Source organism: Chenopodium album, chromosome 5 (genome assembly GCF_948465745.1).
Source record: "Chenopodium album chromosome 5, dcCheAlbu1.1, whole genome shotgun sequence".
Taxonomy (NCBI): Eukaryota; Viridiplantae; Streptophyta; class Magnoliopsida; order Caryophyllales; family Amaranthaceae; genus Chenopodium; species Chenopodium album.
In genome coordinates, this window is record NC_137838.1 from 3,947,847 (window position 1) to 4,069,841 (window position 121,995).

The window sequence follows — 121,995 nt, forward strand, 5'->3', positions numbered from 1 at the left end:
TTATCATTTTTATCAAGCTAATTATTTCCTTTAATTTGACTATAATATATATGACAATATACTAGGAAACTATCCCGTCAAAAAAATATATATATATACTAGGAAACTATAGTCTATAATTTAGGAAAATAATTATCTCCTTTGACCATACAAAAAATATTTACTATATTTAACTCTTAAATTTAAAGGTGATGCTCCTTTCTTTTGCTGGCCTATACCGACTTGGTCTACGTAGACAAAATGCTTTGATCAACAATAATAAGGTGGTCTAAATTGCATTTAAGGTGATTTGAAATCAAGAACAATTTGGGTTGAATTTAGGTCGGGTCAATAACAAGTCGTGTAAATTTCGAGTCGGGTTAGTAACCGATCGGGTTGAATTTTTGGGTCGGGTAAGTAACAGGTCTGGTAAAATTCGGGTCGGGGTCAATAACAAGTCCGGTTGAATTTGGGTCAGGTCAATAACAAGTCGGGTTGATTTCGGGTCAGGTTTTTAACAGGTTGGGTTAAATTTGGGTCGGGTTAGGAACGGGTCGGGCTGAATTCAAGTCAGGATAGTAACAAGTTTGGTTAAATTCGTGTTTTGACGGGTTAAAACGGGTTAGGGTCAATTTCGTTTCAAGTCGGGTTCGGTGCAACTTAATTAAATTGGCCGTTGTAAACCGGTAAATAGGTGCAAGTTGTAAACCGATAAATTGGCTGTTTAACATCAAATTGGATGGTTCCACAAACCCAATTGGACTCCAGTAGGGTATTAAGGACCATGGTAAACACTTCGGCAATTTTTATTTTCGGGCAAAAAAAAGTCAAAAAATTCCAAAATTGAAGGCTAATATCCACGCTTTTTGAGAAGTTTTTGAGGTTTCGAGGCCAGGTGTCGAAAAGTTTTGAAATTCTATGGGATACATCTCGGGATCATATAATTCCGTTTGGAATTATATATGATCGTTATTTATTGTCATAAATGTTCGTGGTATGCTTGAATTAATGAAATCGCTGCAAGTTGTAAACCGGTAAATTGGTCGTTTAACAGCAAATTGGACGGTTCCACACACCCAATTGGACTCCGATAGGATATTAAGGACCATAGTAAACATTTCGGCAATTTTTATCTTCGGGCAAAAAAAAGTCAAAAAATCCCAAAATTGAAGGCTAATATTCACGCTTTTTAAGAAATTTTGGAGTTTTTTGGGCCCGGTGTCGAAAAGTCTTGAAATTCTATAGGGTACATCTTGGGGTCATATAATGCCGTTTGGAACCATATATGATCATTATTTATTGTCATAAATGTTCGTGGTAGGCTTGAATTAATGAAATCGGTGCAAGTTGTAAACCGATAAATTGGTCGTTTAACAGCAAATTGGATGGTTCCACACACCCAATTGGACTCCCAGAATGTATTAGGGACCATAGTAAGCATTTCGGCAATTTTTATTTTCGGGCGAAAAAAAGTCAAAAAATTCCAAAATTGAAGACCATATATGACCATATAAATCCACGTTTTTTGAAAATTTTTGGAGGTTTGGGGGCCGATGTAGAAAAGTCTTGATATTTTAGGGGATACATCTGGGGGTCATATAATGCCGTTTGGAACCATATATGACCATTATATGTTGTCAAAAATGTTCAAAGTATGCTTGAGTTGATGAATTCCGTGCAAGTTGTAAACCGGTTAAATCGTCGTTTAAAGGCAATTGGATGGTTCCACCAACCCAATTGGACTCCCGGGGGATATTAGAAACCATGGTAAACATTTCGGCTATTTTTATTTCCGGGCGAAAAAAGTCAAAAAATTCCAACATTGAAGACTTATATCCACGCTTTTTGAGAAACTTTAAAGGTTTCGGGGCCCGGTGTCAAAAAGTCTTGAAATTGAATAGGATACATCTCGGGGTCATATAATGCTGTTTGAAACCGTATATGGTCATTATTTGTTGCCGTAAATGTTCGTGGTATGCTTGAGTTAATGAAATCCGTTCAAGTTGTAAACCGGTAAATTGGTCGTTTAAAGGCAAATTGGTTGGTTTCACCTACCCAATTGGACTCCCAGGGGGTATTAGGGACCATTTTAAACATTTCAGCAATTTTTGTTTCCGATCAAAAAAGAGTAAAAAAATTCAAAAATTGAAGGCTAATATCCACGCTTTTTGAGAAATTTTGGAGTTTTCGGGGTCCGGTGTCTAAAAGTCTTGAAATTCTAGGGAATACATCTCGTGGTAATATAATTCCGTTTGGTTCAAAAATGTATCCCCTAAAATCTCAAGCCTTCTCAGCACCGGGCCCCGAAACTTCAAAAATTTGTCAAAAAGCGTGGTTATTAGCCTTCAATTTAGGATTTTTTTGACCTTTATTCCAACGGAAATAAAAATTGATGAAATGTTTAACATGGTCCCTAATACCCTCCGGGAGTCCAATTGGGTTGGTGGAATCATCCAATTTGCCTTTAAACGGCCAATTTACCGGTTTACAACTTGCACCGATTTCATTCACTCAAGCCTACCACAAACATTTATGACAACATATAATGATCATTTATGGTTCATGATCATTTATGGTTCCAAACGGGATTATATGACACCGAGATGTATCTCTAAAATCTTATTTCTTTTCGACACCAGGACCCGAAGCCTTCTAAATTTCTAAAAAAGCATGAATATTATCCTTCAGTTTTGGAATTTTTTAACTTTTTTCGAACGTAAATAAAAATTTTCGAAATGTTAACCAAGATCCCTAATACCCCCCGGAAGTCCAATTGGGTGGGTGAAACCATCCAATTTTCCTTGACCAATTTACCGGTTTACAAATTGCACCGATTTCATTAACTCAAGCCTACCACGAACATTTATGACAACAAATAATGATCATATATGGGTCCAAATGACATTATATGACCACGAGATGTATTCCCCAAAATCTCAAGACTTTTCGTCACCGGGTCCCGAAACCTCCAAAATTTCACAAAAGCGTGGATATTAGCATTCAATTTTGGAAATTTTTGCCTTTTTTTCGCCCGAAAATAAAAATTGCTGAAATTTTTACCATGATCCTTAATACCCTCTGGTAGTCCAATTGGGTAGGTGGAACCATCCAATTTGCCTTTAAACGGCCAAGTTACCGGTTTATAACTTGCACCGATTTCATTAACTCAAGCCTACCCCGAACATTTATGACAACAAAAAATGATCATATATATATGGTTCCAAACGACATTATGTGACCCTGAGATGTATTCTCTAGAATCTTAAGGCTTTTCAATACCGGGCCCCGAAATCTCCTAAATTTCTTAAAAAGAGTGGATATTAGTCTTTATTTTTGGAATTTTTAGACTTTTTTTCGCCTTGAAATAATAATTGCCAAAATGTTTACCATGATCCATAATACCTTTCGGGAGTCCAATTGGGTGGGTGGAACCATCCAATTTGCCTTTAAACGGCTTATTTACCGATTTATAACTTAAACTGAATTCATTAAATCAAACCTACCACGAACATTTATGACAACATATAATGACATTATATGGTTCCAAATGTCATTGTATGACCCCTATTTGAATTCCCTAAAATCTCAAGGTTTTTCGACACCGTGCTCCAAAACCTCCAAAACTTCTCAAAAAGCGTGGATATAAGCCTTCAATTTTGGAATTTTTTTTACTATTTTTCGCCTAGAAATAAAAATTGCCGAAATTTTTACCATGGCCCCTAATACCCTCCGGGAATCAAATTGGGTGGGTTGAAATATCCAATTTGCCTTTAAACGGCCAATTTACCGGTTTAAAACTTGCACGGATTTCATTAGCTCAAGCCTACGACGAACATTTATGACAACAAATAATGATCATATATGGTTCCAAAAGACATTAAATGACCCAGAGATGTATTCCCTAGAATGTCAAGACTTTTCGATACCGTGCCCCGAAACCTCCAAAATTTCTCAAAAAGCGTGGATATTAGCCTTTATTTTTGGAATTTTAAGATTTTTTTTGCCCGAAAATAAAAATTGCCGAAATGTTTACCATGGTCCCTAATACCCTTCGGAACTCCAATTTGGTGGGCGGAACCATCCAATTGGCCTTTAAACGGCCAATTTACCGGTTTATAACTTGCACCGATTTCATTAAACCAAGCGTACCACGAATATTTATGAGAATATATAATGATCATATATGGTTCCAAATGTCATTATATGACCCCTATATGTATTCCCTAAAATCTCAAGACTTTTTGACGCCGTGCCTCGAAACCTCCAAAATTTCTCAAAAAGCGTGCAAATAAGCCTTCAATTTAGGAATTTTTTGACTTTTTTCGCCTATAAATTAAAATTGCCGAAATTTTTACCATGATCCCATATACCCTTCGGGAGTCCAATTGGGTGGGTTGAACTATCCAATTTGCATTTAAACGGCCAAATTACCGCTTTACAACTTGCACGGATTTCATTAACTCAAGCATAATATGAACATTTATGACAACATATAAAGATCATATGTGGTTCCAAACGGCATTATATGACCCCGAGATGTATCCCCTAAAATATCAAGACTCTTCTACACTGGGACCCGAAACCTCCAAAAATTTTCAAAAAACGTGGGGGTATTTATTTTGGAATATTTTGACTTTTTTTCGCCCGGAAATAAAAATTTCTGAAATGTTTCCCATGGTCCCTAATACCCTTCGAGAGTCCAATTAGGTGAGTGGAACCATCCAATTTGCCTTTAAACGACCAATTTACCGGTTTACAATTAACCGGCTTAATTCAAGCCTACCACGAACATTTACGACAACAAATAATGATCATATATGGTTCCAAACGGCATTATATGACCCCGAGATGTATCCTATACAATTTCAAGACTTTTCAACACCAGGCCCCGAAAGGCCGAAACCTCCAAAGTTTCTCAAAAAGCATGTAAATTAGTCTTCAATTTTGGAATTTTTTGACTTTTTTTGCCCGGCAATAAAAATTGCTGAAATGTTTACCATGGTTTCTAATATCTTCCGGGAGTCCAATTGGGTTGGTAGAATCATCCAATTTGCCTTTAAACGGCCAATTAACCGTTTTACAACTTGTACAGATTTTATTAACTCAAGCATACTTTGAACATTTATGACAACATATAATGGTCATATATAGTTCCAAACGGCATTATATGACCCGAGATGTATCCCGTAAAATATCAAGACTTTTCTACACTGGCCCCCAAACCTCCAAAATTTTTCAAAAAAACGTGGATATTAGTCTTCAATTTCAGAATTTTTTGACTTTTTTTCGCTCGGAAATAAAATTGTCGAAATGTTTACCATGGTCCCTAATACATTCCGGGAGTCCAATAGGTGTGTGGAACCATCCAATTTAATTTGCTGTTAAACGGCCAATTTATCGGTTTACAACTTGCACATATTTCATTAATTCAAGCCTACCACGAACATTTATGACAACAAATAATGATCATATATGGTTCCAAATGGCATTATATGACCCCGAGATGTATCCCATAGAATTTCAAGACTTTTCGACATCGGGCCCCAAAACCTTCAAAATTTCTCAAAAAGCATGGATATTAACCTTCAATTTTGGAATTTTTTGACTTTTTTTTTGCCCGGAAATAAAAATTGACGAAATGTTTACCATGGTCCTTAATACCCTACGAGAGTCCAATTGGGTGTGTGGAACCATCCAATTTGCTGTTAAACGACCAATTTACCGGTTTCCAACTTGCACCGATTTACTGGTTTACAACGGCCAATTTAATTAACTTTCACTGAACTCGACTTGAACCGAAATTGACCCTAACCTGCTTTAACCCGTCAAAACCCAAATTTAACCTGACTTGTTACTAACCTGACCTGAATTCAGCCCGACCCGTTCCTAACCCGACTCGAAATCAACCCGACTTGTTATTGACCTGACCCAAATTCAACCTGACTTGTTATTGACCCAACCCGAATTTCACCAGACCTATTACTTACCCGACCACAAAATTCAACCCGATCTATTACTAATCTGACTCGAAATTAACACGACTTGTTATTGACCCTACCTAAATTCAACCCAAATTGTTCCTGACCTGATTTCAAATCACCTTAAATGCAATTTAGACCACCATATTATTGTTGATCAAAGCATTTTGTCTAGGGAGATCAAGTTGGTCCAGGCCAGCAAAAGAAAGGAGCATCATCCTCAAATTTAAGAGTTAAATATAGTATATATTTGTTGTATGGTCAAAGGAGATAATTATCTTCCTAAATTAAAGGAAGATAATTAAAGGAAGTTAAATATAGTTGATGAGTCTATTTTATATATATTTTTATTCCCCGTCCCACGGTCATATTTGTGCTAATTTGAGTTCTGCGGAGCTATTTTTATTACTAATATACGTTTTCTAGTGTTTTTGTAGAGTGGATATTATTTTGTAGGAATTTGAAGAATTGTGACAATTCCCGAGCTTATTGAGCCACTGCAAAGACATTGGAGTCGGATCGTATTTTATGACCGAATATTTAAAGCTCAAGATCGTACTAAATAAATTTAGTTCGGTGATTAAGAGCTTGATTAGAGAAGAGAAGGGTCCCAAGTTCTCACAAGCAACACCGACCAAACTAATAAATATCTTGAACTCAAGTCAAGAAGGCCCAAGTACAAAGCCCAACTCGCTGCTAGCTGATCGAGCCCATTCAGGCGCTCCACTGATGTTTTCTCATTAGTGGGCTTCTTTAATAGTTAAGTCGGTGGGTCTTTTGTATATAAATAGGAGTAGTAGTACGCGATCAGGGAGTGAGTCAGCTTTATTTTTTTGTTTTTAGTCTTAGTTAGATTTCGGTAATTGCACGTCAGTTAGGAACTTCTTAGACTTTGTTCGCTTTTCGTCAAATTCGTTTTTTATGCAAAAGTATTAGTTCACTTCTTTTAGTGGATTATATGGTTGTTTTCTGTAAGTTCTCTTATGATTATTTTCTTAATCTGATATTATTGTTTCTTATATGCTTACTTTAATCGTTTTATTTAATTGTTTTATTAATTGCCTATTAATTTTAATTATGTTTACTTTAATTAGTTTAGTTTTAATTATGCGTGAGTAGTTTTCTTTCTAGGGTTTGTGGGGATCCATAAATAATATGAAGGGGTAATTTATTATTATTGATTGTCAATGCTAGATTAATTTCCTATTGATTGATTTAATACTATGCAATTAGATTAGCGCTGGTTTAATTGTATGAGTTACGCAATATTGATTCGAGATTCGAGAGATGAGAATTAATATTAAGGCCTAGTTTCAATAGGCAGTTTAAGTTATAAATGGTTAAATCGAGATTCGAGAGATGAGATTTAATACCGGTAAATTAACTCTGTGATTGTAATACGTAGCGAAAGCCCTTTATGATCTGATTAATTGATACATTGATGATTGATTTATATGTTTTACCTTGAAGTATTATTTATTGGTGAACCTATGCCCTAGGTCCTTTATTCATTGATTTTCCCCTACTTTTATTTCTCCCTACTCATATTCTTCGTAGTATAATTCCTTTAAACAACAACAATTGGTTACTTTAATAATTTAGATTATAATTAATTAATTAGGAATAGAAAGACCAGTTTCCCTGTGGATTCGACCCTACTTCCCTATCTACTTTAGTTAGAGGATTTAGGTAATTACTTTTGATTAGGTGACTACGACTTTAGCCTGTCAATAGTTCCCTAGTATATTGTCATATATATTATAGTCAAATTAAAGGAAACAATTAGCTTGATAAAAATTATAATTATCTATTTATAGTTAGTTGAACCCAAATATAACCTGACTTGGAAATGACCTGACGTGATTGTAACCTGCAAATTATTGACTTGAACATAACCCAACTTGAATCCGAGAATGACCCAACCTGATTATAACCCGCAAATTATTGACTTGAACCGAACCCCACTTGAACCCGAGAATGACCCAACTTGAAAATGACCCGACCTAATTATAATCCGCCAATTATTGACTTGAACCGAACTTGACTCAAACCCGAGAATGACCCGACCTGATTCTAACCCGCAAATTATTGACTTGAACCGAATCCGAGAATTACCCTAACCCGTAAAAACCCGAATTAAACCCAACCTATTGTTCACCTGACTCGAATGTAATATTAACCCGACCTAAACCCGACCCAAACCCGATAAGAAGTATGACCCGACTCAAGCATGACCCAACCCAAACCCGACCCGCATAGATTATGGAATTAATCTGAATTGACTCGACCCGATTTAACCCGACCCGTTAACCTGAATTGACAGCTCTAGTTTCAATTACGAGAAAAAAATGTTTACTCTCTTCATTCTTTATGCTTTGAATTACACGGTCTCCAATTCACATCTTTAGCCACGTTTGTATTTCATATGATAAATTAAAAATACTAAAATATATTTAGAAAATACATTTCAAGTTGAATCTAGCAAAAACTCACATTATATGATTTTGATGTCTATAATAGTAATGTAAAAGTTTTAAAAAGTTCACCATAAAAGTCTACATGTAAAGAATAAAAACACTTAGGAGTTAATTTCACTCCAAAATTGAATTCTTATACAAATTACAACACTTTTTAAAAAGTGACGTTGTTCAAAGTTTGTATCTGAATGAAGTTTGTTTAAATGTGCAAAACAAATCCAGAAACAGAAAAGATTAAAAAAAATATTGAGCAATAGATTTATATAAACAATGTTATGAAATTGGCTCGGGTCAAAGACTACAGACTATATAACAGCTATTACTACATCAGTTTGCATCAATCAAATGTTAATTTACATTGATTACAAGTTTTAAATAGAATCCTACTCATCATCATCATCAAAATCCATCACTACCCTGAGCCGCCTTCTCTTTACAGAACTCTCAGGTGATGCACTAGGTGCCAGTTCATCCCCTGAATCTTCCAATTCACTATAATTAAGCACATTTTGGATAGTTTTAACATCTTCATCCAGCATAAGACCTCTCTTATCATTACTGGTGTCAGGAGTAGCTTCATTTTCTGGATTGCTGCCAGAGAACCCATGATTTGAGGTACCAATCCCAGATTCAGATAGGTCGTCGTACTTTTGCTGATTACCTCCCTCACCCCAATCACTGGACCTAACAGCTTGATGTGCTGAACTGCTATGAGGGATGTTAAGCCTTTTAACACCAACATTTACATCCACAGCTTCCCCAATTTCATCCCTGTAAGACAGAACTGTATCGTTACACAACTAAAAAAAACAATAATATGGATGAGTTACTGCGAATTTGGAAGCATTCAGATTATCTCCTGGTAAACACCAAGTATCCAGCGCCCTAGAAACTCTTAGGACAAGTTTAATAGAAAAAACTGATGCCCAAGCATAGCACAAAAATCACTTGGACAATCTGACAACTAAACATTGATAATAAATGAATATTTTGTCAGACACCAGCCAGCAGAACCCAAACTGGGGGATATGAGTCATATGACCCTAAATTTCCACTCTCTAAAGCAATGACTCAAAACATTATTAGTAAATCCGTACCTTTCTTCCAAACTTTGAGGAACTTGATTGCTGGAATCCTCTCCAGCGATATCCTCCTGGTTAATTGAAGCACTGGCAAACTTGTCTTCTGGCTCTGCCTGAACCCTTTTCATTTTCCGTTTCCTAAATATGAAGAGTTGACAAAGGTTAACAAGAAAATTGAAACAGAATTTATAAAAGGGGTATGAGAGCGAGTAACAACACCTACTTTAAAATAGAGCCAAGTACTTGTTCATCATCTGAAGTGGACCCTGGTGATTGAACATTATATTTCAAACTGCCCAACTCCTTTTCAGATGAAGCATACACCTTGTTCTTACTCCTGAAAAAATGATTGATAAGTCATGATTTGTGAGTAACTTCTTAATTTTCAAGCTACCTGAAATAAAAGGGTCTACATGCTGGAAAAGGTTTTAGACAATAGAGAATTCATGAAAGATTCAGCCCAATATTTCTGCTGATTTGAATATACTATGAAAAAGAGGAATCGATTAAGCTCAATCACCATGATCCTCGATACAGAAATTTTGAGGTAGGTATCTCGGAAACCTTACAAGCACAGAACTTTGTTAGCCAAGAACCAATCAGCTATATGGAGAGAATGGTTAAAACTTTCCTACGCTCCTGCCTCTTAAAAAAGGTCCAAAAAAAACTCTCAAAACCCCCAACTTACATAAAATTTCAAAAGAAGTACTCAATCTAAACAGCTAGGAATAAATACATAATTTTTTTTGTAAATAATAGCAACCCTGTGATGAATTTAGTGTCACTCAAGAATCAATATAATCCTGATTCAAGAATGGTTTTTATGCAGGTTTGGCAGTTCTGACAAATTAGAGTTGACTGAGAGTAGAACAAGCACAGAAGGCCCGAGATAGAAAAACTTCATTTGAGATTTAATCATTTAGACTCCAAAAGCTCACAAGATATCTTTTTGTAAACCTAGCCTAGAGACAGGAGCTAGTCATTTAGACTCCAAAAGTACAAAAATTTGTTACATGAAAGTATTGGCACATAACAAGGATGACCCTTCAGCATGCAAACAAAAAATTATAATGATGCATAAAATAGGAGAACATAAAAAATTTCCTACAAACGAGACAAACTAATAGGTTAGCAGATGAAAACACCATTACACCTGTTCCAATCTTGTTCAGAACAAAGGATTAAAAGGATGAAAATTCAGAATTACCTAAGTATACTCATGGGTAGCAAGTCTACTAAAATAAAATTAAATTACATAGAAAAGACTTCTCTAGACCCGACGAACAAAAGAATCAAAGCCAGTTTATATAACTTTAAACAGGTATAAAACAGGGTATGAGAAAGCCATTATGAAGCTAGCCACACCCCTGACAGTCTGCTATTTCTGAAAGGAAAAAAAACAACCTCGAAGAAAACATGTGAATCACAGTTCATGACAGAAAGAGTTAAGAATAATAATGTAGTACTATAAGTAAAATAAAGATAACCAGATATTATATAGATTAGCAGTAGCATAGAGTAAACATAAAAAATGTTCAGCACCTCTATAAGCATCAGCTTAAGCATGAGATAGATTTAGAATGAATAACAGCACAATGCAGCAATGATCACCTTTTCCTAACAGCAGACAGAGTTAGATCGTCTATATCATCTTCTCCGTCTGTAGAAGCTTCATCCATCTTTTGTCTGTTTACTTCACCTTTCATTCGAGAAGTGCGTAAACCAAGTTTCTTGAGTTTACGAGAAACTTGAGCAGCAGTCACTGCTCCATCAGGGTCAAGTTCTTTTGCGATCATGTGGCTGCACCTCTTATGATCTTTGAAACTGCCCAAAACACATCAAAACTAAGAACTAGACAAATATCTAAGTTTTATATTTTCTTTTGGATAAAACCAAGATTTCTATGTAGAAGTACTAAGAACTGAATAATACACTTGGTTTAGAAACTTTAGATCTATTTAATTTAAAGCACGAAAGAAACACTCACTGTTCAAATAGACTTCTAATTTTCAGCTCCTGCTTTTCATCCATGGCACGAACTCTCTTCCTAGCTTGCCTGAGAAGAGCCTCAATCAGTAACTTTGGTCAAAAACTGCATTTTGCAGGTCAACTTTGTTTTGAGGATAATTATAGAACTATCAGAAAAAGTGAGAATATTACATTGGTTTCCCCAGATAAGAGGGCCCATCTGCATGATTTAAGTCCTGAAGAGTGCTGTCTATTTCTGGTCTGCCTTCCTTGTCTTGATCATTATCATTAGAAAGATGAGCCATGCTGCTCTTTTTCGAAGGAAGTAGTAATCCTAGTTTTTTACATTTGCGGGAAACTTGAGCTGGAGAGACATTACCATTAGGATCAAGAGCTTCTGCGATAAGTTGAGTACAGTTTAAATTGTCCTTATACCTGTAATGCAAATCCAGACATGTGAGTACCAAGTTGTTCATCAGTAAATGGGTAGGCCCCATCTCATAAGAAACCATATGGTAACAATAGAGCATGCTGGGCATTGTGCTTATGATTTTAAACATAAATTTTTTTTTTATAGATTACATGTTTCACTCTATTTTTAGACTTTTGGTTTTCAGTTTCAACATTGTGTTCATCATCATTTGACAATCAGATCCAAATTCTGGTCCTCACCCTGCAGTTTAGTTCTCATTACTACAAGAGTATCTCAATAAACTGACATGCCATGATGCCAATGATGAAGCTATTTTAACGCAATGCACTGTTAGAAATTAACACGCTGTGCATCAAATTAAGCTATCCAATAAAATATCAGCTTTTACTTGGATTGATAAACCGTTGTTAATGGACAAGTTAACATATGAAACTTATCTATAAATTTAGATAGTCTCATCGAAAGATCTTATTATGAGAAAAGATAAATTTCAGCTTGGTCACATGAGACAGAAGAACTTGCATCAAAGTAAACATACTTCTCATATAGACCCCTTATCTCTCCCTCCAGCTTATCACTGAGAACCAGTCTTTTCTTCCTATTTACGTCCCCTTGAAAATCACTCTCCAATGAATTGTCTATTCTGCAATAAAAGGAAAATTTTATCAAGGAAAATGCAAAGCAAAAAATGTAGGAAGACTATCATAGATAGGCATGATTATAGTTCTAAGGAATACATTGTTTTATCTTTAAGACCATAGCTGTGAATGACCTCTCCTGCAGCCTCATCAGAATCTTCATCCCTGTGGATAGAGAGAGTAAGTCAAAAAAGAAGAATTTCCACAAACAACTTGATGTAATGTGACTTGTTTGTCATTTTAATGCATTAACAACGGAGTGGTGATAGAATATTCAGCTGATACCGAACATAGATATCTTACTTCTCAAAATGAGGTTGATTGGGGATGCTAACATCATATTCGTCATCTCCAAGTGCATCTGCTAAGCTTTTACGAGAATATTCCTTGTGTTGTGATGGACCAGTATCATCATCATGACCCCAATTCTTAACTTCCTTCTTCATTTCACCAATTTCACGTTGGATAGATTCAACATTGATATAATGGCAATCTTTCCGTGTCTTCCAAAATAATACATCCACAAAGAGAAGGGGTTGATCCTTCATTTTTCTCAACATTCTCCTTATAAGACTACTCAGAAACTGCGCAATGTTCTCATACTCTTTACGTGGGTTTTCCTTATGTTCATTTAGGATATCATAGAATATGACGAGGCAGGACAGCTGTCAATTAAAAAGAGAGGGGGGATTAGATACCTTCCTACTAATAATACCAACAATTGATGTACAAAGATATAAATTTCTATTGATATTTCCTTGTGATGATCACCTGATACAGCATAGGAGCAAGATCCAAATCATCTGAAATCCTCCTGAGCAAGCATACAATGTAGTGGTTTGTTGCAGTAGAATTACTCTTGTAATTCTTCAACAAACAACAGAGGTTACTAATGATGGAACTGTTTGCCAATGAGAATAGCAAGGAAGTCATCTTAAAATCGACTTCATTTGTCGCAGTAATTTGCTCATCTGCAGAGGAATCACAATCATCTGCTCCCGTGGCAACAAAGTTGTCATTAATTTCATTAGATTCTTTCTGATCACCCAGTGGATCATTTATTGGATTTGATTCTCCATCACCTACTGGGTCTTGAATTTGATCAGATTCTGTGTGATCACCCACTGGGTCATGAATTTGATCAGATTCTGTGTGATCACCCACTGGGTCATGAATTTGATCAGATTCTGTGTGATCACCTACTGGGAGACTGCCATCAGAGTTTTGTCCCTCATCCCTAGATAACTTAGTCTCATCAACTTGACTGCAACCATTAATATTATCATTTTCTTTTCCGTCACAGTTTGTCTCATTCAACCTTTCATTATTACCATTTCCAGTGTCAGGAAAAAGTTCTTCGTTATTAGAGGGCTGGATTCCATTCAGAATTGTGGCATCATCTCCAACAACTTTGCTTTCTGAATTTTTCTGATCCTTTTTCCTTCTTACCTTCCTAGATTTTTTGGCGACCTTCAAAACACAGTACAATAGATAAGGTCATCATAATAAATGTATAAAGAAAAACAACGAATAAGGCCAAAACAGAACAAAAATCAAGAGTAAATATCAAAATAGATAGAGGTGTAAGATACAAATTTGCTTCTAAAAGGAATAAAGCTTTTTTCCCTTAAAATGTTCAAGAGCTAAACAAAGATGAATAAAAAGATCAAGAAGAAAGGAGTGGGAAAGAGACAAATTGTAAGATCAAGTGACAACATGCAAATCAGAGCCGTAAGAAACTAAGAATAGCATGCCTGCAATTCTTTACAAGAGGAGCTATAAGTGACACTTTCATGCTCAAGTAAACCATCTTCATGGTCCTATTAGTACAAGAACAAATCATTGAAAATATTGGTGCTACAGGTGTCAACCTCTGACTTTATAGCTGAGAGAAAAGGCAACATGCCTAGTAATCCTTTCACTCTAGGGCTGAGTAATGGAAATAAGAATTTCCCTCAAACAAACCAATATACACTGGTAACAAAACATCTAAGGTTCTGTAATTGAAATAATTGCTCATAAACAGGTATACCAAGCTCTGTCAAGCACAAGGTAGTACATGCTGGAACTCATCCAGGTTAAGCACATTAATCAAACATGCACATGAAAAAGAAGCAACTTGCAGGCTTAAAAACATTTGAAGATTAAAAAAGCTAGCAGGGCTTGTAATTAATTACCCTTAATGTGCCATGTGCTTGCAGCTTCTCCATTAGCCTTACAACTACATGAATTATCTCCACCAAATCAGCAAGATCACTAACAAAAGATAGAATAGCAGCAATTAATAACTATGTAACCAAAACTATCTATAAAAAAATAATAATAATTACAAAAAATGTGGAAGTAGAAGATGTAATGCAGTCAGTAGATGCTAATTTGAATGCATATTGGGAAAAAACTAGAAATGATTACTTTTGAACTCCAAACTAAAGTTTATAGACCCAAGAAGTGTGGATGGCAACACACCTTTCAGCTCAAGTACGGAAATGGGGGACAAAAAAAATTGTATGGATGTAATTACTTTTTCATCCCAGCAATAGATCCACACAAACGACTCATAAGGTCAATATGTATGCACTGTTACTTTAAAACAGGGAAACCTTGTTTTCCAAAAGATTCTCAACAAAAAAACATTTTACAAAGAGACTTGGAGTGGTAAAAAAAAGGGTAGCAATAGACACGTACTTGTAGTAAAAATAGAAACCACTTCACATGATCAGCCTAAAAACTTCACTATTGGTTGTAAAATGTAAATTTATAATAAAAGCTTTAAAGTTAAAACAACACAACAATGTACCTATAACAAAAGATGAAAATCACCTTTTAGGCTGTTTATGAGCATTAAATGATCGGAACATATTCAAAAGGAATTTGGTCAACCCTTGATCAGTTTGATCATAGAACAACTTGTAAAGTATGATACGAGCAGTTTGTGGTTCTCTGGATTTTTCAGGCATCATCTTGAGCACCAAATCCAACATCCGGATCTGTTTAAACAATAACACAGAAATACAACAGATTATTCAGGAGACAATTAATTGCAAAATGCAATTTCTTCATTCTACAACTTCCATAATAACATTAAAAATAAAAACTCCAACATGCTAATACTGACACAAGTCAGATGACATGGCAGCATCGCACCTCTAAACACCAAATTTAAGTCTTACATATCAAAATTCAAGACAGAAACATCACAGTAAATGAAAGCATTCAAAAGTGCAAAGTTGTGAGAATGGTTAGTAAATCACTGAAAGGCATGAAAGGGATTGAAGACGGTAGCTGAAATATAAAGTGACTACATGCCTTTTTTAACAAGAAATTCCTTCAATTATACAAAAAAATTTATAGAAGAAGCTTTTGAAGTACCAAGACTCAGCTTAACTGATAGGGAAAATAGATCACCAAAACTATAATCCTCTTTCACTGATAGTGTATACATAAAACATACATCTCCCTAATCGAATACAATAGCTCTTTAGTAGTGCGGCTACAAGTTTGGTACTAAAGCAAGATGAAGTGGCACTTGAGTGACTTGACACATTTCTAAATTCTACACATGTTATAGCACATCAATACACAAGAGAAGGAAAAAAAAAAGGCAATTCAGGTCAGCTTACTTTGACTTGAAGAGAAGAAATACAAAGGTAACATAAACGTAATATATAAGCAATTCACTATTTGTTTATCCACGTGGTTAAGTGTTTTTTCAAACAAGCATTTCAGTGGATCTCTTTCACGTAATTACAAAGAAACAAAACATTACCAATATAAACATACAAAAAAATATGCATTGTTCTTTGTGGTTTGAAGCAAAAAGAGAAGGTGGTTGCAGAATTTTGAATAAAAAAATTATACCATAGTTTTCATGAGAGATCCCGATATTGACAAAAATGCATTGTTCTTTGTTTCCTTCAAGCCTTCAAAAGCTAATTGCCACTTTGCTATTACCAATATAAACATTGAATCGTTCATGGTTGCTGCAATAGGCCCACATATGTCACCTTTAAACCATGTGCTATCATCATCATCATCATTGAGAGAAGAATCATTGCTGACATCTGTATTTAGCTATTAGAAAAGGTATAGGTTAGCTAAAGGAACCCGGAGATAATGGAAATTTGATTACACAATCATGAAGCAATTGCACAACATTTCTGTTTTTCTGCTTCTAACTACAGCTTCAAAAAAAAGAAGGTATATCTTAACAAAACATTATATTTGAACGCATGTAATGATAGGGTGTATTCTGTATATCCTTCATGGGAAATGGTCTTGTCAAAATAATAGTTGACATCTGTTAAAGAACTGAACTGAGTATATCCTTCGATTCTTCAAAACACTTTTTTCTTTCTTATGCATGTATATCCAGTAAGCAACTTCTAGGCATCAAAAGGCACATTTGCCATCCATTCTTTTGAAATGGGAGTTCATGTGCATATTCCAAAAAAGTATCTCACCTTTGTCAGCTGGGATTTATGATACTGAAAAAATGTAACAAACTGAGCAAGGTGAAAGAACATTTGCACATCACTGGTTTGTATCGCATGGTGCTCCTTCTCAATATCATGGGCAATGGATTGCATCAGCACTGATGAGAATGCAAATCAATTACCTGTTCAGATACACAAAAGGCGTAATCGTGAAAATATAAATGTATTTAAAATCAATACCATTGTATCCCCCAGTTAGAAACTGGTTTAGAAAGTCATGAAGCCTCTCCAAAATGCTTCGTTTCGTGGTGGGAAGTCGAGTGTAATCTTTCACAATTTTTTTTTGTGGACCACGGTGGACTTTCTCTGATTTCAGCAGTTTAGTATCACAAGATGCAGAACTAGGCATGCCCATACACATTGTTTTAGAACCATCCTATTTGTTGGAAGAGGTTTATATTAGTAACCAACTTGAAACCATAACACTACGGGCATCAATTAACTGATGGTTCTTACCAAGGTAAGTCGTGTAAAGGCTCCACTAAACTTTGAGTGCCGACTAGCATGCAGTCTGGAATGTTTTCTCTTTTCGGTTTCCTCTTGCATAATACATTTAAGACTTTCAAGACAAGGTTTGGCTTCTCCATCAACCTAAGAATTTCAAAAAAAGAAAAAAAAAAAAGAGGATTTATAAGAGTGATGGTGCAGAACTTGATCAAGTCAGCCATAAAAATCATGTACTACCTCCGTTAACTTTTATTTACAACTTTGGAATATTTTATATCTCACAAATAATACCCCAAAGTTGCAAATAAAAGTTAACAAAGGTAGTATTTATCATTTACTCCATATGGGAGTATGGGACAATCTTGAGAAGATACATTGCATAAGAAACTCTTACAAATTAATATTTTAATGCTTAAGAAGTTTGAGTCCATAACTAAACGAGAATAAAGTCTCAAACTTGGAGCTTAAATGTCGTAAGAAGAGGCAAGAAAGCCAACCTTTGATTCCTCCAGGCAGATTTTAGCAATCAACTCTGCATCTTGACCTGTAAATATGTGATGATATATTTCTAACAAGAGCAAGTTGTCATGCCGAAGATACCGACAAGAGCCACCAACATGCTGAGTTATAATGATAATCAAATCCATAACATTTTCTCTGAACAATAGGTCTAAGAAATCATCTCGCAAGGATAAATATAAACTTGCGGAACCTGACGCCTTTTGATGTGCTGAGATGTCTTGCACAGCTAAAATATTCCGAAATAGTGTCAAAACCAGTTGGACCAACTTCCAATCATCCTCTGAGAATGCCTTACTGCTCAGCACAGAAGCAATAATGAGATCACGGCAATAACACGAAAACTGAAGGTAAGAAGCATGTGAGTAATAAACTAAAAATTACATAACTTTGAGCCTTTATGTTGACATATCAATAAAAATTCCCCTATAGATCCCACCAAAGTCAAGTCTAGAGTTTTGTATGTGTCCAACCAGCCCTATATAATCTAAACTTGATAGAAGGACATTTCAAAACGGCCTAAAGTCAACATGCATTGCTACAAACTGATAGAAGCAAACAAAAAATAGAAAAAAGGTAAACAAACAAGCCAGTAATATCAAGATGATAAGTTTTTACGTTTAGCAAATCAGGACAAGCCCATATGATCTACATAATGATATTAGGTTCTGACATTCACACAAATATGTGCTACTTATAGTGTACAGAATAAGCATAAATCAAACACAGTTCAAAGCCCTTCCAAGATTGAACAATCCCCCTATGGTTTGATGCAGCAATGTAATTAAACCTAGGCTATGGGGAGAGGAGAGTTAATTCACATGAGCTCGTGTAAAATTTCATCTCAAAACCAATTGAAAGTGAGATCCTTACTCTTGTTCACACATATACATATATAAGGGGTTCAAAACAAAGCAGTTTCAAGAACAAATAACTCAATTTCTGCATACCATTCTAAATTTTCAAGTGGCTTCTCCAACAACGAGACGATCACGGCAACCACATCACTTATAGATATAGCAAACTTAATGCCCCAAAGGTATTCAAGCTGCTCATTAAAATCCTTTGAAGTAACCTCCAAAGGCATAGTAAGAAACACCAAAACTTTCACTGCAAACCCAGAATTCACCATCATTAGGCTCGATTCACAACATAATCATCTCAAATACAACATTTCATTCATCTAAAATTAACCATATACCTGCATTTAAGACCAAATTGCGATCATCTTGACAATGCTCAATAATGGGTATCAAATTCTTTGAAACAATATCCCATTTACACACTTGTTTAAACACATCCCGAGTTGTCGGATCATCACGCCGCAAAAACCTCAACAAATCCTTCAGATTATCTGTCAAAAAAAAATCAAAATCACAACAATGCAATAAATAAAAATCTGACAAAATCGGAAAAACAAAAATTAGGGTTTTGTTCAATCAACAATTCATTACCTAAACAGTAATCATCTCTGGAGTAATAAACACTCCCCTCATTCTCCTCAATTGACCCAAGCCCACCACAAATTACGGACAACCCTTCTGTATTCATTGTTGAATAATTTCGGAGAACTACAAATTAGGGTTTAACCAAAAACAAAAAATGGGTAGAAATCACTATTAAATGCTTGATTGGGAAAATTGGGGGTCGAACAAGTGGGATTACGAGTAAGCGGATGATCAAAATAAATCAGTGATTGCGAAGAAGAAGATAGATTGATGGAATGAAAGTAGGAGAGCTGGGAAATGGGGATTGCAGAAGGGTTTGAAGTTGTTTAGGGATTTTGTTGGCGGGAAGTGTTCTCAAATTCTCCCGCGCTTTGGCTCATTTTGCATTTCACTATTTTTTTCACAGGGTATATCTTTCGTCTCTTTATTACATGCCTGTGTTTCTTTATTGGTGACCCAAAATGTTGAGTCTGTTTCTAAAAATATAATGGATCTTGCTAACAAACATTACGGGACGTTAGATACTTTTTATTAATAGGCATTAATAAAAAATATAAATAATAAAAAAAAAAAACAATTACTATTTGATATTAATTTTTTTCATATTTTTATGTCTACATTAGATAGTATCACTAATTAACATTTGAATGTTAGTAATATTTTTGAATTATATTTCGTAAGCTATACATATTTTTATTTTACATTAGATGTTCCATTGTTAAACTCTTATATATGCGCTTCGGTCATACAAAATAGTTCTAAAGGTGTTAGTTTATTTTTTGATGATATTATTAACTTGTGTTATAATTTTGTTACTATTCGTTGGTTTTTTGTTAAACGAGGGAGAAACAATGTAGTGCATCAATTAGCTTACTTTCAACCATGGGAAGTTAGGAAGTTGGGCAAAGAGTGTGGAATGATGGAATCTCGCCTAGGGTTTTAGCTTGTGCTTTCGATGATCGTTTAATTAATTACTCGTAATTTAATAGCCCTCTATGTGAAAAAAAATGGAAAATTTGCAAATTGCAGCCATTTGATTTATTTTTTTGTCAAATTGTAGTCCAAAAGTTCGTATAAATTGTAAATTGCAGCTCGATTCAATTTTTTCATTGGTTTACATGTTGAAAAATCTTCGATTAAGGTTTTAGGGGTCATTTGAGGCCTTAGGGACCCGAATTGAGCTCGGAATTAGCAAAAAAATAACGTAACTGTCTCACATTTACAGTTTCCCACAAATCGATGCATTTTTGTTACGCAAAACGAGATACTTGCGTTATTTTTTTGCTAATTTCGAGCTCAATTCGTTCCCCTAATAACTAAAATGCCCCCCTAAAACCTTAATCGAAGATTTTTCAACTTGTAAACCGATGAAAAAGTTGAATCGGACTGCAATTTACAATTTATATGAACTTTTGGGCTGCAATTTGCAATTTTTTTTAAAAAAATTTAAAAATAAGATGAAAGAGACACTGAAGTCATGTAAAAGAGTCAAAACTCTTTTTCGTGATTTTTTTTAAAAATTTTATATTTTGTTACAAGCAGAGCATAGCATGTATCAACAGACTAAGCAAACTTCAGCAAAACAGTTCAAAAGAACGGGATCTAAGTTATAATTTATAGTAAATCTTAGAAAATCTAAAATTAGAAAAGAAAACAAAAAAGGAGATCACCCAATTGCCCATTCTGGTCTTACCCACTACAAAAACCCACCCAAATTCCTTGTCATAAACCACACATCATACTGTTTTCTTCGATACAATCGAAGCGCAATCAATTCTCTACTTCTCTTGCTTGCTTTCATATCCAACACTGTCGCCAACTCTCCAACAACATTCTCACAATCTCACTTTCAACGCAAATCTTGCTAATTCTCTCTCCTACTCTTCAATGGCGGCCTCTTCTCAAGCTATCTTCCATGGCTCTGTTCACACCATGCTTTCTTGCTCTTCTTCTCCCAAATCTGACACTCTTAGTTCAGTCAAAATCCTCCCTTTTAACCTCCGCCGTCACCGGAGTGCCCTTTACCCCCGTGTCTGCCGCCGCACGGCCGTTCCTGTCTCTGCCAAGAGGTCTGCTTACCCTGAGCTTATTCCTGTCTCCCCTGAAGACGATACCCAGGTCACCATTTTTGCTATTTTATCTATTGTTATTGTTATTTTCTGGAATTATTCGATTCCCTTTATTTAATTTTTTGTGGATTTTAAAATGCAGGAAAAAGTTTGTGTCTTTATCTTTACATCTTTCTGTTTTGTAGGTTTGAGTAGTTTTTAAAATTGTTGTCTTTTAATAGTTAAATTCGCTTAATTGAGCTTTTTTTACAATTGGATTGCATTTCTGGACTAGTTTACTGCTTGGTTATTAGATGTTTATATATAATTTGTCAGGAATTTGTTTAATTTTTATGATATGGTGTAACTTTTGAGGTATATTCCTGAATCTTGTCTAGTAAGCTAGCTTACATGTTGGTAAATGGTATGGTTAAATAATTGGATTTAGTGATCTTCTGTGTTAACAATATGCTTCATTTCACCTCAAGTACCCATGTCATATACTTGAAACTCCGTTGTGGGTATGATACACTGACACTTAGTTTTAAATTTGAACCAAATTTAGGTAGGAGAGCAATTTGAATACCTAAGTGGAGCCCATCTTATTGGGGAAGCAGCTGCTGGAAGGTGGTCTAAGCCTAAGCCAATCGTTGGGCGCAAAACCAAGATTGTTTGCACCATTGGTCCATCCACTGATACACGTGAAATGATATGGAAGCTTGCTGAAGCTGGGATGAATGTAGCTCGACTAAATATGTCCCATGGAGACCATACATCTCATCAGAAAGTCATTGATTTGGTCAAGGAATATAATGCTCAATCCAAGGACAATGTCATTGCGATCATGCTCGATACCAAGGTGAGCATAGCTTCTCATATACCGACTATTTTGTTGATATTGCTTGAATTTTTTCCTTCTTTTTATATGTAATATACTAATACATATGATCTTGTAGTGCACACTGCCTGATTGTTGAGTTAGCAAAAGATGCACATTGTGCTGAGTTTAAATTTTTATGGTAGGCATCCGTTTTTTGGGGGTAGTTGCTGTTTTGTTGCATTAATTCAGCTATCGCCAACCCTTGATCTTTTGTTATGTTGACATGTTCAAGTGTCTAATTAGATTTGCTAACTATTTTCCACCTTTTTGCTAAACTTGATATTTTGTATAGTTACTGTTAAACAGATTTGAGTACCTGTCCTATTCGTGCTTGATAATTTACCCGAAACCCAAGTAGATAAATTATTGAATTGGCTGTTTTGACCTATTTGAATAATTAAATGTACCAATCCAAACACTAGCCTGCTGATTTTCTGTCCAGAATGTGTTTTGCTGCCATTTAGGATCAGCTTTTGCAAGGTGTATAATTGTATATCCAGTGATGTGGTATACTGTTTATTAATATTCCGGTTTGAAATTCACATGTAAGAGCTTATAGCTGCTGCAGTTTAAATCCCTCTCCCCTCTAGGGCCTGTTTTGGCCACTGTGTTTTTCCATATATGGACATTGAGGTAATCTATAGTCATAGGTTTGTTTGCTTGAATTGTATGCACTAACTTTGAAAAGAGAAGAGAGATAAAAAAAAGCTCATGCGAGAAGAGACCAAAGGAATTATTAATTTTATCAAAGAAATTATATAAACAATTATGGGTTTTGTGCCCATGGAGAGGATAATATCACTTTGTAAAATATTGAATTGCAGGAGTATCAGTCAATATACTGTTCATATTAATCTAGAATACGGTCACAAGCAGGTTTCATAAGTAGCTATAAGGTGATGTTCTATGATACTTGTATATATAGTTGACTATATCAGCATATATGAGGCTGGATTTATACGTTTTTTTATTGATGGGAATAATTATGATGATGTTTGTCTTTTTTTTTTTTTTTTTTTTTTTTTCAGGGACCTGAGGTCAGGAGTGGTGATTTGCCACAACCAATTAACTTAGAAAGTGGTCAAGAATTCACTTTCACAATCAAAAGAGGAGTAGGCACAGCAGACTGTGTCAGTGTTAACTATGACGATTTTGTGAATGATGTAGAAAAAGGCGATATGCTCCTTGTTGATGGTATGAATTTACTTTAAGTCCTGTCCTAGTTGTTATCTGCACTCACTAGAATTAAGGACGGTTGACAATTATGATTTAAGTCCTATTTATTCATCATGCACTCCTGTTTTGCTGATTGCAATCTACTCACTGGCTAAAGAGGCAACATATATCTTCTTCTTTAAGATCCGTTGTATTTGTTGTATTGTCTCTAGTGTCTTTAGGCTAGTGATTTATATATTTGCTTACAGGATACTAGAAGTCATTTTTCTCATGAGAGAGAAACAAATGTGTATCTCATGACACACTCCTTGTATTGTGGCTTCTTGTGCATGTACATCTGTCTGTCTTATGAGTTCAGTCAGTGCTGCCTGTCTGTTATCAATTTGACCAGCTTCAATTTTGGGAGTGATGGATGTAAACATTCATGTACTGTAGATGTTCAAGGTCTCTCAGCGTTTTTCTTTACAGAAAAAAGATCATCTGTTCTTGTATTCTTTGAAGACCAAGTCTTTAATTTCTGTTTCTTGTGGCTGATATACAGCCTTTCTGATAGTTTTCTGGTGGTGTATGTTTGACATCATAAATGTTTATTTTCTTTTTATTACTGTAATATTGTATATTACATTTAATACCTGCTATTCTCACGTTCCTGGCTAATGACTTAAATTAAATCATTCTTAATGATTCTATAATGCTGGTTAGGTGGTATGATGTCCTTACTGGTGAAGTCAAAGACTGAAGATTCTGTGAAGTGTGAAGTTGTTGACGGTGGAGAGCTTAAGTCAAGGAGACACTTAAATGTCAGGGGAAAAAGTGCTACATTGCCATCTATTACTGGTTGGTGACATGATTTTCTGTTGATCTATTTTATCCTTCTATGTAGATCACATTTCCTTATATATATATAGTATGTGGCTAAATGCTAGAGCCTTCTAATTTTGTAGCTCTGTCATTTTATCTTTTTATCTTTTAATTATTTATTTATTTATTATTTATTTTAAAGTAACTCTCTTTGTGGATGCTGCAGAAAAGGACTGGGATGACATCAAATTCGGGGTAGACAATGGAGTTGATTTCTATGCTGTCTCATTTGTCAAAGATGAAGTTGTTGTTCATGAATTGAAAAACTATCTGAAAAGTAAATACACAGGCTGAGTATAACTGCTAAAATGATGTTCTAAGTAAGCATATATTTTACTTTAGTTCCTAAACTAATTTTCTTACTGCTTTGGTTCTTAGGTTGTGGTGCTGATATCCATGTCATTGTAAAAATTGAGAGTGCAGACTCCATACCAAACTTGCATTCAATTATTACTGCTGCTGATGGGGTGAGCAACTGAGCAATCCATTATTATTAATCAGTAACTGTTCTTGAAAAATGATTAATCTTCTTCAGAACATATAAGATTGTGGTTTTCTGACAAGTGTCATGATGTAAGTTATGATGTCTCAATATAGAACACCTTCAAACTGTCTTTAAATCGGCTAATTAGATGTCCTTCATTGTTACTCCCAATGTGAGGCAGCAAACTGCAGTTGCAATAGTGGACTAAGGGTCAGTTGGCATAATAGGGGTAAGGTTGTGTACATCTGACGAATGTTGCTGCAAATAATGGCCACTCAATTGCCAAAGCATCAGTATTGTGGACAGCGGCTTCATTATCATGTTAATTCTCCATTTAAATTACCACAGTTAACGACCACCCAACTGCCAAAGCATCAGTTGTGAACACCAACTTCATTAGCCTGTTAATTCTTCACTTAGATCACCAAGATAAATAATGTTTAGTTTTGGCTTGGATGTTATCTGTAATGCATTAAAGTTTATAAGATAGTTAAGGATAATAATTATCACGAGGACCATTGAGTGGGATTGTGAAAATGAGTAAGAACACTCAACAGTGCATAGAATATTTGAGTGGTGGAGGATGGCCACTAGTTACTAAACAATTTGTTTTAAATACTTTTTTGTAATCTGTCTGCTTCAAAATGCTGGATAACCTTACAATTTTTTGCTTTTATGCTATAGGCTATGGTGGCTAGAGGAGATCTAGGTGCTGAGCTTCCCATTGAGGAGGTTCCTCTTCTACAGGTAGTTTTTGTACATTTAATCTGTAAAGGCGTCTTTAAACCTGTGGAAATTGAGCTACTGGGCTGAAATAAACTTCTAATTGCTAAATGCAGGAAGAGATAATCCGATTGTGCCGCAGCATGGGCAAAGCTGTGATTGTAGCTACAAACATGCTAGAAAGCATGATTGTTCACCCAACACCAACACGAGCTGAGGTATCTGATATTGCAATTGCCGTCAGAGAGGGTGCTGATTCTGTTATGCTTTCTGGTGAAACTGCTCATGGGAAGTACGTCTTTCCGTCTTAGATTAATTTCTTCTGATTGATTGCAATAGACCTTTTTAGCTTTCACATGCTCTTGAGAAATTTATAAATGCTTGGTGTTAAAGAGAATTATTGCCTGTCACTATTTTGCAGATTCCCCCTTAAAGCTGTCAAGGTTATGCACACTGTTTCATTGAGAACTGAAGCAACCTTGGATGGTGCTTCTGCTGTTGCTCAAACATCACATAGTCTTGGTCAAGTATTCAAGGTTGATTTCTTTTCTAAATTAAGTGGATGCACATTCGATCATTTATCGTGTTATTATAAAATGTCAAAGTATTTATTCAGGTTCAACATTTGATTATGTAATATGGTGTGTGTGCAGAACCATATGAGTGAAATGTTTGCATTTCATGCTACCATGATGTCTAATACTCTTGGGACCTCAATTGTAGTCTTCACCAGAACTGGTTTTATGGCCATCCTACTGAGCCATTATCGACCTTCTGGAACAATATTTGCATTCACAAATGAGTAAGTATCCTTTTTTCAATCTATATATCTGAAAATATACAGGTTACATAAATTGCAATGCAGATGGGAAGTTATTGGCAAAATAAATGTGACTTCTTGTTCACAGATAGATGCATGGTTTATCTTGGATCAATTTTTACCTGAAATATACAGAGTATTAGATTGTTGTACTTTAGGTTGGAGACATTTGATTTTACCATTCGATTATGTTCCTCTATTGTAATAGGCCAGATAACTCATTTTCTAGCTAGAATGTTGTGAGTAGCCATATAGGAAATTTATTATTATTATTATTCGACCCAGCACTGAATATCATGCTTTAGTTTGTTGTTACGATATGTTTTGTTGAGGCGTCTATGTTTTTGTCTTTATTGTTGAGGTGTAAACGTAAACGTAATCCAAGTTATCTGAACTTATACTATATAAATTAAGGAAACGTTATAATGTCTGCCTCTTTGAATTTTCTGCAGTAAGAGGGTACAACAAAGGCTTGCATTGTACCAAGGTGTATGTCCCCTACATATGAAGTTCTCCAATGACTCTGAGGAAACGTTCTCAAAGGCTTTAACTTTTCTGCAAGTAAGTTTTACACCTTGCCACTTTCTAGACATTGCTGATTGGTCACAATCTGTATGTTGTGATTTCTGTGCTGCGTAATTTAGGGAATACAAACTGTCTGTCAAACCTCCAATACACATTCCTTTGATAACCTCTCAATGATTTATAGGTGGTCCAAAATATATTAGCCACTTGTTAATTTACATGTTAAACTTTCAACTTACCCATACTACCTGTAATGATACCTTTATTAAAAATAAAAAGAAAAAAAAAACCTACCATGTGGCGTAGTGATGTCAAAGACTTGCATAGAGATTGGAGGATGATAGTTATCGTCTTGTGGAATTTCGGCTGAATAATGGCCCACAATTTATTGTTGCATACTTCTTCTATTTTACATAACTTGTAAAGTTGCAATACTTCTCATTCTCCACTTGTCGATCATCACTAATATATCTTACCAGTATGTTATTATGTATAAAAAATAAAATTTTGATATAAAGAAAGTATAACGGTGTGTTTGGATTGGAGGAAATGGAGGGAAAGGAAGGGAAGAGAAATGGAGAGATGGAGTATCTTTCATTTGGATAGCAAATGAGGAAGGGAGGGAATTGGAGGGGAGAGAAATGGAATGATTAAATTGTAGGAAATTGATCCCTCTAACAATGGAGAGATTTGGAAGGAAAACTCACCATTCTTCCCTCCCCTCCTCTTCTCCTCCCTCCCCTTCTTTTCCTTCCCCTTTCTTTATCCAAACAAACTGTAAATCATGGCGAATTTAACAAATCCCTTCATGACTATATTTTTCCTTAACTATAAATTATCAGAGCTAGTCAGCTAGCCAAAGTGGATGGTGGAACAGTAACAACCTCAAAAATTGGAAGAACCATCATCCATATATTTTCTGAGTGCAGAATCCTGTTCTTCTGTCCTTTATTTGTATCCTTCCTTCAAAGATAAAGATATTCATATAAATATATGGCAATTAACCAATGAACAACTTGGCTATTATCTTACAGAATGCTTAGTCCATACTACTGAATCTCATTTTACTTGCATATTATGATTTTAACGCATGCCTAAGAACTGCCAATTTGTGCATTGCTAATATGGAAACATCTATTTACAGAAGCAAGGTATGGTGAAGGAAGGGGATGAGATTGCTATTGTTCAAAGTGGAAAGCAGCCTATTTGGCGATCCCCATCGACCCATAATATTCAGGTGAGGAAAGTTTAGATCTAAGAAAAGAGGAAGCATAAGCGATCATGGTTCCTATACAAGTTTGAGGGGCAGAAAATGAAGGGTCTGAAAATCTCGAGCTTGCAACATCCTCAGTATTCGTTATGTGGCACAGCTTTGTGATGCATACATAAGAACTAATGTTAGTGTTGTCCCTGTAGTGATCAGATTGCCCCAATGAATATGTGATGGGCAATGTAGTGTGAGATATTTGTAATGCAGGCATATCGTAGGTAGGGTTTAGCGTTAGTTCTGCCTTAGGGTGTGATAGGATAGCCAACCTAGTGTTTTCTTGGCCGTCAAACTACATTCTTTCACTATATGCTTGAAAACAGGAGCTAAGTATTGGCATGAGTGCAGTTTCCAGTTTGTTTGCTCTGTCTTGAAATGAATGGATTTTTCTCTGAAAACTGAAATTGCGCGCTAACAAGTAACTCTCCTTATCAATTCATAAGTAAAGGATGAGACCTGCTATATTAGGCATGCTTTGACTGTATATTTTGTCCAATAACCTCAACCGATCACATTAGCATCAAAACCAATTTACTCCGTATTTCGTAATATTGTATTCACGAGAAGATTTGCTGAATGATACTTTGTACTAACGGGCAACAGCTTAGAGATCTATATTCACAAAACATTTACAATCATGACAAACTAATGTTTACCCTTTCCCAAAAATAAAAATATAAAAAAAAGTTGAAACAAATTCAGTACTAACACAAACAATGTCTAACACCATTTGCTAGTGAAATGAGCATGCTAACACTAACCTTAGAAATTTGCTAATATTCAACTACCACACCCTAGTTTTTGAGGATTAAACTATGCCAGAACAATGAAAGAAAGCTACCACATGTCGTAAACATGTATTGAGAAAAAAACTTCCCCTGTTCACTATCCCATAATCACATATAGACAGACAGCGTTCGAGATTAGAATTGTCTCAGCATAGCCATAAGACCTCCACCATGCACCCTTCCTTCAAGGGATGCTGAATTTGAAGACTGACCATACTGATCCAACAAGGGCTTGTCATCAGGCAGAATCATCGGCAGATTGAAACTGTTCGAAGAAGTTAAGTTTGATTCTGTGCCAACATTGTTCATGCAGGCAAAAAAGTTCTCAGCAGCAATTTCTTCCATCTTCAGGCCCACTGTACCATCTCCATGGACTCGCTTGTCTTCAACTTGTGCACAATGGGCAGCGCAAAGACCAATTTTACCCCTTGCGAACTTATCACAAGGGCTATCGCCATCTCCACCAAAACCCGAACCTTGTTGGCCATACAAGCAGCGCTTACCTCCTCCATGTGCCTTGCAGAAATCAGTGCTTCCCTGTGCGCTCTTTTCACATCCTTCACTTTTGCACCTTTTTCCTCCACCATGGCGAACACAGAAGTTTGTACGTCCCCTTGCACTCTTAGTGCATTCAGGGAAGGCACATCTTTTGCCACCACCATGAGAAACACAATATAAGGTACCTCCATGTACACTCTTGGTGCAGACACCACCTCCTTGAAATGAACATCGCTTTCCCCCACCATGTCCTTTACAAAAAGGCGTGCTTCCCTCAGCTCCCTTGGTACACCCTAAAAAGGTGCACCTTTTTCCTCCTCCATGAGCCTTACAGAGTTTTGTACCTCCCTGAGCACCTTTAGTACATTCAGGAAATTGGCAACGGCGCCCACCTCCATGAGCAATACAGAGACCAGCAAGCCCCTCAGCGCTCTTAGTGCAGTTTTCAATCTTGCACCTCTTTCCACCACCATGGCGGATGCAAAGGCCGGATTTTCCCCTTGCTGCACGATTGCAACCTCCTTGAAATCCACATCGCTTTCCACCTCCATGCGCGATGCAGAAATTAGTGCACCCTTCAGCACTTTTGGTGCACCCCAAGTGTTCACATCTTCGGCCACCACCATGAGCCTTGCAGAACGCAGTCCTGCCTTCTGCTCCTTTTTGACAACCAGTTCTCTGACACCTTCGCCCACCTCCATGGGAAATACAATGACCTGAAGCACCCCTTGCGCCTTTTTGACAGCCAGGAAACTGGCAAGTCTTAACTGAGGTCTTGCGCTGCTGTTTAACGCAAGAAGTGGCGCCATCTGTTCTAGGAAGTGATAAAGAGACCGAGACTGCTGAGACATTTGAGACAACTGAAATTGGGTTCACATTGAACCTATCTACAAGAGGTACAATAGGTCCTCGTTTCCATTTTGATGATGTTGATCCTTCATCCACAAGTTGCTCAAATTCAGATGTCACATTCTGAATAGGCGATGAAGTCAGGGTGACACTAGTGAGATCAGATTCTGCAGCTGCAGTAGACAAGCTTAACTCAAGGTCAACCATATATTGCTCCTTCTTAGGTGCTTCAAAACTGTTGCCAGAGTATTTCGAGTCCTTGCAAGCTATTTTATATCCCAGATCAATGTTGAGATCAAGGCAAATATCATTTGGACACTCCTTTCCAACATCTATTTGAGAAGTTAAGGCAGTCCTAGAAGCAGCATATTCGATCTTGCCATCTAGGGAACTACCCAATTCAAGGGCCAGAGAAATCTCATGCTTTATACTCACTTCATCACTTGCATTTGTTACTCTTTTGCTAGCTCCAGCATCATACAAATAAGAGGGTACAGCTAAAACGCTCTGACAATGTAGTCGCAAGGTAGTGTCCACTAAATGACTCGAGCCAGCATCAGTTCCATTTGAATCTTTGCATCTATCCAGTAAAGAATTCCACATGAAAGGCTTGTGGATGCCATCCATCATGCTTTATTTGAAAGAATACTTATCATCTAACTGATATCTAAACAAAAAATTAACAAGCCACTCCAACTAGTATAAACAAAGGAATGACAATATTATGTGCAATGCAGATTCATAGAGATGAAGACCTCCTCCACTGACAAATCCTGATGTATCCCTTCGGTCCATAACAACAACTCGAGCAACTATCTCAAAAGAATTTAAGATAATATCACCATAGACACACCGTTTTCCCAATTGCATCCAGGAAATATCCCATTCTGTCAAAAAGAAAATCAATCAAAATCCATGAAGCTAAGAACACAATATGAAACAGAACAAGTAGAAGTAATCGAAATTGAACACAAACGCAAAACTCGATTCCATGTAGTGTACAAACAAGAGCTAATAAATCAGTTTTAAACATGATTCTAAGACTATGGCAATCATATTAACAAGCAACTAAGATGACAACTATATTTTGATTGTCTCAACTCATTTGTCTCAGATCAAATTACTACCTCCATTACATATTATTTACAATGGTTAGACATTTTTCCTCTCTATTTTATGTCAAATCGTTGCAAATAATATGTAACAGAGGTAGTATATTATTGTACCTTATCTTCACTTCAACAAAAGTCATTTAAGAGTGTCAAAACTTATTCTGCCTAAAGTTATGTGAATTTTATTTCAGACACAAAAACCATGTGTGAATGTGCGTGGGTGAAATACATTACTCCCTCCGTTTTCAAATAAAAATGTCATTTTACTCTGAAGCTCGTCCCTAATTAAAATTCTCATATCATTTTTATCTTTTTATTCAACCAAATACCACTATCTTGTTTTTCATTTTTATATTCATTTTCAATCATCTAAATCCTACTAACAAATGAGTCTTTCACAAATTTATTTAGGGACAGAGAAAGTATTCAATCAACAACTCAAAATAAGCTTACTTTACACACCAATAAACTCAATTTAGAGACATGTACTTCAATTCCTTTGTTCTTTCATGGTAGCAACATGTATATTTTATTAGTAATCAAACTTTACATACTTGATCGTATCATTTCATTAATGTAATTTATTTAAAAAAATGTATTATTATTATGCGTATTGGAGTTAAATACATATTTTCAAATACTCCCTCTGTCTCATTTTATTTATCGTATTTGAACAAAAAAATGACATTTCTAGTCAAAAGGGTAAGTGAAGTAGTAGAGTACGCAACTAATGATCAAAATGTTTAAAGATTTGTATTTGAGATCGAGGTTACACACAAATACTCCCATAGTATTTTTTTTTTTTTTTAAAAAAAAAAAAAAAAAAAAAAAAAAAACAGTTATACGATTAAATGACTCAACTTAGCCGTAGTTGTATGAAAACGCAAATAAAAAATCACTTCGAATTTATATCGACTCACACAATTAATTAACGCCCTTAAAACTGTTTGTCAATTTTTTTATTAAATAAAATAAAATTTGTCACTCAAATTCAGCAGAGGGGCAAAATCTAAAGATTGAAAAAGTAACTAGAGAAATTTCTGATGAACCAATAAAATCAGAAAATAAAAAGGAAAAAAATCACAAAATCACCGGAAAAAAAAATTGAAGAAATTAATGAAATAGTATAAAAATGAAATGAAAGGAGAAAAAGAAGGTACCTGAAAATTTGGAAAGGTGTACGGAAAAAAAAATAAATGAAAGATTAAAAATTTAATAGCGGCGGACACGAATAGAGAGGAAGAGAGAAGTGAGAATGTTTTAAGAGAAGAAGAGAGATAAAGTGCGACGGCTCAAGAATCTAAAGCCGGGGTTTAATATAGGGGAATGGAATCTCAAGGGATCTTTCCTATTTTATGAAATCTATTTTTTATTTATTTATTTTATAGTATAAATCATTAATACACGTACACCACACATCTAAGGACCGACATTTTTATGTATTGATCTACTCACATTTTTGGGGTACTTGATAAGAATGAATGAATGATAATGTGGTTTTTTTTTGTTTTTTAATTTTTTTTAAACTAAAAAAATAATAAATTACATATATAAAATGATTTGAAAAAAAAAATATACTTCGTATAATTTTTTTGGTTGTCAAATGTTAAGTTTTTTACTTAACGGGTTTGACTAATTAATTTATTAGACGGGTTAGCAATACAACCAAATTAAATGTGTTCAATCAACTCATTTGTATTGTTAAACCTATTCAAATATACAAATTACATTTAACAATGCCAAACTAAATTGATCATATATTTAGCAAACACTTTTTGTCTTACTAGTTGACCATATAGCATATAAGCTAACCAATCAAAAGGCCAATTAATAAACGCCATAAACATTTTCATAGATTAGTGAAAATGTTTAACAAAAGAGAGGTTTATTAGGGTCCGTTCACATTTACTGAACTGAACTGATTGGAGCTGAACTGAACTGAATTGAACTGATTGGAGTTGAAGTGAATTGAACTAAAGTGAATTAAGGCTGAGCTGAAATTTTATATTTTATGAGAGAGGAAAATTAGGAGTTGAACTGAACTAAACTGAACTGATTAGAGCTGAACTGAATTGAACTGAACTGAAATGAGCTTAGCTGAAATGAATATTTTATGAGAGAGGGAAATTAGGAGCTGAACTGAACTAAACTGAATTGAACTGATTGGAGCTGAACTAAACTAAATTGAACTGATTGTAGTTGAACTGAACTAAGCTGAAATGAATATTTTATGCAAGAGGGAAATTAGGAGCTTAATGGAATTGAACTGAACTAATTGAAGCTGAACTAAACTAAACTGATTGGAGCTGAATTGAATTGAACTGAACTAAAATTAAGTAAATGTGAACATGCCCTTAGTCATTTTATAGGGACATAAAGAATCTAGATATGTTACCTCAAAACAAAATATAGAGTGAGTACTTAGTGAAATTCTTTACCTATAATAACATACTAAGTAGTAAATTGGTATTAAATTATACTTTGTACTTTAAATGGTTTTATTATGATATTCGTTGAAATCAATATAATTTTTTGTTGATATTTACTAGGGGTGAGCAAACCGGGTACCCGGTCAAAATTTTAGGACCCGGACTTGGAATTGGTTGGAACCGGGTCCTAAAATTCGGAACCGGAATTGGAATTGGTTTAACCGGGTCCTAAATTTTAGGAATTGGAATTGGAACCACCGGGTACCGGTTCCGGTTCCGGGTACCCACTTATGTATGTAATTGTTAAAATATAATACAAATTATAATTCTTATTTTAGTTAGTATCATTATTAGTGTTTAATACTTATATTTATATATGCATAAAGCTATTTGTATTCATGTTAGGTATTAATAATACTTTTTTTATTGTACAAATTAGATACATGTAACGTATTTTTATTATTTAAAATTTATTTAGTTTAGGATATATTGGGTAACCGGGTACCCAACCGGTTCCGGGTCCAAAAAGTTGAGAATTGGAATTGGAATTGGTTATAACCGGGTCCTTAATTTATTACCCGGAATTGGAACCACCGGGTCCAATCTCGGTTCCGGACCCGCCGGTTCCTAACCGGTTCCGGTTCCAATTCCGGGTACCCGGAATTTTTGCTCACCCCTAATATTTACTCCATAGATAATATTATCTAAATACAATTTAATACATTATTGTATTTTTAAATCATTCATCACTCAAATTATTAGAGACAGAAAATTTCTCAAATCCTTGGACAAAATCGTGATTCATTCACAAATTTTGGAATTCGGGAGATGCGGAGAGTTTATCTGATATGGGATCTTTCCAAAGTTAAAACAGCACCAATGTCACGAAAATACGTAACTAACCAATTATTGTATACACGTCAGCAATGACGTTACGTGACACGTGGGTACAAGCCAAGAAGCGGCTCGCCACCGTCGAAGGTGCGCCCTACACAATTATTTATTTCCCTTTTTTTAAAAAAAAAATATAAAAGATAAATAAAAATTGTTTTGTGTATTTCTTAACGCACCTTTAACTTTGAAAAGGATAGCATTGAAAGAGAGATTTTTTCTTCGGTGCATTTACAAAACTATAATTGGAAAATAAAATGTACGTGAAAATTTGTCCACGTTAATAATTGCTTCATTTTATGTGCTTTCAAATTTTTAGCCGCCTTCCTGAAATCAATACAGAAATACAATCATCAATTGATCTATTAATTGTTAATCTAGTGGTGATTAGAGTTACACCTGATAGGGAAGATCGCGTATTCGATCTTATATAATAATAATTGAGAGGAATTTGAAACCTAACCATTCAGAAATGAGTCACGAATCTGGACTACCCCAAAAGAAGAAAAAAAAAATACAATCACTTTTTTCCGTGATCCTTTAATTTTGTTTGAGGTTATTTTAGTGGAACAATGAAACCATCATTTAAAGTAATATATGTTGAAGTTTAGCCTTTAATTTTCAAATAACACATACATGTAAAATATTTCGCTCTTTCTCATATTAATAAAAGAAAAAATAATTAATTAGTTAAAGACTTATAAAGGCAAATGAGCTTTCTCTTATCGTAATAAAAATTTCTTGAACTCGTAAAATCGACCTTTATTTAGTTCCTCGTAAAAATCTCAATTTTTAATATAAGATATATCTAATACGGAGTTTATAATTGACATACATATTGTATAATGGAGAAACCTCGCATAGACATATTGATAAAAGAAGTATTATGAGTATTTCTAAAAATTTTTTTTTAAAATAATGGAGTAAACTATTGAAACACTTGGATATTTGACAAACGTATAAGCCTAAAATATACTTCGTATGTACTTATCAATCAAAAATTCAATTCTCAGTTGCGTAGATTAGCAATTGCATGGCGGTTGAGCTTTAAATAAGTCGCAATTATTTTTCTCTATAATGCAAATTCTTAATATTACTTAATTAAAACGAACAAAAAAACAATATTACAATTAATTGAAATATACAATAATTCCATTACTACTAGTGTAGCTTTTCCGCGTCATTTTTGCGTGATTACATGAAAAATTTGAAATTATATGCTTATATTATCACTATTCATTTTTCTCTGTCTTTAATACCAGTAGTTTAGTTTGTTACATATATTAGTACATTTATATCAATAATTGAACTATTGAAGTACATGTCTAAAGATGCTCATTAAATCATTAATATATGACCAATTGACCATAAAATTATAGTAAAGCCTCCCCATGATACACATACACCTAGTAGGTGAACTAAATAATGACATTGCAGCATATCATACACCCGCAATATTATGTATATAAACATGTACACGCAGCCGCCATGTCCACAACCCCCTTTTAATTACTATGTATGAATTTACACAAGTATACAACACACAATTAGGGCAATAGTGGACGATAAGGGAATATCCATCCTAAAAAATTGCAATTGGTAAGGATTGAAACCATGATCTTAAGGTAAAGTAAAAACCCGAGGCCTAATGATTACACCAATTAATACTTAGCTTGTTAAAAAATATATAAAAAATAAAAGTGATGTGTATTTTCACTTCCACCAATTTAAAGCATATATAGCATAAAAGTACTTGATAATTTTTTTTTTTTTTTTTTTTTGATGCGAATGAGGAGCAAAGCTCCGGGAAATAAAGCAAACTAAACAGAAATTAAACGTGGCAAAGCCACCCCTACTCTATCCTCATACAAAATGCGTCCTAGCTCGATAGGAGGGAATTGAATCAACTCAATGTTGTTGTTCTGAACGACCCCATGATTCGCTAACCAATCCGCCGCCCTATTAGCCTCTCGATACACATGAATAATTTGCACCTGCCACAAACCATCTTCAATTAGCTGCTGACATCTTTGAATTATATGATATCCTTGGCCTCGGTTGATATTCTGGTTGGTAATTGCAGCAACCACACACTGACTGTCTATTTGGACTTGGAGCTTTTCAATTCCCATGCATTTTGCCAGCTCTAGTCCATATTCTATAGCTTTGAGCTCAGCTATAAAGGCATCACATACCCCAATTTTAATCGAAAACGCATGCAACATCATACCAGAATCATCTCTAACTAGCCCTCCTCCTCCTGCTGGCCCAGGCGATCCTTTGGCTGCTCCATCCGTATTCAGAGCAAGCCATCCATGAGCAGGTGCCAACCACTTAATATATGCTTCCTGCCTATTACTAGTGGGAGCTGAATTTCTGTCTCTATCATCACCAAGAACTCTCCAAACCTCCTCAAATTTAGTAAGCAAAAACTGACCCACGTCGATAGGATTCTCTTGTGCTTTGTCAAAAATCACATTGTTGCGCCATCTCCGAATCCACCAGATTGTAATGGTGAAATAGGTAGGCCAAATTTCAGGAGACAGGTCATTTCGAGTTTGAACATTAATATTTTTAGCTATCCACTGCTGAAGGTTGCCTGTAAAGAAATTAAGAGCTGCTGCTGGACCCCCTACCTGTCTCCATATCCCCCTTGCTGTTCTGCAGTCTCGGAGAGCATGTAGAGAGGTTTCTTCATAGTTATTGCAATTAACACACCATGGATTGTTGGTTAAACTCCTCTTCACCCTGTTAGCATTTGACATAATCCTATCATGCATCACAAGCCACAAGAAGACCTTTGCACGTTGTTGTACTCTGAGTTTCCAGATTAGCTTCCAATTCTTGTCATGATCTATATCATCCTCCTTTCGAATAATCTGCATAGCAGATTTGATGGTAAATTTGCCATGAGACGAGCCACCCCAATATAAAAGATCACCTGCCGTTGGGTCGGGTCTTAGTGCATAGGCTTCAATAATTCTAAGAATTTCCCCTGGCAGCAACTCTGCAAATAAATCCCACTTCCATCCCGTTTCGTTATCCCATAATTCTCCTACAATTTCCCCATCCAAATGCTCAGGGATCTCCTTAATAATAACAGCTCTCAAGGGTTTATTAATTGCCCAATTGTGGTCCCAGAACAATGTCGTAGCTCCATTGCTTACTGCCACTCTCGAACCTTCGCTTATTAGTTTAGCATTCTCCGAAATCCCCTTCCATACATTTGACATGTTTGACTTGGATTCAAACATGTCGATATCACACCGACCCTTACAGTATTTAGCCCTTAGCACTCGAGACCATAGAGCATTTGGCTCTGTAAGTAAGCGCCAGCCTAATTTAGACAAAAACGCAGCATTTGTTTGTCTAGCTGATCGAACTCCTAATCCTCCTTTCTCTTTGGGCTGTTGAAGGCACTCCCAAGATAATAAATGTATCCGTCGCTTTTCATCATCACCTCCCCATATAAATCGTCTTGTGCGTTTATCTATGTCGTCACAAATCGATCGAGGAATTTTTGCTGTTTGCATTGCATATGCACTCATTGTAGTGAGAGTAGTTTTTGCTAGAGTGATCCTTCCGGCCAAAGAAATATATTTAGATTTCCACCCTGCTAGCCTATGGTCAATTTTTTCGCATAGGTATGCAAAAGTATCTCGCGTTACTCTGCTTGTGAGTGTTGGCATCCCAAGGTAAGTCCCTAAATCGTCAGTTTTATCTATGCCAAGGGTATGACATATACCCACCGTATCTTCAGCTTGCATATTATTAGAAAAGTACACTCGAGATTTCGGGTAGCTTACTTTTTGACCTGAATGTGTACAGAAACGAGCTAAGCACTCTTGAATAACCATGGCTTGATCAACCGTAGCCTCAGCAAACAAAATAATATCATCTGCGAAACAGAGGTTGGAGGGCTTGGGGCCGTTTTTACTCGCATAGATGGGGTTCCAAAGACCTTGAACTATGGTTTCTTCAATGAGTTGGTTTAATTTTTCCATACAAAGGACAAAAATGTATGGTGACAGGGGATCACTTTGACGGATACCACGCCCGGGCTTGAAAGCTTGGGTAGGCTCACCATTCCACAACACTTTCATGGATGAGGTTGTAATGCATTCCATAATCAAATCGATGATTAGAGGGGAAAATCTAATATCATACAAAGTATCTCGAATAAAGTCCCACTTAAGGCGATCATATGCCTTTTCAAAATCAATTTTTATTGCCATGAGACCTTTTCCTCCTTTTTTGTTTCTCATAGTATGGATAACTTCTTGAACTATGACTATATTATCCGTTATTTGTCTTCCCGGAACAAAGCTTGTTTGAGTACAGGAAGTCAAGTGAGGCATCATGGGCTTAATTCTATTAACAATTGTCTTTGTAATTATTTTGTATGCCACATTGCAAAGACTAATAGGTCAAAATTGGGTTGCTACTTCCGGCTTATCTACCTTTGGAATTAGAACGATGAAAGTATCATTAATATTTTCCGGAAGTCCTTTCCCATTTAATGCATCAAGAGCCACCCTATACACATTCTCAGCAACAAGATCCCAATGTTTCTGATAAAACAAAGCTTGAAACCCATCCGGACCCGGGGCCTTTAAAGCGCCCATCTCAAAAACAACTTTCTCAACTTCACACCTTGCAAAAGGTCGAGATAACATATCCCAATCTTTAGTGCTAAATTCTGGAAACACGTCTGATGGGAGATGACCAATAGGTTCATGATTTTCATCTTCGAATAATTTTCTGAAATATGACACAATATTTTCTTGAATTTGCTGCTTGTCATATAACCAAATTCCATCCGGCCTATCCTTGATGGCCATAGTATTATTTCTCCATCTCCGAGCGATTGTACTTAAATGGAAAAAGGAGGTGTTTCGATCCCCTTCTCTAATCCACTCCACCCTTGATTTTTGATACCAAAGCAACTCTTCTTGTTCATGCACCTCATCCAATTCCTTACGGAGCTTTGATTCAAGTTTAATTAGATCACGTGATTTTTGTTCCGCAAGACAGCGTTGTACACCTGAGATTCGAGCAAGTAGATTCCTCTTCTCTTGAAAATATTATGAAATATTTCTTTATTCCAATGTTGAAGGTCAGTTGCTAATTTTTTGAGTTGAGGCACAAGCGGGTCGGTTTTACTCCATTTATTCTCTATAAAATCACGAAAGGTATAAGGTATGGTTGTAGAAAGATAAAAATAAAATGTAATGTTATTGTTAGGTTAAGAAAACATCATACCAAATAAAACAAAAATATTCATTTTCGCAAAAAATCAAACACATTATATTAACTTATTACAAATTATATCCACGAGGACGAGTGATGAGAACGATACTAAATCACCTAAAATTAGGAGGAAAACTTTAACCACTTAAGCTATCTCTCAGTCTCAAATTTTTCATAATTTTGAGGGAAAGAGGATACCCCTATTCTCGTTCAATTGGAACAAAATTAATTTCAGACCTTCTAGGACAAGCCCATCACAAAAATAACAAGGTACAAGGCCCACAATTTAATTTGCACACTTGCATAGTGCACATGCCAAAGTCAGAGCTTTAACCATAAAAAGAAGTCAAACTTACACAATTGAATTACATACAACATCACTCATTAATCTTACAAACTTAGATCAATTTATGATACGAAATACATAAAATAAATTAAGTGAATATTGTGGTTACACAATCAATTAATTATTCAAACATCCTTGACAATTTGTTTAGTGTAGCCACTTTGATCGTCCCAATATTTAGACCAAAACATAACACCTCCATATTTGGGTGATTTCTTGATTATAGGTAGAACTTGAGAAGTGAGCACATCTGGTGGTAGAAACCCACTTCCGGCTGCTTGATTGGCGGCCGGCAACCCCATGAACAACTTTTTTATGTATGTTTGTGAGCTCCAAAAGTTCCATGAATCAATAAGGTTGGTAGTGCTACCATTATATTGGCACGGTGGATTGTTGTAAAATTGAACCCATACGTAGTCAAATAGCCCTGTCTTTAAAGGAGTGCCTAAATATTTATCGGGAAATGGGCATTGAGGGGCGGCACCTAAGTACACCCTCTTATTTCCTCTTCCACGACCATTGTACCTATTTAAAAATCTTGCTAAGTCATCCCAATATAAGATGGATCCCGACTCAATATCAAAGTCGATACCATCTAGTGGTGCCTTTCCAAGAGGCCTAGACTTAGAGTGGCCTCCTAGAAAGTTATTCCAAAGATACTTGGCAAAGTCTTTAGCATCATTCTTGGAGGAAAAAGAGTAGTTCCCTACACCACCTCCTAGGGAAAGAAGAACCTTAATGCCTCTAGCTTGGCAAAACTCGACTTCACTAGATAATCCAACACACCCTCCAGAAGCCGGGTCACAATGACCGGCTAGGTTAAGGGACGGGACTTGCCCCCCACCAAAAATGTTAAGAAAAGCTAAGTTAACATATTTATACCTCCCCGTGGCACACGTTTCATTTAAGCGCCCCTCAAACCCGTTCTGGCCCCAGTATATGGCTATACCACCGCGATTAGGTCTATAATGATTGCCATAATAGCGGGCTTGGGTTACGTACGAGAGCCCGAGGAAGGTGAGGAAGAGAGGAAGGAGATGGAGCTTAGAGGTGTACATTATGTGGCTAGGAGTTGATACACAAAATGTTATTATGGGATATGTGGTTATATAATGTGTAGTGATCAAGTGGTCATTATATATATAGAGTATGGTCAACGTTTGACAAACGTAGTGTGGTGGGCTGCAACATGTGTGTGGGGCCTTAATTAGCTGCCGGATGGTGCGCGTCGGCCTGCAAATGTATTGTTACTAAACACTTAGTATATTTAAATTAAATTTATTATCTACTATCCAGTTTTATATTATTTGTAACGATTAAACATTTTTCCTCTCTACTTGATACTTCGTATATAATTGTTGTAAATAATATGAAACAGAGGTATTAATAATAATAAGAAGTATACAATACAAATAATGTTTGGTTTACTAGTATGAATTTGAATTTCATTTGCCATACATATGTTCTTTCAAAAAAAAAAAAGTACAAATAGTTTTGCATAATTTGTAGAATACTTAGTACTCCATCTTGGTGATGAGGATGATAGTGTTTGAATTTGTTTATCTTGAACAACAGAGGAAAAATTAAATAAAACAATGATGTTTTTTTTTTTTTTTTTTTTTTTTTTTTTTTTTTTTTTAATTTTTTCATTTTGTATATTATCATTCAAAACTAATAATACATATAAATACCTATTGACTTATCATCGATCCTTGGAGAAATTGTGTGATATTTAAATATAATATAAATTGCTTCATATTAACGTAGTAGGAGTAATACGCAAAGAACAACATAACTTACATAAGATTAAGATGGTTGACTTAGTTTTAACATCTTATTAATGTTTTTATATTTTTATTTTACCTGATAAAAACATAACATTGAACAAATTCATGGACATGGTCATATGGATAAATGGATACGAATAACATAGGATTAGTGTGTATTATTAGAGAATCATTGCAATTTATGTGTATACATATTCCATTGTTTTTAAAGATCTTGTTTAATGTTTACGTGGTCAAAATTTGAAAACTCGAGTCATGTTTAAAGCTAGTTTTTACTTATAATATCGAAAAACAGATATCAATAGACATGAAATACACAAATTAAAATAAAAAATCTTACTTCGAGAATGAAGACAATACTCCGTACATAAGATAACTAAAAAAACACTAGAGAGCTAATAGAGAATGTGAATGAAAGTGACTAGCTTTTCTTCAACATAGACTCATATTTTAATCGTTGGCCATATTAGTTTTGACTATTGAATTAGCCAACTTGCGACTATATAGATAAAATTGATCATGTTTGCTGAATTAAATAATTAAACTTGTTTGAAAATTGAAGTGCAACTTTGTGGGAGGCATGCTTTGATTGAGTCAGCAAGACTAATTCAAACATATCCATACCCTAATTTAACTAATATGCATAGTCTACTGTGTAAGCTAGTAGATGAACAGAATATGAACCCAAAATATAAAGCATGATAAATGGAGGATATATATTCATCATATATTCCACCCACTTTGTTTGTTGCCACTCCTATTTGCAAATTGCAACGACCCACCATATATGTTACACTTCATTCATTTTATATTTACTTTATTTTTCATCATATATATTCATTTTAGCAAATTAAATCAAGTTAATTAAAAGTTGGACTATATTTATAACATGCATCCTCATGGGGTGGTAATTCGGGTAACAAGTTGGGTTGGGTTAGATTTCTAGTCGATTTCATATTATACTTAAAAATAGTGTACGTAGAACTTAATATTATTACAAGATATGATAGTTTGGTCAAATCAGGTTGGGTTTGAGTTATGTGGGTTTAGGTCATGTTTTCATCCGTAACTTCGGGATAGGTTATCAGGTCATATCAGGTAAGGGGAAATTACAATTTTAAAGGCATATAAAAGACGTCACTGTCAGATAATATAAAACTCCTTGATTAGAGTGATTTCCATTGATCAATATTTATAGGGTTACAATGAGAAACCTAATCATATTAGGTAACTATAAGAAATGTACAGATATCAAAGATAATCTTATACAAAATATATCTTAAACCTAGGATGAGAATATTCTATGGATATTCTCTATCACACCCCCGCAGTCAGAGCGGGAGAAAATCGGATGCTCAGACTGGATCTGAATCACGCATCGAACGGTAAGGATAGTATAGTGACCCATGATCAAAAGAGAAGTAGTAGACGTGTGCTGGTGATGACGATGAGAAGCAACAACCACGACCTATGTATAGTAGAGATATGCGCTTTTAGGCCGAAGGAGAAGAGTCACGCATATACTTGGGCCAAGTTGCAGATCCAGAGAAGAATAAGTTAAAGGATCAAACCATCATCGGGGAGAAGACACTACACTACTACGTGAAATCACAGTTGAAGAAAAACAAATAAAATTGCGCAAGAAAAGATTAAATCCCACCGCTTGAAATTAATCAATTCTCAAAAGAGAAACCAGGTAGCAAGAATTAATACTCCACAAAGATTCCAAGTGCTGCAACAATAAAAGGAGGTAACTTGATAGCAAAAGAGATGTGCAAAAGTTGACCTTATTGTGATATACCACCACCAAAACAAAATCTATGTGATTATGTGTAAAAAAAAAATAATAAAAAAAAAAAAAACCAATGAGGCAATGTAAGAATCATTGTTGGTCATGGGGAGGTGGAAATAGAGTGCGGCACCTGGAGTAGGTTGGCAGATGTGGTTACTGCCAGTAGGGGGAGGCGGTAGTGTATGCGATTGCCAACAACGATGGAGGAGGCTTTCGCGATTGCTACTGTTGGTAGGAGGCGCAAGGTTACATAAAGATTCTAAAAAAAACTTTGAGAAAAGAAAAAAAAATCTATATGTGTGTTTGCGGAAGCATAAAAAACTTTGTATATCCCGCCGGTGGGTTTAATTTTCTAACCCACCGGCAGGATGATAATTTTTGTATATGATCCCAAGATCTAACCTAAGCTGTGATACCATGTCAGAGGACCAACTCAACCAAAAGCTTAAACTGATGGTTGAGGCCCAGGAATATGTTTTATACTCTATCACTCCCCCTCACATGAAAGGCCCTTTGGGCTTGAAATGTGGATGCAGCACAGGCCCTCTCATACCCGGCGCGAATTAATTCCACTTTAAAGGAGGGGTGGATGAGATTCGAACCCGTGACCTCTATGTCACGTTGCTCCGATACCATGTTAAAGGACCAACTCAACCAAAAGCTTAAACTGATGGTTGAGGCCCAGAACCTAGTGCGAATTAATTCGCACCAGGTATGGGTGGGCCTGTGTTGCATCCACATTTCAAAAGCCCAAAGGGCCTTTCATGTGAGGGGGAGTGATAGAGTATATAACATATTCCTGGGCCTCAACCATAAGCTTAACCTTTTGGTTGAGATGGTCCTCTAACAGTCACAAAAAAATGTTTAACTCATCCTACATGCATTAACTCATCCTACAAAAAAACAATAGATAGATGGAATTCTAGCAAAATAACTGTTGAAGGCCACAACTTCTTCTTGGTCGATCTCTTGTTAGATTTCTAACAGTAAAAACGTACAAGTAGATAACACGAGTTGTTTTTGACTCATTATGTATCAAGAAAGGCTACTACTCATATAGCTCCAATCTTCAATAATACATAATACATTATCATAATAAATCGTACATTGACAGAGAATTCTTTTCTTAAAGAGATAAATTACATTCTTAAATAACGATTTCTGAATAGATAGCTACAAATGAGGCGGCTATTTTGTTCTTGGCTTAAGTGTTGCACATGTTGCATCTAGTTCTATTGAAGGAGCTTAGTAATTAAATTAGAGTTTAATTTATTTATTATACCACTTGCTATTTACTTCATATTGTAATAACAAGTGGAATTGAAAATAACAGGAGATTATGGCAGGAAATTTTGGGTTTGAGGTTTAATTCGTGTATATGCACTAAATTTTGATCACTGTGATTGTGAAGTAATCATGCAATAACTAAGGTTATTTACATAAGTAAAATAATATAAGTCTTATAGTAGTAATGGTGGTTACCAAGAAGAAATTCGAGAAGTGATTGTTGCATTCAATTGTGTCTAATCTTTTTCTATTAAATAACAATTTTATTAAAATAAAACATTTTGGCAATAGAATCGAAATTATTTTAACTCGATCCATACCCAAATCCTAACGAGTCTTATTCGAAAATAGTTCGACCTAAATTAACCCAGTCCGAAACTAATTTAAACAACTCAATAGCCACCTCCGCAACCTAAGTTGATAAACGTTATTTTAATTTTAAAGAAAGACGTTTAATACATATACTGATATACGAAGTTGTATTATATATTTATATGTTTGACGAACGATGATAAGAATAACACAACAATTCGATCATATACTACTAATAATTGCAGGACTGTATCCAGTAGTATCATCCCAATACTTAGACCACAACATTATTCCTTCATATTTTGGTGACATCTTTATGATAGGAAGCACTTGTGATTTCAGTATATCCGCCGGAATATACCCATTTCCGGCCTCCCACGCCGCCGCCGGCAACCCCATAAAGATTCTCCTTATATATCCGGTCGAAGACCACATATTCCATGAATTTATAAGATTTGTAATATCTCCATTAAATTGGCATGACGGGTGTCCAAAAAATTGGACCCAAACATAATCAAACAACCTTGTCCTAAGTGCCATGTCCAAATATTTGTTAGGGTACGGACATAAAGGTGCAGCCGTTAGGTACACCTTTTTTCTTCCTAATAAATTATAACGCGCTACATATCTTGCCAGGTCATCCCAGTAAAGTGTTGACTTTGATCGGTCAACAGCAAAGTCGATACCATCAAACACAGCGTTACCAAGAGGCCTAAAACTCGAGGTACCACCCAAGAAGTTGTCCCAAAGGTAACATGCAAAATCCATCGCGTCTTTCTTAGAGGAGAAGCCATAGTTTCCTATCGCGCCTCCAAGAGAGAGCATGACCTTTATCCCTAGAGATTGGCAATACTCCACTTGTGGCCCTACGCCGGTGCACCCACCGGTAGATGGGTTGCAATGACCAGCTAGGTTTAGAGACGGGGTTTGACCGGACCCAAATATGTTGAGGAATGCAACATTAACAAACTTGTACCTGCCTGTTGCACACGTTTGATTTAGGGTTCCTTCGAAGCCGTTTTGGCCCCAATAGATAGAGATGCTACCAGCAGCATGAGATTTTGTGGATAGTAAGAGGATGAAAAATGAGATTGTGGTAAGAAGAGAAATGCAATGAAATTCTTTAGGCATATTTGGTCAAGAATATGTAGTTTAGATATTTTGTGCTTGGCTATCTAAGTTGATGCTCTTATATATTTATAATATACTTTAACATGGTTATGTGCGCATTATACATGTATGTGTGTGCATCATTTGTTGACTCTGACTCATCATCATGAAAATTTACTATCGAAATTAATTAATTAATTAATATCGGGTGTGTGGTCTGAAATTTGAAAGCACTACAATATTTACCATCTTAATTATGCGACTTTAAAATGAAAAAAGGTCAATTTGTATGCAAAAATATTGATAAATCTATAGAATATTCCATAGTGTTATTTTCTCATTGTTTGAAATTTCAGATGATGATATAGTCTGAAGACTTTAGAGATTGGTTTGAGGACAATATTTAGATTTTGAGAGTTGTTTATTGAATAGATGTATTCTTGGCGATTAGTTTATTTTCCTAACCAATATGCTGAATTATAGTGTGAAGAATTCAATTTGGAATTTCGTTGTTAAATTAACCTTCTAGATATGTTTATCACTTTATTTCATTTCATATAGCTAAGCTAGTTGTCCACTTAGAAATTACTATTACCTCCATCTCTTTGATCATCATCTTTCTTAGTACTCGTAGTTTAATAATACTAATAAAATTAAAAAAAAAAATACAATACAATATTGGTATGCTGCAATAAAGGAATATTTCAAAATAATACTCCTTATTGTAAATAATATGTAACGGAAATAGTATATAGGGTAAAAAAAAGTCTCGAGGGAAAGAGGGTGGGTTAGTTAAGAATTATTGCAATGCCAATAGACTCATGATGAACTCCATTACTAGATCCACCATTGACACTATCCTTAATGGCGGTACTATATCCGCCATCATAGAATCTAGACCAAAGCATAACCCCTCCAAATTTGGAAGACGTCCTAACATTTGGTAACACTTGACTTTTAAGAACATCAGGCGGTATATACCCACTACCAGCAGCAGCTGGTGCTGTAGGTAATCCGAGGAATATTTGGCCAGCATTCACGGTAGTCCATTCATTCCACGAGCTTACGAGGTTGCCTGTGTTGCTGTTAGTGTATTGGCAAGGTGGATTGTTGTAGAATTGCACCCAAACATAGTCAAACAAACCCGTGTTTATCGCGTTGTTAAGATGTGCATCAGGGAAAGGGCATTGTGGTGCTGCTGATAAGTAGACTTTCTTTAGAGTGGTGCTGCGTCTATTGAGTGTCCTTGCTAGGATATCGTAGTAATCTCCTGAGCCAAGTTCGATGTTGAAGTCTATGCCATCGAACACTGCATTTTCGAAAGGGCGTGAGTTTGAGGTTCCTCCTAGGAAGTTGTCCCAAAGGTAGTTTGCTACCTGTGTTGTGTATGTTGACAATTTAAAGAAACGTACATACTCAATTGTAGATCTCAATACGACACAAAACTCATATTTGAACACAAATATTAGTGTTTAGGGCAAATGGTTTATAAGTAATTTCGATTCTAATGGTGTTGTTCATAAGAAACTAAAACAAATTAATTTGATTTCTAGTTATGTAGTTAGGTTTATAAAAAACAATTGGAAAATTTCATTAATTCAAGTAATTTTTATTGAAATTGAGCCAAAATTGCAACAATTGACTTATTATCACATTTCATATAATTATGTTTATACCACTAACAAGGCCCCACATTCATGTCTTATTATCCATTATCCAATCCAAGACTAGGCTACACTGTTGGATCCTCGGGCTGTGAGGGAGCATTTGGTATAATTATTGGACAATTTTATACCAACGAACATTTTTAGAGTCATCAATGGCTCAAATTATTGGAGACGGAATTTCCAAAACATGAAAGAGATAATATCAAATATACACCTTGATATTATCCATTACATTTACGGATTTACCTAACCTGGCTATTGATTGTAAATTTTATCTTATCTTTGTAATCTTCAATATTATAGCAAGCTGTCCACAATATTTTTGCTAAAAGATACATTTTTAATCTTTCCTAAGTTAGAATAGTGCATATATTCAAAGTATAGTCTTGCTACATGGTTCTACTTGACATTCTACTCTGTACTATTACTTATTCTTCTCAATACAAACACACACATAAACAAAAATGGCCATTGATAGTAGTCATCATTTTGAAGGCTACTGTCCAAGGGCTAGAAGGTTCACATTACAACTCCTCGAGGGGCGGTTTTTCATGGCGTTTACAACCATCATAATCCTAACCTTCATTGGTACCTCCTATATATTTAGTCTATACTCAAGTGACATTAAAACAACACTCGGTACGATCAAGCCACCCTTAATCTCCTTGGTTTCTTCAAAGACCTTGGTGCTTATGTTAGTGTTCATGCTTGTCTCATCATGGAGGTGGCCCCACCTTGGGTGGTCCTCTCAATTGGTGCCATGATTAACCTTTTTGGGTACATCATGATATGGCTCTCGGTCACTCATAAGATCGCCCGCCCCTCGGTTTGGTTAATGTGTCTATACATCACCATTGGTGCTAACTCCTTAGGGTTTGCTAACACTGGAGCTATAGTACCTTGTATCAAGAACTTCCCTGAGAATCGAGGCGTTGTGATTGGGATTTTGAAGTCGTATATTGGTTTAGGTGGGGCTGTTATGGCTCAATTGTATCATGCACTCTATGGTGATGATACAACGGCTGATGGGGTGATCTTACTCATTGCTTGGGTACCGGCACTCACTTTGTTGCTCTTTGCATTTAGCGCTCGAGTCCTTGAGTTCTCTAGACATAGAGAGATCAAGAGGGAGAAGATTTTTTTCAATGGCGTCCTTTACATCTCTTTAGCCCTCGCGGGGTTCATCATGGTTATGATCTTAGTGGAAAAACAAGTCCAGTTCAGTAAAACGGGTTATGGTGTGAGTTGTGTTGTAATCTTGCTTCTCCTCATACTACCTCTCTTCCTAGTCTTTAGAGAAGAGTTATATGCTTCTTCAAAAGCAACGTTTAGTATCGAAATGATGATATTGTTCCTTGCTACAACATGTGGCATAGGGGGGAACCTAGCAACAATAGACAATTTAGGCCAAATTGGGGCATCATTAGGGTACCCTAAAAAAAGTACTAGCACATTTGTGTCATTAATTAGTATATGGCAATATTTAGGACGTGTATTAGGAGGACTAATTTCGGAGCACTTGTTAAAGTACAAATGGCCTAGGCCAGCAAGCCTTACCATCGTCCTCTTTATATCGTGCATTGCTCATCTTCTCATAGCCGAATGGACATACGTGTACTCTATCATATCCGAGCTCTTTGGGCTAAAACATTATGCTACATTGTACAATTATGGCTCACTAGCTGCCCCACTAGGCTCGTACATTTTTAACGTGAGAGTCGCGGGGCAATTGTATGACAAGGAGGGGCTGAGACAACTCGAGGCGTTAGGGCTAACGAGGAAGCTTGGGGAGGAGTTGATGTGCAATGGAGTCAAGTGTTATCAATTGGCCTTCATTATAATCGCGGCCGCCACGTTGTTTACCGCGCTTGTGTCTTTGATTCTTGTTGCTAGGACTAGGAAGTTTTACAAGGGTGATATATACAAAAGGTACCAAAATGATGAGAATAATGTGACATTAAGAGTGTCTTCTGGTAGAAAGGAAGTAGAGATGAATTAGTTACTGGAATTATATTTGTTTACGTATTTTCAATTCTATACTTTTGGTTAATTTTAAGAGATCCAAGAATCTTCATTGGCCTCATATGATGAAAATTGAAAACCCCAAAACTAAAATTTTTTGTGACAAAATTTATAATGAGATGTGCTTCATTCTCTACCTCCTTGCTTTTACTCGATTTTTATTGTTTAGTTTGAATTTTGAAAAATAAATTCAATTTGAAGAAAACCCCAATTTGCTTAAAAGCCCTAACTTTAGGTTTTAAATTTAATAGGATGAAAAGTAGTCACTTTTACCTAAAAAATAATATGATTTTTTTGAATTTATACTAGAATTTCCATTCAACTAGTTGTTATTATAGGAGAATATGTGAACAATGTAAAAGTACTGAACACGAAAACACGTGAAGTAAAAGGATAGTAATGACCTGTCGTGCATCGGTTTGTGAAGAAAGGGAGTATTTACCAATACCACCACCCAAAGAGAGAAGTACTTTAATTCCATGCCTTTGGCATTCCTTAATATCATCTCCTATGCTTTTGCAACTTCCAGGAATGCTTGGGTTGCAGTGGCCAGCTAAATTTAACTCAGGAGTCTGACCATTGCCAAATACATTTAGGAAAGCAATGTTAATAATCTCATAGTTTCCGGTGGCACAGGCGGCGGCTAAGGTGCCTTCATCACCATTCTGCCCCCAATAAATAGCTATCCCAGCACCATGGCAGAGATTCAAGAATTGGGATGCTAAGATGAATAATGTGAGTGTCAAGATTGCCATCTTAAAATCTTTAAAAGAAGTCTGTTGTTATTTTTTTTTTTTAGTTTGGTATATTTTGTACTAGTACAATATTGTAAGCTATTTACAGGTACACATTATAGAGGTCATGCATGCACGTCAGTCCAAATTTCTTTTTAGCATTAAAAATGAGCAACTTGAAGCCCTCTTTGATAGATGCTTCATTGTTACTAGCTTTCATATGATTATGATTAAGCTAATCTTAGTTATCTTATGAGTTATGATACATATTTGTGTTTTTTATGATTATTTTTTAATATATAATCCGTAGTATGATCATGTTTTTCTAACCAAAAGGGAAAAGGCCAAAGGGACTAATCCCGAATCACAATTCATTATACGACAACTCGATAATATTACATTTATTAAACTCATTGAAGCAAAATAATAAGCATATTAAATTTACATGTAACTAAGCTAAGCCATGCCCCATGCCACTACATGCCTTTAGCTTAGATACATGAGAATAGGCGAAACAACAAAATATAATTTAAACTTAATTACATAAAGACAAATGAATTGGACTTTTTAGATGATGTCCATGGAGACTGCAAATAGATGGACTTAAGGGTTGCCAATAATTGGGATGCCGCCGATTGAGATGTGAAGTCCGCTTCCACTTTTGCTGCTTCTAGATCCGCCATTCACACTATCCTTGATGGCGGTACTGTATCCATTGTCAAAGAACCTAGACCACAGCATTACCCCTCCATACTTGGGAGAATTCCTAATGTTTGGCAAAACCTGAGTTTTAAGATTATCAGGTGGAATATACCCACTGTTAGCAGCACCTGGAGCAGCAGGTACTCCTAGGAAAATTTGGCCAGCATTCACAGTACTCCATGTGTTCCAGGAGTTTATGAGTTGGCTGGCATCGCCGTTAGCATATTGACAAGGTGCATTGTTGTAGAATTGCACCCAAACATAGTCAAACAAACCTGTATCTATGGCGTCACTTAGATGAGCATCAGGGAAAGGGCATTGTGGTGCAGCTGATAAGTAGACCTTCCTTTGAGCAGTGCTACGTCTATTGAGTGCCCTTGCTAGAGCATCATAGTTCTCTCCCGAGCTAAGTTCAATATCAAAGTCTATGCCATCGAGCACTGCATTCCCAAAAGGGCGTGAGTCTGAGTTTCCTCCTAGGAAGTTGTCCCAAAGGTAGTCTGCTACCTGTGTGGTAAATAGAAAAACAGAACGAATTGATTAGCTTACAAAACAAAGCTCCTACCAGAACAAGACCATTGGCCTAATCAAAACTAGATAGTTCAGCTGGTAAAGTATTCAGGAGATGAATTAAAAACTTTGCATGAGGCAGCTTTTTAATTTAAACCATCTTTTGAGCCCAGAGAATAGCATGACTAGCTAACTTTAGATCATCTTGCTCTATCACTTTAATTTTAAATATGGTGATTGAAATACTATGTTTTAGTACTTGGCTTAGCATCTAAAATAACACTCATGATAACAGTAAGAGAGTCCACGGTAATTCAATAAGGCTGAAAAGATGCAAAACTCATTGACATACTCTTTTTTAATTGTACACTGTATAATTGTATATATGCTAGGAATATAGAATAGAGTTTCTTTACTAAAAGAACAGTACCTGTTGTGCATCAGCTGGCGAAGAAAGGGAGTACGTACCAACACCACCACCCAAAGAGAGAAGCACTCTGATCCCCTGCCTTTGACAGGCTGCAATATCATCCCCAATCGAGCTGCAACTTCCAGGATTGCTTGGGTTGCAGTGGCCAGCTAAGTTTAGCTGAGGGGTTCGGCCGCTGCCAAACACAGTTAGGAAAGCAATGTTAATATACTTGTAGTTCCCAGTGGAGCAGGCAGCAGCTAAGGTGCCCTCATCACCGTGTTGCCCCCAATACGTAGCAATTCCAGCACCATGACAGAGATTCATGAACTGGGATATAAAAATGAATAATGCGAGTGTCAAGACAGACATCTTTGAAACTCTAGAGGACGTCTTTTTCTTTGTTTTTGCACACAAAAAATGTAACCTTTTTATAGGCACAACGAGGTCATGCATGTTAGACTAACTATCCTTAGCCTCCCAGAATTAAGGATAATTATGCAGTAAGCATGCCCTACATTCTTATTTGTTTATCAATTTGTGTTTGTAGGTAGAGAGACATGTTAGGAAGTTGCTCCTTTCGAAGAGTTTAATGAAAGAAACAGGAATGATTGTTCTCAAATATCCGCAAGTCCAATACTTAATTTTATTTATATTCTAGAAATTTCATCAGACATTCAAACTTCAAATCAACCCCTCACATAAGTTCAAAGTTCTCAGCTCTCCAAATCCAGCACAGCGCATCACATTATTAACTTTTATATATAGAAGACTTTAGACTTAATAGGCTAATAACTATATGACACCTACCTTAATGATGTTAACAGAATTTTTTTATGTATATTTTTTTTGCATAAATACATTCTAACTAATTAATTGTTCCTTATCCTATCTTTAAAAAATTTAAAGATTCCTCAATCAACAGCTAGAATTATTCAAAAAAATAAAAATAATATTAACAGCTAGAAATGAGGATGCAGTACATGTGCATTAGATACTAAAATCACCCATTACCAATGAAAAGAACACATTCAAACTAGTAAAACCAGGACTGTAAATATAGCACCAATTACTAATGGAACAAAAATTACCCATGTTTAAAATTAACTTCCTGAGCTAGTAACCTATTACATTATTTACATGGACATGAAGAACAAAGCGCCTAATCAACTTTACTAAGACAACAATATATAATACTTGTACTAGACACTTAATTTGCAATTATATTTGGTATTACTTGGTATTATAAAACTCCCTTCATCTTTAAATGTTGTTCTTACTTATTGCTTTTGTGTCACTAAAAAAGTCAAAGTAGAATGAAATTTAGAGACAGAGGAAGTACGTAGTAGAAAAACTTAAATGGTTGTCTTTTATCAAAATATAAAAGCTGGAAAAACTCTAGAATAACACAAAAGGAAGAATGAAGAATATTAAGGTGTACGGAGACCAATTTGTTATAATTGAGGTGGATATACATATTAGTTCAAAGCTTCATTTGATGGAATGAAGTAAGTTTGGAAATTACTCCACACTAGACAAGTATGTTATATATTGCCTTCATTCTAGGCAGATATATATTGTAGTAATGAATTTGGTAGAATGAAGATGAGATTCTCTTTTCTCATACTTCTGCCAAATTATCAAGATTAAGTCATTAAAATTTTATAATTTAAGAATGAAGATGAGAACTCCGCCAGTGGGTTTCCCGCTGCCAGTCCCAAGCCTGGATAAAGGAGGAGGGTTACGGTAGGCCAGTGACAGCCAGTATAAAACTTCGTCACATCCCATGACATGAGCCAAACAGATATTTTCGTGGGGGCGTTCCCTACTCAGCGACGCGCTGCACTTCCTAGACCCGGGTGTAGTGATAAGTATGCAAGGGTTGCTAGGTCGTCGCCCAGAAGCGACGCGCCACATTGCCCGAGTGTGGTGTCAAATGAGCAAGGGCGTGCCATTGGGGCGTTCCCTACTGAGCGACGCGCTGCACTTCCCAGACCCGGGTGCAGTGATAAGTATGTAAGGGTTGCTAGGTCGTCGCCCAGAAGCGACGCACCATATTGCCCAATTGTGGTGTCAAATAATCAAGGGCTTGGAGTTGGGATCAGGAGGGAGCGTGGGAGAAAAGAATTTAGTTTGCGGATTGGTTCTTGGAATGTGGGGTCTCTTACGGGAAAATCAGCAGAATTGGTAGAAGTAATGAAAAGACGACGCGTGAGCATCATGTGCCTCCAAGAGACAAGATGGACAGGAGAAGGAGCTCGAGGCTTGGTTTTGGGGTATAAGGTATGGTATGTTGGGCAAGAAACGAGCCACAGAACAAGGAATGGTGGAGCTAGGAACGGAGTTGGTGTGGTTCTCGATGAGAGGTTGGCAAAAGAGGTGATCGAGGTCTATCGGAAGAACGATAGGTTGATAAGGCTGAAGTTGCTATGTGGCAAGGAGATTGTGAATGTTATCAGTGCTTATGCTCCCCAAGTGGGTTTAGATGCAGAAGAGAAACGACAATTTTGGGAGGACCTAGACGAGGTGGTGCAGGGTGTCCACCACTCAGAGAAGTTATATATTGGAGGGGATCTAAATGGGCACGTTGGGGCGAGCCGAGATGGCTATGAGAGTGTCCATGGAGGCTTTGGGTATGGGCAGAGGGACGCCGGTGGTGAAGCTATTATGGATTTTGCCCAATCATATGATTTAATTTTGGCTAATACTTGGTTTAAGAAGAGGGATTCACACTTGATAACTTTTCGGAATGGAGCAAATGCAACTCAAATAGACTTCCTGCTCACAAGGAGCATAGATAGACAAAGTTGCATAAACTGTAAGGTTATCCCAGGGGAGAGTGTGGTCACCCAACACCGGCTATTGGTAATGACTATTCGTCTGAAAGAGAAGGCGAAGAAAAAAGTTAGACAAGAAGAACCAAGGATAAGATGGTGGACCCTAAGGGATGCAAAAGCTAAGGTTTTTACAGAAAAGGTAATTGAAGAAGCGGATTGGGATGGAGAGGTGGATCCGGACATGACTTGGTTACGAATGAAGAACTGTTTCCTAAGAGTGGCCAAAGAGGTCTTAGGGGAAGTAAGGGGAAGAACTTCGGTACAGAGAGATACTTCGTGGTGGAATGAAGAGGTGAAAGCAGTAATTAAGCAAAAAAGGGAATGCTATCAAGCCTTAGGAAAATGTAGGAGTGATGAAACCTTTGCAGCGTATAAGGAGGCTAAGAGCAAGGCAAAGGCAGTTGTTCGCCAAGCAAAAGAAAAGACATATCAGGAGGTTTATGAAAAGCTTGATTCCAAGGAGGGAGAAAGGATCATTTATAAGATGGCAAAGAGAAGACAAGAGGCAAGGAAGGATATTGGCATGGTGAAGTGTGTCAAAGATAAGAACCAAATGGTCCTAGTGCAAGAGGAGGGCATCAAGGACAGGTGGAAGGGGTACTTCGATGAATTATTTAATGGAAGTAATGGAGTTGTGATAGGAGATACCTCTATGAGTGATGAAGAAATCAACATGGAGTATGTGCGAAGGATTAGGAGAGTAGAGGTGGAGATTGCACTGAGGAAGATGAAACCTAAGAAGGCGGTTGGCCCTGATGGGGTACCGATAGAGGTGTGGAGGTGTTTGGGTAAGATTGGTATTGATTGGTTAACAAACCTTTTCAACAAGATATGGACGGCTACAAGGATCCCACAAGATTGGAGGAAGAGCACCTTGGTCCCGGTTTATAAAAACAAAGGAGACGCTCAAGATTGTTCTAACTATCGAGGAATTAAGCTTATGAGCCATACTATGAAGTTGTGGGAAAGGGTGATTGAACAAAGGTTGAGGGCATGCACAAGCATTTCAGATAACCAATTTGGTTTTATGCCTGGGAGATCTACTATGGAGGCAATCCATTTGATAAGACAAATGATGGAGTTTTATAGGGTAAAGAAGAAAGATCTTCATATGGTCTTTATTGATTTAGAGAAGGCATATGACAAGGTGCCAAGAGAGATACTTTGGTGGGCAATGTTGAAGAAAGGTATCCCACGAAGGTATGTAGACCTAGTTAAGGATATGTATCGGGATGTGTCAACAAATGTGAGGACATGCGGAGGGTTGACAAAAGATTTCCCTATTACAATCGGATTGCATCAAGGGTCTGCATTAAGCCCTTTTCTTTTTGCAACGGTTCTAGATGAATTAACTAGACCAATTCAAGATGAGGTTCCATGGTGTATGCTGTTCGCAGATGATATCGTTTTGGTGGATGAGACTAAGGATGGGGTTAATGTCAAGTTGGAGCAATGGAGGCAAAGGTTGGAATCTAGAGGGTTTAAGCTAAGTCGGAGTAAGACTGAATATTTGGTATGTCGTTTTGGCACTCAGAGGGGGACACGCAATGAAGTGGTGAGTTTGGATGGAAAGGATTTGACCATGAGTGAATGTTTTAAGTACCTAGGGTCGATCATCCAGAAGAATGGTGACATTGATCAAGACGTGACCCACAGGATTAAGTCAGGGTGGCTTAAATGGAGAGCGGCCACGGGAGTGTTATGCGACCGCAGCATTCCCTTAAAGTTGAAGGGAAAATTCTACAGGACTGCCATACGACCAGTGTTGCTCTATGGTACAGAATGTTGGGCTTCTAAGAAAGAGCATATTAAAAAGATGGAGGTTACGGAAATGCGCATGTTAAGGTGGATGTGTGGAAACACTTTAAGAGATAGAATCAGAAATGAGGTTATTCGCAAGAAAGTAGGTGTGGCGAGCATTGTAGATAAACTAAGGGAAAATCGTCTGCGTTGGTTTGGACATGTAAGACGGAGACCCGAGGGTGCACCGGTGCGAAGAGTGGAAGAGTGGGACCATGGAGGGATTAAACGAGGAAGAGGGAGACCAAAGATGACTTGGTTGGAAGGAGTGAGGAAGGATATGAAGTGCATGGATTTACGTGAGGATGAAGTTTTGGATCGTAAGGGATGGAGGAGAAAGATTTATGTTGATGACTACACGGAATAATCAAATTTGGTTCATGTTAGCCGACCCCACTTTTGGGATTAAGGCTTTGATTGATTGATTGAAAAATGGATAATAAGAGATACACTTCATGACAAGGTAAGACATAAAATGCTCCAAGCCACTCACCCTTACATCTTTTCCGTCCGCACATGCTTTGGATCAGGTTATTAAGTTGATGCTACATATAAGTCTCCATGTGCCAGCACAGCCGAAGCCCTATAGGCTTTAGCTGCTGTGTAACTATCCATGAAGGGTGCAGGTTGACGCTACAGGGCTATAGATATGCTCCTCTCCCATTCTTGAATGGCTGTGTGTTCCCTCCCAATAATTCCAGTCCCAAACATCCCTGAAATGTAAAAACAGAGGGCGTTAAAGGCAAGACAGCATAAAATCTTCAGAATTTCGTGTAAAGTATAATGGAAAGTTGGAAACCTCATATTGAAAGAGAAATTAGATTTATGTAAAAGCTGAATGAGGAATTCAGTAAACTCTACATGTCATTAATGAACAAGACTCCGTTCTCAGTTCTCTGTACCCCAATGTTGATATTGCTCCTAACTTCCTACGTTCCTCACTGCTGTAAATCCTGTAATCGTCTGAGTTGTCCTGTTACCCTGCTCAATGTGCTCATTTCATTCAGCTATATTGATCTTCAGACGATGATTGAATATAAAATGACAATATCTTTAAAACTAGACATTAGACAACTTAAAATAAATACCTAACAGAAGAAAAGCATCACATATTCCAAGCCACACATCCTAGCTGCATGTACAGATTTCAAAAACCTTCCAGTAGAATCAAGATGGATGCAGGGAGATCCACGCTACTTTGTATATATACCAATGAATAAAATTTTTTCACTGAAGCTGAAAGGTTGAACACAATTTCGTATGTAGTCACCAATAATCACCACAAGAACAACCCCCATTCTTGAAGGTATGAAACCTATTGGTATCTCTAACAATTATTTCCCGCTTAGTGATCTTGGATATGAGCTTGATTGCAACATGGCAATCTCCACAAATGCGAAGATTCTTAGTAATTCTGATAGGTGCTGGTGGTCTGGTATTTATAAGGGCAAACATTATTGCCAACTTTTCACTATGAACGGTAAGATGGCCTTCTTTATCCTCCTCCTCCACATCATGAAGAGCAAAATCCATCTCTGGAACATAACCTTCCTCCTTCATTTTCCCCATTAACACATGCATTTTATCATAAATTTCTTTAGACTGTGGATGTGATCTGTCCCCTGCTAGGAATTTATAAACCTGACCTTGATGCTCCACATTACTAATGCCTGGCGTTTTGTTCATGCCTTTGTCCTTCATCAGTGACCTGATTGTGCTAACTTCCTTCCACTTCCCTGCTTTAGCATAAATGTTAGATAGCAACACATAATATCCACCCTGTTCAGGTACCATTTTAAAAAGATTGTCAGCTGCTATTAGCCCAATTTTCATGTTGGAATGGACACGACAAGCACCTAATAGAGCTCCCCATACTCTTTCATTTGGGTCAACTTGCATCTCCTTAATAAAAGATAAAGCCTCGTCCACTCTCCCTGCCCGTCCTAAGAGATCAACTACGCAACAATAATGCTCTAACCTAGGGGGTATATTGTACTCCTCAGTCATTAGTTTATAGTAATGCTGCCCTTCTTCCAACATCCCTGAATGACTGCAAGCTGACATAATAGCAACAAATGCAATGGAATCAGGAGTTAATCGCTCCTCTCTCATTCTTGAGAAGAGGGAAACAGCTTCGTTACCTTGTCCACTTACACCATAAGCAGAAATCATAGAAGTCCAAGAAACCACATCACGAATCTCCATCGTATCAAACACTTCCCTTGCTTCCTTTAAGCAACCGCACTTGGCATACATGTTGATTAATGCATTCTCCAAGGACAAATTTGGAAGAAGTTTTCTCCTTTCAACATGTTTGTGAATCTTCCTTCCTAATGAAAAAGCAGAAAGATCACCACAAGCAGGAAGAATACTCGTAAAGGTAACCCCATCTGCTTCAATTCCATTATCTTCCATTTGAGAGTAAAGATCAATGGCTTCTGCAGCCATGGAATTATTCACATACACAGCTATCATTACATTCCAAGATACCAAACTCTTCTTAGCCATCTTCTCAAACATTTTCTCGACAAAAACAACATTTTCAGAAGAAGTGTTAGTAACAGCTGGAAGCAAACTTGCCATAGTGCCAGCATCTGCATTCAACTCCACTGACTCCATTTCTCTACAAATTCTCAAGGCGTCATCAAAATGCCCTTTCTGTGCATACCCAGCAACCATTGAATTCCAAGAAACGACATCTCTTACAAGCATTTCATCAAGAACTTTCCTAGCATCAATCAAACAACCACACTTCCCATACATAGAAACTAATCCATTCCCAACAAACAAATTCAAGTTAAGCCCAACTTTAAACACAGCAGCATGAATTTGCCTACCAACCCACAAATTCTCAGACCCAGAACAAGCTTTCAAAGCACACGGGTAAGTATAATGATCAGGTCTAACTCCAACCATAGACATACTCTTAAACACCCTTAAAGCATCAAGGTACTGTTGGTGGGTCACATAGCTCCTGATCATAACATTGAAAAATATAACATTTCTTTCAGGACTTTCATCGAACAGATGGCGTGCAATGCCCAATAAACGAAAACCCGCATAAGCCCTGATCAATTTTAGCCGAATACAAGAACTTGAATGAAGATTATGGTTAGTTAGTATGTTGGCATGAAGTTTTTTCAATGTTTTGAGATCTGGGTATGAATCCAAAATTTGGGTACACAATTCCTCCGTTAGAATCACATTTTGGCGGGTAATTTCGAGTTTTTGAATTTGCGGGGAAAGGGTTTCTAGTTGATTGAACGTTGACAAGTGGCGAATGAAACTATAATGCCGAATAATCATCAAGTAGGAAGTATAATGTCACTCTTAAGACTTCTAACGCCAAAAATATGATGCTAGGTCCACGAAGAATAAAATGAAGTGATTTATTATATACTCCACAGGCAACATAGCTCAAATACTCGTAAAGTCGTACTCCGTAATGTAATGTCAATTTAAAGGAATTCAAGGCCGATAAAGTCTTTTCCTTACCTACTTAAAAAAAACGTCGATTTGGTAACTTGGTTTTAAAAGGTAATGTGATAAATTGCCAATTTGATAATACATGACTGTACTACGAGTATTAAATGAAGCAAGTCGGGTGACCATGAAAGATTATCCATTTTTTAGTCCGAAGTTGTAATGTGTCTAGCTTGTTAATTTGTTATACATGGCAAATTTCTGCAGATAATTACTTTTTGTAATTAAGTGTATAAAAGACAACAGAGGGGATAAATAAAGTTAATATGAAGTGTACAGATTCTGCATTATGTTAGTGCCTCAGTTGAGCAACTGGTGCCATGCTGCGTTGTGGTTATCATGGCTGCCTACAATAATCCAAGAGTTTAGTCTCTCCAATTTGTTAAGGCAAGATTGATAACATGGCTCTCGTTAAAATGTAGAACATAATAGAAACTCCCAGATCACAGCTTATATTAGCAAGACTAAACTGAGACACAGAAATTGTTGTGCAATTTCTGATACAGAAGTTGCTGAACTGCACCTGCTTCTTCCCTGCTGAACTGATACAGAAGTTGCTGTATACGTGTCTTGAAATTCTAGACAACATTAAGCAACATGTTACAAAGGAATTACAGCGTACAAGGCTCCTAGTGCCTATACTGCTAAAAACACCTAGTTATACATTTACTGAAGGATATACTCTACAAGTCAATTGAAAATATTTTTGTACAAAGGCAAGTAGTCTTACAGGTGTGTCCTGTTGTATTTGTGCTTCACGCAAAGCTTCTGGTATACACAGGTATTTGTTTGTGTCTAAGTTGACTAATACAGTATTATTTTAGGCCAATGTAGCTTATGAATCAAAGCCCCCATTCATGATGCCACGACTCATCCTGAAACAAAGCCCTGTGAACGGAACTAGTTGAATTCCCCCCTTGCTCCCTATACTCTTCAACATCACCAACACTACCATCCGAAGGGAATAAACATTTTTTTGCCCCACTTGTTGGGGTTTCGCAGACCCGATCATAGTTTTCTCTATGACGGTCTTTCCTCTTGGACCTACGAAAAGAATCTGATTTTGACCTGGACAATTTTGGTGGCTTAGGGGCCCACACTCTCTGCAAGTCTGGCATGGCTCTTCGTGAAAAAGAAGCAAACTTCAAAGCTCTTGTTCTCCTTTCTTGAGCTTCAACCAGTTTGCGATCATGATCTGTGCTACCGGTGTGAAGTGAATCATCAGTAGAATTGGGTTCACTTCCTACTTTCCATGATTGACTGCTATCCTCACTGTTGAGTAGTGGATTAGGGGATTCATCATCATCACCATCATCAAACAATAATAGATCCATCTGATCATAGATTTTATGTACAATACTCCCAAGGTTCTGCGAATACCTGGATATTCCACACAAATAATGTCATAAACTGTGGATCTAAACTTTGTTCCAACAAAACAAACCAAAAACAAATTAACATTGAGCTAATATGTTTGTCTTCAAAAAAATAAGTTGGAATTCAAAGGGCACATGTAAGCTAGAAAATGAAGTTTTGGAAAACCAGTACCTAAAATTTTAAACAATCCAGAATCAGTGCAACCAGCATGTCTCCTCAACTACTAATTGCAGATTTCTTGTCACAATTATAGTCTTATAGAGTCATGAATTGACTCTGACATAAACAGGAACATGAAGGAGGATGTTCACTGAGGCTATACAATTAGTGAAAGGAATAGAATATAAAGTATATAAAAGAGTGATCTGGACCTACTTAAACAATACACTTGATGATGAAAAGGGGTTACCACTACTTGCATCAAATTGCACCGCAGGTTAAAGACAAATGACAGCATGAAAATTTGAAAAGTGGGAGACAGAGAAAATGAACCGAACCACTTGTCTAGTTGTCCTGATCGAAACAACAAAAGAAAAGGAGAATGGCTGCCCTGAAATTTCGGAAACAATTTTGGAGACCTATGTGTGGAACAGAAACAGAACTTTCCTTAGCAGACACAAACCACTTCCTCTGACATCCTAGATTAACAAAATCAACATCCAAGATACGATCCCATCATACATAGAAACTTGGGAGGACTATATCTGCTTATCTTTATCCCTAACCACACTGATTTGAGCTAGTTGAAAGGATGTTTCCTTAAACATACCAAAAAAGGTCATTTTCTGGGAAAAATAAAGACATTCTCCAAAACAGTCAGCTGAAAGATGGAAGTAATACAGAATAACTAGATGATATAGAGGTTGAAATGTGGAGAAACTAATGCACTTTGATACACTACACCATGCAATCTAGAAGTTGCTTGGACTGTGATGATTAGAGTGGAAACCATTTTGTAAAATAATTGGTTTTCAATGAACATCCATACTAGAAAATAAAAGTTGGAAACTACACTTCCAAGTCCGCAGAAATATTGAAAATGTTGATTTGGTATTATAAAAATGTGCTTTCATCTAATTAAATTATTAAAAAAAAAAAAAAAAATAAAAAAATCAAAAAACAACAACAAAAAACATTTCAGTCTATATCAGAGTGACTAGATGCCAACCACAATACTATAAATAAATTTCATGGTTATACAAGCATTGCTGATTGCACTAGAAGTGTATATACCTGCTTTTGATGGTCCTGCCCACATAATCACTAAAGTCGAAGTCTCCAAAAAATCCATCCTCCATGTTACACTGAATAAACTCTAAAAGACAGCAGATCTGCTTAACAAATTTGTTCTTGGTAGAATCCCGTATACCAGCAACAATCTCTGATTGAAGTATCTCCATGCGAAACAAAATCTGCAGCTCATACCTAGACAATGCTTAAGGAACTACCATGACAAATCAATCAATATGTCGCAACCAGTAATAAAGCAATAGTAAAATCATGACAAACATTTATTATTAGCCAAACAAAGTTAATGGAAGAAAAGGATACTGTCTAATTCTATCTTCAGATGAGGTATTTGATGAATGTGCATCTGTTGCTTTAGAGGATAGATCACTATCTTTGTGCTTTCCTGCTATGTCTTTTGGATTGATTAGTAAGAGTTTGATGAGCTCACCAGCTACTAGTCCTCCATAACTGCTACCATCTGATTTTTCAAGGGAGGCTTGACTTTCTTCTTTTGTATTTGGTTCTAGTTTCCGCCTAAGCCAATAAATACATGAAGAAACTACCCGCTGCGCAAAAGCCACTAAGTCAACTCCTGATGCAATACCATTTTGAATTCTCTGAGATAAATTACTAAAGAAAGCTTCAGCAGCTTCTTGTGAAGCTCCAGTTTGTTTTATTTGAGGTCCCACAACAGCGTGTTCTTTAGCCAGAGAAGGAAGTGGTTGCTGACTTTCTTGATGCAACTGGCACAATCTCTCCTCTGTTTTCTCCATAATTTTAGGTGTGTCTGACTTGCATGGAAGTGATGAGCTACTTTTTGCGGCCTGTTTTATCCAACACTGCAAAAACTTTAACTTCTTTGAAGTATCACATTCCTTGGAAAAGTAAGCTCCCTCAAGTTCCATCTCACAGGGTCGAGCAGCTGCTTTGCAGAAAGAGCCCCAGGAGAGATCCTTGTACCTGTGGGGATGCATTCTGTGCTTTCTTCTACTCTCACTTTTACATACCCCACTCACAGAATCCATACTCATGTCAATTCCAACAGTTTTTTCTCCTTTCTCTGAGCTACCGTGTCCAAGGTTTAGCTCACTTACACCATTTTGAGCTCCACATAAGTCAGTACAATCTTTCAGAATAAAAAGAAAAGCCGAATTAATAGTAAAAGGTTTGAGAACCCCCTTGGTTATGATGCCCTTGGCATTTGACAAATGCAATGATGCCCAGTAACCTTTCCTATATAGAAAGCTTAAAAGAATCTGCCAGAGAGGTGGTGATTTTCTCTTGGTAAACCTACCTGTTCCTTCCGAAAGCAGTTCAAGAACTCTGTCAGCAAAAAACTCAGTAGATGACTTCTCTTTCTTTTTCTTTGAATCTGTTGATAACTCATCAACTAGTACCACATCAGAAATTTGCTCATCCATATTTACACTCTCTCCATTTCTACAGAGAGATTTTACATCAATCTTCACCACCCCATCACCAAAACTCTCCCAAATTCCACAGGATTGTTGAGAAAGTTCTCCAGCTTTTTCAGACCCCTCAGAGATTGAAAGACCATGAAGCCTACGCCCACGTAACATTTTAAGATCAAGCAGTTGGAGATCACAATACTTGCATTCCATAGGTTTCCCACTCACATCCAATATCTCAAGATTCAATTGCCCACAAACTTTCTTACATTTATCATTTAATTTAGGGAAAGTAGCTGAAACACCAATCATCGGATAAATTAAGCCAAACGAAACAAGAGCAGAACCCAAGACAATTGAATCACTAGAACATAAACCCCAACCTAAACTCTTAACACCATTTTGAAAAAACCCCACTAATCTGCTATATTCATCAAGTTTATCTTTTTTGACATCGTTTCCGCCATCATTATCAAAGTTCAAGTCTACCCAGCTGAAATGAATATCCCTACTAGCAAAAGCATCTCTCACATGCCCAAAAACCCCTCTAAATTTATCACAAAAAACATCACAATCATTCACAACATCATCAACACCCATAAAATCAATCAAATCCTTATTTGATCTACAAACAGGTGAGAACAATACAACCAAATTCGACCTAACAGTCCCTAACAAATCAGAATCATTACAACAATCAGACAAATCCCAACCATAATCATGAATTACCTGCGCAATCGAGCTCGATAAATGCGAAGACCTAGAACCCGAACCAGAAATCGAAGCATCCACCAAATTACAAGCCAATTCAAGGGTTTGAGAAAGCAAATTTAGGGTTTCATCTGGTCGATTGAAGGAGAGAGAATTAGGGTTATACAATGAAATTGGGATATTGGGAAGAGAAGACGACGATTTGAGAGGAGAAAGAGAGGAGAAGAAGAGCTTGAAGGAGGAGAGAGAAAGTGAAAGAGGGGGAAAAGAGAGGAGAACTTTGGCAGAAGTAAGGATTAAAGTGAGGTAAGAATTAGGGTTTTGGAGGTAAAGAAGAGGGTTGAGATCGATCAAGAGGACGATTCTTTGGGTTTTAGAGTAGTTGATTGGATTAATGCCGGCCATTTTCGGCCGGAAATTAGCCGGAGTTTGAAGGTTTTAGGGATTGAAAATTGAAATGGCGGAGAATTGGGGATGAAATTGGGGATTTTGGAGGAGAGAGAAAGAGGGGATGAAGAAGAAAGGGAGGAGGGAAATGAAAGTTGAAATTTGAGGGTTTAGGCGGGAAATCAATGAATAAGCTGCCAAAATTGTTGAATATATACTGTCACGTACTCACGTGGAAAAGGCACAAGTTGTGATTGATGATTTGAAATAATGGTCCAATAAAATAATCCAATTTGAACCAATGAGGTTATGAGGGTGGTATTTTAAGGCCCTCTTCTTTTGGGATGTTTGGTCATGTAATTTGCTCTGCTTACTGAGTCTTGATCTACTGACTCAATTTGCTCGGTTGATACCTGCTCTACCATACTGAAATTTATTCTAACTGTCAAGAATCTTAAAAGAAACAGGGCCTAATTTGGTCAAAATTTCATTATTTACAGAATAGTCATTTTAAGGAACTAATCCCTATAACATTGTACGAGTAACTATGACCATTTTTTTTTCGAGAAAAGTAACCCTAGCCACATATAAAAATTTATGTTTACAAAATACGTATCTTTATTTTGTATAATAAATTTAGGTCAATGGTTAGGGAAAAAAAACTTGATTAAATCTCATTCTCTATTGATTTCTTAATATTAGGAAGAGATTGGTTACACTAAATTTTTTTTTAGTTTGATATTTTTAAGTTGCAAAAATCAAACAAGATATTATGTTTTAGTTACCAATTTAAACAACTTTAATCAACTACTCATAATCTATTTAGAGCTTGTTTTCTTCAGAATAATTTCAATTCAATTCAGTTCAGTTTAACTCCAATCATTTCAGTTCAATTCCTAATTTTTTCCTCTCATTAACAATTCATTTCAGTTTAGTTCAGGTCAATTCAGTTCAGTAAATCAAAACAATTTTTGTAAAGAACACACATTTCAAAAAACAGTGTAGAGATAGAGTTATTGTACTAAAAACAAATGAATTAAACAAGACTTGTTCTCAATACTTTTAAATGATTAATTTAATTAATTTGAAGTTTCTAACCAATTAAATTAGTTAGCATTCTCATACTATTTGAATCAATGTAAATTTTCTCCAACAACTTTCAACAAAACTTGTGAGGAAAATTTGCAAATTGCAGCCATTTAAAATTCGTATTTTGCAAATTGCAGCCATTTAAATTTTTTTTGCAAATTGCAGCTCAAAAGTTCATATAAATTGTAAATTGCAGCCCGATTCAACTTTTTCATCGGTTTACAAGTTGAAAAATCTTCGATTAAGGTTTTAGGGGCCATTTTAGGCCATAGGGGTCCGAATTGAGCTCGGAATTAGCAAAAAAATAACGCAAGTATCTCGTTTTGCGTAATAAAAGTGTATCGATTTGTGGGAAACTGTAAATATGAGACACTTACGTTATTTTTTTGCTAATTCCGAGCTCAATTCCATTCCCTAAGGTCTAAAATGACCCCTAAAACCTTTACCAAAGATTTTTCAACATGTAAACCGATGAAAAAATTGAATCGAGCTGCAATTTACAATTTATACGAACTTTTGGGCTGCAATTTGCAAAAAAAAATTTAAATGGTTGCAATTTGCAAAATACGAACTTTAAATTGGCTGCAATTTGCAAATTTTCCAAACTTGTGACTATACATCTTTACATCATACATGGAGTACGTAATATCTGGCCAAGAATTATTATTATTTTTTTAAAAAAAAAAAAAAAAAAAAAAAACGTGACATATAATATGGATCACGGAGATTCTCATGTTTAATGCAATGCACCTATGCACGACATCAGTCTTTGATAGAATATGTAAACAATCAATTAATCACACGAATATCTGGGTATGATTTTATGTAATCCCATAAAATCCGGAAGATTATGTTATTTATGTACCTGTTATCATGTTTTAGTAGATAGTAATTGATTCATATAATTTCTGTTGATGAACTAACCTGGTAACCTTTTTTTTTTTTTTTTTTATTTTTTTTTTTTTTTTTTTGAACTCGTAGTCTTCATTTCAACTCAAGTACCCATGAACGAGTCTGACATTTTGATACTTACTCATATGCGACATTAATACTAGCTGAGTTTGGGCACGTAACAATGTACTGCTTATTTTTAATGTATTGTTAATGACGTACTGACAAATGATTATGGGATTTTCTTGCAGGCCAGGTAAGTTCTTTTAATCGTCAAAGTTTGATGCTAATCAAATTAAGTACTTCTGTCATATCTTAAGCAATCTGATGCTAATTAAATAAGTGCATAATTCACTGATCATATGTATAAAAAGATGGTAGTACTTCTGAGTTATTCTGTCAACTCTCTCAAAACCAAAGGTAATCTGTAATCATCCTCTTTTTTTTTTTTTTTTTTTTTTTTTTTTTTTTTTTTTTTTTTTTTTTTTTTGTTTTCATGATAATCTTGTGTTCTTGTTCATGCTTTGATTAAAAGATTATAGCTTTATATGTGCTGATTCTGTTTATATGTTAATGCAGAGAAAAGATTGCTGAAACATACTCAATGCAGAATCTGTGGACTGTATTTTGTGGGCAATCTGATTGCGAAAGAAACAGTTCCGAGCTTTGTAATCCTCAGTTTGAGTTAGTTACTCATCCTTCTTCATGTGTCAACCATGCTTCTCTTGTTTGTTTTAATGTACTGCTTATAGCAGTCCTCTTGTATAACTTCATTTGTAAACTTCTTTCTAAGAAACTCGAGCTACCAGCTCATAATAGGCAACAGTTCTCTGCTGTCCTGCAGATACTGTCAGCTGTTTTTAATGGCTGTCTTGGACTTGTTTATATCGGTTTTGGCATTTGGGTTTTGGAGAAAAAGTCGAAAACTGATCATTCTATTTCACCAATTCATGGGTGGATTGTATTTTTCTTTCATGGAGTTACATGGTTTTTGGTGGGACTAACAACAAGCCTCAAAGGAGACCTTTTCCCAACAGCCAGATTGCGACTCTTGTCCATTTTGGCTTTCCTCTATGTTGGGATTTTCTGTTTTCTAACTATTATTGCTGCTGCAGTAAACCATGAAATGGCAGCGAAGGGGGTGTTAGACATTATATCTTTTGTAGGAGGGTGTTTGCTCTTGTTAAGTACTTACAAGGGGTACACTCCTCCGGATGTAGAGGAGAATGACAGCAGTAAATTTGGTTTAGCTGCCCAAGTTACTCCGTTTTCCAACAGTGGGTTGTTCAGTAAAATGTCATTCTGTTGGTTGAACCCTTTGATGAAATTGGGTAGGAAGAAGATTCTCGAGGAAGATGACTTACCCAAATTACAAGACAGAGACATGGCAGGATCTTGTTACTTGCAGTTTATGGAAAAGATGAATAAACATAAGCAGGCTAAATCACCATCAGAATCCACAATGTTTTGGTCAATTGTTGCATGCTACTGGAGGGAGATGCTGATATCAGGGTTCTTCGCGCTTCTGAAGATACTTGCTATGTCAGCTGGACCTCTTTTCCTTGATTTCTTCATCCTGTTTGCTGAGGGTAAAGAAGCATTCAGACACGAAGGTTATGTATTGGCGATTTCACTCTTCCTTACTAAGATCTTGGAATCTTTGTCACAGAGGCAATGGTTCTTTCAAAGCAAATTGACCGGTCTCAAAGTGAGGTCCATGCTCACAGCAGCTATATACAGGAAGCAACTACGCTTATCAAATGTTGCTAGGAGTATGCACTCTGGTGGTAAGATAATGAATTATGTAACTATTGATGCTTATAGGATTGGAGAATTCCCTTTTTGGTTACACCAGATTTGGACAACAGGCCTCCAAATTTGCTTGGCATTAGTTATCCTGATCCATTCGGTCAAACTTGCAACCATTGCATCATTAGTAGTGATTATTTTAACCGTGATTTGCAACATTCCCCTAGCCAAATTACAGCATAAGTTTCAAAGCAAGTTGATGGTTGCTCGAGACGAGAGGCTAAAGGCTAGCTCGGAGGCTCTTGTGAACATGAAGGTGCTAAAAATGTATGCTTGGGAGAGTCACTTCAAAAACGTAGTAGAGTCATTGAGGAAAGTGGAAAATAGATATTTATCAGCAGAGTTGACACAAAAAGCATTCAATACTTTTCTATTCTGGATATCTCCTATAATGGTGTCTTCAGTTACATTTGGTGCATGTTATTTCCTCCGAATCCCTCTACATGCCAGTAATATTTTCACATTTGTCGCAACCTTGCGACTAGTGCAAGAGCCCATCAGAGTTATCCCTGATATCATAAGTGTAGTGATTAATGCAAGACTTTCGTTTACTCGAATTGTCAAGTTTTTAGCAGAGCCAGAGATTCAGAATGACAATGTCAGGAAGATTAATATGACCAGCACGAGCCATGCCATACTAATAAAGTCAGCTAATTTTTCATGGGAGATGAATTCATCTAAGATATGGACGGCTACAAGGATCCCACAAGATTGGAGGAAGAGCACCTTGGTCCCGGTTTATAAAAACAAAGGAGACGCTCAAGATTGTTCTAACTATCGAGGAATTAAGCTTATGAGCCATACTATGAAGTTGTGGGAAAGGGTGATTGAACAAAGGTTGAGGGCATGCACAAGCATTTCAGATAACCAATTTGGTTTTATGCCTGGGAGATCTACTATGGAGGCAATCCATTTGATAAGACAAATGATGGAGTTTTATAGGGTAAAGAAGAAAGATCTTCATATGGTCTTTATTGATTTAGAGAAGGCATATGACAAGGTGCCAAGAGAGATACTTTGGTGGGCAATGTTGAAGAAAGGTATCCCACGAAGGTATGTAGACCTAGTTAAGGATATGTATCGGGATGTGTCAACAAATGTGAGGACATGCGGAGGGTTGACAAAAGATTTCCCTATTACAATCGGATTGCATCAAGGGTCTGCATTAAGCCCTTTTCTTTTTGCAACGGTTCTAGATGAAGTAACTAGACCAATTCAAGATGAGGTTCCATGGTGTATGTTGTTCGCAGATGATATCGTTTTGGTGGATGAGACTAAGGATGGGGTTAATGTCAAGTTGGAGCAATGGAGGCAAAGGTTGGAATCTAGAGGGTTTAAGCTAAGTCGGAGTAAGACTGAATATTTGGTTTGTCGTTTTGGCACTCAGAGGGGGACAAGCAATGAAGTGGTGAGTTTGGATGGAAAGGATTTGACCATGAGTGAATGTTTTAAGTACCTAGGGTCGATCATCCAGAAGAATGGTGACATTGATCAAGACGTGACCCACAGGATTAAGTCAGCGTGGCTTAAATGGAGAGCGGCCACGGGAGTGTTATGCGACCGCAGCATTCCCTTAAAGTTGAAGGGAAAATTCTACAGGACTGCCATAAGACCAGTGTTGCTCTATGGTACAGAATGTTGGGCTTCTAAGAAAGAGCATATTAAAAAGATGGAGGTTACGGAAATGCGCATGTTAAGGTGGATGTGTGGAAACACTTTAAGAGATAGAATCAGAAATGAGGTTATTCGCAAGAAAGTAGGTGTGGCGGGCATTGTAGATAAATTAAGGGAAAATCGTCTGCGTTGGTTTGGACATGTAAGACGGAGACCCGAGGGTGCACCGGTGCGAAGAGTGGAAGAGTGGGACCATGGAGGGATTAAACGAGGAAGAGGGAGACCAAAGATGACTTGGTTGGAAGGAGTGAGGAAGGATATGAAGTGCATGGATTTACGTGAGGATGAAGTTTTGGATCGTAAGGGATGGAGGAGAAAGATTTATGTTGATGACTACACGGAATAATCAAATTTGGTTCATGTTAGCCGACCCCACTTTTGGGATTAAGGCTTTGATTGATTGATTGATGAATTCATCTAAGAGGACACTCAGAAACATAAATCTAGACGTCCGTTCAGGTGAAAAGGTGGCTATATGTGGAGAGGTTGGCTCCGGAAAATCAACATTGCTAGCAGCTATTCTTGGAGAAGTACCATACATAGATGGAAATGTAAGCTCCTTCAGCAACCCTTAAATCATTGCATCATTTTATATATGTAGTATAAGATTGTTTGTTTCTTTTTTTCTTCTTTCAGATCACCTTGATTTAGGCCTATTGATAGTACAGCAGGTCAGCAGGTGATTTATTGGAAAAATTTACTAAATATTTCTCCTTATACAGGTAGAAGTTTTTGGTAGGATCGCTTATGTTTCCCAGACAGCTTGGATTCAAACAGGGACAATACGCGATAATATTCTTTTTGGAACTGACATGGATGACTTCAGATACCAGATTACTCTTGGCAGGTGTTCATTGGTAAAAGACCTTGAACTTCTTCCTTATGGTGACTTGACCGAAATAGGGGAAAGAGGAATTAATCTAAGTGGGGGTCAGAAGCAACGGATTCAACTTGCTCGTGCATTGTACCAAGATGCTGACATATATCTTTTGGATGATCCATTCAGTGCTGTTGATGCACACACTGCAACTAATCTCTTCAATGTAACTTCTTGATCTTTACCTTTCAACTTTCTTCGTTTCCTTAATATATGTATTCATGTAACATCTGAACTTTTTATGCTGCGATAGGATTATATTATGGAAGCTCTTTCTGAAAAGACCGTCTTGCTTGTGACACACCAAGTTGATTTTCTTCCTGCATTTCATTGCTGTTTGGTGAGTTCTTCAGTTGTATGATGCTTGTGGAGCATTCGATCTTATGATGCATGCTTCAAGAATCCCTTACCTTAAGAGAAATTCGGTTCCTGTAATTTTAAAAAAAAAAAAAAAAAAAAAAAAAAAAAACAAAGGCTGTAACAGAAAAATACTGATGCTTTGTGAAGATTAAATGATGAAACACCTATGTCCTCGTGCCATGGCTTTGCATCCAACACTATGGACCTTCATAGTTATCTACTGTATTTGTGTATATATTTCCTATTAATAACAGGTAGTTGTACTGTTTGCAGCTGATGTCAGACGGGGAAGTTCTTCGTGCAGGCTTGTATCATGAGTTATTAGAATCAAGTCAGGAATTTATGAACCTTGTAAATGCGCACAAAGAGACTGCTGGTACTGAAACACTTGCTGAAGTCAGCTCATCTGAAAGACACAATTGTTCTGCAAAAGAGATTAAAAGACCGAACATTGAGAAGAATGAGAACCACAGTCAAGCATTAAAAGGGGGTCAGTTGATCAAGCAAGAAGAAAGAGAAGTTGGAGATACTGGTTTCAAGCCATATGCTATATACTTGAATCAGAGCAAAGGCTGGCTGTACTTTTCTATTGTTGCTCTTGCTCATCTCGCCTTTTTGACCGGCCAGATATCACAGAATGCATGGATGGCCTATGGTGTAGATAAACCACATATCAGCAAATCAAAATTGATTGTGGTTTACATCATCATTGGATTCTGCATGACACTATTTTTACTCATTAGATCAGCTGCAGTGGTTACATTAGGGATGGAATCATCAAAGTCATTATTTTCAAAGCTAACAAACTCTTTATTTCGAGCTCCAGTTTCTTTCTATGACTCTACACCTCTTGGAAGGATACTAAGTCGTGTAAGTACATATAAAGCTCTTACAAGTTACACAACAATAATCCAAATTGAACTAACATTTCACATATGCTACTTTCCCCTGTTTCTATAAACCCTGCAGATTTCATCTGATTTGTGTATCATCGATGTTGATATCCCAGTCGCCTTCCAGTTAGCTTTTGGAACTACTGCCACGGTATATGCTACTTTAGGAGTTTTAACCTTCATTACTTGGCAGGTCTTGTTTGTCACTGCACCAGTGATTTACATGGTTATACGATTACAAGTAAGATATTCCATCATAGAACTTTCCCTTCAACAAAATACATGCTGTCATTTTATAGCTTACACAAGCGTGATTGTCATACATTGATTTCTGATGAAAAGAGTTACCTAACTAGTCTCTGAAACATATTGGCAGCGTTACTACTTTGCTACTGCAAAAGAGTTGATGAGACTGAATGGTACAACCAAGTCCATGGTGGCAAACCATTTAGCTGAAACTGCAGCTGGAGTTGTGACAATTAGAGCTTTTAAGGAGGAAGACCGTTTCTTTGCTAAAAGTCTTGAGCTTATTGATATAAATGCAAGTCCGTTCTTCCACAATTTTGCAGCTAGAGAATGGCTGATTCAAAGGATTGAAACTCTCAGTGCCACTGTTCTTGCAACTGCAGCACTGTGTATGGTTTTGCTTCCTCGCGGGACTTTTAGCCCAGGTGAGATCAGATTCTGTTACAGAAACATTGATTTTTGCTTCAATTAACAAAGACAAGATGGACAAACTGACTTTATTATATACCAAAAATAATGCAGGGTTCATTGGAATGGCACTATCATATGGCCTCACATTAAATGTAGGTATGGTTATCTCAAATCAATGTCAATGCATTTTGGCTAACCATATTATTTCCGTGGAGAGGCTTAATCAATACATGGATATACAAAGTGAAGCTCCAGAAATAATAGAGGATAATCGACCTCCACAAAATTGGCCACTGGTTGGTAAAGTGGAGATATGCAATTTGCAGGTGAATCTATCTGTATCTATTTTAATTTGGCAGTTTGCAAAGATGGGGAGACACTAAAAATTTCCATGGTCAATGCAGATAAGATATAGGCCAGACACACCACTGGTTCTTCAAGGAATCAGTTGCACATTTGAAGGGGGCAATAAAATTGGTATTGTTGGTAGGACTGGCAGTGGGAAGACTACGCTAATAGGAGCATTGTTTCGCCTAGTAGAGCCAGTAGCAGGGAAGATTATAGTTGACGGTGTTGATATATGTTCAATAGGACTTCACGATCTAAGGTCACGTTTTGGGATTATCCCTCAAGATCCTACTCTCTTTAACGGCACCATACGATTTAATTTGGATCCGTTAAGTCAGCATAATGATGAAGAAATCTGGGAGGTATGGTTTCTCTTTCTGTAATACAGATTTTACATTCTACATAATGCTAGAATGCTATATCTCATGCATTGTGAAAATAAAAAATAAAAGAAAAAAAGAGCTTACTTTACTGTTTTTTGGGAAGGTGCTTGGCAAATGTCAGCTTAAACAAGCAGTGAAGGAGAAAAACCAGGGGCTTGATTCTTTAGGTAAGTCCTTCATTCTTTCAGAGCACAAATAACCAGTCTTCTACCATTTTGTTAGAGAAGACCTAGCAGAACAATAATTTCAAACCAAAATGTGATTTATCGATTTTTGCACTACATTTTTCACCTTCAGTTATAGAGGATGGGTCAAATTGGAGCATGGGACAACGACAACTGTTCTGTCTAGGGCGTGCTTTACTGAGAAAAAGCAAGGTATTAGTGCTAGATGAAGCGACTGCATCCATTGATAATGCAACTGATATGATCCTGCAGAAAACGATAAGAGCTGAGTTTTCAGATTCCACTGTGATCACTGTAGCCCACAGGATACCAACAGTTATGGACTGCACAAAGATCCTTGCCATAAGTGATGGTGAGTGTTTTGTTTATAACATTTCTTATATGTTTAAGTCAGCTCAAATTTCAACATGTAAAAGCCAAACTCAGTTCACAGCCACCTTCCTGTGTATAATTAGTTGTAGACCTTGTAGTGTTGCAGAATTCAGATAAAAGAAAGCCATACTAAAAATTAATATCAGCAGGATGAGAAAATGTTAAAAGTTACATTGTACCTCTTGCAGGAAAACTAGTGGAGTATGATGAGCCAATGAAGCTAATGAAGAACGACGACTCATTATTTGGCCAGCTCGTCAAGGAATATTGGTCTCATATTCATTCCGCTGATCAGTCACGCTGAGTAAATTGCATTTAGCATACCAAGAATGAAGAACTAAACTAGATATTGTTGCTCTTGAAAGCATGTAAATTTTCATGGATTGATCCAAAAACTATTTATTACAAGAATATTTAGCATTTTGTTGAGCACTAGTCAATATGTCCAGTCATGGGCAACAATATGATCAATGCAAGAGATATTCAGAATTTCAGACATGTACAAAGTTCTACTGGCTCCAGTGCTCCACTAGTACAAGTGTATAACCATAGAAAGCAAATTAATACCTTAATGTGGTTCGACAAACTAATGAACATGTATGCATTCGAGCATTTCTATACCATTAAATAACTCCATAACCTTGCTTACTGTCCTCCCAGTACAGCATTCTCAATATCTTCTCTACTCATAGCTGAATCTCTTCTTCATATCTTCTTCAAGATTGCCTGGTCCACTCTTAAAATATCTGCACACCAACCAGAAATAATCTAGCAGTGTAAGGTATGCAGGACATTAATTCTTGCTAATAGCATTTGACTAACCAAACATTTGACAAAACAAGGTATAATGAAACTCACCCAATCAAAATCAATCTAATGCACATATTTTTTTCCCTAACAATTCGTTTTCAAGCAAATTCAATCAGCAATCCATAACACTAACTAGTCACATTCCGAATTTAGCAACTTTTTCAGCACCAATTCACATTCACCAAAAATCAACACAATTGCAAACACAACATTGCCAATTTGCTAACATGTTAACAAAAACACAAAATAAATGCCCTTTTCACTTATACGATTATACGTTATACCCAAGAATGAAATTAGTAAAAAAAAAATTGATAAATTGCAAAAATCCAACTTTGCAACGGTAATAATGATTTGATTATATAAAAAATAAAACAACCCAGGAAGCAAAAATTAAAGAAACGCATACCTATTATAATGCTCAGTGATATCAGATTATCAGAGGACAGTTTGTATTAAATATTGCTAAGTATTATAATATGGTTACTCTATAGTAATTTTGTCATATCTACAACAACTTGGTGCTAATTAATTTAATAAGTGCATTATTCAGCATTCACCACCTAAAGCAAAAACAAAAATAATGTTGCAGTACTTCTAAGTTCTGTCATCTCTATAAAATCCAAAGCAGTACTTTTGTCATCCCTTTTTTTAGGTGAGTATTGTACAAGAGTCTTTGCAAGAGCTTTTAATTATTGTTTCTACAATGACCAATCTAGTTGACTAAATCGTAACAACAATCTTGTGTTCCTGTTTATGTGTGCTAATTCTGAGTTCTTATGTTAATGCAGAGAAAAAGGTAGCAGAATCAGAATGGAAAATCTGTGGGCTTTATTTTGTGGGCAATCTGATTGCGAAAGCAGCAGTTTGAAGACTTGTAGTCCTCAGTTTGGGTCAGTTACTCATCCTTCAACATGTGTCAACCATGCTTTAGTTGTTTGTTTCAATATATTGCTTCTAGTAGTCCTCTTGTACAGCTTCATTTGCAGATTTCTTTCCAAGAAACTCGAGCTAAATGCTCGTGGTATACGACAGTTCTGTGTCATACAGATACTGTCAGCTGTATTTAATGGATGTCTTGGACTAGTTTATATAGGCTTTGGTCTTTGGATTTTGAAGCAAAAGTTGAAAAGTGATGATCATTCTATTTCACCAATTCATGGGTGGGTTATATTTTTATTTCATGGAGTTACATGGCTGTTGGTGGGACTAATAACAAGCCTTGGAGAGTTTTTCCCAAGAGTCCAATTGCGAATCTTATCCATTTTGGCTTTCCTCTATGCTGGGATATTCTGCTTTCTAGCTCTTTTTGCTGCCTCAGTAAATCATGCAGTAGCAGTGAAGGGGGTGTTAGACATTCTATCTTTTCTTGGAGGGGGTTTGCTCTTGTTAAGTACATACAAGGAGTATACTCGAGCTCCTATGGATGGGGAGGAAATTGGGAGCTGTAAATCAGGTTTAACTGCTCAAGTTACCCCATTTTCCAAAGCTGGATTGTTCAGTAAGATGTCGTTTTGTTGGTTGAATCCTTTGATGAAATTGGGTAGGAAGAAACCTCTCAACGAAGATGACTTGCCCAAACTACGGGACATGGACATGGCAGGATCTTGTTACTTGCAGTTCATGGACCGAATGAATAAGCATAAGCAAGCTGAATCACTGTCAAACAGCTCAATGTTTTGGATCATTGTTGCATGCTACTGGAAGGAGATTCTGATATCAGGGTTCTTTGCACTTCTGAAGATACTTGCGCTGTCAGCTGGACCTCTTTTTCTCAATTCTTTCATTCATGTTGCTGAGGGAAAAGAAGCATTCAGATATGAAGGTTATGTTTTGGCTATTTCACTCTTCCTTTCAAAGATCCTGGAATCTTTGTCCCAAAGACAATGGTACTTTCGAAGCAAATTGATTGGTCTTAAAGTGAGGTCCATGCTCTTAGCAGCAATCTATAGGAAGCAGCTGCGATTATCAAATGGTGCTAGAAGGATACACTCTGGTGGTAACATAATGAATTATACAAGTGTTGATGCTTATAGGATTGGGGAATTCCCTTTTTGGTTTCATCAGATTTGGACAACAAGCCTTCAACTTTGCTTTGCATTAGCTATTCTGATCCATTCAGTCGGACTTGCAACCATTGCATCATTAGTAGTGATCGTTTTAACAGTAATATGCAATACACCCCTTGCCAAACTGCAGCATAAGCTACAAAGCAAGTTGATTGCTGCTCAAGATGAAAGGCTAAAGGCTTTCTCAGAGGCTCTTGTAAACATGAAGGTGCTAAAAATGTATGCTTGGGAGACTCACTTCAAGAATGTAGTCGAGGAATTGAGGAAAGTGGAGTATAAATGTTTATCAGCAGTGCTGTTGCAAAAAACATACAATTCTCTTCTCTTCTGGACATCTCCTACATTGGTGTCTTCTGCTACATTTGGTGCATGCTATTTCCTCCGAATTCCTCTACATGCTAGTAATATATTCACATTTATAGCAACTTTGCGTCTAGTGCAAGACCCCGTCACTATTATACCCCATGTCATAAGTGTAGTGATTCATGCAAGACTTTCATTTGCACGGATTGTGAAGTTTCTAGCTGCACCAGAGCTTCAAATTGAAAACGTCAGAAAGAGTAATATGACCAGCAGCACAAACTGTGCCATACTAATGAAGTCAGCAAAGTTTTCGTGGGAGATGAATCCGTCAAGGTCAACACTTAGAAATATAAATCTTGATATTCGCCCAGGTGAAAAGGTAGCTATATGTGGAGAAGTTGGCTCAGGAAAATCAACATTACTAGCAGCAATTCTTGGAGAAGTGCCATATATAGATGGAAATGTAAGATTATTCAATAACCCTCATAGTTAAACCTTTGCATCATTTTATTCACTAGCATTTCATCAAATCTTTAATGTCTAATTTTACTGATGTAACTCATGTAAGTAGGAGATTGATAGTAAAATTGTTTCCCAAACCGTACCTTTCCCTTGTACAGGTCGGAGTATATGGGAGAATTGCTTACGTTTCCCAGACAGCTTGGATCCAAACAGGGACAATACGTGAGAATATTATTTTCGGATCTGCCTTGGATGATCTGAGATACCAAGAAACACTCCATAAGTGTTCATTGGTGAAAGATCTTGAATTTCTTCCTCATGGAGACTTGACCGTGATAGGAGAAAGAGGAATTAATTTAAGTGGTGGGCAGAAACAACGGATCCAACTTGCTCGTGCATTGTACCAAGATGCTGATATATATCTTTTGGATGACCCATTTAGTGCTGTTGATGCACACACTGCAACTAGCCTCTTGAATGTAACCATAGACCTTAACTACTGATTTTTTTTTTTCCCTTGACAACTGAGTTAACATCTGAATAATCTTATCTTTTTACATTGTTGTAGGATTATGTTATGGAAGCTCTTTCTGGAAAGACTGTCTTGCTTGTAACACACCAAGTTGATTTTCTTCCCGCATTTCACAGTTGTTTGGTGAGTCCCTCAGTAGTGTGATGCTTAACTTGCGGAGTCTTTGCTTCAAATTTGTGCTTCAAGCCTCATTAGCCTTCAAATTTTCAAAGTTCATAATATTCCTTTAAACAAACAGGATATCATTCTTGTGTTTCAGCTGATGTCAGATGGGGAAGTTCTTCACGCAGGCCCTTATCATGAGCTATTAGCTTCAAGTCAGGAATTTTTGGACCTTGTAAACGCGCACAAAGAGACTGCAGGGACTGAAACACTAGCAGAAGTCAGCACATCTGAGAGGCACAATTGTACTGCAAAAGAGATTAATAAAGCCAATGTTGATGAGGACCAATATCAAGCATTAATTGGTGACCAACTGATTAAACAAGAAGAAAGAGAAGTTGGAGACACTGGTTTTAAATCATACATGATTTACCTGAATCAGAATAAAGGCTGCCTGTACTTTACTATTGTTGCTCTTGCACATCTCGCCTTTGTGACCGGTCAAATATTACAAAATACATGGATAGCCTCTAGTGTTGATAATCCTCACATCAGCAAATCAAAACTGATAGTGGTTTATGTCATAAGTGGATTCAGCATGACATTCTTTTTACTCATTAGATCACTAGCAGTGGTTAAATTTGGGATGGAGTCCTCAAAATCTTTATTTTCTAAGTTGCTGAACTCTCTCTTTCGCGCTCCAGTGTCATTCTACGACTCTACACCTCTCGGAAGGATACTAAGTCGAGTGAGTTATAAAGCTCTTGCAAGTTACACAGCATTAATCAAGTTGACATGACTTTAACTTCCCCTGCTTCTTTTAAAACCTGCAGATTTCATCTGATTTAAACATCGTTGATGTGGATATTCCCTTCAGCTTTCTGATGGGCTTTGGAGCTACTACCACGGCATATGCTACTTTAGGAGTAATGGCCATCATTACTTGGCAGGCTTTGTTTGTCATTGTACCAGTCATTTACATGACAATAAGATTGCAAGTAAGTATGTAAAGGATCTCCTCCCTCCTTCTTCTTCCTCGTGCAAGTGAGTTGTTAGTAGGTCAATCCGCTTTCTAATTCGTTTTTCTAAGCTAAGGCCATCAGTATCGGTAGGAAGCAAGTTAGTTGAGTAAAAAAGGTTCTATGAGTGGAGTAGTGAAGGTCGCAGGCAGCCATCTTGATAAGTTTTCTCTTAATAGAGCTTTTGTCTTTTAGACTTAGTATTACTAACCTTATGGTAGTTCCGGAAAGCAAGAATGGTTTCTAATTCAATAGGGAATCTATTTTTGATTATTAGTTTAGTTAAATAGTGAACGAATCTAAATAAAATTGAGAACTAATCCGCCTAGTCCTATCTAGAGTGTCTGCGCACCAGGCGGCTAGATAGAGCAATTGAGGAGTGGAATTCAAAGAAACTTTTAACAAAACCTTGAATTTAAAGAAACCTTCCTTATCGAAGGAGGCAGAAAGGAACGCCCTCATCCCATTTCCTACCAGAAATGGTAAGGGCGGATAGCAACATTAACCACATTAGCTACATTAAGAAGGAACGCGACCCCCCAACCCCACGGGGGAGAAGTTTACAAAAAATCTATTTAGTAGACTTCATTTCAAAAAGACAGAAGATTCAAGTCTTTTTGAAATCATCGTAAGTGACCATTGAACCATTTCGAGGCTGCCTAATAAGCAGGAACATTCACAACAACAGGTCATAGACTTATAAGTGTGAATGAATGACTCGGAATGACAAGACGGCAATGGTTGTGTAGCCGATGCTTTACCGGCCCTTTCAGAACCAACTCACGAATCAACTAAAAGCCCCTCCGAGAACCGCTACCTATTGCAAAGCGGGGGCTTTAGCTTAGGGATTGAGGTAATTCGAAGGCTACACGTGAAAGGATTCTTTAGATGTATGTTGCCCTCCTTGGACATCTGAGAAGGTATACTACCTGACGTAGCAGGACGCGAGGCAAGGCTTATCTGCTCGGGATAGACAGCTTTTTACCCTTGCGCCCTGTGAAAAGGTTGGTGCCCGGAAAAAGACAAGCGTGTAAACGCGTTGATCCGGGGGTATAAAAGGTCCAACTCGCTGTAACCAGAGGAATTTAAAAATTCGCTCTCGGTTACCGGACTGAAGCCGTAAAACCTAGCTCAAAACACCAAAGCCCCAAAAGGGCCCACATATTATCTTCCTGATCTTGATAACCTCCAAAATTGGTAAACTGCATGTAAAATGTTAAGATGTCATTTATTTGTGAAGCATAGTGTTTTCTGAAACTATAAACTTGTTGCTAGGCATAACACCTAATTAGCCTATAAACATATCAACAGCGTTACTACTTGGCAACAGCAAAAGAGTTGATGAGACTCCATGGTACAACCAAGTCTACGGTTGCAAACCATTTGACTGAGTCATTAGCCGGAGCTATGACAATAAGAGCTTTTCAAGAGGAAGACTGTTTTTTCGCAAAGAATCTCAACATTATTGACACAAATGCAAGCCCATTCTTCCACAGTTTTGCAGCCAACGAATGGCTGATACAGAGGATTGAGGCACTCACTGCCACTGTTCTTGCAGTAGCTGCATTATGTATGGTTTCGCTTCCTCCAGGAACATTTAGCTCAGGTGAGATAGTTCTCTCTTTTGCTCTTTGTTGTGAGGTTTTTGTGGTTAACAGATGTTATATGAGATGAGTAAAATTAAATTGCCTAGGAGCATTTCTGCAAGGTAATGCTAAGAAAACCAAAAATGCAGGGTTCATCGGAATGGCACTGTCGTATGGTCTTACATTAAACATGAGTATGGTTTTCTTAACTGAGAAACAATGTATATTATCCAACGATATAATTTCCGTGGAGAGGCTTGATCAATACATGGATATACCAAGTGAGGCTCCAGAAGTCATCAAAGATAGCCGCCCTCCACAAAACTGGCCATTGGTTGGCAAAGTGGAGATATGCAATCTGCAGGTGAATATCTTTGTATCTAGAGTTAAATTTTGATGATTCTAGAAAGAGGGCAACGTACTAAAAATTTTCATGTTCAATCAGTTAAGATATAGACCAGATACTCCACTGGTTCTTAAAGGAATCAGTTGTACATTTGAAGGGGGCAACAAAATTGGCATTGTTGGTAGGACAGGCAGTGGAAAGACTACCCTAATAGGGGCATTGTTTCGCCTAGTGGAACCATCAGAAGGGAAGATTATAGTTGATGGTGTTGATATATGTTCAATAGGACTTCACGATTTAAGGTCACGTTTCGGGATTATCCCTCAAAACCCTACTCTCTTTAATGGCTCTGTACGATTTAATTTGGATCCGTTAAGTCAGCATGATGATGAAGTCATCTGGGAGGTATATTTTCTCTTTCTGTAATGAAGATTCTACTGTATATTATACCTAATGAGATACTGCTATAGATTTTTCAAGTGATGCAAAAAATCTGAAAAATCTGACTTTGTGTTCTTGAGAAGGTGCTTGGCAAATGTCAACTTTTAGAAGCAGTCAAAGAGAAAAACCAGGGACTAGATTCTTTAGGTAATTCTTTGTTCTTTCAGAGCAAAAAAAAAAAAAAAAAAAAAAAAGAAAAAGAAAAAAAAGTCTTTGACCATTTTGTTATTGCAGACCTTGCAGATCAGTTCATAATTCACATCAATATGCATTTTTATCAATTTTTGCACTAAACATTTTTCACTATTAGTTATGGAGGATGGGTCAAATTGGAGCATGGGACAACGACAACTGTTCTGTCTAGGTCGTGCTTTGCTGAGAAAAAGCAGGGTATTTGTGCTTGATGAAGCGACTGCATCCATTGATAACGCAACTGACATGATCCTGCAGAAAACTATAAGAGCAGAATTTTCGGATTCCACTGTGATTACCGTAGCCCACAGGATACCAACAGTGATGGACTGCACAAAGGTCCTTGCCATAAGTGATGGTAAGTGTTTGGTTTTTAACATTACTAATATGTTTAGATTAGCTCAAACACTTATTATTCAGATATGCAGCAGAGAGCAAAATTCAGGAAAAATAAAAATAAAAAAACTGTAACTTTAAGATAAAAACAGCAGATGAGATCAATGCTAAAAGTTACACTGAACATCCTGCAGGAAACTTGGTGGAGTATGATGAGCCAATGAAGCTAATGAAGAACGAAAGCTCATTATTTGGCCAACTTGTCAAGGAATATTGGTCTCATATCCATTCTGCTGATCAATCCTACTGAACATAAGGCATTTAGCACACCAATCATCAATAAATAAAGAAAACAAAAGCCTGAGATTCTTCCAAAGTATTTGAGCTGAATGTAGAAGTAAACTACATATTGTAAGTTCTTGAAAGCATGCAAACATTCATGCATTGATTGAAGAACTATTTTTGACATGTATTGATAGGATTTCTAGTGCTTTTTTTTAGGATAGTCAATATGCCAAGTTGTGGGCAACAATAAATCAATGCAAGAAATATTTCAGACATGTACAAGTGTATGACCATATAACGCAATTTTTATAACGAAAATATTGTTCCACGACCTAATGAACGCGTATGCATTTCAGAATTTCTATACCAATAAATAACCCATATCTTGCTTATGGTCCTCCAAGTACAGCATTCTCAATATCCTCTCTGCTGAGAGCATAGCTGAATCTCCTCTCCATATCTTTTTCTAGATTGCCTGATCCACTCTTCATATATCTGCATACCAAATGCAACTACTAGGTCAAAAAATCATACAGTAAGATTATAACAATCACAAGCTCAATTTACAAGAAGTAATTATGTCTAGCTTAAGGATCTAAAGATTGATTAAGCATGCCATGAGAAGGTGGGCAAAGATATTGAGATGACACGAAAAGGGAAGCAACAAATCAGCAAATTGAAGGTGCAATGAAATGGCTGAAGATCAAAGGAAAAAGAAGAAATGATCATTGTAAACAGAAGTAATTAAAGATAAGTACAGTATTTTGAGAGGTTTGTTTTCTCCCAAAGTACATAAGTAAACTAAACTAAACTCCATAACTTTATATCTCCTTTCTTTGGTCTTCAAGCTAATCCTACAAAATTAAGAATGCAACTTATGCAAGCCCTAAAGAACCTCTCCCCATTAGATCAGTTCATTGCAGAAGACTCTCCTCCAAAAATCACTTTACCTAACTGCAATATTTTGCCCTCGATTCCTTAATGCCACGATTATATCCTTAGCTATTCAAATTGGCGGAATCCATGGTAGAAATTAAGGGTCACAGCTTCACAGGTCAATGAAACTCAAAAGAACATTTTGCTGGTATATACTGATATTACGCGAAATGATGGCTTCTACACAGTTACACGATCACAGACGACACATTCTAAGTAACACCACACGTCCACACCACAACTTATAAGCCTGAATGCAGAACACCACACTTCTTACCCCAAAAAACAAATCCAACAAACCTATCCCCTAATTCACCACGGAAATCCCATAATCAAATAGTCCAAAGCTAACAAATCAGCCCCAATTCTTCCAAAACTCCTGTTGGTCTGGTTAACTGGTTTAATTATCAACCAAAAATTAATCTGACATACAATTTGGCAGTGTCCAATCCAACCACAAATAAGTTACGAAGTATATAGCAACTCATCCAATTTGCAATCTACAAAAATATTTAGTAGTACAGCACATACTTTATTTTTTACTCGTACCATTTTATTGTTGAAAAGTTTCAATAAGCAATCCTTAAATCACATTCCAAATTTAGCAACTTTTTTTAGCACAACTATTTCACCCAAATTCACCAAAATCATCGTAATTGCAATTGCAAACACAAATTTCCCTATTTATTTTCACAGATTAACAAAACCCATAAATTAAAAAAACAAGAAATTGCAAAAACCCAATTTAACAACAATAATAATGATAAAGAGAAAATTAAAGAATCCAAACCTAATATAAAGGTCAGTGATATCAAGGGAAAGTTGGGCACGCCATTCAGAATTATCAATAAACCAAACAGCCCTATCTTCATCACTTTGATAAAAACCTAAACTTTTAAGCCAAGCTTCAATGCAGGGCAAACTATGAGCATATAAAGGTTTCTTTTTGTCAGGTAATCTGGAAAGCCATTCATCTTCTGATTTTGTTGTAGCAACTTCTGCTTCTGCTTCTGAATCTGATGAAGCTTTTGGTACAAAATTAGGAGAATTTCTTGAGGAAAAAAGGTGGGAAATTGATGGGGTTTTGGGGAATTTTAAAGGGTATTTGAAGATTTGATTGGAAAATAATGAAGAAATGGAGGAGGAAGAAGAAGAAAAGGATAAAGTGGGTCTGGTTTTGGTGGGAAGAGTGAGACGAGTGTTTGGGAGAGATGAAATGGATAACATTTTTTCTTTCACTTAGTGTTTGTTCATTGATGATTATTTTTGGTTTGATTGATCCAATTTTTGGAACTTTTTCTGATGAGTGTGTGTATGAGCCGGGCTAGATTTTTGGGTTGAACTTGGTTTACATAATTTTTAGTTATACCCCATGTAGCCCAATGAGAAAGGGCACTAAGGGAGTGACAAAAGGATTTCCTTGTGTCGATATTGGACATATCAAATTAAGGTTTGTTCTGATTTATTGAATTGATCTAAACTAAATTAAACTAAACTGATTGAAGTTGAACTGAATTGTCTATGAGTGAAGAAAATTAGGAACTGAACTATAGTTAAGCTAAAGAGAACAAGTCCTAAGTAGGACAATCAAATTGTACTTTTGTTCGAATTTTCTCACTTGTCAATCCGACTCGTATTGAGGACTAGATATTTCGAAAATAAAGCAAGGTGGAAGATAAGAGTGAGGAAAACTTCAATCTTTAAAGTATCTTTACAATGAATAAACCTCTATGGTTTACCAATTTTTTAATGGCGGAATGTACAATACATTTTCAACACTATGTTAAATAAATCATTTCACCTATTGTCACTCTCATTTTGTTTCACACGACAAAAAATTGTTCCCTTTTAGGACACCTTATTTTCACTTATTCCTGAAAAAATAAGTTTAAAGAATATAAGTTTGGGAAAATAAATTTATAGACAGATTATCTAGGATCAAATTATAAAAAATACGAAGTAAATTTTATAATAAGTTCATATAAGTTAATAATTGAGTTTATAAAGCACACCATAATTGACTAATTTTCCAAATCACAAATCAAAATTAATAACCATTACTTTCTTTGATTCAACATTTCTGTCTAATTGTATATACTTCGTGATTTGTAATCAGGAAAAAAAAATGTCCTGCACATATTTCTTTTGAATTACTCCTTCTGTTTTTTATTTGCACCAATTTGACTGATACATTTGTCGAGATGAAACTTTGACCATTAATATCTTTCATTGTTTACTAGTAAAAAATTGTAAAAAAATTACATTATGAAACTAGATTAATTTATGACTAATCTAATGATATATTATATAATACCATTTATTTATTTTATAGAGGTGAAAAAATTAATTCAACCACGGTATGTAAATAGTGCAAAAATCAAAGTAATGCACTTAAAAAAAACAGGAGTACTTAAATAAAATAAAGATAAAATTTTAAGAAACCGCACAACTAAGTAACTAACATATTATAAACACCAATTTTTACGTATTACTTCCTATGCTTCTTTATAGTTGCAACACTTTGTCTCTTTTCACGCTTGTCATGTATGATTTCAATTGTTAATATTTTTAAATACCAATTTGTAAAAATTATAAATATTTGATGTTAAAATAGTATAAATTGAGATGAATATTATATAACAGGATCCCACGTGACTATATTTTTGCATAACTATAAATTATCAAAGCTAGTCAAAAAGGAATACAAGAATAGTGTAAAAGTCAAACTTTTGCAACTATATAAAAAAAACGGAGGAAGGTCCTGTTCTAATCAGATTATTTTCAGTTCAGCTCCTAATTTCATTCTCTCCTAAAATATTCATAGTATTCATTTTAGCTCAGTTTAGCTCTAATAAGTTCAGTTCAGCTCTAATAAGTTCAGTTTAGTCAATGAGAACAAGCACGAAGTATATAAGTAATCCAACATTCCAACTTATTGGCTGAAATGACAAATTTGCCCCTTTTTCGATCTTTAACAATTAACATGTTTCTCAAGTTGAGCGAAACATAATTTTCTCCATAATTTGCATTTTCAGACTCTGGTGTGCAGCCACAGTTCGCTTCTCAATTTCGGATTTCGTGCATTCCATCCAGGTAACTTTCTTTCACTTAATTTCTTCTATTTCGATCCATTAATTCTTGATAATGGCGAATTATCAAAACACTATTATACGATTTATACCAAACCATTCTACTTTTTCAATCTTTTAAAGTCTAATTCTTCATGAATTCAATCATAATTTCTAAAATTGGCTTCAAAATTAATTATACACATTTGTAATCAATTTTACATTTATCAATTTTGAAACAATTCAACCTAATTGATGTATTTTTAGCTGAATACTATAGCTTCTGTGAATATTGTTGCATTATTAACCTGATAATATTCAATTACTTGCTTATAATGTCCTGTTATACTCTGAAAGAAAGAATTACATAGTTTTTTCACCTTCAATGCCTTTAGTTTTGAGGCGATTGTCGATTACATTTGGAATGAGACCGGTATTCCTTAACTAGTTGCCCGAATAGCGAACCTTCCTTGTTCATTAGATTCAGTGGTTCATCATACTCTACCAAATTTCCTGCAGAAGTATCACATTACAGTACATCAGAATTTAGCGTGTTTTATAGTATTTAGGCCTCTGATGTTAATCTAGAAGAACATCATTTAGCGTTATACAGGATTGTAAACGCGAAAGAATACTAACCATCACTTATAGCAAGGACCTTTGTGCAGTCCATCACAGTTGGTATCCTGTGGGCTACTGTGATCATAGTGCAGTCTGTCAGTTCTCTTCGTATTGTTTTCTGCATAATCATGTCGGTTGCATTGTCTATTGATGCAGTTGCTTCATCGAATACCAATACCTTGCTTCTTCTTAGTAAAGCACGGCCTAGACAAAATAGTTGTCGCTGTCCCATGCTCCAGTTTGATCCATCCTCTAGAACTGATAGGAAATTTTAGTGAATATTATGGTTTAAAGATATTAATTGGCTGAAATGTGGTTTTGAAATAAGTGTTACCTGAGGAATCTAGGCCATGCTCTTTATCTAGGACATCTTCTTTTAGTTTGACATTTTTCAAGCACCTTCATATGAATACAAAAAAGAAGGTGCAGTTGTCATGGGTTGAATGAAATGTTCGGAGATGTATCTATTGAAGAAAGAGAGACTTTACCTGCCAGATTTCTTCATCATTGCTTTGGCACAATGGATCTATATTGAATCTTACAGTGCCATTAAAGAGAGTAGGCTCTTGGGGAATAATCCCAAAACATGAACGTAGATCATGAAGTCCTATTGAACCTATGTCAATTCCATCAACTATTATCTTCCCTTCAACTGGCTCCATCAAGCGAAACAAAGCCCCTATTAGAGTACTCTTCCCGCTTCCAGTCCTACCAACAATACCAATTTTGTCTCCCCCTTCAAACGTACAACTGGTTCCTTTAAGAACCAGGGGTGTATCTGGTCTATATCTTATCTGTTTAAGAAATGAGAATTCTTTACGCCTTGCTTTTATAGAATTTATTAAATGTGATTCTAAATGTAAAAAAGTTCACCTGCAGATTGTATATCTCCACTTTACCAACTGATGGCCAATTTTGTGGAGGGCGGTTATCTTTGATTATTTCGGGAGGCTCACTAGGTATGTCCATGTACTGATTTATCCTCTCCACAGAAATAATATAGTTGGCTAATGTGCATTGATTTTGAATTGAGTTTACCATGCTTATGTTTAGTGCTAGACCATATGTTAAAGCCATTCCAATGAAGCCTGCATGATTAGTTGTATTAGAGTTTCTTTATTCATTTATCTTTGTTGATTTGTGCACAACTCCATGCTCTTTGAATAAGTGGAAGATTTGCAGCAATTGAAATTTCACAAGAGAGATAGGGAGGTATAATTACTCACCTGAGCTAAAAGTCCCGGTAGCAAGCAAAACCATGCACAGTGCTGCTGCTGCAAGTACAATGGCACTGAGGATCTCAATCCTTTGAATTAGCCATTCATTAGCTGCAAAATTGTGAAACAATGGACTTGCATTTGCATCAATAAGATCCAGAGTCTTAGCAAAAAAGCGATCTTCCTCCTGAAATGCTCTTATAGTCATTCCCCCAGCTACAGATTCAGCCAAATGGTTTGCAACCATAGACTTGGTTGTACCATTGAGTCTCATCAACTCTTTTGCTGTTGCATAGTAATACCTCTGCAAATTTAAGAATTTTTTTTTTTTTTTTTTTTTTTTTTTTTTTTTTTTTTTTTTTTTTTGACACAAAATTTAAGAGTTATTATGACTCTTTCTCTTCACTCAATCACAATATGTATTATGATTTAGAGTTCATTCTGTAGCAGGTGAATAAAGTTGTCCTCTACACCTTGAATATAGTAGAGAAATTTCTGTAACTACGGTTTCCCCTAAAAACATAGTTCTGCCCCAAATTGCCAAATAAGGAAGTTTAGGCTCCAAAACTGTGTCACAAAACTCACAATTAAGTTGTCCTATTTAATTTTTTTGGTGACAAAGAGTTGTGGGGAGAGTAGAATTGGGAGAGGGTTATTTAAAAGATTACCTGCAATCGAATTGCCATGTATATTACTGGTATGGAGATTAAGAAGACTTGCCAAGTAACTATGGTCAAAACTACTAAATTAGTGTATGCAACTGCAGTAGCTCCAAAGGTTGTCATGAAGATGAAGGGGATATCAAGGTCTACAATGCTCAAATCAGAAGAGATCTGCATAGTAAAAGAAATGCAGGTAAATTACTGTAACAATTTTAGTGTGGATCACTGTTGGGAAGCTTATGATAACTTTAGTCTTACCCGACTTAGTATCCTTCCAAGAGGTGTAGAGTCATAGAATGACATTGGAGCGCGAAAGAGAGAGTTTAGTAACTGTGAAAATAAAGATTTTGATGTTTCCATCCCTAATGTAACTGCTGCAAGAGATCTAAAAAGTATGCAGAATGTTGAGCAGAGTCCAATTATGAGGTAAACCACAATCAATGTTGGTTTTCTGACATGAGGATTATCGATGCCATAGGCCATCCAAGTGTTCTGTAATATCTGGCTGATCAGAAAGGCAAGATTAGCAAGAGCAAGAATTGAAAAATATAAATAGCCTTTATTCTGATTCAGGTATATTAAGTATGGCTTAGAACCAGTGTCTCCAACATCTCTTTCTTCTTTTTTTATCAACTGATTCCTTTTCAGTGGTTGATATTGTTTCTCAATATCCATTGATGTCATAACCTCTTTTGCTGGATAGTTATGCCTTCCATCTCCGGCCAGTGTTTTAGTACCAGCAGTTTCTTTGTGTGCTGTTACAAGGCCCAAAAATTCTTCACTTGAAGCTAATAATTCATCGTAGGTGCCTGCTTGAAGGATTTCCCCATCTGACATTAGCTGCAAATAAGAACATTTTGATGATTACTGATGCTGGGGCTCAGATAAAAAGAGAAAAAAATTGTAGAAAAGCATAGTTTTAGTGGGGGCAGAAAATACCTAAGTTTACTGAACCCTTTTGCATACATTTTAAGAACACTTACCAAACAACAATGAAATGCAGGAAGAAAATCAACTTGGTGTGTCACAAGCAGGACAGTCTTTTCAGAAAGAGCTTCCATAACATAATCCTGTCACAATGTGTGTAAATAGTCATTTATTACTTTAGGTAAAATATTAAGGAAATGAAGAATTTTATGGTGAAGCTGCAAGAGTTACATTGAAGAGGCTTGCTGCTGTGTGTGCATCAACAGCACTGAATGGATCATCCAAAAGATAAATGTCAGCATCTAGGTATAATGCACGAGCAAGTTGAATTCGTTGCTTCTGCCCACCACTTAGATTAACTCCTCTTTCTCCTATTTCAGTATTGTCAGCATAAGGAAGAAGTTCAAGGTCCTTTACCAGTGAACATCTCTGGAGAGTTTCTTGGTATCTAGAATCATCCATGGCAGAGCCAAAAAGTATATTCTCACGTATTGTCCCTGTCTGGATCCAAGCTGTTTGGGAAACATAAGCAATCTTCCCATAGACTACCACCTGTAAGAGAAAACATGTTGAAGAACAAGGCAATATATCCAATAAAAATCTCTATAAATTTGTTGTTATTTACGGAGTTAGCTATGTGACTGTGCTATCAAGAAGGTTCATGCAGTCATGAGAGTTAAGCTTACAGTTCCATCTGCATGTGGTAATTCTCCCAGAATTGCTGTTAGTAATGTTGATTTTCCTGAGCCAACTTCCCCACATATAGCGACCTTCTCACCTGGATGCACATCCAGATTTATGTTTCTTAGTGTCGGCTTTGATGAACTTATTTCCCATGAAAGATTTGCTGACTTCATCTGAATGACATGGCTTGTGCTGTTCATTTTTCTCTCCTCCCTGATATTTTCAATTTGAAGCTCTGGAGCTGCAAGAAATTTCACAATTCGTGCAAAGGCAACTCTTGCCTGAATAACTACACCAATGACATCGGGGATAGTTTTGATGGGCTCTTGTCCCAGCCGCAAAGTGGCAAGAAAGGTGAAAACATTTCTGGCATGTAGAGGAACTTTGAGGATATAACATGCCCCAAATGTAGCAGCAGAGATCAATACAGGAGATGACCAGTAGAAAAATAAACTGTATCCTTTTTGTAACTGCACCGCTGATAATCGTTTACATTCCACTTTCCTCAATGCTTCGACTACATTCTTGAAATGCGTCTCCCAGGCATATAACTTTAGCACCTTCATGTTCACAAGCGCCTCAGAGCAAGCCTTCAGCCTTTCATCTTGAGAAACCATCAACTTGCTTTGAAACTTATGTTGTAATTTGCCAATAGGAGTGTTACAAAGCACGGTTAATATAATCACTACTAAAGATCCAACGGTTGCAAGTCCAATTGAATGGATCATAATAAGTAATGCAAAGCAAAGTTGGAGGCCTGTTGTCCAAGTACGATGAAACCAATATGGAAATTCCCCGATTCTATAAGCATCAACGGATACATAATTCATTATCTCGCCAACAGAGTGCATCCCCCTGGCAACATTAGATAATCTTAGTTGCTTCCTGTAAATTGCTGCAGTGAGCATGGACCTCACTTTGAGACCAATCAATTTGCTTCGGAAATACCATTGCCTTTGTGACAAAGATTCTAAAATCTTTGAAAGGAATAGTAAGATGGCCAAAAGATAACCTTCATACTTGAAAGCCTCTTTACCCTCAGCTACCTTAATGAAGGAGTTCAGCAAAAGAGGTCCAGCTGACAGTGCGACTATTTTAAAAAATGCAAAGAACCCTGACATCAGAATCTCCCTCCAGTGACATGCAACAATACTCCACAAGATTGTGGATTCTGATGGCAACTCATTTTCTTGTTTCCGTTTACTCACTTGATCCAGAAACTGCAGGTAACAGGATCCTGCTCTGTCTATATCTCGAAGTTTTGGTACATCATCTTCCTGAAGTGTCTTTTCCTTACCCAATTTCAACAAAGGTTTCAACCAACAAAATGACATCACACTGAGCAACCCAGCTGTGGAAAATGGGGTGATTTGGGAAACTAAATCAGTTTCTCTAAGACCTTTTTCCTCAACATTCAAAGGTATGTAAAGGGTATTATTTCCATCACTAGCCATCCCTTCATTTTTGTATCTTCTGTAAGTACATAACAAGAGCAAACCTGCTCCTAGGAAAGACAGAATATCTAAGCCAGCCTTAACTGTAATTCTTTCATGGTTCATTATGGTGAAGTAAAGAACCAGACAGCAGTAAATCCCAGCATACACGAAAACCAGAATGGACAAGATTTGCAATGGGGCTTTTGGGGAAGACCCTCCTCCTATAAGTTTCGTTGTTAGTCCCATGACCAACCACGTAACTCCATGAAAGAAATATATAACCCACCAATGAATTGGTGAAATAGAATGATCACTTCTTAACTTTTCCTTCAAAATCCGAATACCTAAGCCTATGTAAACAAGTCCCAAAGATGCATTAAAAACAGCTGATAACATGTGTAGGGTTGAAAACTGTCTATGATTAGCTCGTATCTCGATTTTCTTGGAAGAATTTTGGTAAATGAAGCTTAATAAGAGGATTGTCAGAAGCAGTAGATTGAAGCAAACAATGGAAGCATGGTTGCCACAGGCAGAAGGATGGATAATAAACATAAACTGAGGACTGCAAGGCTCAGAACTGTTTACTGCACAATCAGTTTGCCCACAAAATAAAGCCCACAAATCCTCCATCTTTATATTACCCATAAAAGTCTCTAATATCAATCACCAAGGCAACCAATGCATCGAACTTTACCAGTAGCTCATGCAACTCTGGTGATTATCGATATTTGATCTGAAAAAAACTAAAGCATGGTACAATTAGACAATAAAGATGACAGAAGTTCTCTCACCTCAAATTTTTGGGGTTGGCTGATGCAGGACACTCATTTATCAAGAGCTTACCTGAATGAAAAAACATATTGTAATAACTCGTTCCAAACTTTCTGCACATACAGCAGCTGCAGGAGGTAGCTGCTTGAGGTTGGATACTGTCAAATAAAACTATTAAGAAGTTATAACACATCAGAAAGAAAATACAGAAATTAACCAGAATGAACTAATCTAGACAGTAGATGAGTGCTTGGGGTAGTGAACTAAGCAGGATATCCAACTGTGGTTATGAACTGTGATTAGACTCTGGTATATCTGTGATGAATAGTCCAATAGTCCATTTTTTCTTTTAATATTCTGTGTTATACACTTATACTGTCATGTTGGGATTAAGGCGTTGTCATTGTTGTTGGAAATAGTATATTAGTATATTACTAATACGGTATTGGTTTGCACAGATGGGTTGTAGAATTTTCTAATTTTCTTCTTAGCTTCTAGCAATGATACGATAAAGATATAATCTGTAGCTTTTCTTGTAATTCTTGATTAAGAGCTATATCTTCTTTGTACCATACCCTTGCAATTCGAATATGTGACTATTAACTTTAATTCATATTAGGCTAGTTTTGGGTGGAAATATAGCTTTACTAAGAATCTTGTGCGCGATGCATTATAAAAGCATATGTGAATAAACAAATTATTTCATAACTTTTTCTGGGTGAATGAGGGAATACTACCTTTGGCTTTCTGAATTTTTAATGATTTTTTTTTTTTTGGCCTTTTTGTGTTTTGAATGAACAAGTTTCAGTGCGGTTACTGTCGTTTAGTTACTAATTTAAGTGATTAGTGACTAGTGTGCTTTACATGTGTGTCACTTACTCTCCACTAAGATGTACTTTTATGTCATACTTGTAGTTGGTAGAAGATTATTTTTGAGATAATAGTAATGATTTTGTATGTTTAACCAAGTGCTGTGAATAAATTGAGGTTGCCAATGGGCTGGGGACACCGGGCTGGTAATTGGGGAACCGAGGCTGGACTGAACCGACCGATTCACAAGGCAGTTCAGGTAGGCCAATCAGAACCAGGTTGGTGGGCTGGGATTAGTGGATTACTCTGGGTGTTTGGCTGGTGGACTGGTTTAAGCTGGGCTGAGACGGATTGGCTTGTGCTAACCCAGCCCCTTCATCTTGCTGTTTTGTACTTTTGTTGTGTAAATGTGTGATAGACTAATTACAATATTCTACTATTATATCAATTTGTGGTATTTGTTTATCATAATTGACTGAGTTTGATCATTCTTGTCCAGTTCCTCTTCATGATAATCTGAATTTAATGTTGCAGCTTGCAATTCACATGCAGAAGACTGAGTTTGATCATTCAAGTGAAAGATGTTGAAGGGCATAAAAAAATTTACTCGTCTAAAACACGAGTTCGGGTTCCAGCCTGATCCAGCTGAATGCAATACCACTGTTTAAAAAAAGTAAGCCAAACTTTATACTTCCTGAAATCTGTCTTATGATTTCTAGTTTTCTACTATTATTGCCTACAAGCAGTCAAGTTTGAATAATATGTTCTCATTGCTTCTCTAATTTACCAAGTTGTAGCTTAGAAGTAGATGAGCAGTTGCAGAAAATTGCATGTTGCCCTTGCCGTGTCATGAGATTCATGACTCAAACAAATTAAAAGAGGATAGAGGGATCTTCATCAATTCAAAATAGATTGGTTGCTCCTTCACGACTTATGTTTAATGTGACTGACCAGCTGAGTGAATATGAGACCAATATTCTTTGACAAGTTGGCCAAATAACGAACCTTCCTGTTTCATCAGCTTCATTGGTTCGTCATACTCCACTAAATTTCCTGCAACAGAATCAAGATATCTTTTTAGATTCTGATCTCATTTTGGTAATACAGAACATAATTTATGGTTTCTTCTGTATTCTGTAACTTCTGTTTCAGATGTATTCTTAGATTTAACATTGCTAAATCACATTACAGCGAGATTTCCTTGTTAAAATGGAAGTTGTCTCTAAATTTATGTTTGGTTTATACTTAACTATGTTGAAAATTTTAGTGAGCTTAATCTTTTGAAATCTTGAAAGGAAAGTAAGATTACTGACCGTCACTAATGGCAAGAACTTTTGTGCAGTCCATCACGGTAGGTATCCTGTGGGCTACAGTGATCACAGTGGAACTTGCAAACTCTGTTCTTATTGTTTTCTGAAGGATTGTGTCAGTTGCATTATCAATTGATGCAGTCGCTTCATCAAGCACCAGCACCCTACTTCTTCTCAGCAAAGCACGCCCTAGACAGAACAGCTGCCGTTGCCCCATGCTCCAATTTGATCCGTCCTCCTCAACTGGTAAGATTGTTCAGTGCAATCATTTATAAACCATTAATAAATCATCTTACTAGGGAATTTCTTAATACATGGATTGTAAAATGGTTAGGTGTTTTTCTAGATGAACGACTTGCCTAGAGAATCTAGCCCCTGGTTTTTCTCTTCAACAGCTTCTTTAAGCTGACATTTGATGAGGACCTTTCCATAGAAAATGAGTAAGTTAGTTGTTTTGCATTACTTGAGAAAAATAGAGCATCAGCATTGTGTTATATGTTTAAATCTACCTCCCAGATTTCTTCGTCATTATGTTGACATAAAGGATCCAAGTTGAAGCGTACTGTGCCATTAAAGAGTGTAGGATCTTGTGGTATTATCCCAAACCGTGACCTTAGATCGTGAAGTCCTATTGATCCTATATCAATGCCATCAACTATAATCTTTCCTCCTACTGGTTCCACTAATCGAAATAATGCCCCTATCAGGGTCGTTTTCCCACTGCCAGTCCTGCCAACAATACCAATTTTATCTCCCCCTTCAAATGTGCAACTGATTCCTCGAAGAACTAGTGGTGTATTTGGCCTATATCTTATCTGTTTGAGGCATGAAAAATCTTAGCATCCCACCTTTCCAGAGTCTGTACTGTTAAATGTCAGCAAATGTTGAAAGTATTACCTGCAGATTGATTATCTCCACTTTACCAATTAATGGCCAGTTTTGTGGAGGGCGGTTATCTTTGATGACTTCTGGAGCTTCACTGGGTATATCCATGTATTGATTAAGCCTCTCCACGGAAATGATATTGTTGGCTAATATGCATTGATTCTGAATTGAGAAAACCATACCCATATTTAGGGTAAGACCATAAGACAGTGCCATTCCTATGAAGCCTGCATTAGCGGTGGTATTAGCATTACTCTATGGAATTGCTCATAGAAAAAAAAAAAAAAAAAAAAAAAAAAAAGAAAGAAAAAAATATTCATTTCTTCATCTTATAAAATTTTGCAGCCACAGAAACCTCGCAAAAGAGAGGAAGAGAGAGAAAGAGCAATCTCTTACCTGAGCTTAAAGTACCAGGAGGAAGCAAAACCATGCACAGTGATGCTACTGCAAGAACAGTGGCACTGAGTGCCTCAATCCTCTGAATCAGCCATTCATTGGCTGCAAAACTGTGGAAGAATGGGCTTGCATTTATATCAATAAGATCGAGATTCTTTGCAAAGAAACGATCTTCCTCTTGAAAAGCTCTAATTGTCATGGCTCCAGCTAAAGATTCAGTTAAATGGTTTGCAACCATAGACTTGGTTGTACCATTGAGTCTCATCAACTCTTTCGCAGTTGCAAAGTAATATCTCTACACACATGTTTCATAAATTAATAAGGTGTTAAACCAAATGGTAAGTTTAAAGTTTCAAAATACGCTCTTTATAAATGACAATTTATAGTTAAGACTTTAGAGTTCATTATAGCTGTAGGTGGAAAAAATGCATACTACATCTTGAAATTTATGGTGAAAGTGTTTAATAACTGTGGTTTACTCTGCAGGTACAATTAACCTCAAAACAAATGCAAATTCAAAATCATATTATGCAACTGTCTAAGACTTGCTTTGCTAGAAACTCAGCAGAATCTTTATGAAGCTACTGAAAAAGCGATCTGGCAATGGTTCTATCCCAAGCATGGCATATAAATGTATGACAATCACATCCGGATGATGACATAGAAGGGTAGAGGACAGGGGAAGTTTCCCTGTGGGTGATCTTTCAAAAACTTACCTGTAGTCGTATTGCCATGTATACCACCGGTATGCTGACAATTAACACTTGCCAAATGATGACAGCTATCACACATAAATTAGCATATGCAATTGTAGTGGCTCCAAAAGCTGTTTGGAAGTTGAAGGGGATATCAACATCAGTGATGCTCAAATCAGAAGAGATCTGCAGAGTTCAAATTTACTGCATAATCAGTTGAACCAAGTTGTGTAGATCAGAGCTGCAAAGCTTATGACAGCTTTATACTTACCCGACTGAGTATCCTTCCAAGAGGTGTAGAATCAAAGAATGACATTGGAGCCCGAAATAGAGAGTTTAGTAACTTATTAAACAAAGCTTTTGAAGATTCCATCCCTAATGCAACCACTGCAAGAGACCTTATGAGTAAACAGATTGTTGAGCAAAATCCAATGATGAGGTAAACCACAATTAGTTTTGATTCGCTGACATGAGGATTATCGACACCTGAGGCCATCCAAGTGTTCTGTAATATCTGGCCTGTGACAAAGGCGAGATGAGAAAGAGCAACAATGGAGAAGTACAAATAACCTTTATTCTGATTCAGGTATATTAAGTATGGCTTAAAGCCACTGTCTCCAACTTCTCTTTCTTCTTGTTTAATCAACTGATCCCCTTTTAATGCTGGGTTTTGGTCCTCAACATTGACTCTCTTAATCTCTTTAGTAGAAATATTAAGTTTCCTTGGACTGCTAACTTCAGCCTGTTCAGTACCAGCTGTCTCTTTATGAGCATTTACGAGGTCTAAAAAGTCTTTACTTGAAGCTAATAACTCATTATACGATCCTGACCGGAGTACTTCCCCATCTGACATCAGCTGCAAACAAGAAGAATATCCTGTTATGATTTCAGGCAAAATGACTAGCAAAGAACAGCACAGGTAAATATAGCTGAACAAGAAATCAATCCCGCAACATTCAAGATGATGTAAGATTGTAAACATCATTTATGTATCATTCATTAAAATGAGTAAATTCATTTAGAAAATTAAGCATGGTATTTTGGTTAATAAAGACTTGACATTTTGTAACCAATAATCTAGTATGTAGTTTCAGCTTCCATTAGAGAGGACTAGACTTTTCTTACAGATAAAGGAATGATTCTAAAACTCAAGGCTGCAAAAATAAGCGAGTATGACATCTTTTTCTTCTGTATGTTGATAAGCAGATTACAGAGTCTGCTGATGACCTTTGCATTTTCATGGGAAGCAGCAGCATAGATAAGCTGAAGACTTGATAACATAGAGCACTACAAAGGTAACTACTGTATCAATAGTCTGCAAGTTCATATATTCGCCATTGGATTTTTATTTATTTTTTCTTTTTTGGGTTTCATCATTCATGTAGACAACTAGACATTATAATGGTAAAATCTACTGAATCCAAATGCAAGACAGCAGTAAACTATACATTTTTTTTTTTTTTCAAAAAAAAAAAAAAAAAAAGTCAGCAACTGATGTTAGACTCACCAAACAACTATGGAAAGCAGGAAGAAAATCAACTTGGTGTGTCACAAGCAAGACAGTCTTTTCAGAAAGTGCTTCCATAACATATTCCTGCCACAATATAAAAAGTCCAGATGTTAATTTGGATTCAAAATTAAAATTTACTTTTATTTTAAGGTTTAAAAATTACATTGAAAAGGCTAGTTGCAGTGTGTGCATCAACAGCACTAAACGGATCATCCAAAAGGTAGATATCAGCATCTTGGTATAATGCACGAGCAAGTTGAATCCGTTGCTTCTGTCCACCACTCAAATTAACTCCTCTTTCTCCGATTTCTGTCATGTCACCATAGGGAAGAAGTTCAAGATCCTTCACCAATGAACACCTTTGAAGAGTTTCTTGATATCTCAGGTCATCCATGTCAGACCCAAATAGAATATTATCACGTATTGTCCCTGTTTGGATCCAAGCTGTCTGGGAAACATAAGCGATTCTTCCATAAACTTCCACCTGTAAGAGATAACCGTTTCAAAGAAAAATAACAAATTTTCATAAATCTCTTAATGAATATGCAAAGTAGATATTTATAATGCTAGTTAGGTGACTTTTGTCTTCACTAGGCCTGATTTTGCTGCTAACTAAATCATTAAAACATGCAATATTTCAAGGAGTATAAAGGTTGCTGAAGAAGCTTACTATTCCATCTATACATGGCACTTCTCCGAGAATTGCTGCTAGTAGTGTTGATTTTCCTGAACCAACTTCTCCACATATAGCTATCTTTTCACCTGGTCTAACATCTAGATTTATATTTCTCAGTGTTGGTTTGGATGGATTCAGTTCCCATGAAAGATTTGCTGACTTCATCTGAATAGCGTGGCTGTTCATATTGTTATTTTTTCTGACATTTCCAGTCTGCAGCTCTGGTGCTGCAAGGAACTTAACAATCCTTGCAAATGCAACTCTCGCTTGAATCACTACGCCAATGACATCAGGAATTGCTCTGATAGGCTCTTGTACCAGACGCAATGTTGCAAGAAATGTGAAAACATTGCTGGCATGTAGAGGAACTTTGAGGAAATAGCATGCCCCGAATGTAGCAGCAGAGACTAATACAGGAGATGTCCAAAAAAGAAAAAAGTTGTACGCCTTTCTCAACTGCACTGATGATAACCATTTAGATTCCACTTCCCTTAATGTCTCAACTACATTCTTGAAGTGACTCTCCCAAGCATACAACTTTAGCACCTTCATGTTCACAAGAGCCTCCGAGCAAGCCTTCAGCCTCTCATCTTGAGCAACCATCAATTTGCTTTGGAACCTATGCTGTAATTTGGCTAGGGGAGCATTGCAAATTACTGTTAAAACAATCACTACTAAGGATGCAACAGTTGCAAGTCCGATTGAATGGATCAGAATAAGTAATGCAAAACAAAGCTGGAGGCTTGTAGTCCAAGTTTGATGAAACCAAAAAGGGAATTCCCCAATCCTATAAGCATCCACCGTTGCATAATTCATTATCTCACCACCAGAGTGTGTCCTTCGGGCAACATTTGATAGTCGTAGTTGCTTTTTATAAATCGCTGCAGTGAGCATGGATTTCACTTTAAGGCCAACCATCCTGCTTCGGAAATACCATTGCCTCTGTGACAAAGATTCCAAGATCTTTGAGAGAAAGAGAGTGATTGCCAAAAGATAACTTTCATATCTAAAAGCCTCATTACCCTCAGCAACCTCAATAAAGGAATTCAGCAATAAAGGCCCAGACGACACAGCAACTACCTTCAGAAAAGCAAAGAACCCTGAAATCAGAATCTCCTTCCAGTGGCATGCAACAATAGTCCACAAGATTGAGGATTCTGATAAGGATTCAGCATTTTTCTGCTTATTCAGTTGTTCAAGAAATTGCAAGTAACAATATCCTGCTCTATCTATTTCCCGCAGTTTAGGTATGTTGTCTTCCTTCAGAGTCTTCTCCCTACCCAATATCATCAAAGGGTTTAACCAACAGAATGTCATCTCACTAAAAAACCCGGCTTTGGCAAACGGAGAAACTTCAGCAGCTGAATCACTTTCACTGATGCTGTCATTATCATCAGCAATCAGAGAAGTGTAAAGGGTACTCCCATTGCCAGCCACCAAAGATTCTTCACTTTTATACCCCTTGTAAGTACATAACAACAGCAAACTTGCTCCTGGAAAAGACAGAATATCTAAGACCACCTTAACTGTTAGTCTCTCATGGTTCACTATGACAGAAAACAGAGCAAAACAGCAGAAAATCCCAGCACAAAGGAAAGCCAAGATGGACAAGATTCGCAACGTGGCTTTCGGAAAGATCTCTCCTTTAAGGCTTGCTGTTAGTCCAACCAACAACCATGTAACCCCATGAAAGAAGTACAAAACCAAACGATCGATTCTCAACCTTTCCTCTAGAATCCAAATACCAAAACCAATGTAAACAAGTCCCAAACATCCATTAAAAACAGCAGATAATATCTGCAAGACTGAAAACTGTCTATGACTAGCTCGTAGCTCGACTTTCTTGGCAATCTTTGTGTAGATTAAGCTCCATAAGAGCACTACCAAAAGTAATACATCAAAACATACAATGGAAGCATGGTTCATACATGAAGAAGGTTGAATTACTAACACAAACTGAGGATTACAAGGCTCTGAACTGCTGCTTGCACAATCAAATTTTCCACAATATTTGATCCACAGATCTTCCATTATCATTTCTCAGCCACCTTTTTTCTGCATCAATAAAGAGATAAAAAAAAATTAATGATCAATATAAATCTATTAAATACAAAGCATAAAAAACATAAAGATATGATAACTTTTAACTTTGTGGTCTTTTACATCAATAATAATAATAAGTATAAATCAGAATGACACTTTCTAGCTTGCGTACAAGAAGAAAGAACAAACAATGATCTTGAAATCTAGTAAATCAAATTTAATACGGAATAGATATATAATAAAACAATATACATGTAACTAAAAAAATGTTTTAAAGTAATTATTAAAGTTAAAGTTAGATTAATACTCCGTATATCATGCAAAACCTTGCCATTAGTATAATATATACTTCATATGAAACAAGATCATCTGTTTTTATTTTTTAATTAATTAGTTTGTCAACGCAGTGCATTTAATAGAGTAATGATGCATTGAACTCCCCCATTATCATCAGTATTATAAATATACTGTAGTTTATAAAAGACCAAAATAGAAACCCAAAACTATAAAATATATGCAAGTGTTATACCATAAGAAGATCAATTCCAGAAAACCAGAATATTATTTAACCAAGAAATTGATCATGAAATAATTTTGGAGTATTCAATTTATTTATTTATTTGGATGTTATGTGATTTTATAGATTATAGAAAAAGAAAAGTGATGTAATTACATGAATAGTGGGCAAAAGGACACATAAATATTGGGAAATGAACAAGGGTTGGTTTGACTGTCAGCTTTAGCAGGAGACACTGATTAAAAAAAGAAAAATGTTATACATAGCCCTTAGAGCTACATATAAACATTAAAAATACTCTTGAAAACTGTTTAAATTTAAAAAATCATGACAAATTCACACTAATTACACTGATCTACGCGTATTTTTGTCATGAATTCCTAACTTTATACAATTTCCAAGAGTATTTTTAATGCTTATATATAACCCTAAGGGCTAACTGAACAAGGGTTGTTTTGACTGTGAGCTTTAACAGGAGACACTTCCAAGTTCCAACTGATACGCACCGCAAATAATTAAATGTGAGTATCATGCTACAGTATGTGTTGGGTGATAATAATCTAATATAATTCTCACGCCTAATGTATGAGGCGGACTAACAATAATACAAGTAATTGTCATATGAGTCATATGACTAATATCCGATTTACAAGTTATAGTATGGACTATGGAGTAACAAAGCGAATGGATCGGAAACCGATTTACAATTATGCACTGGAGACCAAAATGTAAAAGTTAATTAAGCCTTAATTCCAACTCCACCTAATTCATTAAAGGGAGTCCTACACGTAACATTATTATCTAATGGTTTTAGGTTTAAACTATAGTCTAATCTCTATCATATTACTCTCTCCGTCCTCGAAAGAACGACCCATTTGGCCTAATTTTAGTCCCAAAAAGAATGACTCATTTGCGTTAAAATCTCCACCAATTTGCAATAATATTTGTGCAAAATTAGCTTCCCCATATAAAATTTTGTTTCTCCATGTACTTTTATTACTTTCTCTCTCTACTTTTTTACAAACTCTAGTAAATTTATCTTTCCAATATACTTTTACTTCTTTTTATTTAACTTTCTTAATACCCGCGAAATCAACCCAAATGGGTCGTTCTTTCGGGGACGGAGGGAGTACTATTTACTGTTTTTTTTAAGGCAAAAGCTAATGAGCGCGCGTTAGATAAGAGAATTAAAGTGCAAATATTAAAGTAAAATTAACATTAATTACACCGAACGACGCGTGATTTTGTCATGAATTTCTAACTTAATACCATTTCAACCAATATAATTTATCCTTATTTAACCCCTGGGGCGCTCGTTAACAAGATTTTTTTTAATTATGTTAACAAACATAATGCATGATCACAAATTCCCAATACATGATATTGATTTGTTTTGACATATGTATAATAAATTACTAGAAGTTGTTATGAAATTGATATCGATTGTTTAGGTATGTCTCGACGTTTACTTTATAAGTTATAAATACAAGATATTAACTACTGTATTTTATTCTGAGGGGTTGTTGCCCTTTGATTAATTACTATTATTAGTAGGAGAAAATCAATTAAATGCTGGAAGACAAAGTTAGGAAAGAAAGCTTTAATTTACATGTTTGTCACGGACTGATTTGAAGTACAGGAATGTATAGCTTCATGCATGCCACACAAGTCACACTCTATCACTATCATTTATGGACCGATTTGCGATTTATACACTACTCCGTATATTATATAGTGGACGGAACTACCAGAAATTTTCAGCATATAATAACAGTTGTTATTGAATTATAATTCAGAAAAAGAAATATAACTTACAGAAATAGGACAGTTTACTCTGTCCTTAGGATAATATGCACGCGAGTAACGTGTCAAAGTGCTAAATCAAATGATATACTACTAATCATCAACTAACAAATTTATGACCAAATCCTAATCAAATAGGCCCAAAAACAATTAAATTACACATAGCACACACCCCACAAGTTGGCATCCAACGTATCTTATTCTTTCCATGTGAGAGAATTTTTCCACACTTAAAAAATTCAAACGTTGAAGACTACATTTGCTAGCATTATATAGAGTGATAAATTAAATATTTACATTTGATGGTACTCATGAACAAGTAATTTGGTGTTAGAATGTGTTAAAACATACCGAGTAAACAAATAACTACATAGCACATGTGACTATGTGAGTGTCTTACATTGAAATAAAAAATGGAGCGTTAAAACAATTTATAAGATAATAAGATTAAGAAAGCCAAATCTTTTTAAAGGATTATTGCATGTAGCAACCTAGTTAAAGCTTAGTGGAGTTGATGGGAAACTCACCTTGTGAATTTGAGATCACAAGTTCCAGTCCCACTAACTATAAAATGATTGGGAGTAAGGGGATTCCCTTACCTCCTCCTCTACTCTCAAGCAATGACCTGCAAAGCTAAATTAGTTAAATCTATGAGATGTGTCTGTTCAGTACGATCCTTCATCTTACCTTAAAAAAAGAATTAAATAAATAAAAAAACAGCAACCTAGTTATGCCTCTTGAGTCTTGACGAAGGGTGATATATATATTTACCTTTGCATTATTTTTACTAGTATTATTATTCTTGATTGAGTTATTCAACAGGTTATAAATTACGTTATAGAAAGTTGGCAATAAAGGTTTGTACTCGTATTTCTGAAAAAGATAGATACAAGATGAATGATGATACATAACTCAAGTCTTCAAAGGTATAATTGTTATTGATGGCTGTATGAGTTTCAAATAAAAAATGTATGGAGTATTCTTATTGTTTTTATCTTTTGTCTTTTACTACTCCTGTATCATTGACTTTATCAACTAAATTTTGGGGTTGTGGTAAAAAAAATTGACCTTACAACTTTGAGGTTGAGCTTCAATCCTCACCAAGACCTGGTTCTCTTTAGCTTAATTTTATTTCAGTTCAGTTCAGCTCCAATCAATTCAGTTTAGTTCATAATTTCCTTCTCTCATAATTAATTCATTTCAGTTCAGTTTAGCAAAATCAAAACAGACCCTAAGTCAATTCGAGTACTCCAATAATGAGGATTCATGTATATGTCCTCTCGGGTTTTAAGAGTATGAGTTAACCTACTATCCCAAATCGAATTAACTTATACGGAGTATTGAAGTATAAAAAAACTCCGATCCATACCGATAGGTTATTTGTCTTACTATACATACCCTTAAAAAACAATTGGACTATACTACGGAGTATTATGATGTACAAAGTGTATAGTGATGTAGACAGTAGAATAATAAAGATTGTAGTGCTCTTAAAAAGGTTACAAAAAAAGGTTCACTATTGTAAGGTGTATACATAGTGATGTAGACAGTAGAGTAATAGAGCTAAAATAGTGCTCATACAAAGTTCAAAATTTCAGTATCAAGCTGCTCATAACTTAGTTAGTGGGAGTGTTATTGGATCTTGATGGTTACTTTTCTTTCGGTGAGAATCCCTTTTCTAATTCTTAGTACACAAAATTATATTTTCGCATCCATTACTTTTATTTTAGCTTCAACAATTTTCAACTTCCACCTTATCAAAAGTTAACAAATTAGAATATAAAGTTTTGAAATGGCAGTATATACAATATTAATGAATTATAAATTTATGACCACAACATTACTTCTGTACTCCCGTCCCTAAATTACATTTCTACTTCTCTCTATTATGTGAGGAATAAATACTAGAAGTGGGAATGTAATTTAGGGACGGAGAAAGTACTTTATTATACACTGATAATATGTTTAGCAAACGAGTTTGGACTAGTGGTATAGGAGTTTAATAGTAGAGCTTTTACTTTTTAATATGAGTATTTAATTACTCTGTAGGTTTTGACTCATACAATGCACGAATTAAATTTATAACTAATGTGTAGTGCGGGTGATGCCCTGGGTTGCTAGTTTGTACTTGTTTAATTTGCTAATTAAATTCAACTGTTTAGATAGTAAGACTTATTAGTTTTGAGTTTAAGTCTTGCTATAAATATTTTTTAGCTGTCAAACTCAATCATTACATAATGAAAACAAATAGTATAATAAGACACAAATTAACTTATCTAAGTTAACTATATTTTTGTTGGATAAAAAAACACAAGTAATAAATGGCTAAGATGGTAAGACTCTTAACTTAAGACTTGTTGGTCTTGAGTTCAAGTTTGCTTATATTGCGGCCATTGAGAGGCTGAAATTTTTGTTGCAAAAGTGTTGGATTGTTATTTTGTACAGTGCGCATAACTTTTATGAAATTATTGCAAGTTTTATGTGTAAATCATGTTGAACTAAAGCAAGAAAATGTTTTTTTTTTGTTTGAACTTTTAGGGATCAATAATACAAGCTTTTATGTGTAAATTATGTCTGAACTAAAGCAAGAAAATGGTGGTGGTGGGGGAAGGAGATCGATATAGGTCACCAATTCACCATACCTTTGTTAAACAGAACCCTAAGGCCCTGGATAATAATGGAAAGTTGATCCCTCTTTTTTCGTACCTTAAAAAAATCTTCACTAAAATTCACATAATTACCATAACACTTTTGAGTTCATAAGTATTATAACCTTTGATTTTAGAGTGTTATTAAATCGTTATCCTATACTTAATGTTAGAGCTGTGAATTTGGGTAAATAGGTCGGGTTTTGGTCGGGTAAGAATGGGTCAGATCAACTTGGGTTGGGTCAATTAAGATTAATTCTATAACCTATACGGGTCGATTTGGGTTGGGTCATGCTTGAGTCGGGTCATACTTCTTATCGGGTTTAGGTCGGGTTAATAAGAGGTCAGGTTACATTCGGGTCAGGTGAACAATAGGTCGGGTTTTCACGGGTTAAAATGAGTTAGGGTAATTCTCGGGTTCTATTCGGGTTCGGTTCAAGTCAATAATTTGTGTGTTCGAGTCAGGTCGAGTCATTCTCGAGTTTGAGTCGTGTTCGGTTCAAGTCAATAATTTGCAGATTATAATTAGGTTGGGTCATTTTCAAGTCGGGTCATTTTCGGGTTTAAGTCGGGCTCGGTTCAAGTCAATAATTTGCGGGTTATAAACAGGTTGGGTCATTTTCAAGTCTGGTCATTCTCGAATTCAAGTCGGCTTATGTTCAAGTCAATAATTTGTAGGTTACAATCAGGTCGGATCCTTTCTAAGTCATGTCATATTCGGGGTCAACTAACTATAAATAGATAATTATCATTTTTATCAAGCTAATTATTTCCTTTGACTATAATATATATGGCAATATACTAGGGAACTATAGTCTATAATTTAGGAAGATAATTATCTCCTTTGACCATACAACAAATAAATTCTATATTTTACTCTTAAATTTTGAGGATGATGCTCCTGTTTTTTTGCTGGCCTGGACCGACTTGGTCTTCCAAGATAAAATGCTTTGATCTAGGGATGTCAATGGGGTGGGGCGGGTCGGATGTTGACCTTCTCATCCCCATCCCCGCCTAACAAAGTATTATAATTAATATTTTATTTCACGTTATTATTTTATAAAATAGTATAGAAGTATATAATTTTGCTTTTAAAGATATATAGACGTGGGTATGAGGTGGAGATGGGGCGGGTACGAGGGGGGCGGGGCGGGTACAACTTAAAATCCACCCCCGCCCCATCACCCATGGCGGGTATGGTTTTTATCCCCATCCCCACCCCACCACCCGCCAAACCAAGACCCATCCCCGCCCCACTGGGGCGAGTCTCCCACTTGACCCGCCCCACTGACATCCCTACTTTGATCAACAATAATATGGTGGTCTAAATTGCATTTAAGGTGATTTGAAATCGGGTCAAGAATAATTTGGGTTGAACTAAGGTCGGGTCAATAACAAGTTGTATTAATTTCGAGTCGAGTTAGTAACAGATCGGGTTGAAATTTGGGTAAGTGATAGATAAGGTAAAATTCGGGTCGGGTTAATAACAAGTCGGGTTGAATTTGGGTCAAGTCAATAACAGGTCGGGTTTGTAACAGGTTAGGTTAAATTCGGGTCGGGTTAGAAACAGGTCGGGTTAAATTCAGGTCAGGTTAGTAACAAGTCGGGTTAAATTCGGGTTTTGACGGGTTAAAACGGGTTTGGGTCAATTTCGGTTCAAGTCGGGTTCAATGCAAGTTTTGTAAAGTGGCCGTTGTAAACCGGTAAATTGGTGCAAGTTGTAAACCGGTAAATTGGCCGTTTAAAAGCAATTTAAATGGTTCCAAACACCCAATTGGACTCCCGGAGGTTATTAGGGTCCATAGTAAACATTTCGGCAATTTTTATTTCCGGGCGAAAAAAAGTCAAAAAATTCCAAAATTGAAGGCTAATATCCACGATTTTAGAGAAATTTTGGAGGTTTCGGGGCCCGGTGTCGAAAAGTTTTGAAATTCTATGGGATACATCTCGGGGTCATATAATATAATGCTGTTTGGAACCATATATGATCATTATTTGTTGTCATAAATGTTCGTGGTAGGCTTGAATTAATGAAATCGGTGGAAGTTATAAACCGGTAAGTTGGTCATTTAAAGGCAAATTGGATGATTCCACCCACCCAATTAGACTCCCGGAGGGTATTAGAGACCATGGTAAACATTTCAGTAATTTTTATTTCTGGGCGAAAAAAAAATAAAAAAATTTCAAAATTGAAGGCTAATATCCATGTTTTTTGAGAAATTTTGAAGGTTTCGGGGCCCTGTGTAGAAAAATATTAATATTCTAGGGGATGCATCTCGGGGTCATATAATGTCGTTTGGATCTATATATGATCATTATATGTTTTCATAAATGTTCGTGGTAAGCTTGAGTTAATAAAATCGGTGCAAGTTGTAAACCGGTAAATTGATCTTTTAAAGGCAAATTGGATGGTTCCACCCAGCCAATAGGACTCCCTGAAGGTACTAGTGATCATGTAAACATTTCGGCAATTTTTATTTACGGGTGAAAAAAAGTCAAAAAAATTCCAAAATTGAAGGCTAATATCCATACTGTTTGAGAAATTTTTGAGGTTTCGTGTAGAGATGTCAATTCGGGTAAACAGGTCGATCGGGTTTGGGTCGGTAAGAGTGGGTTAGGTCAATTCGGGTCGGGTCAATTCAAATTAATTTCATAACCTATGTGGGTCAGGTTTGGGTTGGGTCATGCTTGTGTCGGGTCACGTCGGGTCATACTTATTATCGGGTTTGGGTCGGGTTAATATTAGGTCGGGTTACATTCAGGTTGGGTGAACAATAGGTCGGGTTTAATTCGGGTTAAAATGGGCTAGGGTAATTCTCAGGTTCGAGTCGGGTTCGATTCAAGTCAATAATTTGCGGTTAGAATCAATTCGGGCCATTCTCGGGTTTTAGTCGGGTTCAGTTCAAGTCAATAATTTGCAGATTATAATTAGGTCAGGTCATTTTCAAGTCTGGTCATTCTCGAGTTCAAGACGGGTTTGGTTCAAGTCAATAATTTGCGGGTTAGAATCAGGTTGGGTCATTTCCAAGTCGGGTCATTCTCGGATTCAAGTCGGGTTATGTTCAAGTCAATAATTTGTAGGTTACAATCAGGTCTGATCATTTCCAAGTCAGGTCATATTCAGGTTCAACTAAATATAAATAGATAATTATCATTTTTATCAAGCTAATTATTTCCTTTGACTATAATATATATGGCAATATATACTAGGGAACTATAGTTTATAATTTAGGAAGATAATTATCTCCTTTGACCATACAACAAATATATACTATATTTAACTTTTAAATTTAAGGATGATGCTCCTTTCTTTTGTTGGCCTGGACCGACTTGGTTTCCCAAGACAAAATGCTTTGATCAACAATAATAAGGTGATCTAAATTGTATTTGGTGATTTGAAATCGGGTAAGGAACAATTTGGGTTGAATTTAGGTCGGGTCAATAACAAGTCGTATTGATTTCGAGTTGGGTTAGTAACAGAGCGGGTTGAATTTTTGGGTCGGGTTAGTTATAGGTCTGGTAAAATTCAGGTCGGGTCAATAACAAGTCGGGTTGAATTTGGGTCAGGTCAATAACAAGTCGGGTTAATTTTTGGTCGGGTCAATAACAAGTCGGGTTGATTTTTGGTCGGGTTTGTAACAGGTTGGGTTAAATTCGGTTCGGGTTAGGAACGAGTCAGGTTGAATTCATGTCTGGTTAGTAACAAGTCGGGTTAAAATTCGGGTTTTGAAGGGTTAAAGCGATTTTGGGTCAATTTCAGTTCAAGTCGGGTTCGGTTCAAATCAATAATTTACGGGTTACATTCGGGTCGGGTCATCTCCAGATCAGTTCATGTTCGGGTTCGGGTCCCACATACTCGGGTCAACTCGGGTCTAGGGTTGGTTTCAGGCCGGGTTAGGTCGGGTTTGGGTCACCATTTTTTCGGGTTCAGATAGTCGGTTAATAATCGAGTTTGAGTCGGTATTTGGGTCGGGTCAACTTTTGACAGCTCTACTTGATGTATTACTTTAAGCAATTAAAAAAAAAGGGTTTTTCTATATATTAACCTTGTTTTTTTCACTTTTCTACGTTGTGCCCCAACATATATCACTTTCTACACTGTAACCCCAATATATTTTTTGTTTCCACACGGTAACCTTGCCGTTAAAAAGTTCAGTTAGTGGGGCCCACTCTCCATTATTAATATTTTTTTATCGATTTGCGCGTTGAAAAATACTCCGTCCAAGGTTTAAAGGGCTATTTTGGCCCTTAGGGGTCCAAATTGAGCCCAGATTTGGCAAAAAATAACGTAAATGCCTCGTTTTGTGTGTTAAAATGTGAACACGTAAATCGAGACATTTCTTAATAAGCAAAACGAGGCATTTACGTTATTTTTTTGCCAAATCTGAGCTCAATTTGGAACCTTAAGGAAGGACCAAAATAGCCCCCGAAACCTTTGACGGAGTATTTTTCAACGCGCAAATCGATTAAAAAAATAATAATGGAGAGTGGGCCCCACTAACGGAATTTTTTAACAGCAGGATAACAGTAAGGTTACCGTATGGAAACAAAAAATATATTGGGGTTACAGTGTAGAAAGTGATATATGTTAGGGCACAACGTAAAAAAGTGAAAAAAAAAAAAAAAAACAGGATTACTATATAGAAAAACCCAAAAAAAAAAAAAAAAAAAAAAAAAAGAAGTATTGCATAAGTTGGATTTCGCACGTTTTGTTATCGCCTTTCTCGCCAATTTAGTGTCTTTAGGATATATGTTTATGTCAATTTGGACAATCCAAGTAAAGAATGTTGTCTTATCTTATTTTCACTACTAATACAATCTCTCATAACCACACCAGTGAGCTTACAATACCCTCTTTTGGTTCTTAGACTTTTGTGTAGAGCATACTATTTTCTCAGTTTTGTCCTAAATATTTAAATTCACTTTCAAGTTAATTTAAATTCTTAGACGAAAATATACATATATATTGAATACAAATTCATCGATTATTGAAGGAAATTAAAATCATAAGCTTCAATTATTCAGTAGTATCAAATATTGTAACTTGCACATTCGGGCACAACAACACATCTTCCAAATGAAACTAGTACATTTATCGTTTGTTGCTACACCGCCTTTTAATCAATGTGACTGATCTGCTGAATGCAAATGAGACCAGTATTCCTTCACAAGTTGGCCAAATAATGAATCTTCCTTCTCCATTAACTTAATCGGGTCGTCATATTCAGCTAAATTTCCTGCAACAACATTTCATTACATTCTATCCTACTAAATAATTTAGGACTTAACTCAATCAATAATCTCGCCTGCTATAATTTTGTTTTAGAATTTGCTTTTGAATTTTGCAACTGTTATGTTGCTTGAGGTTCATTATATATGGTATAGGAATATCAAAGAAAACACACCTTCACTAATGGTAAGAACCTTGGTGCAATCCATCACGGTTGGTATCCTATGGGCTACTGTAATTACTGTGCAATCAGCAAACTCTGTTCGTATTGTTTTTTGCAGAATCATATCAGTTGCATTATCAATTGATGCAGTTGCTTCATCCAGCACTAGTATCCTGCTTTTTCTCAATAAAGCGCGGCCTAGACCGAATAGTTGTTGTTGTCCAATGCTCCAATTTGATCCATCCTCCAGAACTAATATGAGAAAGTACAATAATAATATGTCAAAAACTCAAAATACATTTGTTATGGGAAATTCCCTGTTTCTCGTGATGTTCTCGTGGGGGCATTTTTGTGAATAAATCAACATCTGATCTTTTTCATTATTGTGGGCTCTACAGTTGAATGAAGTTAAATAAAACTGTTATTAAAAAACTAGGACATCCTCGTTTGTTATTAAAAAAAAACGAATAATTGAAGGAGAAATTCATACCAAAGGAATCTAAACCTTGCTCCTTCTTTTGCACAACTTCTTTGAGTTGACATTTCCCTAGCACCTTTTGCAAGAAAAAAAAAGTTCAAAAATTGCCATGCATTACATAAAATGTATGTATTCTAGATATTGTTACATACGAAAGAAAGGGAAATTATACCTCCCAGATTTCTTCATCAGTATGCTGACACAATGGATCTAAGTTGAATCGTACACTACCATTGAAGAGTGTGGGATCTTGAGGGATAATCCCGAAACGTGACCTTAAATCATGAAGTCCTATCGAACTTATATCCAATCCATCGACGATAATCTTCCCTTCTACTGGCTCTACCAGGCGAAATAATGCCCCTATCAGGGTAGTCTTTCCACTACCTGTCCTACCCACAACACCAATTTTGTCTCCGCCTTCGATTATGCAACTAATTCCCTTAAGGACCAGTGGTGTGTCTGTTCTATATCTTATCTGCTTCATACATAAAAATGTTAAGCATATCTTTCTAGAATACATGTTGATAAGATATTGAAAAGTTCACCTGTAAATTGTGGACCACTACTTTTCCAACGGATGGCCAATTTCGGGGAGGGCGACTATCATTGATGACTTCTAGAGCTTCACTTGGTATATCTATGTATTGATGAATCCTTTCCACTGAAATGATTTGGTTGGCTATTATGCATTGATTTTGAATTGAGACAACCATACCCAAATTTAACCCTAGACCATATGATAACGCCATTCCAATAAAGCCTGCAATATTATCGGTTCTATTATAAACGAAATATTTGTAAATATAGAAACCAAAGAGAGATAGAGAATGTTTTACCTGGGGAAAATGTTCCAGGTGGAAGCAAAACCATGCATAGTGCTGCAGTTGCAAGAACAGTGGCACTAAGGATCTCAATCCTCTGAATAAGCCATTCAGTGGCTGCAAAGTTGTGGAAGAATGGGCTTGCATTTAAGTCGATAAGATCAAGACTTTTTTCAAAAAAACGTTCTTCCTCTTGAAAAGCTCTTATTGTCATGGCTCCTGCTAATGATTCGGCTAAATGGTTTGCAACCATAGACTTGGTTGTACCATTGAGTCTCATCAGCTCTTTTGCGGTTGCAAAGTAGTACCTCTGTGCATGTTTTTCAATTAGTAATTAGGTTCTAAGCCTAACAATAACCTCAAGAAATTAAAGAAATGCAATTGTTTGATGGAAATTTTGTCTAGAACTAGGGTCATTTGTGAACAACTATCCGGTTTTTTAAACAACCCTAAAAAAATAGGCAGTTGTTCACAAATGATTCTATCTTTAAGGTAGTTCTAGACAAAATTTCCTTGTTTGATTCATGGTTATTTTTTTTAGAAAATTCATTCATCGCATGAGCCCATAGCACTGCATTGTGGAAGGTCATTTTGAAAACTTACTTGTATTCGTATCATCATGTAAATCACTGGTATGGTTACAAATAAGACTTGCCAGATCATGACAGCCAACACTCCCAAATTAGCATATGCTGTTGTAGTAGCTCCAAGGGTTGAATGGAAGCTGAAAGGGAGATCAAGATCGATAATGCTTAAATCAGAAGAGACCTGTAGAGTTTAATTAAAACATCAAGTGGGGAAATGTTATTGTGGAATAAGTCTAGTCCACTTGAATTGCATGAAATATATATATATATATCTGTGAAGCATATGACAACTTTATACTTACCCGACTCAGTATCCTTCCAAGAGGTGTAGAGTCATAAAATGACATTGGAGCACGAAATAAGGAGTTTAGTAATTTAGAAAACAAGAATCTTGATGAATCCATCCCTAATCTAACCATTGCAAGAGATCGAAAGAATAAACAGATTGTCGAGGCGAGTCCAATGATGAAGTATACCAAAATAAGTTTTGATTTGCTGAGTTGAGGATTATCAATGCCTTTGGCCATCCAAAGGTTCTGTAATATCTGGCCTGCTAAAAAGGCTACGTAAGCGAAGAAAACGATAGAGATATACCAGTATCCTATATTCTGCTTCAAGTATATCAAATATGGCTTAAGGCCAGTGTCTCCTACTTCTCTTTCTTCTTGTTTAATCAACTGGTCCTTATTCGCTTGATTTTCATTCTCCACATTGGCTATCTGAATTTCTGTATTCGAAACGATTTGTCTATTAGATTTGCTAGCTTCACCCGTTGTCTTTGTATTGGCAGTCTCTTTGTGTGCATTTACAAGATCTGAAAACTCCTTACTTGAAGCTAATAAACTATGATAAGAGCCTGACTGATGGATTTCTCCATCTGACATCAACTGCAAAAAAAAGATGTCGTTTCATTGATGATTACAAGTTATTTATTCATACAAAATTAAAGACAAACTCACCAAACACCAATGAAATGCTGGAAGAAAATCAACTTGGTGAGTCACAAGCAAGACAGTCTTTTCGGAAAGAGCTTCCATAACATATTCCTGTCACAACATAAAGAGTCATGTTAGTTAAGTTGAAAAGGTTATCCATGTTTGAGAACTTGAGGTGTGAGAAATACTATACATTAAAGAGGCTAGTTGCAGTTTTTGCATCAACAGCACTGAATGGATCGTCCAAAAGGTAAATGTCTGCATTTTTGTATAATGCTCGAGCAAGTTGAATCCGTTGCTTCTGTCCACCACTTAGATTAACTCCTCTTTCTCCAATTTCAGTCATATCACCATAAGGAAGAAGCTCAAGGTCCTTAACCAATGAACACCTGTGTAGAGTATCTCTATATCTGAGGTCATCCATGGCTGATCCAAACAGAATATTTTCGCGTATTGTCCCTGATTGAATCCAAGCTGTCTGGGAAACATAAGCAATACTCCCAAAAACCTCTACCTATAAGAGTAAAATAGGTTTGAAATGTAACAATTATATAGCTCTTTATATAGTAGTCTAATTCTATTAAGCTAACTCATCAATATTCATTTGTCTAGAGGTCTATATGCAGCTTGGTGGGAAATTCCCTGTTTCTCATAGTGAGAAACGAAATTTGTTTCTCATATGAGCATTTTCGCGAATAAGTCAACAATTTTTTCATTCTTGTGGGCTCCACAGTTGAATAGTTGTTGGTTTATTTACGAAAATGACAAAAATAAGAAGTATGAAAGTTGCATAAGAAGCTTACTGTTCCATCCATGCATGCTACTTCTCCGAGAATTGCTGCGAGTAATGTTGATTTTCCTGAGCCAACTTCTCCACATATAGCTATTTTTTTACCAGGATGAATATCAAGATCTATGTTTCTCAATGTTGGCTTTGATGTATCCATTTCCCACGAAAGATTTGCTGATCTTATCATAATGGCATGATTTATAGTGGCCATATCGCTCATTTTTCTGACATTTTCTGTTTGGAGCTCTGGCGCTGCAAGAAACTTCACAATTCTTGCAAATCCAACTTTTGCATCTATTATTACAGCAATGACATCAGGGATAACTCTTATTGGCTCTTGCACTAGACGCAATGTTGCAAGAAATGTGAATACATTGTTGGCATGTAGAGGGATATGGAGTAAATAACATGCCCAAAATGTAGCAACAGAGACCAAAACAGGAGACATCCAAAAAAGCAAGTAGTTGTATGCCTTTTGCAATTGCACAGATGATAAGCGTTTGGACTCCTCTTTTCTTAAGGACTCGATTGCTTTCTTAAAGTGATTCTCCCAAGCATATAACTTAAGAACCTTCATGTTCACTAAAGCCTCTGAGTACGCCTTCAACCTCCTATCTTGAGCTACCATCAACTTGCGTTGGTACTTATGTTGTAACTTTGCAATAGGCGCGTTGCATATCATAGTTAATACAACTAGTACTAAGGAAGCCACAGTTGCGAGCTTAACTGAATGGATCAAAATAAGTAATGCAAGACAAAGCTGGAGGCTTGTAGTCCAAGTCTGATGAAACCAAAAAGGGAACTCCCCAATCCTATAAGCATCCACGGTTACGTGATTCATTATCTCACCACCAGAGTGATTCTTCTTAGCTACATTTGAGAGTCGTAGATGCTTCTTATAAATTGCTGCAGTTAGCATGGACCTCACTTGAAGACCAATCAATCTGCTTCGAAAGAACCATTGCCTCTGTGTAAAAGATTCTAATATCTTCGATAGGAAAAGTGAAACTGCCAGAACATATCTTTCATATTTAAAAGCTTCTTTGCCCTCACCAATCTCAATGAAGGAATTCATTAATAGAGGTCCAGCTGACATTGCAAGTATCTTCAAAAGAGCAAATACTCCAGTAACTAGAATCTCTTTCCAGTGGCATTCAACAATTGTCCACAAGATCGAGGATTCTGATAACAAATCGGACTCTTTTTTCTTAATCAACTGATCAACAAACTGTGAGTAACAATATCTTGCTTTGTCTATGTCCCGTAATTTGGGCATGTCTTCTTCCTCCATAGTCTTTTTCGTACCCGATTTCATCAAAGGGTTTAGCCAACAAAATAACATCTTATTAAAGAACCCAGCTTTGGCAAATGGTGTAACTCTGGCGGGTGCCCCCTTTTCACTAATGCTCCCTTTATCCTCAGAATTTTTTCCACAGTCAGATTGCCAACAAAACATTGTCCACAAATCCCCAATCATTCTTCAGCTCTTTCACTGTACCAATGCAAAGCTACATAAGTACCAGATTATCACATAAAATTTACTCTTATTTTGCGTTAGTTGCTACACTTGGACTTTTATTATATTGTTCATTATTCATCATTTTTTCTACTATAACCCTACTGTATTACTTTTATTGACATTTAAAATATGAACAATATTTTTCCTTTTTTTAAAATAAGTTATACATCTCATTTCACGTTTGATAATCATTGTTTTAACCAGAAAAATCTTTAGTTACCTGTATTAAAAATGACAAAATATTGATATTATTTAACAATATTTATCCTTTACTAGAAAATTATCAAACTTATCAAAGTATAGTGTACAAATAACAAGCAAGTTAAAGTGTTGAAAGTAATTAAACAAAAAAAAAAGAATGGAAGATGTATGAAAAAATCAATTGCGTTGGATTTACATTTTTCACATTTTGGAAAAATTAAAATTAATTTCACCAATTTACGCGTCATTTTGTCATAAATTCCCAACTTAATTCCATTTTGGAAAATATATTTAATGCTTATACATAAGCCTAAGGGCTATATATACCATTATCCATTCTATAATACTCCGTTCGTTTCTTAATGGATGCATGAATTCAGGGCCTTTCTAGATTAATGTACTATGCAATTAGTTCATGCCTTCATGGCCTTTGCATTTCCCATAAATGGTAAAACCATTCATCCTCCTCAGTCATTTATTTTCTTGATTTACTCAAAATTTTCAAGTTTTCAATTAAATCACTCTTACCTTCCTCTCTCTAAATCACAACAATTATGCAATTTTTTTCAAACACAATGAAATCAGTACTCCAATTGACAAATTTAAGTCGAAGAGTAAAAAGATAAGATTCATAAAGTATCTTTCTTGCTATGAATTACAATCTACAAATTTGTGCAATATTTTCACAAGCAATGAAATTAGTAATTTGTATGCTTTCAAAGGTAGATTACTATATTTACTGTTAATTTCAGATTTTGTAAGTGCTAATTATTGCAAATTTGAAGGTAGAAATCCAGATATTTTGCAATTGTGAGTTATTGAATTGAAATATGGCAACGACATTTAATTATTTGAAATTTAAGCGATTGTCAATTGGATGAGTTTGAGTTTTTGTTGACCTTTGTATATTGTAATTTAAGTATGGTAATGTTGAATATTTATATAATAAAATTGCTCTTGTTTTGGTAAGGCCTAATTTCAAAAGTTAGGAGATTTAGAATAGGGCTCTCAAAATATTTAAGACGGCCTGCATGAATTTGTACTAATTTTTACCATTAATATGTATATATAATGATCTACATAGTATTATTATACAAGTACTTCGCCTTTCATTTTATCTTAACAAAAAAAGTAAGGGTTTGTTCACATTTACTGAAATTAGCTGAACTGAATTGAGATGAACTGAACTGATTGGAGTTGAAGTGAACTAAACCGAACTGATTGGAGCTGAACTAAACTTAACTAAACTGAGTTGAAATAAATATTTTATGAGAGAGGGAAATAGGAGCTGAAGTGAACTGAACTGATTAGAGCTGAACTGAACTGAAATGAAATGAAATTAAGTAAATGTGAACAGACCCTAAGTAAACGTGGTCATAATTTTATGAAATAATAATGTAAAAGGTCAAAGTAATACGGAGTACATTTATTGAAATACATGATTATGCAGCACTTTCTCTCTTTCTTTTTTTATTGTTATACTTTGACCTTCGCAGTTTTTGCAGTCTTCAACGTGCACATTTTGACTACTTATGTGTTCAATCTAAAATATACGGAGTAGCAAACTAAAAAAATACGGAGTACTCTGTATTTTTTATATAGTAAAAATTCATTTTAAGACGAATTTAACAACATTTTACATGATATAGTTTTGATCTTTATATATAATAATAGTTTTCCCTAGTTTTTATTATAATCAAAGTTTTTAGACGTTGACCACTAAAGTCAAAATATAATAATAGGAAGAAAAAAATAGGGAAAGTGGCTGATGATTTAAGATTGCAATTGCCTCAGAGAGAAAAAATACGAGTAAATAAATAAAGATTGCAATTGTTTAACATTTGTCACCGTTACCCCACAAAAAAATATAATGAGAATTGAAGTCTAATAATGGCAGTCTTTTGTGCAACACAAATCTCATTTTATATCTTCCTCTCTACTTATCTACTCTTGTAGTCTTGTAGTGAATTCAATTAGAATTAATGGCAAAAAAAGTAGTGATGTTACACTTATTTTGCTACTTTTGAATTTAAGAAATGTTATGCTCATAAAATAATAAAGATTAAAATAAAAATAACTACGGAGTAATAAAAAAAATAATAATAAAAAAAAAACAGAGAAAGTATATACATATATTTAAAACTTAAAAATGATAAAAGTAACGCTACCTTTTATCTTTTCTTCTTTTTTTTTTCGAATTTGTCGACGCAGAGCACCTAAAGTTTTGAAGGAGAACAACTGCAAGAGAATATTTTTTCCATTTTTGTTAGTATAATCATCAATCCACCAATACATTAGTAATTTTTTTTTTTTTTTTTGAAATAAAATCAACTTAAACTTGAATTACCCAAAATGTGACATGCAAATTAATTGAAACCCAAATATACAAAGTAAAACTTACATGCAAATATTTTTATTTTTGTTGGGGAGAGAGGCGAATGCCAGTGTTAAGCTTTGTCTCTAACTCTCTATTCTCTGTTTCTCTCTGCTTATATAACTCATGAATTTTTTTAAATATTTAATAAATAAATAATGTGTAGTGTGTACCATGTGTCACAAAGGAGAAGTGAGAATGGCAAACAAATAAGGTAATAAAAATAAATAAATAAAAGGAAATAATTATGATAATTACCAAAGTAATCAGTATGGACAAATCATCTCCCATAATTGTTAATCACATTTAATTTTGTTCCTTAAATGCCCAAGTAGAATCACCTAATTTAATACTCCAGGATTTCTTGTCATTGAATTCTGCACAAGAGTTTTATTTTATTTTTTTTTTTAAAAAATTAATTTTTAATAAATTGTGCACCAGAGATTGGTTAAACAATCTGTGTCAAGTACAGTTTGTACATAATTAATGACTTCATTATCAAGATTATTACCTCGTTTTGTTTTTTTTGGACAGCCAACATTTTTTTTCTTTGAGGTAACATTATCAAGTACTCACTTATACATAGTGATAGACTATAAAACATATTTATGAACTTCAATCATCCGCTTAAGCTTTTAGTAGAGTTGGTCCTTTAACATGGTATCAGAGCCAGCGTGACACAAAGGTCACGGATTCGAATCTCATCTACCCCTCTTTCAAAGTGGAATTAATTCGCGCCGGGTATGAGAACGCCTATGCTGCATCCACATTTTAAACCCAAAGAGCCTTTTATGTGAGGGGTAATGATAGAGTATAAAACATATTCATGGAGTTCAACCATCAGCTTAACCTTTTAATTGAGTTGGTCCTTTTAACACATAGTTCCAATTGTACACATTTAAAGTTCTAAAATTCCTATTAAAAAAAATTTTAACATTATATATTTAAGTTTATATTTTAAATACTCTAGTTGACAGAGAGTGAGGGATATCTCAAGTGGTTAGAGCTCCCCTCCCGATTACAAGAGATCTGGGGATCGATTTTCATCACCCGCCTTTGTGGCTCTCTAAACACCAAAAAAAAAAAAAAAAAAAAAAAAAAAACTCTAGTTGACATGGTGACATTACATAACAACATATTTATCAAAGTAGGTTAACACATGATTACTGAGGATATCAGGAGCTGAAGTGAACTGAACTGAATTGAAATTAAGCTGAAGTGAACATATTATTCAATTAAAGTACTTTTAATTTAGTACTCCATATAAATAAGTTTTTAATCAT

The 121,995-nt window shown here is 36.1% G+C and overlaps 13 protein-coding genes, 1 long non-coding RNA gene and 3 pseudogenes across 18 annotated transcripts; 5 read left to right on the forward strand and 12 right to left on the reverse strand.

The window, feature by feature from the left end:
• Nucleotides 1-8,609: 8,609 nt before the first annotated feature.
• LOC145630104 (uncharacterized) lies at nt 8,610-19,810 on the reverse strand. The gene is made up of 20 exons (XM_081682345.1): nt 19,469-19,810; nt 19,216-19,368; nt 18,965-19,124; nt 17,993-18,311; nt 17,505-17,639; nt 17,229-17,424; nt 17,016-17,146; nt 16,414-16,626; nt 15,376-15,542; nt 14,733-14,811; nt 13,327-14,025; nt 12,859-13,220; nt 12,655-12,720; nt 12,456-12,560; nt 11,677-11,919; nt 11,504-11,572; nt 11,128-11,340; nt 9,740-9,853; nt 9,532-9,654; nt 8,610-9,205 (listed from the first exon to the last, which is right to left on the reverse strand). Exons 1-20 carry the CDS (start codon nt 19,563-19,565, stop codon nt 8,818-8,820), a joined length of 4,032 nt encoding a protein of 1,343 aa, XP_081538471.1. The 5' UTR covers nt 19,566-19,810; the 3' UTR covers nt 8,610-8,817.
• Nucleotides 19,811-21,211: 1,401 nt separating this feature from the next.
• On the forward strand, nt 21,212-28,612 carry LOC145631575 (pyruvate kinase isozyme G, chloroplastic-like). Its single transcript, XM_081683686.1, has 12 exons — nt 21,212-21,580; nt 22,076-22,369; nt 23,419-23,584; nt 24,269-24,403; nt 24,594-24,704; nt 24,806-24,894; nt 25,596-25,658; nt 25,751-25,926; nt 26,056-26,170; nt 26,288-26,436; nt 26,907-27,015; nt 28,124-28,612. The coding sequence occupies exons 1-12, from the start codon at nt 21,350-21,352 to the stop codon at nt 28,229-28,231; spliced, it is 1,746 nt and encodes a 581-aa protein (XP_081539812.1). The 5' UTR covers nt 21,212-21,349; the 3' UTR covers nt 28,232-28,612.
• A 272-nt stretch (nt 28,613-28,884) lies between these two features.
• LOC145631574 (uncharacterized) lies at nt 28,885-32,795 on the reverse strand. Its single transcript, XM_081683685.1, has 2 exons — nt 32,654-32,795; nt 28,885-31,268 (listed from the first exon to the last, which is right to left on the reverse strand). The coding sequence occupies exon 2, from the start codon at nt 31,009-31,011 to the stop codon at nt 29,170-29,172; it is 1,842 nt and encodes a 613-aa protein (XP_081539811.1). The 5' UTR covers nt 31,012-31,268; nt 32,654-32,795; the 3' UTR covers nt 28,885-29,169.
• A 7,575-nt stretch (nt 32,796-40,370) lies between these two features.
• On the reverse strand, nt 40,371-41,522 carry LOC145631576 (acidic endochitinase-like). Its single transcript, XM_081683687.1, has one exon. It carries the CDS (start codon nt 41,465-41,467, stop codon nt 40,535-40,537), a length of 933 nt encoding a protein of 310 aa, XP_081539813.1. The 5' UTR covers nt 41,468-41,522; the 3' UTR covers nt 40,371-40,534.
• Nucleotides 41,523-45,535: 4,013 nt separating this feature from the next.
• Nucleotides 45,536-46,737, reverse strand: LOC145630105 (hevamine-A-like). Its single transcript, XM_081682346.1, has one exon. The coding sequence runs from the start codon at nt 46,716-46,718 to the stop codon at nt 45,810-45,812; it is 909 nt and encodes a 302-aa protein (XP_081538472.1). The 5' UTR covers nt 46,719-46,737; the 3' UTR covers nt 45,536-45,809.
• A 354-nt stretch (nt 46,738-47,091) lies between these two features.
• LOC145630108 (acidic endochitinase-like) lies at nt 47,092-51,351 on the reverse strand. Its single transcript, XM_081682348.1, has 2 exons — nt 50,791-51,351; nt 47,092-48,073 (listed from the first exon to the last, which is right to left on the reverse strand). Exons 1-2 carry the CDS (start codon nt 51,139-51,141, stop codon nt 47,486-47,488), a joined length of 939 nt encoding a protein of 312 aa, XP_081538474.1. The 5' UTR covers nt 51,142-51,351; the 3' UTR covers nt 47,092-47,485.
• Nucleotides 48,829-50,363, forward strand: LOC145631254 (protein NUCLEAR FUSION DEFECTIVE 4-like; annotated as a pseudogene).
• A 111-nt stretch (nt 51,352-51,462) lies between the features above and the next one.
• On the reverse strand, nt 51,463-53,120 carry LOC145630107 (acidic endochitinase-like). Its single transcript, XM_081682347.1, has 2 exons — nt 52,763-53,120; nt 51,463-52,329 (listed from the first exon to the last, which is right to left on the reverse strand). Exons 1-2 carry the CDS (start codon nt 53,111-53,113, stop codon nt 51,724-51,726), a joined length of 957 nt encoding a protein of 318 aa, XP_081538473.1. The 5' UTR covers nt 53,114-53,120; the 3' UTR covers nt 51,463-51,723.
• A 4,688-nt stretch (nt 53,121-57,808) lies between these two features.
• Nucleotides 57,809-60,752, reverse strand: LOC145630109 (putative pentatricopeptide repeat-containing protein At3g49142 pseudogene; annotated as a pseudogene). The gene is made up of 2 exons (XR_014112008.1): nt 58,467-60,752; nt 57,809-58,091 (listed from the first exon to the last, which is right to left on the reverse strand). The product of XR_014112008.1 is annotated as a putative pentatricopeptide repeat-containing protein At3g49142 pseudogene (transcript).
• A 522-nt stretch (nt 60,753-61,274) lies between these two features.
• On the reverse strand, nt 61,275-66,148 carry LOC145630110 (uncharacterized). The gene is made up of 3 exons (XM_081682350.1): nt 63,790-66,148; nt 63,472-63,663; nt 61,275-62,241 (listed from the first exon to the last, which is right to left on the reverse strand). The coding sequence occupies exons 1-3, from the start codon at nt 65,991-65,993 to the stop codon at nt 61,704-61,706; spliced, it is 2,934 nt and encodes a 977-aa protein (XP_081538476.1). The 5' UTR covers nt 65,994-66,148; the 3' UTR covers nt 61,275-61,703.
• A 2,305-nt stretch (nt 66,149-68,453) lies between these two features.
• On the forward strand, nt 68,454-75,931 carry LOC145630111 (ABC transporter C family member 10-like). The gene is made up of 12 exons (XM_081682351.1): nt 68,454-70,455; nt 71,861-71,989; nt 72,161-72,481; nt 72,569-72,655; nt 72,949-73,545; nt 73,645-73,809; nt 73,945-74,239; nt 74,337-74,551; nt 74,630-74,935; nt 75,060-75,123; nt 75,254-75,493; nt 75,702-75,931. Exons 1-12 carry the CDS (start codon nt 68,560-68,562, stop codon nt 75,815-75,817), a joined length of 4,431 nt encoding a protein of 1,476 aa, XP_081538477.1. The 5' UTR covers nt 68,454-68,559; the 3' UTR covers nt 75,818-75,931.
• Nucleotides 75,932-77,133: 1,202 nt separating this feature from the next.
• LOC145631577 (ABC transporter C family member 10-like) lies at nt 77,134-84,021 on the forward strand. Its single transcript, XM_081683688.1, has 11 exons — nt 77,134-79,158; nt 79,316-79,636; nt 79,726-79,812; nt 79,949-80,539; nt 80,625-80,789; nt 82,122-82,416; nt 82,546-82,760; nt 82,842-83,147; nt 83,267-83,330; nt 83,494-83,733; nt 83,906-84,021. Exons 1-11 carry the CDS (start codon nt 77,137-77,139, stop codon nt 84,019-84,021), a joined length of 4,422 nt encoding a protein of 1,473 aa, XP_081539814.1. The 5' UTR covers nt 77,134-77,136.
• Nucleotides 84,022-84,055: 34 nt separating this feature from the next.
• LOC145631578 (uncharacterized) lies at nt 84,056-86,246 on the reverse strand. The gene is made up of 2 exons (XM_081683689.1): nt 85,723-86,246; nt 84,056-84,491 (listed from the first exon to the last, which is right to left on the reverse strand). Exons 1-2 carry the CDS (start codon nt 86,157-86,159, stop codon nt 84,386-84,388), a joined length of 543 nt encoding a protein of 180 aa, XP_081539815.1. The 5' UTR covers nt 86,160-86,246; the 3' UTR covers nt 84,056-84,385.
• Nucleotides 86,247-87,904: 1,658 nt separating this feature from the next.
• On the forward strand, nt 87,905-89,986 carry LOC145631580 (uncharacterized). Of its 2 annotated transcripts, none has more exons than XR_014112402.1 (3): nt 87,905-88,025; nt 89,501-89,580; nt 89,790-89,986. It is a non-coding gene; the product is annotated as an uncharacterized LOC145631580 (long non-coding RNA). The 2 variants fall into 2 exon arrangements; XR_014112403.1 differs by having other exon boundaries at nt 89,804-89,986.
• On the reverse strand, nt 88,292-94,263 carry LOC145631579 (ABC transporter C family member 10-like; annotated as a pseudogene). Its single transcript, XR_014112401.1, has 11 exons — nt 92,114-94,263; nt 91,659-91,979; nt 91,484-91,570; nt 90,759-91,340; nt 90,507-90,671; nt 89,848-90,142; nt 89,495-89,709; nt 89,110-89,415; nt 88,956-89,020; nt 88,640-88,879; nt 88,292-88,513 (listed from the first exon to the last, which is right to left on the reverse strand). The product of XR_014112401.1 is annotated as an ABC transporter C family member 10-like (transcript).
• A 1,449-nt stretch (nt 94,264-95,712) lies between these two features.
• LOC145631581 (ABC transporter C family member 10-like) lies at nt 95,713-102,752 on the reverse strand. 2 transcript variants are annotated; one of them, XM_081683691.1, is made up of 12 exons: nt 102,552-102,651; nt 100,595-102,093; nt 100,088-100,408; nt 99,922-100,008; nt 98,686-99,270; nt 98,436-98,600; nt 97,720-98,014; nt 97,336-97,550; nt 96,948-97,253; nt 96,798-96,861; nt 96,442-96,681; nt 95,713-96,181 (listed from the first exon to the last, which is right to left on the reverse strand). In XM_081683691.1, exons 2-12 carry the CDS (start codon nt 101,915-101,917, stop codon nt 96,066-96,068), a joined length of 3,717 nt encoding a protein of 1,238 aa, XP_081539817.1. In that variant the 5' UTR covers nt 101,918-102,093; nt 102,552-102,651; the 3' UTR covers nt 95,713-96,065. The 2 variants fall into 2 exon arrangements, with proteins under 2 accessions (XP_081539817.1, XP_081539816.1); XM_081683690.1 differs by having other exon boundaries at nt 100,595-102,752.
• Nucleotides 102,753-112,625: 9,873 nt separating this feature from the next.
• On the reverse strand, nt 112,626-117,960 carry LOC145630112 (ABC transporter C family member 10-like). Its single transcript, XM_081682352.1, has 11 exons — nt 116,632-117,960; nt 116,022-116,342; nt 115,853-115,939; nt 115,196-115,780; nt 114,910-115,074; nt 114,322-114,616; nt 114,031-114,245; nt 113,655-113,960; nt 113,495-113,558; nt 113,017-113,256; nt 112,626-112,848 (listed from the first exon to the last, which is right to left on the reverse strand). Exons 1-11 carry the CDS (start codon nt 117,958-117,960, stop codon nt 112,733-112,735), a joined length of 3,723 nt encoding a protein of 1,240 aa, XP_081538478.1. The 3' UTR covers nt 112,626-112,732.
• Nucleotides 117,961-121,995: the final 4,035 nt, after the last annotated feature.

Coding starts and splice junctions, on each gene's coding strand:
- LOC145631581 (XM_081683690.1), bottom strand. CDS start 102,637: ATGATAATGGAAGATCTGTGGATCAAATATTGTGGAAAATTTGATTGT. Junction 98,601..98,685: donor TTGGAAGGATACTCAGTCGG/GTAAGTATAAAG, acceptor TGAACTCTGCAG/ATCTCTTCTGATTTGAGCAT. Junction 96,682..96,797: donor CCAGGGGCTAGATTCTCTAG/GCAAGTCGTTCA, acceptor CAATCTTACCAG/TTGAGGAGGACGGATCAAAT.
- LOC145630105 (XM_081682346.1), bottom strand. CDS start 46,718: ATGCCTAAAGAATTTCATTGCATTTCTCTTCTTACCACAATCTCATTT.
- LOC145631575 (XM_081683686.1), top strand. CDS start 21,350: ATGGCGGCCTCTTCTCAAGCTATCTTCCATGGCTCTGTTCACACCATG. Junction 23,585..24,268: donor CGATATGCTCCTTGTTGATG/GTATGAATTTAC, acceptor AATGCTGGTTAG/GTGGTATGATGTCCTTACTG. Junction 26,171..26,287: donor GTCTTGGTCAAGTATTCAAG/GTTGATTTCTTT, acceptor GTGTGTGTGCAG/AACCATATGAGTGAAATGTT.
- LOC145630112 (XM_081682352.1), bottom strand. CDS start 117,960: ATGTTATTTTGTTGGCTAAACCCTTTGATGAAATCGGGTACGAAAAAG. Junction 113,961..114,030: donor TAGTGGTCCACAATTTACAG/GTGAACTTTTCA, acceptor TGTATGAAGCAG/ATAAGATATAGAACAGACAC. Junction 112,849..113,016: donor GGTTCTTACCATTAGTGAAG/GTGTGTTTTCTT, acceptor ATGTTGTTGCAG/GAAATTTAGCTGAATATGAC.
- LOC145630108 (XM_081682348.1), bottom strand. CDS start 51,141: ATGGCAATCTTGACACTCACATTATTCATCTTAGCATCCCAATTCTTG. Junction 48,074..50,790: donor CACAAACCGATGCACGACAG/GTCATTACTATC, acceptor TACACAACACAG/GTAGCAAACTACCTTTGGGA.
- LOC145631577 (XM_081683688.1), top strand. CDS start 77,137: ATGGAAAATCTGTGGGCTTTATTTTGTGGGCAATCTGATTGCGAAAGC. Junction 79,637..79,725: donor CTGCAACTAGCCTCTTGAAT/GTAACCATAGAC, acceptor ACATTGTTGTAG/GATTATGTTATGGAAGCTCT. Junction 80,790..82,121: donor ACATGACAATAAGATTGCAA/GTAAGTATGTAA, acceptor ACATATCAACAG/CGTTACTACTTGGCAACAGC.
- LOC145630107 (XM_081682347.1), bottom strand. CDS start 53,113: ATGTCTGTCTTGACACTCGCATTATTCATTTTTATATCCCAGTTCATG. Junction 52,330..52,762: donor CGCCAGCTGATGCACAACAG/GTACTGTTCTTT, acceptor TTTACCACACAG/GTAGCAGACTACCTTTGGGA.
- LOC145630111 (XM_081682351.1), top strand. CDS start 68,560: ATGCAGAATCTGTGGACTGTATTTTGTGGGCAATCTGATTGCGAAAGA. Junction 72,656..72,948: donor CTGCATTTCATTGCTGTTTG/GTGAGTTCTTCA, acceptor TACTGTTTGCAG/CTGATGTCAGACGGGGAAGT. Junction 74,552..74,629: donor TGGAGATATGCAATTTGCAG/GTGAATCTATCT, acceptor TGGTCAATGCAG/ATAAGATATAGGCCAGACAC.
- LOC145631576 (XM_081683687.1), bottom strand. CDS start 41,467: ATGTACACCTCTAAGCTCCATCTCCTTCCTCTCTTCCTCACCTTCCTC.
- LOC145630104 (XM_081682345.1), bottom strand. CDS start 19,565: ATGAATACAGAAGGGTTGTCCGTAATTTGTGGTGGGCTTGGGTCAATT. Junction 13,221..13,326: donor TTGCTCCTATGCTGTATCAG/GTGATCATCACA, acceptor TTTAATTGACAG/CTGTCCTGCCTCGTCATATT. Junction 11,341..11,503: donor ATTAGAAGTCTATTTGAACA/GTGAGTGTTTCT, acceptor TGTTTTGGGCAG/TTTCAAAGATCATAAGAGGT.
- LOC145630110 (XM_081682350.1), bottom strand. CDS start 65,993: ATGGCCGGCATTAATCCAATCAACTACTCTAAAACCCAAAGAATCGTC. Junction 63,664..63,789: donor TCTGAAGATAGAATTAGACA/GTATCCTTTTCT, acceptor AGCATTGTCTAG/GTATGAGCTGCAGATTTTGT. Junction 62,242..63,471: donor GGCAGGACCATCAAAAGCAG/GTATATACACTT, acceptor TGGAATATCCAG/GTATTCGCAGAACCTTGGGA.
- LOC145631574 (XM_081683685.1), bottom strand. CDS start 31,011: ATGATGGATGGCATCCACAAGCCTTTCATGTGGAATTCTTTACTGGAT.
- LOC145631578 (XM_081683689.1), bottom strand. CDS start 86,159: ATGTTATCCATTTCATCTCTCCCAAACACTCGTCTCACTCTTCCCACC. Junction 84,492..85,722: donor ATCACTGACCTTTATATTAG/GTTTGGATTCTT, acceptor TTTGGTATGCAG/ATATATGAAGAGTGGATCAG.